The sequence below is a fragment of the Liolophura sinensis genome, chromosome 11 (assembly GCF_032854445.1).
Source record: "Liolophura sinensis isolate JHLJ2023 chromosome 11, CUHK_Ljap_v2, whole genome shotgun sequence".
In the NCBI taxonomy this organism is placed as follows: domain Eukaryota; kingdom Metazoa; phylum Mollusca; class Polyplacophora; order Chitonida; family Chitonidae; genus Liolophura; species Liolophura sinensis.
This window is the reverse complement of record NC_088305.1, coordinates 9,900,936-10,019,076: the sequence shown is the minus strand read 5'-3', so window position 1 is coordinate 10,019,076 and position 118,141 is coordinate 9,900,936. Positions and strand designations below refer to the sequence as shown.

The following is a 118,141-nucleotide window of genomic DNA, read 5'->3' as shown; positions in this document are numbered from 1 at the left end:
AAGCACGGCCGCGGTAGCTTCTGATTCGTCTACTGCTCCTTTGGCAACTTTGATTAAAACATATTCTCTGTCGGATACTTTTAGGTTCCTTCATCCTGATGCCCATGAATACACATGGACCTCGCCAACTGGTGCGCACTCTTCGCGTCTGGATAGAGTGTATTGTAGCAAGGATCTCCTTGGACATCTGGTTCATGCAGGTCATGAACCCACTGCCATGTCTGATCATACTATGGTCACAGCCAAATTTGATTCAGGGGATTGGGTAGAGAAAGGTCCGGGGTTCTGGAAGCTCAACGTCAGCCTGTTGAATGACGAAGAGTTTCACAAGAACATGCGAGATTATTTTGCCGCTTGGATGTCAGAGAGGGATTCTTTTAGGTCTGCTGCTGAATTCTGGGAGGAGGGCAAATCTGGGCTTAAGAGGGTGGCACTGTCGTACAGTAGGGCTAGGGCACGTCGCCGTAAACGGGCTCAACGTAAACTCCTAAAGGATTACAACAAGGTCTCTAAAAGAGTTAGTGATGGGGAGACCCATCTAGTTGACCTGTTGGAAGGTCTGAAACGTAAAGTGCGGGCTGGTGAGCAACAGGCTTATAAAGCAGCCGCCGTTCGTGCCAGAGTCAAGTGGCAGGTGGAAGGCGAGAACCCCACTCGCTATTTCTGTTCTTTGGAGAAGTCGCGTGGTACTGAAAAACTTATCCGCGAAGTAGCAACTCCTGATGGTCGTTCAGTCCGGTTCACCAAGGATTTATTGCAAGCCACATGCGATTTCTACCAGAGCCTCTTCACCTCAGAGGGAGTTGAGAGAAATTGCATGGAGGAGTTGATCTCCCAGATCTCCCAGGTCTTGCCTCCTCAGGAGGCCGCGATCTGTGAACAGCCGTTCACTTTGGAAGAGCTGCACTCTGCAGCAAAGTCCATGACGCTGAACAAGTCCCCAGGTATCGATGGTCTTCCTGTCGAACTGTATTTGGCTTTCTGGGATGTCCTAGGCCCTATCCTGCTGGACGTTGCCAACGAGGCTTTTGAGCAGGGTGAGTTAACCGATTCAATGCAGCAGGCTCTTGTCAGGCTCGTTCACAAGCGGGGGCCAAAAGAGGACCTGCGGAATTGGAGGCCGATTTCACTCTTGTGTGCCGATTATAAGATCATCACGAAGGCGCTAACCCGCAGACTTGGATCCGTGATGGGCCTTGTTGTTCACAGTGATCAGACCTGTTCTGTGCCAGGGAGGTCAATCCTCACCAATAGCTTCCTTGTTCGGGACCTTATAGAGCTGGTCGAAGACGAGGATATCGAGGCGGCAATCATAAGCCTTGATAACGAGAAGGCTTTTGATCGTTTGGAATGGGCTTTTATGCACAAAGTGTTGGAGCGGATGGGGTTCGGGCCTGTTTTTTGTAAATGGATCCGGCTTCTTTACAAGTCTCCTGTAAGTCGTGTAATGGTGAATGGTTTTATTGGTGACCCTGTTCTCCTCGAGCGTGGAGTTCGCCAGGGCTGTCCTCTGTCTCCCCTGCTTTACGTTCTGGCCGCAGAGGTTCTTGGGGTGGTTGTGAGGTCTTCTGACATGAAGGGAGTGAGAGTCCCTGATGTCGAAGAACCGATCAAAATCTCCCAGTATGCCGACGACGCATCTCTCTTCGTTGGAGATGATGAAGACTTCCACATTGCTGAGACGGTCTTGAACAAGTACCAGAAAGCGTCTGGCTGCAAAGTCAACAGATCCAAGTCAAAAGGGTTATTCTTGGGTGCTTGGAGGGGTCGTGCTGATACTCCTTTGGGTATTGAATGGTCACAAGATCACGTCAAACTCTTGGGGGTAAAACAAGGTGCAAAAAACGCGGCTTCTGTTAACTGGAATGACCGCATCCAGAAGGTCGGCAGCACCCTCAAGGGGTGGAGCAAGAGAGGACTAAGCATTGTTGGGCGAGTCCTTGTGTTAAACTTGCTGGCAATGTCGAAATTGTGGTATGTTGCCTCAGTTTTTGACTTGCCGGCGGATAAGGAGAACACATTAGTTGGGATGTGTCGGGATTTTTTGTGGAAGAGTAAAAAGCCTCTGGTCTCTTCCAAAGTTTGTACCCTCCCCAAGGCAAGTGGAGGTCTAGGCCTCGTAGATATCCCCAAGAAGGTTCAGTCCTTAAAGCTGGCCTTTTTGGAGCGGCTTATGTTGAGTTCGTCTCGGTGGGCTCAGGTAGGCCGGAGGCTTGTGGCGTCGAAAAGTGAACCCCACGCTGTGGTTGATTTTTTCCGGCTGCTTAAAGCTCCAACGCGTTTCAGTTCTCTTCCTCGGTGGTACTTCGACCATCTGAAAACCTTCTTTAAGCTGAAACGGACTGAGGCTGATCCAGTTTCGTGGCAGGAAGCTCTGGATCAGCCTTTGTATGGAAATCCCCTAATTTTAGGAGAGGGTGGAAGACCCTTGATTCCTGGTAAGACGGCCACGCCCAGTTTCCGGCGATTGTCGGATATTGTGGATGGAGGCACCAGAGTGTGGCTGGTCTTGGAGTCGGTCAATTGGCCTCACCTAGCAGCTGTGCGAAGGGCAATACCGAAGGCATGGTTCAGTCTACCGGATACTGTAACGAATCCCAGCCGGACGAGGTATCAGGTTAACCAACAGGACCTTTCTCAGCTTTCCTCCAGGAGATGGTATCAGATCCTTCTGGTGGACAACGACGTAACCCCTGCCGGAGTCCAGAAGTGGCAACAGTTGGGTTGTGTGCCATCGTCCTGGAGGAACTTGTTTTTATCGCTCTGGAAGTCTGGGGTAGACAACCGAGCTAAGGAGGCTGTTTGGCTGCTGTGGCACAGACAGTGGTGGGTCGGGCATAAGTTAGTCCGAGCAGGACTGTCTGTATCTGCCGACTGTCCTTTGTGCTCGTCTCAAGACGAGACCGTAGAACACCTTGTGTGGCATTGCCCGGTTGCGTCCAGCATGTGGCAGATGTTGGAACGGACGATTGGGCGCCTCATTGGACGAGGGTTCTCGTTCAGCCTGGAAGATGTGTTGTGGGGCGACTTGAGACAAGTGCCGCCTTCATTGAAACCGGTCGTCAGAGATCAGGTGTTTCTTTGTATCTGGTCAATTTGGAGGCATCGGTGCTACGTGGTAGCACACAATCACGTGATCGACCATCTTAAGGTGGTGCCCAGCCTTTTCCACAGGGACCTCCAGTACCACTTGCTGACTGTTTTTGAACGACATCGCAGGCTGGGAAAGTTGGCGACATTCAAGATCACCTGGTGTCGCAATTCTATTCTTTGTGTTCTGCGGAACGGCAGGCCCGTTGTCCAATTTTAATCTGGCAATTGTTCGTGACCTGGTGTCATGACTTCACGTTTTCAGCAGTTCCGCCTATTCTGAGGCGGAAGTTTTACTGTAAATTTTAATGGATATTTGTTTCTTGTGTCTGTCCTGGCTCTATCTGTCTGCCGGTTGTGACGTTTTAGTCATATAATGATGGGCTGGTCCTGTTAGTAAGGATGTAGGTATGTTTTACATACCGCGGACAGACTTGGTTCTGTTTTCCCACAGCCTAGATTGCTGTGGCGTACAAAAAAAAAAAAAAAAAAAAAGATAGATAGATAGAGCTTTGGAGGTCGGACGTGTTGTCAGATCGCTCCATCTGTCAGACTTCATTTCTCTGGATTTCCAGTGATTTCTTGTATGTTTCTGATACTCACAGATTTCTCTTGTCACGAGCTATCGATTGAGATAGTTTGTAGTCAGAAATTCTATATTTTTGACTAATTTTTTGACGTTTTGGTGTTTGGCCAGCGTGGCCGGTGGGCCAGCCCGCGCGGCTTGGCTCAGGCACCAGTTGTCGTGGCCTGTGTTGGAGGCCTATACAGGTTACAGCATAGGACAGTGAACAAGGTCAGCTTGGCCGGTCGAGCGCCATTCATCCCGGGCTAGCAGGGCACACAAAGGCTTTTGTAACTAACTTGCAGCAAATTGGTGCACTCTTGCACGAAGTTTATTGGCCACTGTCACTAGACAGTTGATCGGTGAAGGGGTTGAGCACGTAGTGCAGTACCTGACTGACCGTCCACACAGTTGGACGTGTCAGTCGGGTAGCGCCTTTGGGCGAGGGGTTTTTTTTTTTTTTTTTTTTTTTTTTTTTTTTTCCTTCACCACCAGAATGGCTTTCCGCATTAAAAGGCCTCTTAGCCTTAAATTGCGGATTAAAGGCAATATAAAAGCCATTGAAGTTTACCATGGGTTGCAGGAACGTATCGGCAGCGGACCCAAAGTGTTGAGGGGTTTGGTCCACGTTACTGGGGATCTGTGGAATGTCACTGTTGCCAATGAGGAGGTCAAGCAAAAACTGCTTAATGAAGATCTGGTGCTTAATGGGGTAAACTGTCCGGTTTATGAAGTTGAGCAATCCAGAACTTTGGTTAAGGTGAAGAGCCCCTATGAGATTCCGGATGAACGGATAGGGGCTGCTCTCAAACAGTTTGGAACGGTGCACTCTGTCGAACGAGAATGCTACCTGTTCGACAGAACCTTGCAAAATGGGGTTAGGAGAATATGGATGAGCAACATTTCGTCCACCATTCCTGAAGCCATATGGGTGGGAGCATCTTTTCGGTTACCAGTCTGGTACAGAGGGCAGGTGCGAGCTTGTCACCTGTGCCAGGCGACAGACCACATCAAAAATGACTGCCCGCTGAGAAACAAATGTTTGATTTGCAAGCAAGAAGGTCATTTTCAAAAGAATTGTCCTCAAGATCTGGACACTGAGAGTAGTGACAATGGGACAAGTAGTGGAGATGAAGATGACATCGCAGTTGCGATGGATAATAGTGGTAATAAGGACGACGAGGATATGAATAATGATGATCATGACAATGAGCAGGGTGATAATGACAGAAAGGTTGACAGTGATGATGACATGGATGATAGTAATGAGGCTGAGGATGATTGTGAAATGGTGAATGGGGATACGAATGGTGGACAGGAGAGTAGCAATGATGTAGTGGGTAATGATGATAAAAATGAGGTGAATGAGGCAGAGGACGGGAATGATAAAGATGCTATGGATAATGGTAAGGACGGGCTGGAGGGTGGTAGCAATGAAGAGGGTAAAGAGGAGGAAAATGATGTGGACAAAAATGCAGATGATGGTATTTCATCAGTTTCTAGCCAGGTCAAACAGGAGGAAGTATCGTTGCGTTTCACTGAACCGTTGGTTCCGTACAGCTCGACCGGTCAGTCTCCCGAGCAAGACTCTTCACAAGACTTGTGGAGTCAGTCATTTACCTTTTCCCAGCCAGTTGCAAAACAAGATATAAATGAGTCCTTATGGAGCACCGCTTCAGAGGCCATTTTTGTAGACACCTCAAAAGACCAAGTTAGCGGCATTGAAGCCTCTGGATCGGTTATCCCCATGGACGACACGACGTCGGAAATGGAGGATTCCGTTCCGGGAGAAGACCTAGACGAGTCAATGCCGGCATACGCTAACGATCAAGGCGAGGTTTTAGTCCCTGTCTCCACTTCTTTAGGAGTCCATTATCGGACCATGCGCCGCGACTCAAAAATTGAGAAAGTCAGGAAACAGAGGAAAGTCATTTACCTGTCCCAGGAGGACTTTGCTGCACGCAAGGCTGCCCTGTACAAGAAGTCGAGAAAAACAAAACTTAAATAGATCCATAATGGCTCTAAATGTTGTCACACTAAATTGTCAGGGTTTGCTTTCGGACTGGAAGCAATTTTCCCTTGGCCATACCTTCAGGTCATTAAAAGCAGATGTTGCTTTTCTACAAGAGACGCATTTTACTGACGTCAATGACGTAACCCGGTTTGAAACAGCTGTGAAAGGGAAAGTCTTTTCCTCTTCCGGCTCGAATCATAGAGCGGGCACGGCTATTGTGTTTCTTGCTTCTTTCTTCGCCTCGGGGACCATAGTGTCATCTGTCACTGATCCCGGTGGTCGTTGGGTCAAGGTTGAGGCGGAGTATTCAGGCTTTGATTTTACGTTTGTCGCCGTACATGCACCAACATATGTTCCTGACCGTCGTCGGTTTTTCCAAGGTCTAGAAAGAGTTTTGGATGATTCAAACACCAACGTCTTCCTGGCCGGAGATTTCAATTGCGTCTTAAATCCTCTAATAGATAGGCGAAGCACGGCCGCGGTAGCTTCTGATTCGTCTACTGCTCCTTTGGCAACTTTGATTAAAACATATTCTCTGTCGGATACTTTTAGGTTCCTTCATCCTGATGCCCATGAATACACTTGGACCTCGCCAACTGGTGCGCACTCTTCGCGTCTGGATAGAGTGTATTGTAGCAAGGATCTCCTTGGACATCTGGTTCATGCAGGTCATGAACCCACTGCCATGTCTGATCATACTATGGTCACAGCCAAATTTGATTCAGGGGATTGGGTAGAGAAAGGTCCAGGTTTCTGGAAGCTCAACGTCAGCCTTTTGAATGACGAAGAGTTTCACAAGAACATGCGAGATTATTTTGCCGCTTGGATGTCAGAGAGGGATTCTTTTAGGTCTGCTGCTGAATTCTGGGAGGAGGGCAAATCTGGGCTTCAGCTGGTGGCACTGTCGTACAGTAAGGCTAGGGCACGTCGCCGTAAACGGGCTCAACGTAAACTCCTAAAGGATTACAACAAGGTCTCTAAAAGAGTTAGTGATGGGGAGACCCATCTATTTGACCTGTTGGAAGGTCTGAAACGTAAAGTGCGGGCTGGTGAGCAACAGGCTTATAAAGCAGCCGCCGTTCGTGCCAGAGTCAAGTGGCAGGTGGAAGGCGAGAACCCCACTCGCTATTTCTGTTCTTTGGAGAAGTCGCGAGCTACTGAAAAACTTATCCGCGAAGTAGCAACTCCTGATGGCCGTTCAGTCCGGTCCACCAAGGATTTATTGCAGGCCACATGCGATTTCTACCAGAGCCTCTTCACCTCAGAGGGAGTTGAGAGAAATTGCATGGAGGAGTTGATCTCCCAGATCTCCCAGATCTTGCCTCCTCAGGAGGCCGCGATCTGTGAACAGCCGTTCACTTTGGATGAGCTGCATTCTGCAGCAAAATCCATGACGCTGAACAAGTCCCCCGGTATCGATGGTCTTCCTGTCGAACTGTATTTGGCTTTCTGGGATGTGCTAGGTCCTATCCTGCTGGACGTTGCCAACGAGGCTTTTGAGCAGGGTGAGTTAACCAATTCAATGCAGCAGGCTCTTGTCAGGCTCGTTCACAAGCGGGGGCCAAAAGAGGACCTGCGGAATTGGAGGCCGATTTCACTCTTGTGTGCCGATTATAAGATCATCACGAAGGCGCTAACCCGCAGACTTGGATCCGTGATGGGCCTTGTTGTTCACAGTGATCAGACCTGTTCTGTGCCAGGGAGGTCAATCCTCACCAATAGCTTCCTTGTTCGGGACCTTATAGAGCTGGTCGAAGACGAGGATATCGAGGCGGCAATCATAAGCCTTGATAACGAGAAGGCTTTCAATCGTTTGGAATGGGCTTTTATGCACAAAGTGTTGGAGCGGATGGGGTTCGGGCCTGTTTTTTGTAAATGGATTCGGCTTCTTTACAAGTCTCCTGTAAGTCGTGTAATGGTGAATGGTTTTATTGGTGACCCTGTTCTCCTCGAGCGTGGAGTTCGCCAGGGCTGTCCTCTGTCTCCCCTGCTTTACGTTCTGGCCGCAGAGGTTCTTGGGGTGGTTGTGAGGTCTTCTGACATGAAGGGAGTGAGAGTCCCTGATGTCGAAGAACCGATCAAAATCTCCCAGTATGCCGACGACGCATCTCTCTTCGTGGGAGAGGATGAAGATTTCCACATTGCCGAGACGATCTTGAACAAGTACCAGAAAGCGTCTGGCTGCAAAGTCAACAGATCCAAGTCAAAAGGGTTATTCTTGGGTGCTTGGAGGGGTCGTGCTGATACTCCTTTGGGTATTGAATGGTCACAGGATCACGTCAAACTCTTGGGGGTAAAACAAGGTGCAAAAAACGCGGCTTCTGTTAACTGGAATGACCGCATCCAGAAGGTCGGCAGCACCCTCAAGGGATGGAGCAAGAGAGGCCTAAGCATTGTTGGGCGAGTCCTTGTGTTAAACTTGCTGGCAATGTCGAAATTGTGGTATGTTGCCTCAGTTTTTGACTTGCCGGCGGATAAGGAGCACACATTAGTTGGGATGTGTCGGGATTTTTTGTGGAAGAGCAAAAAGCCTCTGGTCTCTTCCAAAGTTTGTACACTCCCCAAGGCAAGTGGAGGTCTAGGCCTCGTAGATATCCCCAAGAAGGTTCAGTCCTTAAAGCTGGCCTTTTTGGAGCGGCTTATGTTGAGTTCGTCTCGGTGGGCTCAGGTAGGCCGGAGGCTTGTGGCGTCGAAAAGTGAACCCCACGCTGTGGTTGATTTTTTCCGGCTGCTTAAAGCTCCAACGCGTTTCAGTTCTCTTCCTCGGTGGTACTTGGACCATCTGAAAACCTTCTTTAAGCTGAAACGGACTGAGGCTGATCCGGTTTCGTGGCAGGAAGCTCTGGATCAGCCTTTGTATGGAAATCCCCTAATTTTAGGAGAGGGTGGAAGACCCTTGATGCCTGGTAAGACGGCCACGCCCAGTTTCCGGCGATTGTCGGATATTGTGGATGGAGGCACCAGAGTGTGGCTGGTCTTGGAGTCCATCAAATGGCGTCACCTAGCAGCTGTGCGAAGGGCAATACCGAAGGCATGGTTCAATCTGCCGGATACTGTCACGAATTCCAGCCGGACGAGGTATCAAGTTAATCAACAGGGCCTTTCTCAGCTTTCCTCCAGGAGATGGTATCAGATCCTTCTGGTGGACATCGACGTAACCCCTGCCGGAGTCCAGAAGTGGCAACAGTTGGGTTGGGTGCCATCGTCCTGGAAGAACTTGTTTTTATCGCTCTGGAAGTCTGGGGTAGACAACCGAGCTAAGGAGGCTGTTAGGCTGCTGTGACACAGACAGTGGTGGGTCGGGCATAAGTTAGTCCGAGCAGGACTGTCTGCATCTGCCGACTGTCCTTTGTGCTCGTCTCAAGACGAGACCGTAGAACACCTTGTGTGGCATTGCCCGGTTGCGTCCAGCATGTGGCAGATGTTGGAACGGACAATTGGGCGCCTCCTCGGACGAGGGTTCTCGTTAAGCCTGGAAGATGTGTTGTGGGGGGACTTGAGACAAGTGCCGCCTTCATTGAAACCGGTCGTCAGAGATCAGGTGTTTCTTTGTATCTGGTCGATTTGGAGGCATCGGTGCTACGTGGTAGCACACAATCACGTGATCGACCATCTTAAGGTGGTGCCCAGCCTTTTCCACAGGGACCTGCAGTACCACTTGCTGACTGTTTTTGAACGACATCGCAGGCTGGGAATGTTGGCGACATTCAAGACCACCTGGTGTCGCAATTCTATTCTTTGCGTTCTGCGGAACGGTGGGCCCGTTGTCCAATTTTAATCTGGCAATTGTTCGTGACCTGGTGTCATGACTTCACGTTTTCAGCAGTTCCGCCTATTTTGACTCGGAAGTTTTACTGTAAATTTTAATGGATATTTGTTTCTTGTGTCTGTCCTGACTCTATCTGTCTGCCGGTTGTGACGTTTTAGTCATATAATGATGGGCTGGTCCTGTTAGTAAGGATGTAGGTATGTTTTACATACCGCGGACAGACTTGGTTCTGTTTTCCCACAGCCTAGATTGCTGTGGCGTAGAAAAAAATAAGATAGATAGATAGAGCTTTATTTCAGACTGAATTGTCCATATAAAAAAAGATAAACACACACACACCACACACACACCACACACACACACACACCACACACACAACATTGGCGACATATACCGACTTCACATCAGTATAGTAAAACTGACCACCTCTCCTGAAGCCGAGATGTTATACTGGCGTCACTATTCAGGAGTTTAATTACGATGGAATTGTCAGTAAACATAAGTCTCCGTCTGAAACAATACACTGACCTGCGCAGTAATTCACCAAAGGACGGTACACCATTAATGCAGAACATAAAACTGGCACTACAATCGCGCCTGAAACACATTAACCATCTAAATGCATTATTGTAAGTGACCCGTAATGAGCTTATAACCTTCTTCAGAAAAGTACACCAAAGCTGACAACAGTATATATTGCAACAAAAACTACGAAAAAGTTGTACTTTAACAAGCTGAGTACAAGAACTAAACTTACGTATCAACATGTTGGCTCTAATACAGAGCTTTCTTTTCTGAGACAGAATGTCCGCATCATCAGACAAATTGTCAGTAATAATGTGCCCAAGGTAAGTATACGATTGGACATAAGATAACAATCTTTCATTAAGGTACAAAGGCGGGGGATTGAAATCTTTACACGTTTTAGGTTTAATAACCAAACACACAGTCTTATGGGTATTAAAAATTATGTCATGGGAAAGAGCATACTCTTCACACACTTTAAAGAGAGCTTGCATTGCTTTTGCAGACGGGCAGATTATACACATATCATCGGCGTAGATAAGGTGATTGATAAATATACCTCCAACATTACATCCAACACAACTATCGGACAGAGCAACGTCCAGTTCATGGAGGTATAGGTTAAACAGAGTAGGTGATAAAATCCCCCCTTGCCGAACTCCGTTTATGATACGGAAAGGGCTCGATATGGACGATCCCCATTTAATACTGAACTCTTGGGTATTAAACCATACTTCGAGAAACTTTATAATACATGGAGGTACATTACGATCAATCAGTTTTTGCAGTAAGCACCAGTGATTTACGCGATCGGAAGCCTTACTGGCATCAAGGAAACAAACAAAAACAGGGCTGCCATTAGAGCAATAGTAGTTGATAGCTTCTTTTAACACAAAAATGCATTGATCGGATCTATTAGCTTTCAAACCAAACTGAAAATCTGAGGTGTCGACGAAGTTAAGACATTTTTCTACAATAAGGCCTTCGATAAGTTTCGAGATAGTAGTAGCGACAGCAGTAGGTCGATAATTGTCGGAGGAAGTTATATTTCCAGACTTACTCTTAATTACTGGCGAAATGTAAACATCAGTAAGTTCCTTGGGGAGACAAGAATGCGCCATAAGTGCATTAATACAGAGTGTGAGATGATGTGCAACTTCAGGACCACCATACTTTAGGTGCTCAGAGCTCAAACTGTCAGGCCCACTACATTTACCCAGTTTTAAAGTCTTAATTTTATCAGACACCTCTTCCACAGTAGTAAATCTATGGAATGGAGCATCATTACATTCAGTCAAATACTCAAGTACTTTATCCTTAGCTCTGGTATTTCTGACTGAGTTAAGAATAGATTCATATTTATCTTTCCACAGAGATGCTATGTTGGCTTCACCATGAGTGTCATCAATACTGATAGGGAGAGACATATTCTAAGCGTTGGTGTTATTCACCTCTTTCCAGAATTCCTCCGAGTTGCATTGGAAGAGAGTTTGGGCCATTTTGTCGGCTCGAATTGATGACTCATTTTTCCTACAGGCCCTAACAGCATACTTAAATTTACGCCGAGTCATTTGCATGTAATTACAGATTTCACCACTTCGAGGGCTGCCATGCTCTTTCCAAAGAAGGAAATCTACACGTGCATGAGCATGAAGGTCACTAACTAGATCATTCCAACCAGGAATATTGTATCGAGTAGAAGACTTATTTTTTGCAACGGTTTCATAACCAGCTTGACGCAGAGCGGTGACAATACTGTGATAATACTGAGATAACTCTTCAGAATGTGTTTTACATTTAGGTGGCATGCAATTCAGAGCCTCAGATGGAATTGTTATAGATCTCATTTTGAGTTTAGTCACAGAAGTATACCTAGCAATATCATTTCCATTAAGATTACTCCAATCAATGAACAGGCGAGTTGGATTGGAGCTGGAAGTAGAGAGGCGGGGTAAATTTTGCCAAGAAATGTTAATAGACAGTGGTTTATGGTCAGAAGTAACAAAATCATACAACACATTAATATTGTTTACAGAATCACTAACATGCTGGGAACAGAGGCAGTGATCTAACCACGAGGTGGTCAGGTGGGCATCACTGACATAAGTAAACGTAGAGTGCGGGAGAAGATTTAAGTCATAATTATATAGTCCTGAGTCAGTACAGAAATCTTTCAGCTCTTTTCCAAATGAAGCATTTGGGTCTGCATTCCAGTCTCCCATGACAACAACGTTGGGAATGTCAGATTCTTCAATAATAGACTTTATCTTAGCTAGATAATCATTAAATATGTCAATATTATCTGTACAATCCGTAGGCATGTATATATTAATTATCAATAGTTTACTTGAGTCAGACTCTAAACGAAGGCCAAGCAGCCTATTGTCATGGAAGTCAACAATACTAGCCAAGCTTCCCAGTGACTTTTTCCAGAGGACAGCAATACCACCAAAGGGACGCCCAGGAGTTAGAAGGGTTTCGTCAATGGACGAGACACCATAGCCACAAAAGTCATTGTGTATGGCATTCAGTAAATCATGTTCCGAGTTTCTGAGCCAAGTTTCTTGAAGAACACATACATCACTAAGGTCACATAGTTGTTTAACTTCCTGTATAGAGGTCTTAAGTGACCTACAGTTGAAAGAGGTTACAGTTAATGACATGTTGAAAGTTGAATTGAGATAAGGCACAAGCAGAAATAAATAAATACCATAACTGGGACCCAAAAAAGTACATTCACTAATAGTCATTCTGTAACATCACATGGTCACGTGCATATCGCTGTGTAGAACCGTTGGTGGTGTAATGGTCACCTTCCCTAAATCTTCGCTTGGACCATGTTGCATCCGAGTCGCGGCGGTTATAGAATTTTCGAACCAGTACTTCATCGGGCCAAAAGCTAGAACGTAATAACATATTCGAAACTTTACCCGTTACTCGTATCCAAAACGATGCATATGTGTCATATTTAGTATCCAGCCTCTTACATTCAACGTTAACACCTGAGTTATCCTTAACAAATTGGATTACGTCATTAGAAGTGGTTGTTGGCTCCAATCTGGTAATAAAGATTTCCACAGGGGGATAGGTTCGCAAACCTCGCAATTCATGTTTTTTGTTTGGTCGGGGTTTGTTTCTAATCACTGTTGTGAAATCGTTTCCAGCATACTCCAGAGTTGTACGGCTAGGATGTGATCCTTCAGTTGATAGCACAGCAGCGTAAGATTTATCCATTGATTGGTCTACACAGGAAGCCTCATTTGGAGCAGTGTTGTTAGTTATATCTGACAAAGGGACTGTTTTGCTTTTATTAGCAAACGGACTGTCACCAACAACATTGCACTCGTTGATGCGAGTAGACTGAGAAAATTCAGTATCATCCTTAGAGGAGGCGCACTCACCGACACTGGTAATAGATTTCTCTAGGAATCGAGTTTTTCTATTTGTAGGTGGACTAGCACATTTGCTGTCCAAGCGGTCCAACTTCTTTTGAACATTGATCTGTGTTGAGTTTAGATCATCCATTTTGCTAACAATGTCATTCATCTGGAGCTTAACTCCTGCTAATTCACGTAAGAGAGAGGAAACATCAATATGATTTGTTGACACGGGAGGTAACTTGCTCAGTTGCCGAGCCACAAAGCATGGAATATCACTGGGTTCCAATTCGTGAAGCATTTTGCATATATCCTGAAGAGAGTTCACCTTTCTGTCCGGACCTGATCTCTTGCGAATTTTATTTGTCACAAGGTTTCCGCAGCACTTATACAAGATATCCTTTGCATTTTAAATTTCAGTATCACTATACACATCGTCACATAACTTCACCAGCGTGTCAATTGGTAAGACATCCAGCTTATCCGACAAGTAGCATAGTAGCTCGTTAATTATAGGCTGGGAACGATAATCGGCCTGAACATCCACAGAATTGGAGTCAGTATTGGAGTCATTGTCAATTTCAGCCGAACACGTAGCAGTATCAGCCATATGTAGTATATCCCGGTTATTGCAAGCTACGCGAGAAAGCCCGTAGAGAGCCTCACTGAAGATTGTATGCCATCTAAAGACTGTCACCAAGTATGGCGGCCACAAGTTTGTCCACTGAACTGAGATTGCTCGTCAAGATCCACAGAAATTGATCAAACTAGAGTCGTGTGATGGAATGGATGAGAGAGAGCTGATTTGCCATACCTTCATGTATGCTCACAACAAGTCTTGGCACAAAACACAACACTGATCCACAGAAAACCTTGGAATTTGTCGCCACGAAGTGAAGGTAAAACCAAACAGCTGTGAGGCTCTCGAGGGAATGATTGTACCCGTAGCTAAAGACGGGCTTCAACACACAAACGTAGACGGGTCGTTGTGCTCGTCACCATATTTCGGGAAAGGCTCCATCGTTATTTTCAAGCTAGTTAGGCCCCCGTGGGGTTTCCGGGGTGATAAGAATAGGACCTCAGCCCTCTAGGCAAGCTTGTCGTAAAAGTCGACTAACCTAGAGCTCTCCTGTGTGAGCCCGGTGAATATAATAGGCTCACATCTTCTCGGTTGTGTGAGAGGCAACCGGGGAGCGACCTGTTTGCCGTGGGTTGCGACCCGTAATCTACGAGGACGGGATCCTGGTGGCTGAGGGTGTGTTGGTCTTGCGAGATCCTCACGCCCAACACGCCACTTTGGCCCTTACTTGGAGAGAGACGGGAGGTCGGATGGGCCCGGTTCGATCAATCGGCTTGGTCATGTCTTGCCTCTGCGTGGTCCCAATTGCTTCAATAACAGCACATCATTTAGCGAACAAATGTTATTTCTGAAATATCGTTTGCGGGACTACGTTTTGAGGCGGTGGCTCATGGGTCAATCGAGTAGATTGAATTTAACCTTTGGTATAAATCAATCTGTTCGAGTATACCTCATATGGAATCCTTGGTGTCTTTCCTGCCGGGTATTCCCAGGTTCAGGCATCGCCCTTGTTGGCACTCCGTGGTGGGTGGGGAACATATGGGGTGAATTTATATCTATATGTCATGTCTACATTAAAACCCACTTTAAATATTTCGAATATAGCTAATAAATCTTCCTCTCAGCCGACTTTGTCTTTAAGTGCTGATAAAAAGAGGAAGTTGTCTGACTCACTTGATAACGAACAGAGCAGTTGGCCGGCTTTCATTGTTCTCTCAACTAAGAGTGAACAAAAGCCGGCTTCAAAAATTCACCCGTTTCTTTTGCAGAGGGCTCTCCAGGGCACAGCTGGAACTTTAAAAAACGTTAAAAAACTTAGATCCGGAGACATTCTCATTGAATGTTTCCGGCAACAACAGTCAAAAAATTTACTTAAATTAAATAAAATATCTGACATATCTGTTTTCACATCCCCTCACCATTCCCTGAACAGCTGTCAGGGAATCATTCGTGACAGGGATGGTGATATAGCTGACCTGACTGAGGAAGAAATCTACCAAGAACTAATTTCACAGGGTGTTACCAGAGTGAAACGCTTCGTTACGAAGAAATCTGGTAACCTCTTTAAACTTAATACATACCTGCTTACCTTTAACACTACCTCCCTTCCATCTCATATCTACGTTGGCCCGTATAGGGTTAATGTGGATTTATATATCCCCAATCCTACACGTTGTTTTACGTGCCAACGATTTGGTCATGGCAAGGGACAATGCAAGAACAAACTCATTTGCTTCAGATGCGGCAGTGACGGTCATGATGGTTTCGACTGCAGCAACACAGTTAAGTGTTGCAACTGCAGTGGAGATCACATGGCCTCCTCAAGGGACTGTCCGCTTTTCGTTAAGGAAAAGCAAATTATCAACTTGAAAATTAAAAACAATATCTCCTATCAGGACGCCCGGAAATTAGCCTCACTTTCTAATACTTCTCTACCGACTTCGTTTGCCAATGTGGTCAAGCGAGTAGCAACTGTTGCTACTCAAACCTCTTGGACTTGGCCCATTGGAAACGACAAACCTAGTTATGTTTCTGTGCAACTTCCATCTCAACCTTCATTTAGTTCTTCCTCAACTCAAACTCCTTCAAAAGAACAAATAAAAACAGTAAATAGTATAGAACACCCTGGTAAACCAGCTGAGCCCAATTGCCCTAAAAATGACAAAAATAAGTCCAAAAATCAATCACAAAATAATAATAAAATAACTAATAAACCTGGTGGCCCCACAGAGCGTCCCTCTAAGGCCACTAGGGATCCTATACAAACTTTTATTAAGTTTGGTTCGTTGGAGGACGTTGGTCCTACAACATCGGATGCGGATGTGATGGATACATCACCCGCATCAGGGAGATCTTCCAGCCGATCTCCACGAAAGGGTCGTCCTCGGTCAAAACATAAAGCAAAATCTCCTATACGTCTCCCTCCATAATGGCGATATATGACAAAATTATACAGTGGAATTGTCGAGGCCTTAAGGTAAATTTTATTGAAATAACACAGCTTGTTCAATCATTAAATCCTATTGCCCTGTGTCTTCAGGAAACTCACCTGAAGACATCTGACAAAGACAAAATAATTCTTAAAAATTACTCATTATACAGTACGTACTCGAATGAAGAAGATCGAGCTGCAGGCGGCTCCTCTATCTTCGTCAATAACAATGTTATTCACAGCCCTGTTGCTCTGGATACAGAGCTTCAGGCTGTGGCCGTTCGTGTTTCACTATGTGAAACAATCACATTATGTTCAGTGTATATTCCCCCGAACATTTCTTTGTCAGCTTTGCAGTTATATAATTTAAAACAACAGTTGCCAACACCTTTTATACTTATGGGAGATTTTAATTCCCATAACCCCCTATGGGGCAGTAACAACATAAATGATAAGGGCAAGATAGTAGAAAACTTCTTATCTAACGAAGAACTGTGTTATTTCAATGATGGTTCTAATACCTATTTACATCCAGGTAATGGCGCTTATTCTGCTATCGATCTCACTATCACGGATCCATCACTTTTCCTTGATTTTTCTTGGAGGGTGCATGACGATCTTTGTGGTAGTGACCATTTTCCTATAATCCTAGAACATATCACTTCTAATTCTTTAGAACGTGTAGCTAGGTGGAAATTCGATAAAGCAGACTGGATCGCATTTGAGATGTTCTGTGAGGCTGATATCTCTCCAGAGATCCTCAAAGCAGCAGATGATCCTGTGTTAAAATTTAACGAGCTTGTATTACGAGCTGCCGATAGAACTATACCTAAGACCTCGACAAATCCAAAATCCAAAAGTAAACCCTGGTACGACAATGACTGTCGTAAAGCCATAAAGGACCGTAAAAAGGCTGAACGCAGATTTAATCATTGTCCTACTGATAATAATTTAAACCAGGTTCGTAAATTTAGAGCTAAAGCTCGTCGATTACTCAAGTCCAAGAGACGATCTTGTTGGCGGAACTTTGTTTCGGGCATTACGTCAAAAACACCCATGCGTAAGGTCTGGAACATGGTTCAGAAACTTAAGGGCAAAAATAATAAAGCAAAAGTTCAGCATTTAAAAGATGGCGATAATACATTAACATCTCCATCTGATATAGCCAATAAATTAGCTGAAACAATTTCAACGAAATCTTCTTCTGACAACCTTACTAAAGAATTCCAACATATTAAAAACCAGAAGGAGAAAACCAAATTGCCCTTTTCTTCTAAAAATTTAGAAGATTATAATTATCCTTTTAATATCGAGGAACTTAAAACTGCATTAAAAAAGGCCCACGATACTGCTTGTGGCCCCGATAATGTATATTATAAGTTTCTGAACCATTTACCACCTGATCCACTGAAGACTCTCTTGGACTTGATTAATGATATTTGGATAACTGGTAATTTTCCACCGTCATGGAGGGAGGCGTGTATTATCCCGGTTCCCAAACCGGGTAAGGATCATACTGATCCAAATAATTACCGTCCCATAGCTCTTACCAGCTGTGTCTGTAAGACTATGGAACGGATGATTAATGATAGACTTGTTTGGTTTCTTGAAACCAAGAAGCTTTTATCTAACATTCAATGTGGTTTTCGTCAAGGTCGATCTACTTTAGATCACCTTGTTCGATTTGAAACTTTTATTCGTAATGGTTTTGTTAATAATGAACATGTGGTGTCCATATTTTTTGACCTTGAAAAGGCCTACGACACCACATGGAAATATGGTATTTTAAAAGACCTCACGGATATGGGTCTTAAAGGTCGATTACCTATATTTATATCCCAATTTTTATCCGATCGTCAGTTTAAGGTACGGGTGGGGTCCACTCTTTCTGAATCTTATGAGCAGGAAATGGGTGTACCCCAGGGCAGCATTTTATCACCAACTCTGTTCAGCATAAAAATAAATAGCCTAGCAAAAACATTAACATCTGGCACAGAGGGTTCTTTATACGTGGATGATTTCCTTATATGCTACCGAGCTAAGAATATGAATAATATCGAACGTCAGTTGCAGCTTTGTCTCAATAAGATCGAGAAATGGGCAACTGAAAACGGTTTTAGATTTTCAACGTCTAAAACTGTCGGTATGCATTTTTGTAATAAAAGGAAACTTCATCTTGACCCTGAGCTTAATTTTTGTGGTGAACAGGTTAAAATTGTTGGAGAAACAAAATTTTTAGGTATAATATTTGATAGTAAACTATCTTTTATACCTCATATTAAAATGCTTAAAGCTAAATGTACAAAGGCTCTCGATGTAATTAAGGTCGTGTCTAGCACCGATTGGGGTGCTGACCGATCAGTTTTACTTAATTTATATCGTTCTCTAGTGAGGTCTAAATTGGACTATGGATCCATCATTTACGGTTCCGCTAGGAAGTCGTACATTAAAATGTTGGATCCAGTTCATCACCAAGGTTTGAGGCTCAGCCTTGGTGCTTTTAGAACCTCACCAGTAGAAAGTTTATACGTGGAGGCTAATGAACCTTCTTTATATAACCGACGTATTAAACTTAGTCTTCAATATGCCACAAAGCTTAAAGCACATCCAACAAACCCTGCCTACGACTGTGTTTTCAATCCATTGTATGTAGACAAATATACTAAATGTCCTAACAAGATCCCTTCGTTCGGTCTTCGTATACGGGACCATATTGTGGGAGCTAACATCAAGCTGGAGGATATAGCTCCGGTGTCTTTTCCGGAGTCTCCTCCATGGCTTCTCCCACAACCTAAACTAATATTTGATCTACGTAAATATAATAAATCGAATATAAATCCTCTTATAATTCAGCAAGGTTTTGCTGAAATTAAAGCTAATTATATGGATTATAAATGTATATATACTGACGGGTCGAAGGATGGGGACAGGGTTGCGACTGCGGCTGTCATGGAGCAGCGAGTCTCTTCCTTTCGTCTTCCATCCTCTTCTTCAATATTCTCTGCCGAGGCCAGAGCTATACTCCTGGCCTTATCATATGTTTCTTCTGGGTGTGCCCAGAGGGCAATGATATGCACGGACTCGTTGTCTTGCTTATTGGCAATACAGAATAATAAATTTAAAAATCCCTTGATCTTTCAAATTTTAGCTATACATAGGAAATTAATTAGAAGAGGTAAAGATATTGTATTCTGCTGGATACCAAGTCATATTGGTATCCATGGAAACACAGTCGCAGACAGGGAGGCGAAAGCTGCCCTAAATAAACCCATATCTAAGATAAAAATCCCTTATACTGACATGAAGTCCAATATTCTTAAATATATTCGTGGCCTTTGGCAGGGTGAATGGAACTTGCAGGTCCATAATAAACTGCATGCCATTCATCCGGTCATTGGCTATAATTCATATACATTTGATATGTCTCGTAGAGACCAAGTCGTTTTAACCAGATGCCGTATTGGACATTCTCATCTGACACACAATTTCATCTTGGATGGGAGCAGTGCTCCCGAGTGTGTTGGATGTGATGCTCAATATGGCATCAAACATATTCTGGTTGACTGTGTAGACTTTGCCCATGTTCGGCAGAGATTCTACACGGTCAACTCTATATATGATTTATTTGACAGCATCGCTGGCGATGTTGTCATCAATTATTTGAAGGCCATTGGTCTATATCATAAAATATAAATTTTAATTGTCAAATATTTAAAGATAAACAGTTGTATAAATATATATACTATAACCCTGGTTTTCGAGTTTTAAATCTTAATTTCTTTTATACGATTTTAATCACGTCTGTACTTTTTGTTTTACTTTTGGTGTTCATATCATATCGAAAACCTTAACCGTCTCGCATTTTTCACCTTGTTCTCGCCACGATATGGCTGAAATATTGCCGATGTGGCGTTAAGCCATAATCATTCATTCATTCAAGCTAGTTAGGTTATAGGAAAATTTCGTCAGTTTTCTTTAAAAGACCTGATAACATTTCCTCGAAAAAAATTCCCCATGCCCCAGGAGGTGTACTATATGTAAGTTTTTACAATGCTCTGACTATACATTTACTAACAACATCTGTACGAAATTTGGTAACTTATTTGCATTTGCTGCGTATGTGCTTGTCTTGCGGAAGGTGTTTTTTTGAATGGCCCAAATGACATGCTTCCCACAAATAGATGACATTCAGCTTGCACTGAGGACAAGATGTTTGTGTTTCTATTTTTAAGTTAAAGAAATGTTGCTACAGTAAGAACATCTAAAAATAGCGACCGGCGATGGTATTTCAGACCGCCAGCGCGGGGTATTGGGAATAGTTTTCAACTAGCAATATTTTTTTTTTTTATCTTGAGTAAAACTTTATTCCCATGAATTTAAATGAAGTATAGATAAAATGTATATGGATTAAAAGTATCTCTATGGATACATCAATATACAGATATAGTTCTTTATCGTACACTTTTGTACAGATTTGTACAAAGTATTAATTTTTCATTTCAGGTTACCAAACAGGTTAAAGGAAAAGAAAGGCCACCAAGAGACTGACACAGTCAGTAGGGTTTGTTACCAGGTAAACAATATGAATATCAAGGAATATCTGTTAAGAGTAAGTATAAAACTACTACATGATATACTAGGACGACCTTCTGCCCAATAAGGTAAGTACATATAAGAGAAGCAGCGCAAGAGCCAAGAATTAGTAATTTATCACTAGTGTTTGTCCATCCATTCTGCACAGAACATTCCCGATGCACCATTGAGAAACAAAAACTTTACGAGACAACCTACGAAAATCTAGACGAATTCTGTATCTAATGGATGCAAAAAACATATTTATAATCGATCGGGAAGAACAAAGCTGTCGTTGGTATTTACAGGAGTTTCTTGTTTTCCATATCGTCCACTTGAGTTCAGCAAGTAAATAAATAAGTAGTCGGTTGACATATCTGTTAGGATGTTGAACGAAAAGAAAAAAGGATACCATTTTGCAAGTAATAAACACCCTTTGGGATGTAATATCAAAGAACAAAGCTTCTAGACCACGCCACAAAGGCCGAACCGAAGGACAAAAGAAAAACAAGTGATTTAAATCTTCTCGGCCTACAGAACAAAAGGGACACTTAATAGGACGTGGCCAGCTACATATGCGTTGTAAAAAAACATTGGTGTACAGAATCTGATTTACGCATTTGTATAAAAAATCTCGAACATTGTTAGCTAAAATGTCACAGCTAATGGTTTTCCAAACAATGGAAAAGTCTATGTAGACGAACATGCGATATATCTTGTTAGGTACAGCTATGGCCTTAACTATTGTATTATACACATAGCAGTTAAGTATGTTCACATCTGGATGTTGGGAAGAAAAATCTTTAAAAGCTAACAACATCTGTCGGTAAAATAATGGGGAAAAGGAGGAATCAGATTGGACGCCATGGACGGACAAAGCCGCCGGACATCCAACCCTATCCAGTACACAGCAAAGTATATCCACCTAGGGCAATCAGCTGATTCATACAAAGTAACTAGTCGTTTGATATGCATTAAGTATAAGGCTTTAATTTTTGCCCTAATACAAACAAGTTTATAACCTCCCAACGAGACTGGCCGATATAGTACCTCCCGCTTAACAAGTTCATGTCCTTCCGAAAAAAACGAAAACTCTAACTGCTCAAACTGTTTTATATACGCATTACTTATGGGAACTAAGTTAGCCACATACCACAGCTTACTAAGTGCCAAACTGTGAAGTAAAACGGCTTTACCTCTAAATGACAAATCTCTCATTTTCCATAAATTAAGTATCTTGGATAGTTTCTTAAAAGTACCGCCCCAGTTTTCCTCATAAACACCTTCTACACCATCCGACCCAAGATAAACCCCCCAAAATTTATGCACATTATTTATCCACCTTATGCCGAAAGGTGTATCGGTACAATTTGTCCATAACCCAACCCATAATGCTTTAGTTTTTAACATGTTGACTTTTGACCCAGAAGCACTTTCAAATAATTTACAAAGATTTAAAATTTTAACAACTGATAATCGTGAGGTAACGGTACACGACACATCATCAGCGAAGGCAGATAACTTTACATAATGCTTGCAACCTGGTAATTTAACACCATGAATATCATCCGAAGAATGTATCTTGTTTAACAGAGGTTCTAAAGATAGCACATACAATAGCGGGCTTAAAGGACACCCCTGATGAACTCCTCTTGACAAAGGAAAGTCGGGAGATATAAAGCCGTTAACTAATACAGATGCTGTAGCGCCATTATACAAAAGCTTAATCCATGAAATGAACTGAGGACCAAAATTAAATGCCTCGAGTACCTTAAACAAATAATCATGATTAACCCTATCAAATGCTTTTTCGTTATCTATAGAAAGAAAAATACCACCCATATGTTTTTGGTTGAGATAATCTATAATAGAACGCAATAAATGAACATTATCTGTGATTGCTCTGCCGGGAACAGAACAGGTTTGATCCAAATGAATAATTAACGATAGAACATTAAGTAACCTATTACACAACACTTTGGAAATAATCTTATAATCAACATTTAATAGAGAAATAGGACGCCAAAACTTAAGGTTATCTGCGCGATCCTTATCTTTACAAATTAAAGTAATGTAAGATAACAAATGAGATGAACTAAGGGATTTGTTTTGAAAGCAGTTATTGACAAAGTTTACAAAGTCAAGACCAAACAAGTCTAAAAAGGAGGCATAAAACTCCTTAGGAAGTCCGTCCGAACCAGGTGAACTATAATTGTTCATGGCGTTTACTGCCGAACGTACCTCATCTATAGGACCTCTAAGGACTTTCTCTCAACACTGTTTAACTTGGGCAAATCGGATAGGAAAAAATTAACATTGGTATCAGACACAGGTTCAGAAGAAAATAACTCGGAATAATAATTCTTTGTTTCCTTAATAATTTCCTCAGTGTCCACAACAGAATTGTTGTTTACTGTCAGGGAAGTAATATGCTTTTTACCAGCTCGCGATTTAACTTTGTTAAAAAAAATAACTGGAAGCTTTGTCATCGTGATTAAAATCTTTTACCTTTGCCCGGATTTTGGTGCCTTGACGATAGGCCTCTAAAATGGCACTTACTTGATTTTTGAGATCGGGAAGTAAGGGAGAATTAACATCGGAAAGATAGAGGGATCAAATTTTTTCACGTAATATCTTTACTTCGGCAGATCTCTCACGGGCGAGCCGCACATTATGAAAAATGATCAGCTTCTTGAACTCGCTTTTACACTCTTCCCACCAAGAAGGTGAGAAATCTGCAGTAGCTTGGAGTACGCTATACAAATCTTGCATGTCCGAAATCAAAGCAGGGTCATTTAGTACAGAAACATTACAGTGCCAATATCCGGGTCCCAGATTGACAGAAGGTAAGTTGCTCAATTGTAAATTCACAAAACAGTGATCGGGAAAAGAAACCGGAGAAATGGATACAGAAGACACATTGTTTACCAGAGAAGAAGAAAGGAAAATACGATCTAACAAACATGATACACCAGCGCTGGACCAGGTCGTGGCCGGAACATTAGGGTAAACACGACGGTAAGTATCAAGTAAACTAAAGTTATTACACAAGTTTTTAAGTATTTCCGATCCCACTAACCCCCGATGTACACTTCCACCTTTCTAATCTAGGTCTAGATTGAAGACGCAATTACAATCCCCAGCCAAAACAATACTACGACCCGTCCCCAAAACATCTGACAATAACTCTAAAAATTTCTTCCTACAACTGTCCTTGTTTGGCGCATACACACTAAAGAGTCTAAATTGATGGTTGCTAATTAAACAGTCACAATATATGTATCTACCCTCAGTATCTCTAAATACCTTTTCTATACTAAGAGCTAACCCCGGCCGAAATAAAATAGCCACCCCACAAGAATTTGGTGGCCCTTGACTAAAACACCTTCCCCTCCCCAGTTAACTAAGAACTTGTCAAAGTCGTTATCCGAAGAAAAATGTGTTTCTTGTAAAAAAATTACATCAAGATTTAGAAGCTTGCATGACATTAAAAAATCAGACTGTTTGCTTACAGACTGCAAACCATTGCAGTTAAGTGTATGGAATGATAAATCCATAATTGCAAAATAAATTTAACTATTACAAATTACAATATCTATTTTCAGAAAAAACACCCCAAAGGGCTATGGACATACCTGGCATCAGTGAAAAGCTCAGTTCGAGAGAATGGTCCATAAGGCAAAATAAAGTATGTTGTCCACAGGTCATTTGGCTGAAATCACTTTCGTAAACGTAATCCACTGGGCATAGCAATTGTTCACATTCGGAGCCACTCACCAACATCACGATGATTGAAACATGTCCACGGCGTCCGAAAGTTCCATATGGTCATCAATGTCCTTCTCAAGTCCGGCATTCTTTGCTCCCTGACCCTCCAACCCGTCGGGATGACGATCCCGTTTGGGACTCGGCCCATACACCGACGAAGTGGACCAGGCAGGGCTGGCTGCGCTGATCTCAGACCCATCGTCCCTTATTTCTGCCACTATCCGTTTTACTGTTGCCGGCGATTTGCCTTCGAAACTGATGGTTTCCGGAACCGTAGACTGCTCCGGGTCATTCAGGCCAGCAGACCGTTCAGGAAGGGCATCCGCTACAGCGGACTTTTCAGGGACTGCATCAACCACTGACTCCTCCAGACACTCTCCCTCGCCTACCCGTAAATCCATGTCCAGATCGTCATCCGCAACGACGGAAGGCACCGGGGAAACACGCTTAGCGGGTAGTTCTGCCACATGACGCGCGGTAGCTTTCAACCTATCCGACCAAGTGGGCTGTGGACACTCAGCTGAAGGCAGGTGAAACCGATGGCATTTGCCACAGTGAGAGATACGGCACTGTTTCCGGATATGCCCAATCCCCCCACATTTCAAGCACTTCGGTGCCCGCCCACGCACAGTTACAAGAATGGGACACCCCTCGAGGGTCATGGTGTAGGGGATTTTGTCAAAGTTGGTGTGAGGCATTTGCAAGTTTACATGACGAATGTCACTGACCACATCCAGATCAGCTCTTATGGCTGACTTTACTTGAGTGACTTTGCCGAACTTCTTAAATTCGGCAGCAATGGAGTCGTCACTAACAAAGTAGGGAACCCAGTGCAGACGAACCTCTACCCGCCTTTTGTCAAAAGGCTCCACCACAAAGCTGTAGTCACCACAATCCAGTTCACTCTGTTGTACAACACGATCTGTTTACGCTACGGATTGGAAAGCTGCAAAGTACTGACGAGCTCCTCGAAGAACACCAAAGGCAACAACCACTCCTCGAGGAAAAAACTGACAAAACTTCTTCGCAACATCAAGCTGTTCCGCATAGTCTCCTTTTATTGCAACCCGAACGGTGCGGCGCAGCCGCTCTCCGTGCAACATTTTCTGCAAGCAAGAAGTCTGTTTTTCCCCCACAGGCTGTCCAACCCGGAGGTTGACACCCGCGGGAATAAAACGCAGGTGTAAAGGTTTCTCCTCTCAAAGTAATCAATCACAAAAAACACTTTTACGCAGGAGTATGAGAAACCCGGTTTTCAACTAGCAATAACCACGCCTCGGATTTTCCTCATTGGCTATGGTACCGCCACTGCGCAAAGCTGATTACTCAGCTGTAAAAATTCAGAGCTCATTATACTGTACCCGTAGCTAAAGACGGGCTTCAACACACACAAACGCAATAGGGTCGTCGTGCTTGTCACCATATTTCGGAAAATGCTCCATCGTTATTTTCAAGTTAGTTAGCCCCCGTGGGGTTTCCGGGGTGATAAGAATAGGACCTCAGCCCTCTAGGCAAGCTTGTCGTAAAAGTCGACTAACCTAGAGCTCTCCTGTGTGAGCCCGGTGAATATAATAGTCTCACATCTTCCCGGTTGTGTGAGAGGCAACCGGGGAGCGACCTGTTTGCCGTGGGTTGCGACCCGTAATCTACGAGGACGGGATCCTGGTGGCTGAGGGTGGGTTGGTCTTGCGAGATCCTCACGCCCAACACGCCACTTTGGCCCTTACTTGGAGAGAGACGGGAGGTCGGATGGGCCCGGTCCGATCAATCGGCTTGGTCATGTCTTGCCTCTGCGTTGTCCCAATTGCTTCAATAACAGCACATCATTTAGCGAACAAATTTTATTTCTGAAATATCGTTTGCGGGACTACGTTTTGAGGCGGTGGCTCATGGGTCAATCGAGTAGATTGAATTTAACCTTTGGTATAAATCAATCTGTTCGAGTATACCTCATATGGAATCCTTGGTGTCTTTCCTGCTGGGTATTCCCAGGTTCAGGCATCGCCCTTGTTGGCACTCCGTGGTGGGTGGGGAACATATGGGGTGAAATTTACAAATATATGCCATGTCTTCTTCAAAACTTTCTTTAAATGCTTCAAATGTATGTAACCGGTCTTCCTCTCAGCCGACTTTGTCTTTAAGTGCTGATAAAAAGAGGAAGTTATCAGACTCGCTTGATAATGAACAGAACAGTTGGCCGGCTTTCATTGTTCTCTCAACTAAGAGTGAACAAAAGCCGGCTTCAAAAATTCATCCGTTTCTGTTGCAAAGGGCTCTCCAGGGTGCAGCTGGAACTCTTAAAAATGTTAAAAAACTGAGATCCGGAGACATTCTCATTGAATGTTTCCGGCAACAACAATCAAAAAATTTACTTAACTTAAATAAAATATCTGATATATCTGTTTTCACCTCCCCTCACCATTCCCTGAACAGCTGTCAGGGAATCACTAGTGACAGGGATGGTGATATAGCTGACCTAACTGAGGAAGAAATCTGCGAAGAACTAAATTCACAGGGTGTTATCAGAGTAAAACGCTTCGTTACGAAGAAATCTGGTAACATCCTTAAACTTAATACTTATCTGCTAACATTTAACACTACCTCCCTTCCGTCGCATATTTACGTTGGCCCCTATAGGGTTAATGTGGATTTATATATCCCAAATCCTATACGTTGTTTTATTTGCCAACGATTTGGTCATGGCAAGGGACAATGTAAGAACAAACTCATTTGCTTCAGATGCGGCAGTGAAGGGCATGATGGTTTCGGCTGCAGCAACACAGTTAAGTGTTGCAACTGCAGTGGTGATCACATGGCTTCATCAAGGGATTGTCCGCTTTTCGTGAAGGAAAAACAAATTATCAACCTGAAAATTAAAAACAACATATCATATCAGGAAGCCCGGAAATTAGCCTCACTTAGTAATACTTCTCCACAGACTTCGTTTGCCAATGTGGTCAAGCGAGTAGCAACTGTTGCTACTCAAACCTCTTGGACTTGGCCCATTGGAAACGACAAACCTAGTTATGTTTCTTTGCAAATTTCGTCTCAACCCTCGTTAAATTCTTCCTCAACTCAGACTACTTCAACACACCAAATAAAAACAGTAAACAATACAGAGCATCCTGGTAAACCAGCTGAGCCCAATTCCTCTAAAAATAATGACAAAAACAAATCCAAAAACAAATCTCAAAATAATAATAACCAAACAACTGATAAACCTAGTGGCCCGACAGAGCGTCCCTCTAAGGCCACTAGGGATCCTGTACAAACTTTTAATAAGTTTGGATCGTTGGAGGACGTTGGTCCTTCGGCATCAGATGCGGAGGTGATGGATATATCACCCGCGCCGGGGAGATCTGACAGCCGGTCTCCACGAAGGGGTCGCCCGCGGTCCAAGCACAGAGAGAGATCTCCGGTGCGTCTCCCTCCATGGTGGCGATATGCGATGAAGTTGTACAGTGGAATTGTCGAGGTCTTAAAGTAAATTTTATTGAAATAACACAGCTAGTTCAATTACTAAATCCTATTGCCCTTTGTCTTCAGGAGACTCACCTGAAGACATCTGACAAAGATAAAATAAATCTTAAAAATTATTCTTTATATACTACTTATTCAAATGAAGAAGAGCGAGCTGCAGGCGGCTCCTCAATATTCATAAATAACAATATTATCCACAGCCCTGTTTCTCTGGATACAGAGCTTCAGGCTGTGGCCGTCCGTGTTTCGTTGTCTAAAACAATCACATTATGTTCCGTTTATATACCTCCAAACACTTCTCTGTCAGCTTCTCAGTTACATAATCTTACAGAACAATTACCTAAACCGTTTATTATTATGGGAGATTTTAATTCCCATAACCCTCTATGGGGCAGTAATAACATAAATAATAAGGGCAAGATAGTCGAAGACTTCTTATCTAACGATGAACTGTGTTATTTCAATGATGGTTCTAATACCTATTTACATCCGGGTAATGGCACTTATTCTGCTATCGATCTCACTATCACAGATCCATCACTTCTCCCAGATTTTTCTTGGAGGGTGCATGACGATCTTTGTGGTAGTGACCATTTTCCTATAATCCTAGAACATATCACTTCTAATTCTTTAGAACGTGTAGCTAGGTGGAAATTCGATAAAGCAGATTGGATCGCATTTGAGATGTTCTGTGAGGCTGACATCACTCCAGAGAATCTCAATGCTGCAGAAGATCCTCTTTTAAAATTTAATGAACTTATATTAACAGCAGCTGATAGAACCATACCTAAGACCTCGACAAATCCCAAATCCAAAAGTAAACCCTGGTACGACGATGACTGTCGCAAAGCCATAAAGGATCGCAAAAAGGCCGAGCGCAGATTTAATCATTGTCCTGATAATAATAATTTAAACCAGGTCCGTATATTCGGAGCTAAGGCTCGCCGATTAATTAAATCTAAGAGACGTACTTGTTGGCGGAACTTTGTTTCAGGTATTACGTCAAAAACACCCATGCGTAAGGTCTGGAACATGGTTCAGAAGCTTAAGGGCAAAAACAACAAAGCCAAAATTCAGCATTTAAAAGATGGCGATACCCTATTAACATCGCCGTCTGAAATAGCGAATAAACTAGCTGAAACAATATCTCAGAAATCTTCTTCTGAGAATTACACTTCTGAGTTTCGACGTATTAAAATACATAAGGAGAAAATTAAATTGCCTTTTTCTTCTAAGAGTTTAGAAGATTATAATCGACGTTTTTCAATTGAGGAACTTAAAACTTCTCTTAAAAAGGCCCACGATACTGCGTGTGGCCCTGATAATATATATTATAAGCTTCTGAATCATTTACCATCTGAGCCACTTGAGACTCTCTTAGATTTACTTAATGACATTTGGCAAACTGGTAATTTTCCGCCGACTTGGAGGGAGGCGTGTATTATCCCGGTCCCTAAACCGGGTAAGGATCATACTGATCCAAATAATTACCGTCCCATAGCTCTTACCAGCTGCGTCTGTAAGACTATGGAACGGATGGTAAATGATAGGCTTGTTTGGTTTCTTGAAACCAACAAGCTACTATCTAATATACAATGTGGTTTTCGTCAAGGTCGATCTACTTTAGATCACCTTGTCCGTTTCGAAACTTTTATTCGTGACGGTTTTATTAATAATGAACATGTCGTGTCGATATTTTTTGACCTTGAAAAGGCCTACGACACCACATGGAAATATGGTATTTTAAAGGACCTTTCTGATATGGGTCTTAAAGGCCGCTTACCATCATTTATATCTGAATTTCTATCTGATCGTCAGTTTAAGGTACGGGTGGGGCCCACTCTTTCTGATTCGCATGAGCAGGAGATGGGTGTTCCCCAGGGCAGTATTCTTTCGCCAACACTGTTCAGCATAAAAATTAATAGTTTAGCTAAAACGTTGACATCTGGCACTGAGGGTTCTTTATACGTAGATGATTTCCTGATATGCTACCGTGCTAAAAATATGAATAACATCGAGCGGCAACTGCAGCTTTGTCTCAACAAGATTGAGAAATGGGCAGTTGCCAACGGTTTTAGATTTTCTACATCTAAAACCGTCGGTATGCATTTCTGTAATAAACGGAAACTTCATCTTGACCCTGAGCTTAAATTTTGTGGAGAACCAGTGAAGATTGTTGGGGAAAATAAATTTTTAGGGGTTATATTTGATAAAAAATTATCCTTTATACCTCATATAAAAATGCTTAAAGCTAAATGTACAAAGGCTCTCGATATAATTAAGGTCGTGTCTAGCACCGATTGGGGTGCTGACCGATCAGTTTTACTTAATTTATATCGTTCTCTGGTGAGGTCTAAATTGGACTATGGATCCATCATTTACGGTTCCGCTAGGAAGTCGTATATTAAAATGTTGGATCCTGTTCATCACCAAGGTTTGAGGCTCAGCCTTGGTGCATTTAGAACCTCACCAGTAGAAAGTTTATACGTCGAAGCTAATGAGCCTTCTTTACATCTCAGACGTATAAAACTATGCCTTCAATATACTACAAAGCTTAAAGCACACCCAACAAACCCTGCCTACGACTGTGTTTTCAATCCGTTGCATGTAGACAAATATAACAAATGTCCTAAAAAGATCCCTTCGTTCGGTCTTCGTGTTCGGGACCACGTTGTGGGAGCTGGCATCGAGCTTGAGAATATAGCTCCGGTTTCTTTTCCGGAGTCCCCTCCTTGGCTTCTCCCACAACCTAAATTGATATTTGATCTACGTAAACATAACAAAAGAAATACGAATCCTCTAATAATTCAGCAAAGTTTTTCTGAGATAAAGGCTAATTATCCAGATTATAAATTTATATATACTGACGGGTCGAAGGATGGGGAGAAGGTTGCGGCTGCGGCTGTCTTAGAACAGCGGGTCACTTCTCTTCGTCTTCCATCCTCATCTTCAATCTTTTCTGCAGAGGCCAGAGCTATACTTCTGGCTTTGTCATATGTTTCTGCTGGGCATGCCCAGAGGGCTGTGATCTGCACGGACTCGCTCTCTTGCCTTTTGGCAATTCAGAATAATAAATTTAAAAATCCTTCCATTCTTGACATATTAGCCGTACATAAAAATCTAATTAAAAGAGGTAAAAATATTGTATTCTGTTGGATACCAAGTCACATTGGTATCCATGGAAACACAGTCGTGGACAGGGAGGCGAAAGCTGCCCTTAATAAACCCATATCGAAGATGAAAATTTGTTACACTGATTTTAGATATCATATTCTTAAATATATTCGTCGCCTTTGGCAGGATGAATGGGATTTGCAGATCCACAACAAACTGCATGCTATTCATCCTGTCATTGGCAATAATTCTTATACTCTTAATAGGTCTCGTAGGGACCAAGTAGTTCTAACAAGGTGCCGTATTGGGCATTCTCGTCTAACACACAATTTTATCCTAGATGGGAGCAGTGCTCCTGAGTGTGTTGGTTGTAATGCCCAGTACGGCATGAAACATTTTCTCGTTGACTGTGTGGACTTTGCTCATATTAGGCAAAGATTCTACACAGTCAGCTCTATATTTGATTTATTTGACAGTGTCGCTGGCGATACTGTCATTAATTACTTAAAACATATTGGATTATATCATAAGATATAATTTCATTTTATTTCATAGATATTTCTAGTTCATATATACATATTTGTGGTTTTCAAGTTTTTAAAGAGCTTTGATTGTTTTACCTAGTTTTAAACATGTCTGTTATTTTTCATTTGTTTTGTATGTTCATACTTCAGTCTTGAAAACCATATACTGATTCCTGGTTTTAAACATGTTCTCGCCACGATATGGCTGAAATATTGCCGATGTGGCGTAAAGCCATAATCATTCATTCATTCAAGTTAGTTAGATTACAGGTAAATTTCGTCGGTTTTTCTTTAAAAGACCTGATAAAATTCCGGCGAGGAAAATTCCCCATGCCCCGGGAGGTGTACTATATGTAAGTTTTTATAATGCTCTGACTATACATTTAGCAACAACATCATTACTAAATTTGGGAAGTTATTTGCATTTGCTGCGTATGTGCCTGTCTGGCGGAAGGCGTTTTTTTGAATGGCCCAAATGACATGCTTCCAACAAATAGATGACATTCAGTTTGCACTGAGGACAAGATGTTTGTGTTTCTATGTTTGAGTTAAGAATTGTTGATCCCGTAAGAGCATCCAAAAATAGCGACCGGCGATCGTATTTCAGACCGCCAGCGCGGGGTATTGGGAATAGTTTTCAACTAGCAATAACCACGCCTCGGATTTTCCTCATTGGCTATGGTACCGCCACTGCGCAAAGCTGATTACTCAGCCGTAAAAATTCAGAGCTCATTATACTGTACCCGTAGCTAAAGACGGGCTTCAACACACACAAACGCAGACGGGTCGTTGTGCTCGTCACCCTATTTTGCAAATGGCTGCATTGTTATTTTCAAGCTAGTTTAATTTTTTGAAATTTTCGTTGTTTTTCTTTAAAAGACCTGAAAACATTACGCCGAGGAATACTCCCCAGGCCCCGGGAGGTGTATGTAAGTTTTTACAATGCTCTGACTTTACATTTAGCAACAACATCTGTACGAAATTTGGGAACTTATTTGCATTTGCTGCATATGTGCCTGTCTTGCGGAAGGCGTTTTTTTGAATGGCCCAAATGACATGCTTCCAACAAATAGAGCCCCGTGGGGTTTCCGGGGTGATAAGAATAGGACCTCAACCCTATAGGCAAGCTTGTCGTAAAAGTCGACTAACCTAGAGCTCTCCTGTGTGAGCCCGGTGAATATAATAGGCTCACATCTTCCAGGTTGTGTGAGAGGCAACCGGGGAGCGACCTGTTTGCCGTGGGTTGCAACCCGTAATCTCCGAGGACGGGATCCTGGTGGCTGAGGGTGTGTTGGTCTTGCGAGATCCTCACGCCCAACACGTCACTTTGGCCTTTACTTGGAGAGAGACGGGAGGTCGGATGGGTCCGGTCCGATCAATCGGCTGGTCATGTCTAGCCCTACACTTGATCCCGTTTGTTATTCTTTGTCTTACCGAGATGTCAAGTTGGCTCTTCTTCAGAAGCACTTCCTTTGGGGTCAATGCAGAAGGCGGTGGCTAATGGGTCAATCGAGTAGATTGAATTTAACCTTGTTGGTATGAATCAATCTGTTCGAGTATACCTTGCGTGGATTCCCTGTTTTTATTCTCTGCTGGTCATCCGCAGAGGTAGATTCGCCCTTGTTGGCACTCCGTGCCGGGTGGGGGACACGCAAGGTGAAATTAAAAAAAATATAACATGGCTTCTTCTGAAATTACAACAGTCGTTGCTAAGAAAAGAAAAAATGAAGTTCCATTAGATATTGAAGGAGAAAATGCTTGTTTTCCTACATTCTTAGTAATATCTAATAAAAATGAAGGCAAAATGAAAATAAATCCATTTGTATTAAAAAAAACAATAGAAAGTTATGCTGGAACGTTAAAACAAGTTAAAAAAATGAAATCTGGGAACATTTTGTTGGAAGTTTCCAGAAAACAGCAATATATAAATTTACTAAAAATTCAAAATATAGGAGAGCAGCCTGTTTCTGTTTCTCCACATAATACATTAAACTGCTGTCATGGCATAATTCGGGACAGAGACCAGGACCTTACTGAAATGACAGAGCAAGAAATATCTGAAGAACTTAAACATCAAGGAGTGATAAAGGTCAAACGCTTCATAATAAAACGCCCCCGTGGGGTTTCCGGGGTGATAAGAATAGGACCTCAGCCCTCTAGGCAAGCTTGTCGTAAAAGTCGACTGACCTAGAGCTCTCCTGTGTGAGCCCGGTGAATATAATAGGCTCACATCTTCCCGGTTGTGTGAGAGGCAACCGGGAAGCGACCTGTTTGCCGTGGGTTGCAACCCGTAATCTACGAGAACGGGATCCTGGTGGCTGAGGGCGGGTTGGTCTTGCGAGATCCTCACGCCCAGCACGCCACTTTGGCCCTTACTTGGAGAGAGACGGGAGGTCGGATGGGCCCGGTCCGATCAATCGGCTTGGTCATGTCTTGCCTCTACCTGGTCCCAGAGTATCCATAACACCAATCCTTAGAGAATATCTGTTATTTCTGAAATTTTGTTTGCGGGACTAGGTTTTGAGGCGGTGGCTCATGGGTCAATCGAGTAGTATGTGTCTGATGTGTGACCTTATTAGCCTAATGGGGTTTGCTCATTGAGGCCATCTATTCGAGTATACCTCACGTGGAGTCCTTGATGTCTTTCCTGCCGGGTATTCCCAGGTTCAGGCATCGCCCTTGTTGGCACTCCGCGGTGGGTGGGGAACACGTGGGGTGAATTCGTATTATATATTTATTATGTCTACCTTAAACCTTCCATTAAATGTATCTAATGAATCGATCAGGTCTTCCTCTCAGCCGGCTTCGTCGAATGCTGACAAAAAGAGGAAGTTAGAGGTTTTATCAGACTGCCTTGATAATGCGCAGGATACATGGCCGTCTTTTATCGTTCTCTCAACAAAGAGTGAACAGAAGCCGGCATCTAAAATCCACCCATTTATGTTAAAACGAGCCTTGCAGGGCGCAGCGGGCACACTAAAAAACGTGAAAAAGCTGAGATCCGGAGACATTCTTATAGAATGTTTCCGGAAACAACAATCCACAAATCTCCTGACTTTAAACAAAATATGCGAAATTCCGGTGTTTACATCCCCTCATAGTGCCCTAAATAGCTGTCAGGGGATTATACGTGATAGGGATGGAGATATTAGAGACCTAACTGAGGAAGAAATTTGCGCAGAGTTACATTCACAGGGTGTTACCAGAGTGAAACGTTTCACAACAAAAAAAGCTGGTAACATCCTAAAATTAAATACATATCTTCTAACTTTCAATACTAAATCCCTTCCGTCGTACATCTACATTGGCCCGTATAGGGTTAGTGTAGACTTGTATATTCCTAACCCAACGCGGTGTTTCAACTGTCAAAAATTTGGTCACGGAAAGGGCCAGTGTAAAAATAAACTGGTTTGCTTCCGATGTAGTAGTGAAGGTCATGATGGTTTCGACTGTAGCAGCACAATTAAGTGTTGCAATTGCGGTGGAGATCATATGGCCTCCTCTAAAGACTGTCCATTGTTCCTTAAAGAAAAACAAATAATAAATTTAAATCTTAAAAACAATATATCGTATCAGGAAGCCCGCAAACTAGTCTCGCCTCCTAATACTTCACCGCAGACTTCGTTTGCCAATGTGGTCAAGCGAGTAGTATCTGTTGCTACTCAAACTTCCTTGACTTGGCCCATTGGAAACGACAAACCTAGTTCTACTTCTGTCCAACTTTCGGCTCAACCTGCGCTTAATTCCTGCTCAACTCAGACTACGACAATACAACAAATAACGCCGGTAAGTAGCACTCTACAAACTGATAAACCTGAACCCAATGCCCCTAAAAATAATGACAAAACTAAGTTCAAAAATAAAACTCAAAATAATAATAATAAACCTAGTGGCCCCACAGAGCGTCCCTCTAAGGCCACTAGGGATGCTATCCAAACTTTTAATAGGTTTGGATCGTTGGAGGACGTTGGTCCTTCAACATCGGATGCGATGGATACATCACCCGCACCAGGGAGATCTTCCAGCCGATCTCCACGGAAGGGTCGGCCTCGATCCAAACATAAAGATAAATAACCCATACGCCTTCCTCCATAATGTCTTCTTTAGATAAAATTATACAGTGGAATTGTCGAGGTCTTAAGGCAAATTTTATTGAAATAACACAGCTAGTTCAATCTTTTAATCCAGTTGCCCTGTGTCTTCAGGAAACTCACCTGAAGACACCTGACAAAGATAAAATCACTCTTAAAAACTATTCCCTTTATAGCACATATTGTATTAAAGAAGAGCGAGCTGCAGGCGGCTCCTCGATCTTCATAAATAACAATATTATCCACAGCCCTGTTGCTCTGGATACAGAGCTTCAAGCTGTGGCCGTTCGTGTTTCATTATATGAAACAGTCACATTATGTTCGGTGTATATACCTCCGAAGACTTCTTTGTCAGCTTTTCAGTTACACAATTTAAAAGAACAGTTACCTAAACCGTTTATAATACTTGGAGATTTTAATTCCCATAACCCCCTATGGGGCAGTAACAACATAAATAATAAGGGCAAGATAGTAGAAGACTTCTTATCGAATGGTGAACTGTGTTATTTCAATGATGGTTCTAATACCTATTTACATCCGGGTAACGGCACTTATTCTGCTATCGATCTCACTATCACGGATCCATCACTTTTCCTTGATTTTTCTTGGAAGGTGCATGACGATCTTTGTGGTAGTGACCATTTTCCTATTATCCTAGAGCATATCACTTCTAATTCTTTAGAACGTGTAGCTAGGTGGAAATTCGATAAAGCAGACTGGATCGCATTCGAGATGTTCTGTGAGGCTGATATCACTCCAGAGACTCTCAATGCAGCAATTGATCCAATATTAAAATTTAACGAGCTTGTTTTACGAGCTGCCGATAGAACTATCCCTAAAACCTCGACAAATCCCAAATCCAAAAGTAAACCCTGGTATGATCAGGACTGTCGCAAAGCCATTAAGGACCGCAAAAAGGCCGAGCGAAATTTTAATATTTGTCCTACTGATAATAACTTAAACCAGGTTCGTATTTTTCGAGCTAAGGCTCGTCGATTACTCAAGTCCAAGAGACGATCTTGTTGGCGGAACTTTGTTTCAGGCATTACGTCAAAAACACCCATGCGTAAGGTCTGGAACATGGTTCAGAAACTTAAGGGCAAAAATAATAAAGCAAAAGTTCAGCATTTAAAAGATGGAGATAATATATTAACATCTCCATCTGATATAGCCAATAAATTAGCTGAAACAATTTCCAACAAATCTTCTTCTAAGAACTATACTAAAAAATTCCAACATATTAAAAACCAGAAGGAGAAAACTAAATTGCCCTTTTCTTCTAAAAATTTAGAAGATTATAATCATCCGTTTAATATCGAGGAACTTAGAACTGCATTAAAAAAGGCCCTGCTTGTGGTCCTGATAATGTATATTATAAGTTTCTGAACCATTTACCACCTGAGCCACTGGAGACTCTCTTGGATTTGATTAATGATATTTGGATAACTGGTAATTTTCCACCATCATGGAGGGAGGCGTGTATTATCCCGGTTCCCAAACCGGGTAAGGATCATACTGATCCAAATAATTACCGTCCCATAGCTCTTACCAGCTGTGTCTGTAAGACTATGGAACGGATGATTAATGATAGACTTGTATGGTTTCTTGAAACCAACAAGCTTTTATCTAATATTCAGTGCGGTTTTCGGCAAGGTAGATCTACCATGGATCACCTTGTTCGATTCGAAACTTTTATTCGCGATGGCTTCATCAATAATGAACATGTGGTGTCCATATTTTCTGACCTTGAAAAGGCCTACGACACCACATGGAAATATGGTATTTTAAAAGATCTCGCGAATATGGGTCTAAAAGGTCGCTTACCTATATTTATATCCAAATTTTTATCCGATCGTCAGTTTAAGGTACGGGTGGGGTCCACTCTTTCTGACTCTTATGAGCAAGAAATGGGTGTACCCCAGGGCAGCATTCTATCACCAACTCTGTTCAGCATAAAAATAAATAGCCTAGCAAAAACATTAACATCTGGCACAGAGGGTTCTTTATACGTGGATGATTTCCTTATATGCTACCGAGCTAAGAATATCAATAATATCGAACGTCAGTTGCAGCTTTGTCTCAATAAGATCGAGAAATGGGCAACTGAAAACGGTTTTAGATTTTCAACGTCTAAAACCGTCGGTATGCATTTTTGTAATAAACGGAAACTTCATCTTGACCCTGAGCTAAATTTTTGTGGTGAACAGGTTAAAATTGTTGGAGAAACAAAATTTTTAGGTATAATATTTGATAGTAAACTATCTTTTATACCTCATATTAAAATGCTTAAAGCTAAATGTACAAAGGCTCTCGATATAATTAAGGTCGTGTCTAGCACCGATTGGGGTGCTGACCGATCAGTTTTACTTAATTTATATCGTTCTCTGGTGAGGTCTAAATTGGACTATGGATCCATCATTTACGGTTCCGCTAGGAAGTCGTACATTAAAATGTTGGATCCTGTTCATCACCAAGGTTTGAGGCTCAGCCTTGGTGCTTTTAGAACCTCACCAGTAGAAAGTTTATACGTGGAGGCAAATGAGCCTTCCTTATACAACCGACGTATTAAACTTAGTCTTCAATATACTACAAAGCTTAAAGCACATCCAACAAACCCTGCCTACGACTGTGTTTTCAATCCATTATATGTAGACAAATATATTAAATGTCCTAACAAGATCCCTTCGTTCGGTCTGCGCATACGGGACCATATTGTGGGAGCTAACATCAAGCTGGAGGATATAGCTCCGGTGTCTTTTCCGGAGTCTCCTCCATGGCTTCTCCCACAAACTAAACTAATATTTGATCTACGTAAATATAATAAATCCAATACAAATCCTCTTATAATTCAGCAAGGTTTTGCTGAAATTAAAGCTAATTATATGGATTATAAATTTATATATACTGACGGGTCGAAGGATGGGGACAGGGTTGCGACTGCGACTGTCATGGAGCAGCGAGTCTCTGCCTTTCGTCTTCCATCCTCTTCTTCAATATTCTCTGCCGAGGCCAGAGCTATACTCCTGGCCTTATCATATGTTTCTTCTGGGTGTGCCCAGAGGGCAATGATATGTACTGACTCGTTGTCTTGCCTATTGGCAATACAGAATAATAAATTTAAAAATCCCTTGATCCTTCAAATTTTAGCTATACATAGGAAATTAATTAGAAGAGGTAAAGATATTATATTTTGCTGGATACCAAGTCATATTGGTATCCATGGAAACACAGTCGCAGACAGGGAGGCGAAAGCTGCCCTAAATAAACCCATATCTAAGATAAAAATCCCTTATACTGACATGAAGTCCAATATTCTTAAATATATTCGTGGCCTTTGGCAGGGTGAATGGAACTTGCAGGTCCATAATAAACTGCATGCCATTCATCCGGTCATTGGCTATAATTCATATACATTTGATATGTCTCGTAGAGACCAAGTCGTTTTAACCAGATGCCGTATTGGACATTCTCATCTGACACACAATTTCATCTTGGATGGGAGCAGTGCTCCCGAGTGTGTTGGATGTGATGCTCAATATGGCATCAAACATATTCTGGTTGACTGTGTAGACTTTGCCCACGTTCGGCAGAGATTCTACACAGTCAACTCTATATATGATTTATTTGACAGCATCGCTGGCGATGTTGTCATAAATTTTTTGAAGGCCATTGGTCTATATCATAAAATTTTTAAATGTCAACTATCTATAGATAAACAGTTATATATATTTATACATGTACTCTAACCCTGGTTTTCGAGTTTTAAATCTTATTTTTCTTTTATTCGATTTTAATCACGTCTGTACTTTTTGTTTTACTTTTGGTGTTCATATTGTCATATCGAAAACCTTAACCGTCTCTTGCTTTCACCTTGTTCTCGCCACGGTATGGCTGAAATATTGCCGATGTGGCGTTACGCCATAATCATTCATTCATTCATTCCAACAAATAGATGACATTTAGATTGCACTGAGGACAAGATGTTTGTGTTTCTATGTTTAAGTTAAGAATTGTTGCTCCCGTAAGATCATTCAAAAATAGCGATCTGCGATCGTATTTCAGACCGCCAGCGCGGGGTATTGGGAATAGTTTTCAACTAGCAATAACCACGCCCCGGATTTTCCTCATTGGCTATGGTACCGCCACTGCGCAAAGCTGATTATACTGTACCCGTAGCTAAAGACGGGCTTTTACACACACACGCGCGATCGGGTTGTCGTGCTCATCACCATATTTCACAAATGGCTGCATTGTTTTTTTCAAGCTAGTTTATTTTATTGAAATTCTCGCTGTTTTTCTTTAAAAGACCTAATAACATTACGCCGAGGAATACTCCCCAGGCCCCGGGAGGTTTTTGTAAGTGTTTACAATGCTCTGACTATACATTTAGCAACAACATCAGTTCTAAATTTGGGAACTTATTTGCATTTGCTGCATATGTGCCTGTCTTGCGGAAGGCGTTTTTTTGAATGGCCCAAATGACATGCTTCCAACAAATAGATGACATTTACCTTGCACTGAGGACAAGATGTTTGTGTTTCTATGTTTGAGTTAAGAATTGTTGCTCCCGTAAGAGCATCCAAAAATAGCGACCGGCGATCGTATTTCAGACCGCCAGCGCGGGGTATTGGGAATAGTTTTCAACTAGCAATAACCACGCCTCGGATTTTCCTCATTGGCTATGGTACCGCCACTGCGCAAAGCTGATTACTTAGCCGTAAAAGTTCAGAGCTCATTATACTGTACCCGTAGCTAAAGACGGGCTTCAACACACACAAACGCAGACGGGTGGTCGTGCTTGTCACCATAATTCGTAAAAGGCTCTGTCGTTATTTTCAAGGTAGTTAGGTTATAGGAAAATTTCGTCGGTTTTCTTTAAAAGACCTGAAAACATTCCGGCGAGGAAAATTCCCCATGCCCCGGGAGGTGTACTATATGTAAGTTTTTACAATGCTCTGACTATACATTTAGCAACAACATCAGTACTAAATTTGGGAAGTTATTTGCATTTGCTGCATATGTGCCTGTCTTGCGGAAGGCGTTTTTTTGAATGGCCCAAATGATATGCTTCCAACAAATAGATGACATTTAGCTTGCACTGAGGACAAGATGTTTGTGTTTCTATGTTTGAGTTAAGAAGTGTTGCTCCGTAAGAGCATCTAAAAATAGCGACCGGCGATCGTATTTCAGACCGCCAGCGCGGGGTATTGGGAATAGTTTTCAACTAGCAATAACCACGCCTCGGATTTTCCTCATCGGCTATGGTACCGCCACTGCGCAAAGCTGATTACTCAGCCGTAAAAATTGAGAGCTCATTATACTGTACCCGTAGCTAAAGACGGGCTTCAACACACACACAAACGCAGACGGGTCGTCGTGCTTGTCACCATAATTCGTAAAAGGCTTCACCGTTATTTTCAAGGTAGTCAGATTATAGTAAAATTTCGTCGGTTTTCTTTAAAAGACCTGATAAAATTCCGGCGAGGAAAATTCCCCATGCCCCGGGAGGTGTACTATATGTAAGTTTTTACAATGCTCTGACTATACATTTAGCAACAACATCAGTACTAAATTTGGGAACTTATTTGCTTTTGCTGCGTATGTGCCTGTCTTGAGGAAGGCGTTTTTTTGAATGGCCCAAATGACATGTTTCCAAAAAATAGATGACATTTAGCTTGCACTGAGGACAAGATGTTTGTGTTTGTATGTTTGAGTTAAGAATTGTTGCTCCCGTAAGAGCATCCAAAAATAGCGACCGGCGATCGTATTTCAGACCGCCAGCGCGGGGTATTGGGAATAGTTTTCAACTAGCAATAACCACGCCTCGGATTTTCCTCATTGGCTATGGTACTGCCACTGCGCAAAGCTGATTACTCAGCCGTAAAAATTGAGAGCTCATTATACTGTACCCGTAGCTAATGACGGGCTTCAACACACACAAACGCAGACGGGTCGTCGTGCTTGTCACCATAATTCGTAAAAGGCTCTGTCGTTATTTTTAAGGTAGTTAGGTTATAGTAAAATTTCGTCGGTTTTCTTTAAAAGACCTGATAAAATTCCGGCGAGGAAAATTCCCCATGCCCCGGGAGGTGTACTATATGTAAGTTTTTACAATGCTCTGACTATACATTTAGCAACAACATGAGTACTAAATTTAGGAACTTATTTGCATTTGCTGCATATGTGCCTGTCTTGCGGAAGGCGTTTTTTTGAATGGCCCAAATGACATGTTTCCAACAAATAGATGACATTTAGCTTGCACTGAGGACAAGGTGTTTGTGTTTCTATGTTTGAGTTAAAACTTGTTGCTCCCGTAAGAGCATCCAAAAATAGCGACCGGCGATCGTATTTCAGACCGCCAGCGCGGGGTATTGGGAATAGTTTTCAACTAGCAATAACCACGCCTCGGATTTTCCTCATTGGCTATGGTACCGCCACTGCGCAAAGCTGATTACTCAGCCGTAAAAATTGAGAGCTCATTATACTGTACCCGTAGCTAATGACGGGCTTTTACACACACACACGCGATCGGGTTGTCGTGCTTATTAGCATATTTAACAAATGGCTGCATTGTTATTTTCAAGCTAGTTTAATTTTTTGAAATTTTCGCTGTTTTTCGTTAAAAGACCTGATAACATTACGCCAAGGAATACTTCCCATGCTCCGGGAGGTGTACTATATGTAAGTTTTTACAATGCTCTGACTTTATATTTAGCAACAACATCAGTACGAAATTTGGGAACTTATTTGCATTTGCTGCATATGTGCCTGTTTTGCGGAAGGCGTTTTTTGAATGGCCCAAATGACATGCTTCCAACAAATAGATGACATTCAGCTTGCACTGAGGACAAGATGTTTGTGTTTCTATGTTTGAGTTAAGAATTGTTGCTCCCGTAAGAGCATCCAAAAATAGCGACCGGCGATCGTATTTCAGACCGCCAGCGCGGGGTATTGGGAATAGTTTTCAACTAGCAATAACCACGCCTCGGATTTTCCTCATTGGCTATGGTACCGCCACTGCGCAAAGCTGATTACTCAGCCGTAAAAATTGAGAGCTCATTATACTGTACCCGTAGCTAATGACGGGCTTTTACACACACACACGCGATCGGGTTGTCGTGCTTATTAGCATATTTAACAAATGGCTGCATTGTTATTTTCAAGCTAGTTTAATTTTTTGAAATTTTCGCTGTTTTTCTTTAAAAGACCTGATAACATTACGCCAAGGAATACTTCCCATGCTCCGGGAGGTGTACTATATGTAAGTTTTTACAATGCTCTGACTTTACATTTAGCAACAACATCAGTACGAATTTTGGGAACTGATTTGCATTTGCTGCATATGTGCCTGTTTTGCGGAAGGCGTTTTTTGAATGGCCCAAATGACATGCTTCCAACAAATAGATGACATTTAGCTTGCACTGAGGACAAGATGTTTGTGTTTCTATGTTTGAGTTAAGAATTGTTGCTCCCGTAAGAGCATCCAAAAATAGCGACCGGCGATCGTATTTCAGACCGCCAGCGCGGGGTATTGGGAATAGTTTTCAACTAGCAATAACCACGCCTCGGATTTTCCTCATTGGCTATGGTACCGCCACTGCGCAAAGCTGATTACTCAGCCGTAAAAATTGAGAGCTCATTATACTGTACCCGTAGCTAAAGACGGGCTTTTACACACACACATGCGATCGGGTTGTCGTGCTTATTAGCATATTTAACAAATGGCTGCATTGTTATTTTCAAGCTAGTTTAATTTTTTGAAATTTTCGCTGTTTTTCTTTAAAGGACCTGATAACATTACGCCAAGGAATACTTCCCATGCTCCGGGAGGTGTACTATATGTAAGTTTTTACAATGCTCTGACTTTACATTTAGCAACAACATCTGTACAAAATTTGGAAACTTATTTGCATTTGCTGCGTATGTGCCTGTCTTGCGGAAGGCCGTTTTTTTGAATGGCTCAAATTACATGCTTCCAACAAATAGATGACATTTAGCTTGCACTGAGGACAAGATGTTTGTGTTTGTATGTTTGAGTTAAGAATTGTTGCTCCCGTAAGAGCATCCAAAAATAGCGACCGGCGATCGTATTTCAGACCGCCAGCGCGGGGTATTGGGAATAGTTTTCAACTAGCAATAACCACGCCTCGGATTTTCCTCATTGGCTATGGTACCGCCACTGCGCAAAGCTGATTACTCAGCCGTAAAAATTGAGAGCTCATTATACTGTACCCGTAGCTAAAGACGGGCTTTTACACACACAGACGCAATCGGGTTGTCGTCGTCATCAGCATATTTTGCAAATGGCCGCATTGTTATTTTCAAGCTAGTTTAATTTTTTGAAATTTTTGTTGTTTTTCTTTAAAAGACCTGATACCATTACGCCGAGGAATACTCCCCAGGCCCCGGGAGGTGTACTATAGGTAAGTTTTTACAATGCTCTGACTATACATTTAGCAACAACATCAGTACTAAATTTGGGAACTTATTTGCATTTGCTGCGTATGTGCCTGTCTTGCGGAAGGCGTTTTTTTGAATGGCCCAAATGACATGTTTCCAAAAAATAGATGACATTCAGCTTGCACTGAGCCGAGATGTTTGTGTTTCTATGTTTGAGTTAAGAATTGTTGCTCCCGTAAGAGCATCCAAAAATAGCGACCGGCGATCGTATTTCAGACCGCCAGCGCGGGGTATTGGGAATAGTTTTCAACTAGCAATAACCACGCCTCGGATTTTCCTCATTGGCTATGGTACCGCCACTGCGCAAAGCTGATTACTCAGCCGTAAAAATTGAGAGCTCATTATACTGTACCCGTAGCTAAAGACGGGCTTCAACACACACAAACGCAGACGGGTCGTCGTGCTTGTCACCATAATTCGTAAAAGGCTCTGTCGTTATTTTCAAGGTAGTTAGGTTATAGGAAAACTTCGTCGGTTTTCTTTAAAACACCTGATAAAATTACGGCGAGGAATACTTCCCATGCTCCGGGATGTGTACTATATGTAAGTTTTTACAATGCTCTGACTTTACATTTAGCAACAACATCAGTACTAAATTTGGGAACTTATTTGCATTTGCTGCGTATGTGCCTGTCTTGCGGAAGGCGCTTTTTTGAATGGCCCAAATGACATGTTTCCAAAAAATGGATGACATTTAGCTTGCACTGAGCCGAGATGTTTGTGTTTCTATGTTTGAGTTAAGAATTGTTGCTCCCGTAAGAGCATCCAAAAATAGCCACCGGCGATCGTATTTCAGACCGCCAGCGCGGGGTATTGGGAATAACTTTCAACTAGGAATAACCACGCCTCGGATTTTCCTCATTGGCTATGGTACCGCCACTGCGCAAAGCTGATTACTCAGTTTTCGTTTATTTACTGGTTTTAGGGCCACTTTCCTGGCGGATATCGTGGCCCATCAAATCAGTGTTTTATTTATTTTTTTTTTTAACACATGAATATTTTGATTACATAACAGCAGTGCGTTTGTATACTATTTACATATGTACATGAGTCAATTAGTGGGATTAACCTCTTTGTGGTAGCATGTTACAGCTTATTCTATAGGTTCAAATGCTGCCATGGTCATTTAACAGAAAGGGGATAAATAGTAAGCTATTTACAGGGATTAACGTTATCTTTACATTAGAAATACATAGATCTGCATTAAAAGATTACAATGAGTTGCCTATACAGAAATTTACACAGAGAGAAAACAACAGTAGTGCCTTTATTTATTGGTTAACAGTTTTGTTCTCTTGCTTCCTCCTCTGTGGCGTGGAGTTAAGGAGCTCCCGCCACTTATACCGGACGCCGTCCAGGAAAAACCAGCGTACTGGAAACCTGTGCCTGTAACAGGTGCGACAAGTATAAATGAGGAGCAAGGATGTCAGGCCTCATCCACTTAGTTGAAGCAAGAGATAGTCCTATTGTCATGATGTCTTTCATGTTTCTGGTCTTCGTTTCCTGGTTGTTAAGTTTCTTTGGTCCCATGGGTCTTCTTATTGTTTTCCCTGTCTTCTTCTTTAATTGATTTCCTTCTCTATTTCCAATTTTTATTTTCTGCCTCCCATGGCGGCGCAGACAGCACGTTTCATAGACCGGTAGAACAGTTCCTGGCCTAGAGTGTTTAGGTGCACTCCGTCGTTGGTTAGAATTTGTTTTTGTGGTCGGATCAGTCCCCGGTGTCTCCAGAAGGTGGCCAATTGGTTGTTTGTCAGCTTCTTGTTAATTTCATGGATTTTTGTATTATAAATGTGGACCGAAATTCGCCGAGTTACCTGACGGTAAAGAAGCTGGCTGATGTAGATCCTTGGAATTTGGAATTTCGTTTTAAGTGCACCAACATAGTCTAAAATATCAGCGCAAATTGCTGCTGCTGATTTGTGAGAGTCCGCATCGTTTCCCCCAATGTGAAGGATAACTAGGTCAGGTTTTGTCTCCTGAAGGAGACTTTCCAATATTCCAGAGCATCTAAGTGTCCCAACTCTAGCTCCCCCAATGCCAAAAAACCGAATGTCTTGGCCTGTTCCAAAGTCGATTCTAGAGTTTGGGATCGAATTTCGAAGGATACTATTCTCCAGTCTATGAACGTAACTGCTGCCGATAATAAAGATTTTCATCCTTTTTTTCCCTGTGAAAACAAATAGAGAAAACAAATATACAAGATAGTTGTATTTTTGATTTGCGAAGGTGTTTTGTTTATGAGATAATGTATATCTTAAGCAAGAAGATATTTGATAAAACAGATATTTAGGAGCAAATTAGTGGTATACCTACCAATCAGAAATTGATAGAGGGTCTGCCCTCGTATGATATATACACATTTGTAAATAAATAGATAATAAATATCAACTAATAAGAATAGATAAATAACAACAAATAAGAGGGCAGATTAGTTAATGGAGAAATATTATTAATTACTACAGTTATCAACTTTTGTGGTTACATTGTTTTCGTGTGCTATGTGATTACTCAGCCGTAAAAATTGAGAGCTCATTATACTGTACCCGTAGCTAAAGACGGGCTTCAACACACACAAACGCAGACGGGTCGTTGTGCTCGTCACCATATTTTGCAAATGCCTGCATTGTTATTTTCAAGCTAGTTTAATTTTTTTAAAAAAACCTCGTCGGTTTTCTTTAAAACACCTGATAAAATTACGGCGAGGAATACTTCCCATGCTCCGGGATGTGTACTATATGTAAGTTTTTACAATGCTCTGACTTTACATTTAGCAACAACATCAGTACTAAATTTGGGAACTTATTTGCATTTGCTGCGTATGTGCCTGTCTTGCGGAAGGCATTTTTTTGAATGGCCCAAATGACATGCTTCCAACAAATAGATGACATTTAGCTTGCACCGAGGACAAGATGTTTGTGTTTCTATGTTTGAGTTAAGAATTGTTGCTCCCGTAAGAGCATCCAAAAATAGCGACCGGCGATCGTATTTCAGACCGCCAGCGCGGGGTATTGGGAATAGTTTTCAACTAGCAATAACCACGCCTCGGATTTTCCTCATTGGCTATGGTACCGCCACTGCGCAAAGCTGATTACTCAGCCGTAAAAATTGAGAGCTCATTATACTGTACCCGTAGCAAAAGACGGGCTTTTACACACACATATGCGATCGGGTTGTCGTGCTTATTAGCATATTTAACAAATGGCTGCATTGTTATTTTCAAGCTAGTTTAATTTTTTGAAATTTTCGCTGTTTTTCTTTGAAGGACCTGATAACATTACGCCAAGGATTACTTCCCATGCTCAGGGAGCTGTACTATATGTAAGATTTTACAATGCTCTGACTTTACATTTAGCAACAACATCTGTACGAAATTTGGAAACTTATTTGCATTTGCTGCGTATTTGCCTGTCTTGCGGAAGGCCGTTTTTTTGAATGGCCCAAATTACATGCTTCCAACAAATAGATGACATTTAGCTTGCACTGAGGACAAGATGTTTGTGTTTCTATGTTTGAGTTAAGAATTGTTGCTCCCGTAAGAGCATCCAAAAATAGCGACCGGCGATCGTATTTCAGACCGCCAGCGCGGGGTATTGGGAATAGTTTTCAACTAGCAATAACCACGCCTCGGATTTTCCTCATTGGCTATGGTACCGCCACTGCGCAAAGCTGATTTAATCAGCCGTAAAAATTGAGAGCTCATTATACTGTACCCGTAGCTAAAGACGGGCTTCAACACACACAAACGCAGACGGGTCGTCGTGCTTGTCACCATATTTCAGAAAAGGATCCACCGTTGTTTTTAAGGTAGTCAGGTTACAGGAAAATTTCGTCGGTTTTCTTTAAAAGACCTGATAAAATTCCGGCGAGGAATACTCCCCAGGCCCCGGGAGGTGTATGTAAGTTTTTACAATGCTCTGACTTTACATTTAGCAACAACATCTGTAAGAAATTTGGGAATTTATTTGCATTTGCTGCATATGTGCCTGTCTTGCGGAAGGCAATTTTTTGAATGGCCCAAATGACATGCTTCCATGAAATAGATGACATTAAGCTTGCACTGAGGACAAGATGTTTGTGTTTCTATGTTAGAGTTAAGAATTGTTGCTCCCGTAAGAGCATCCAAAAATAGCGACCGGCGATCGTATTTCAGACCGCCAGCGCGGGGTATTGGGAATAGTTTTCAACTAGCAATAACCACGCCTCGGATTTTCCTCATTGGCTATGGTACCGCCACTGCGCAAAGCTGATTACTCAGCCGTAAAAATTGAGAGCTCATTATACTGTACCCGTAGCTAAAGACGGGCTTCAACACACACAAACGCAGACGGGTCGTCGTGCTTTTCACCATAATTTGTAAAAGGCTCTGTCGTTATTTTCAAGGCAGTTAGGTAATGGGAAAATTTCGTCGGTTTTTCTTTAAAAGACCTGATAAAATTCCGGTGAGGAAAATTCCCCATGCCACGGGAGGTGTACTATATGTAAGTTTTTACAATGCTCTGATTTTACATTTAGCAACAACATCAGTACGAAATTTGGGAACTTATTTGCATTTGCTGCATATGTGCCTGTCCTGCGGAAAGCGTTTTTTTAATGGCCCAAATGACATGTTTCCAACAAATAGATGACATTTAGCTTGCACTGAGGACAAGATGTTTGTGTTTCTATGTTTGAGTTAAGAATTGTTGCTCCCGTAAGAGCATCCAAAAAAAGCGACCGGCGATCGTATTTCAGACCGCCAGCGCGGGGTATTGGGAATAGTTTTCAACTAGCAATAACCACTCCTCGGATTTTCCTCATTGGCTATGGTACCGCCACTGCGCAAAGCTGATTACTCAGCCGTAAAAATTCAGAGCTCGTTCAACTGTACCCGTAGCTAAAGACGGACTTCAACACACACAAACGCAGACGGGTCGTTGTGCTCGTCACTATATTTTGGAAAAGGCTGCATTGTTATTTTCAGGCTAGTTTAATTTTTTGAAATTTTCGTTGTTTTTCTTTAAAAGACCTGAAAACATTACGCCGAGGAATACTCCCCAGGCCCCGGGAGGTGTATGTAAGTTTTTACAATGCTCTGACTTTACATTTAGCAACAACATCTGTACGAAATTTGGGAATTTATTTGCATTTGCTGCATATGTGCCTGTCTTGCGGAAGGCGTTTTTTTGAATGGCCCAAATGACATGCTTCCAACAAATAGATGACATTTAGCTTGCACTGAGGACAAGATGTTTGTGTTTCTATGATTGAGTTAAGAATTGTTGCTCCCGTAAGAGCATCCAAAAATAGCGACCGGCGATCGTATTTCAGACCGCCAGCGCGGGGTATTGGGAATAGATTTCAACTAGCAATAACCACGCCTCGGATTTTCCTCATTGGCTATGGTACCGCCACTGCGCAAAGCTGAATACTCAGCCGTAAAAATTGAGAGCTCATTATACTGTACCCGTAGCTAAAGACGGGCTTTTACACACACAGACGCAATCGGGTTGTCGTGCTCATCAGCATATTTTGCAAATGGCCGCATTGTTATTTTCAAGCTAGTTTAATTTTTTGAAATTTTCGCTTTTTTCTTAAAAAGACCTGATAACATTACGCCAAGGAATACTGCCCAGGCCCGGGGAGGTGTATGTAAGTTTTTACAATGCTCTGACTATACATTTAGCAACAACATATGTACGAAATTTGGGAACTTATTTGCATTTGCTGCATATGTGCCTCTCTTGCGGAAGGCGTTTTTTGAATGGCCCAAATGACATGTTTCAAACAAATAGATGACATTCAGCTTGCACTGAGGACAAGATGTTTGTGTTTCTATGTTTGAGTTAAGAATTGTTGCTCCCGTAAGAGCATCCAAAAATAGCGACCGGCGATCGTATTTCAGACCGCCAGCGCGGGGTATTGGGAATAGTTTTCAACTAGCAATAACCACGCCTCGGATTTTCCTCATTGGCTATGGTACCGCCACTGCGCAAAGCTGATTACTCAGCCGTAAAAATTCAGAGCTCATTATACTGTACCCGTAGCTAAAGACGGGCTTCAACACACACAAACGCAGACGGGTCGTCGTGCTTGTCACCATAATTCGTAAAAGGCTCTGTCGTTATTTTCAAGGTAGTTAGGTTATAAGAAAATTTCGTGGGTTTTCTTTAAAAGACCTGATAAAATTCCGGCGAGGAAAATTCCCCATGCCCCGGGAGGTGTATTATATGTAAGTTTTTACAATGCTCTGATTTTACATTTAGCAACAACATCAGTACGAAATTTGGGAACTTATTTGCATTTGCTGCATATGTGCCTGTCCTGCGGAAAGCGTTTTTTTAATGGCCCAAATGACATGTTTCCAACAAATAGATGACATTTAGCTTGCACTGAGGACAAGATGTTTGTGTTTCTATGTTTGAGTTAAGAATTGTTGCTCCCGTAAGAGCATCCAAAAAAAGCGACCGGCGATCGTATTTCAGACCGCCAGCGCGGGGTATTGGGGAATAGTTTTCAACTAGCAATAACCACTCCTTGGATTTTCCTCATTGGCTATGGTACCGCCACTGCGCAAAGCTGATTACTCAGCCGTAAAAATTCAGAGCTCGTTCAACTGTACCCGTAGCTAAAGACGGACTTCAACACACACAAACGCAGACGGGTCGTTGTGCTCGTCACTATATTTTGGAAAAGGCTGCATTGTTATTTTCAGGCTAGTTTAATTTTTTGAAATTTTCGTTGTTTTTCTTTAAAAGACCTGAAAACATTACGCCGAGGAATACTCCCCAGGCCCCGGGAGGTGTATGTAAGTTTTTACAATGCTCTGACTTTACATTTAGCAACAACATCTGTACGAAATTTGGGAATTTATTTGCATTTGCTGCATATGTGCCTGTCTTGCGGAAGGCGTTTTTTTGAATGGCCCAAATGACATGCTTCCAACAAATAGATGACATTTAGCTTGCACTGAGGACAAGATGTTTGTGTTTCTATGATTGAGTTAAGAATTGTTGCTCCCGTAAGAGCATCCAAAAATAGCGACCGGCGATCGTATTTCAGACCGCCAGCGCGGGGTATTGGGAATAGTTTTCAACTAGCAATAACCACGCCTCGGATTTTCCTCATTGGCTATGGTACCGCCACTGCGCAAAGCTGAATACTCAGCCGTAAAAATTGAGAGCTCATTATACTGTACCCGTAGCTAAAGACGGGCTTTTACACACACAGACGCAATCGGGTTGTCGTGCTCATCAGCATATTTTGCAAATGGCTGCATTGTTATTTTCAAGCTAGTTTAATTTTTTGAAATTTTCGCTTTTTTCTTAAAAAGACCTGATAACATTACGCCAAGGAATACTGCCCAGGCCCGGGGAGGTGTATGTAAGTTTTTACAATGCTCTGACTATACATTTAGCAACAACATATGTACGAAATTTGGGAACTTATTTGCATTTGCTGCATATGTGCCTCTCTTGCGGAAGGCGTTTTTTGAATGGCCCAAATGACATGTTTCAAACAAATAGATGACATTCAGCTTGCACTGAGGACAAGATGTTTGTGTTTCTATGTTTGAGTTAAGAATTGTTGCTCCCGTAAGAGCATCCAAAAATAGCGACCGGCGATCGTATTTCAGACCGCCAGCGCGGGGTATTGGGAATAGTTTTCAACTAGCAATAACCACGCCTCGGATTTTCCTCATTGGCTATGGTACCGCCACTGCGCAAAGCTGATTACTCAGCCGTAAAAATTCAGAGCTCATTATACTGTACCCGTAGCTAAAGACGGGCTTCAACACACACAAACGCAGACGGGTCGTCGTGCTTGTCACCATAATTCGTAAAAGGCTCTGTCGTTATTTTCAAGGTAGTTAGGTTATAAGAAAATTTCGTGGGTTTTCTTTAAAAGACCTGATAAAATTCCGGCGAGGAAAATTCCCCATGCCCCGGGAGGTGTATTATATGTAAGTTTTTACAATGCTCTGACTATACATTTAGCAACAACATCAGTACGAAATTTAGGAACTTATTTGCATTTGCTGCGTATGTGCCTGTCTTGCGGAAGGCGTTTTTTTGAATGGCCCAAATGACATGTTTCCAACAAACAGATGACATTCAGCTTGCACTGAGCACAAGATGTTTGTGTTTCTATGTTTGAGTTAAGAATTGTTGCTCCCGTAAGAGCATCCAAAAATAGCGACCGGCGATGGTATTTCAGACCGCCAGCGCGGGGTATTGGGAATAGTTTTCAACTAGCAATAACCACGCCTCGGATTTTCCTCATTGGCTATGGTACCGCCACTGCGCAAAGCTGAATACTCAGCCGTAAAAATTCAGAGCTCATTATACTGTACCCGTAGCTAAAGACGGGCTTTTACACACACAGACGCAATCGGGTTGTCGTGCTCATCAGCATATTTTGCAAATGGCTGCATTGTTATTTTCAAGCTAGTTTAATTTTTTGAAATTTTCGCTTTTTTCTTAAAAAGACCTGATAACATTACGCCAAGGAATACTGCCCAGGCCCGGGGAGGTGTATGTAAGTTTTTACAATGCTCTGACTATACATTTAGCAACAACATATGTACGAAATTTGGGAACTTATTTGCATTTGCTGCATATGTGCCTCTCTTGCGGAAGGCGTTTTTTGAATGGCCCAAATGACATGTTTCAAACAAATAGATGACATTCAGCTTGCACTGAGGACAAGATGTTTGTGTTTCTATGTTTGAGTTAAGAATTGTTGCTCCCGTAAGAGCATCCAAAAATAGCGACCGGCGATCGTATTTCAGACCGCCAGCGCGGGGTATTGGGAATAGTTTTCAACTAGCAATAACCACGCCTCGGATTTTCCTCATTGGCTATGGTACCGCCACTGCGCAAAGCTGATTACTCAGCCGTAAAAATTCAGAGCTCATTATACTGTACCCGTAGCTAAAGACGGGCTTCAACACACACAAACGCAGACGGGTCGTCGTGCTTGTCACCATAATTCGTAAAAGGCTCTGTCGTTATTTTCAAGGTAGTTAGGTTATAAGAAAATTTCGTGGGTTTTCTTTAAAAGACCTGATAAAATTCCGGCGAGGAAAATTCCCCATGCCCCGGGAGGTGTATTATATGTAAGTTTTTACAATGCTCTGACTATACATTTAGCAACAACATCAGTACGAAATTTAGGAACTTATTTGCATTTGCTGCGTATGTGCCTGTCTTGCGGAAGGCGTTTTTTTGAATGGCCCAAATGACATGTTTCCAACAAACAGATGACATTCAGCTTGCACTGAGCACAAGATGTTTGTGTTTCTATGTTTGAGTTAAGAATTGTTGCTCCCGTAAGAGCATCCAAAAAGGGCGACCGGCGATGGTATTTCAGACCGCCAGCGCGGGGTATTGGGAATAGTTTTCAACTAGCAATAACCACGCCTCGGATTTTCCTCATTGGCTATGGTACCGCCACTGCGCAAAGCTGATTACTCAGCCGTAAAAATTCAGAGCTCATTATACTGTACCCGTAGCTAAAGACGGGCTTTTACACACACAGACGCAATCGGGTTGTCGTGCTCATCAGCATATTTCGCAAATGGCTGCATTGTTATTTTCAAGCTAGTTTAATTTTTTGAAATTTTCGCTTTTTTCTTAAAAAGACCTGATAACATTACGCCAAGGAATACTGCCCAGGCCCGGGGAGGTGTATGTAAGTTTTTACAATGCTCTGACTATACATTTAGCAACAACATATGTACGAAATTTGGGAACTTATTTGCATTTGCTGCATATGTGCCTCTCTTGCGGAAGGCGTTTTTTGAATGGCCCAAATGACATGTTTCAAACAAATAGATGACATTCAGCTTGCACTGAGGACAAGATGTTTGTGTTTCTATGTTTGAGTTAAGAATTGTTGCTCCCGTAAGAGCATCCAAAAATAGCGACCGGCGATCGTATTTCAGACCGCCAGCGCGGGGTATTGGGAATAGTTTTCAACTAGCAATAACCACGCCTCGGATTTTCCTCATTGGCTATGGTACCGCCACTGCGCAAAGCTGATTACTCAGCCGTAAAAATTGAGAGCTCATTATACTGTACCCGTAGCTAAAGACGGGCTTCAACACACACAAACGCAGAAGGGTCGTCGTGCTTGTCACCATAATTCGTAAAAGGCTCTGTCGTTATTTTCAAGGTAGTTAGGTTATAGAAAAATTTCGTCGGTTTTCTTTAAAAGACCTGATAAAATTCCGGCGAGGAAAATTCCCCATGCCCCGGGAGGTGTATTATATGTAAGTTTTTACAATGCTCTGACTATACATTTAGCAACAACATCAGTACGAAATTTAGGAACTTATTTGCATTTGCTGCGTATGTGCCTGTCTTGCGGAAGGCGTTTTTTTGAATGGCCCAAATGACATGTTTCCAACAAATAGATGACATTCAGCTTGCACTGAGCACAAGATGTTTGTGTTTCTATGTTTGAGTTAAGAATTGTTGCTCCCGCAAGAGCATCCAAAAATGGCGACCGGCGATCGTATTTCAGACCGCCAGCGCGGGGTATTGGGAATAGTTTTCAACTAGCAATAACCACGCCTCGGATTTTCCTCATTGGCTATGGTACCGCCACTGCGCAAAGCTGATTACTCAGCCGTAAAAATTCAGAGCTCGTTCAACTGTACCCGTAGCTAAAGACGGGCTTCAACACACACAAACGCAGACGGGTCGTTGTGCTTGTCACTATATTTTGGAAAAGGCTGCATTGTTATTTTCAAGCTAGTTTAATTTTTTGAAATTTTCGTTGTTTTTCTTTAAAAGACCTGAAAACATTACGCCGAGGAATACTCCCCAGGCCCCGGGAGGCTCTGACTATACATTTAGCAACAACATCAGTACTAAATTTGGGAACTTATTTGCATTTGCTGCATATGTGCCTGTCTTGCGGAAGGCGTATTTTTGAATGGCCCAAATGACATGCTTCCAACAAATAGATGACATTTAGCTTGCACTGAGGACAAGATGTTTGTGTTTCTATGTTTGAGTTAAGAATTGTTGCTCCCGTAAGAGCATCCAAAAATAGCGACCGGCGATCGTATTTCAGATCGCCAGTGCGGGGTATTGGGAATAGTTTTCAACTAGCAATAACCACGCCTCGGATTTTCCTCATTGGCTATGGTACCGCCACTGCGCAAAGCTGATTACTCAGCCGTAAAAATTCAGAGCTCATTATACTGTACCCGTAGCTAAAGACGGGTTTCAACACACACAAACGCAGACGGGTCGTCGTGCTTGTCACCATAATTCGGAAAAGGCTCTGTCGTTATTTTCAAGGTAGTCAGGTTATAGGAAAATTTCGTCGGATTTCTTTAAAAGACCTGATAAAACTCCGGCGAGGAAAATTCCCCATGCCACGGGAGGTGTACTATATGTAAGTTTTTACAATGCTCTGACTATACATTTAGCAACAACATCAGTACGAAATTTGGGAACTTATTTGCATTTGCTGCGTATGTGCCTGTCTTGCAGAAGGCGTTTTTTTGAATGGCCCAAATGACATGCTTCCAACAAATAGATGACATTTAGCTTGCACTGAGGACAAGATGTTTGTGTTTCTATGTTTGAGTTAAGAATTGTTGCTCCCGTAAGAGCATCCAAAAATAGCGACCGGCGATCGTATTTTAGACCGCCAGCGCGGGGTATTGGGAATAGTTTTCAACTAGCAATAACCACGCCTCGGATTTTCCTCATTGGCTATGGTACCGCCACTGCGCAAAGCTGATTTAATCAGCCGTAAAAATTGAGAGCTCATTATACTGTACCCGTAGCTAAAGACGGGCTTCAACACACACAAACACAGACGGGTCGTCGTACTTGTCACCATATTTCAGAAAAGGATCCATCGTTGTTTTTAAGGTAGTCAGGTTACAGGAAAATTTCGTCGGTTTTTCTTTAAAAGACCTGATAAAATTCCGGCGAGGAAAATTCCCCATGCCCCGGGAGGTGTACTATATGTAAGTTTTTACAATGCTCTGACTATACATTTAGCAACAACATCAGTACTAAATTTGGGAACTTATTTGTATTTGCTGCATATGTGCCTGTCTGGCAGAAGGCGTTTTTTTATATGGCCCAGATGACATGCTTGCAACAAATAGATGACATTCAGCTTGCACTGAGGACAAGATGTTTGTGTTTCTATGTTTGAGTTAAGAATTGTTGCTCCCGTAAGAGCATCCAATAATGGCGACCGGCGATCGTATTTCAGACCGCCAGCGCGGGGTATTGGGAATAGTTTTCAACTAGCAATAACCACGCCTCGGATTTTCCTCATTGGCTATGGTACCGCCACTGCGCAAAGCTGAATACTCAGCCGTAAAAATTGAGAGCTCATTATACTGTACCCGTAGCTAAAGACGGGCTTTTACACACACAGACGCAATCGGGTTGTCGTGCTCATCAGCATATTTCGTAAATGGCTGCATTGTTATTTTCAAGCTAGTTTAATTTTTTGAAATTTTCGCTTTTTTCTTAAAAAGACCTGATAACATTACGCCAAGGAATACTGCTCAGGCCCCGGAGGTGTATGTAAGTTTTTACAATGCTCTGACTATACATTTAGCAACAACATATGTACGAAATTTGGGAACGTATTTGCATTTGCTGCATATGTGCCTCTCTTGCGGAAGGCGTTTTTTGAATGGCCCAAATGACATGTTTCCAACAAATAGATGACATTCAGCTTGCACTGAGGACAAGATGTTTGTGTTTGTATGTTTGAGTTAAGAATTGTTGCTCCCGTAAGACCATCCAAAAATAGCGACCGGCGATCGTATTTCAGACCGCCAGCGCGGGGTATTGGGAATAGTTTTCAACTAGCAATAACCACGCCTCGGATTTTCCTCATTGGCTATGGTACCGCCACTGCGCAAAGCTGATTACTCAGCCGTAAAAATTGAGAGCTCAATATACTGTACCCGTAGCTAAAGACGGGTTTCAACACACACAAACGCAGATGGGTCGTTGTGCTTGTCACCATAATTCGTAAAAGGCTCTGTCGTTATTTTCAAGGTAGTTAGGTTATTGGAAAATTTCGTCGGTTTTCTTTAAAAGACCTGATAAAATTCCGGCGAGGAAAATTCCCCATGCCCCGGGAGGTGTACTATATGTAAGTTTTTACAATGCTCTGACTATACATTTAGCAACAACATCAGTACGAAATTTGGGAACTTATTTGCATTTGCTGCGTATGTGCCTGTCTTGCGGAAGGCGTTTTTTTGAATGGCCCAAATGACATGTTTCCAACAAACAGATGACATTCAGCTTGCACTGAGCACAAGATGTTTGTGTTTCTATGTTTGAGTTAAGAATTGTTGCTCCCGTAAGAGCATCCAAAAATAGCGACCGGCGATCGTATTTCAGACCGCCAGCGCGGGGTATTGGGAATAGTTTTCAACTAGCAATAACCACGCCTCGGATTTTCCTCATTGGCTATGGTACCGCCACTGCGCAAAGCTGATTACTCAGCCGTAAAAATTCAGAGCTCGTTCAACTGTACCCGTAGCTAAAGACGGGCTTCAACACACACAAACGCAGACGGGTCGTTGTGCTTGTCACTATATTTTGGAAAAGGCTGCATTGTTATTTTCAAGCTAGTTTAATTTTTTGAAATTTTTGTTGTTTTTCTTTAAAAGACCTGAAAACATTACGCCGAGGAATACTCCCCATGCGCCGGGAGGCTCTGACTATACATTTAGCAACAACATCAGTACTAAATTTGGGAACTTATTTGCATTTGCTGCATATGTGCCTGTCTTGCGGAAGGCGTTTTTTTGAATGGCCCAAATGACATGCTTCCAACAAATAGATGACATTTAGCTTGCACTGAGGACAAGATGTTTGTGTTTCTATGTTTGAGTTAAGAATTGTTGCTCCCGTAAGAGCATCAAAATATAGCGACCGGCGATGGTATTTCAGACCGCCAGCGCGGGGTATTGGGAATAGTTTTCAACTAGCAATAACCACGCCTCGGATTTTCCTCATTGGCTATGGTACCGCCACTGCGCAAAGCTGATTACTCAGCCGTTAAAAGTGAGAGCTCATTATACTGTACCCGAAGCTAAAGACGGGCTTCAACACACACAAACGCAGACGGGTCGTCGTGCTTGTCACCATATTTCAGAAAAGGCTTCATCGTTATTTTCAAGGTAGTCAGGTTATAGTAAAATTTCGTCGGTTTTCTTTAAAAGACCTGATAAAACTCCGGCGAGGAAAATTCCCCATGCTCCGAGAGGGGTACTATATGTAAGGTTTTACAATGCTCTGACTATACATTTAGCAACAACATATGTACGAAATTTGGGAACTTATTTGCATTTGCTGCATATGTGCCTCTCTTGCGGAAGGCGTTTTTTTGAATGGCGCAAATGACATGTTTACAACAAATAGATGACATTCAGCTTGCACTGAGGACAAGATGTTTGTGTTTCTATGTTTGAGTTAAGAATTGTTGCTCCCGTAAGAGCATCCAAAAATAGCGACCGGCGATCGTATTTCAGACCGCCATCGCGGGGTATTGGGAATAGTTTTCAACTAGCAATAACCACGCCTCGGATTTTCCTCATTGGCTATGGTACCGCCATTGCGCAAAGCTGAATACTCAGCCGTAAAAATTCAGAGCTCATTATACTGTACCCGTAGCTAAAGACGGGCTTTTACACACACAGACGCAATCGGGTTGTCGTGCTCATCAGCATATTTCGTAAATGGCTGCATTGTTATTTTCAAGCTAGTTTAATTTTTTGAAATTTTCGCTTTTTTCTTAAAAAGACCTGATAACATTACGTCAAGGAATACTGCCCAGGCCCCGGGAGGTGTATGTAAGTTTTTACAATGCTCTGACTATACATTTAGCAACAACATATGTACGAAATTTGGGAACGTATTTGCATTTGCTGCATATGTGCCTCTCTTGCGGAAGGCGTTTTTTGAATGGCCCAAATGACATGTTTCCAACAAATAGATGACATTCAGCTTGCACTGAGGACAAGATGTTTGTGTTTGTATGTTTGAGTTAAGAATTGTTGCTCCCGTAAGAGCATCCAAAAATAGCGACCGGCGATCGTATTTCAGACCGCCAGCGCGGGGTATTGGGAATAGTTTTCAACTAGCAATAACCACGCCTCGGATTTTCCTCATTGGCTATGGTACCGCCACTGCGCAAAGCTGACTACTCAGCCGTAAAAATTCAGAGCTCATTATACTGTACCCGTAGCTAAAGACGTGTTTCAACACACACAAACGCAGATGGGTCGTCGTGCTTGTCACCATAATTCGTAAAAGGCTCTGTCGTTATTTTCAAGGTAGTTAGGTTATAGGAAAATTTCGTCGGTTTTCTTTAAAAGACCTGATAAAATTCCGGCGAGGAAAATTCCCCATGCCCCGGGAGGTGTACTATATGTAAGTTTTTACAATGCTCTGACTATACATTTAGCAACAACATCAGTACGAAATTTGGGAACTTATTTGCATTTGCTGCATATGTGCCTGTCTTGCGGAAGGCGTTTTTTTGAATGCCCCAAATGACATGCTTCCAACAAATAGATGACATTTAGCTTGCACTGAGGACAAGATGTTTGTGTTTCTATGTTTGAGTTAAGAATTGTTGCTCCCGTAAGAGCATCCAAAAATAGCGACCGGCGATGGTATTTCAGACCGCCAGCGCGGGGTATTGGGAATAGTTTTCAACTAGCAATAACCACGCCTCGGATTTTCCTCATTGGCTATGGTACCGCCATTGCGCAAAGCTGAATACTCAGCCGTAAAAATTGAGAGCTCATTATACTGTACCCGTAGCTAAAGACGGGCTTTTACACACACAGAAGCAATCGGGTTGTCGTGCTCATCAGCATATTTCGTAAATGGCTGCATTGTTATTTTCAAGCTAGTTTAATTTTTTGAAATTTTCGCTTTTTTCTTAAAAAGACCTGATAACATTACGCCAAGGAATACTGCCCAGGCCCCGGGAGGTGTATGTAAGTTTTTACAATGCTCTGACTTTACATTTAGCAACAACATCTGTACGAAATTTGGAAACTTATTTGCATTTGCTGCGTATGTGCCTGTCTTGCGGAAGGCCGTTTTTTTGAATGGCCCAAATGACATGTTTCCAACAAATAGATGACATTCAGCTTGCACTGATGACAAGATGTTTGTGTTTCTATGTTTGAGTTAAGAATTGTTGCTCCCGTAAGAGCATCCAAAAATAGCGACCGGCGATCGTATTTCAGACCGCCATCGCGGGGTATTGGGAATAGTTTTCAACTAGCAATAACCACGCCTCGGATTTTCCTCATTGGCTATGGTACCGCCACTGCGCAAAGCTGATTACTCAGCCGTAAAAATTGAGAGCTCATTATACTGTACCCGTAGCTAAAGACGGGCTTCAACACACACAAACGCAGACGGGTCGTCGTGCTTGTCACCATATTTCAGAAAAGGCTTCATCGTTATTTTCAAGGTAGTCAGGTTATAGTAAAATTTCGTCGGTTTTCTTTAAAAGACCTGATAAAACTCCGGCGAGGAAAATTCCCCATGCTCCGAGAGGGGTACTATATGTAAGTTTTTACAATGCTCTGACTATACATTTAGCAACAACATCAGTACTAAATTTTGGAACTGATTTGCATTTGCTGCATATGTGCCTGTCTTGCGGAAGGCGTTTTTTTGAATGGCCCAAATGACATGTTTCCAACAAATAGATGACATTCAGCTTGCACTGAGGACAAGATGTTTGTGTTTGTATGTTTGAGTTAAGAATTGTTGCTCCCGTAAGAGCATCCAAAAATGGCGACCGGCGATCGTATTTCAGACCGCCAGCGCGGGGTATTGGGAATAGTTTTCAACTAGCAATAACCACGCCTCGGATTTTCCTCATTGGCTATGGTACCGCCACTGCGCAAAGCTGATTACTCAGCCGTAAAAATTCAGAGCTCATTATACTGTACCCGTAGCTAAAGACGGGCTTCAACACACACAAACGCAGATGGGTCGTTGTGCTCGTCACCATATTTTGGAAAAGGCTGCATTGTTATTTTCAAGCTAGTTTAATTTTTTGAAATTTTCGTTGTTTTTCTTTAAAAGACCTGAAAACATTACGCCGAGGAATACTCCCCAGGCCCCGGGAGGTGTATGTAAGTTTTTACAATGCTCTGACTTTACATTTAGCAACAACATCTGTACGAAATTTGGGAACTTATTTGCATTTGCTGCATATGTGCCTGTCTTGCGGAAGGCGTTTTTTGAATGGCCCAAATGACATGCTTCCAACAAATAGATGACATTTAGATTGCACTGAGGACAAGATGTTTGTGTTTCTATGTTTGAGTTAAGAATTGTTGCTCCCGTAAGAGCATCCAAAAATAGCGACCGGCGATCGTATTTCAGACCGCCAGCGCGGGGTATGGGGAATAGTTTTCAACTAGCAAAATTTTTTTTTTCTTTAGTAAAACTTTATTCTAATGAATTTAAATGAAGTATAGATAAAATGTATATGGATTAAAAGTATCTCTATGGATACATCAATATACAGATATTGTTCTTTATCGTACACTTTTGTACAGATTTGTACAAAGTATTAATTTTTCATTTCAGGTTACCAAACAGGTTAAAGGAAAAGAAAGGCCACCAAGAGACTGACACAGTCAGTAGGGTTTGTTACCAGGTAAACAATATGAATATCAAGGAATATCTGTTAAGAGTAAGTATAAAACTACTACATGATATACTAGGACGACCTTCTGCCCAATAAGGTAAGTACATATAAGAGAAGCAGCGCAAGAGCCAAGAATTAGTAATTTATCACTAGTGTTTGTCCATCCATTCTGCACAGAACATTCCCGATGCACCATTGAGAAACAAAAACTTTACGAGGCAACCTACGAAAATCTAGACGAGTTCTGTATCTAATGGATGCAAAAAACATATTTATAATCGATCGGGAAGAACAAAGCTGTCGTTGGTATTTACAGGAGTTTCTTGTTTTCCATATCGTCCACTTGAGTTCAGCAAGTAAATAAATAAGTAGTCGGTTGACATATCTGTTAGGATGTTGAACGAAAAGAAAAAAGGATACCATTTTGCAAGTAATAAACACCCTTTGGGATGTAATATCAAAGAACAAAGCTTCTAGACCACGCCACAAAGGCCGAACCGAAGGACAAAAGAAAAACAAGTGATTTAAATCTTCTCGGCCTACAGAACAAAAGGAACACTTAATAGGACGTGGCCAGCTACATATGCGTTGTAAAAAAAACATTGGTGTACAGAATCTGATTTACGCATTTGTATAAAAAATCTCGAACATTGTTAGCTAAAATGTCACAGCTAATGGTTTTCCAAACAATGGAAAAGTCTATGTAGACGAACATGCGATATATCTTGTTAGGTACAGCTATGGCCTTAACTATTGTATTGTACACATAGCAGTTAAGTATGTTCACATCTGGATGTTGGGAAGAAAAATCTTTAAAAGCTAACAACATCTGTCGGTAAAATAATGGTGAAAAGGAGGAATGTGGCATAAGGTTGGACGCCATAGACGGACAAAGCCGCCGGACATCCAACCCTATCCAGTACACAGCAAAGTATATCCACCTAGGTCAATCAGCTGATTCATACAAAGTAACTAGTCGTTTAATATGCATTAAGTATAAGGCTTTAATTTTTGCCCTAATACAAACAAGTTTATAACCTCCCAACGAGACTGGCCGATATAGTACCTCTCGCTTAACAAGTCCATGTCCTCCCCAAAAAAGCGAAAACTCTAACTGCTCAAACTGTTTTATATACGCATTACTTATGGGAACTAAGTTAGCCACATACCACAGCTTACTAAGTGCCAAACTGTGAAGTAAAACGGCTTTACCTCTAAATGACAATTCTCTCATTTTCCATAAATTAAGTATCTTGGATAGTTTCTTAAAAGTACCGCCCCAGTTTTCCTCATAAACACCTTCTACACCATCCGACCCCAGATAAACCCCCAAAAATTTATGCACATTATTTATCCAGCTTATGCCGAAAGGTGTATCGGTACAATTTGTCCATAACCCAACCCATAATGCTTTAGTTTTTAACATGTTGACTTTTGACCCAGAAGCACTTTCAAATAATTTACAAAGATTTAAAATTTTAACAACTGATAATCGTGAGGTAACGGTACACGACACATCATCAGCGAAAGCAGATAACCTTACATAATGCTTGTAACCTGGTAATTTAACACCATGAATATCATCCGAAGAACGTATCTTGTTTAACAGAGGTTCTAAAGATAGCACATACAATAGCGGGCTTAAAGGACACCCCTGATGAACTCCTCTTGACAAAGGAAAGTCGGGAGATATAAAGCCGTTAACCAACACAGGTGCTGTAGCGCCATTATACAAAAGCTTAATCCATGAAATGAACTGAGGACCAAAATTAAATGCCTCGAGTACCTTAAACAAATAATCATGATTAACCCTATCAAATGCTTTTTCGTTATCTATAGAAAAAAAAATACCACCCATATGTTTTTGGTTGAGATAATCTATAATAGAACTCAATAAATGAACATTATCTGTGATTGCTCTACCGGGAACAGAACAGGTTTGATCCAAATGAATAATTAACGATAGAACATTACGTAACCTATTACACAACACTTTGGAAATAATTTTATAATCAACATTTAATAGAGAAATAGGACGCCAAAACTTAAGGTTATCTGCGCGATCCTTATCTTTACAAATTAAAGTAATGTAAGATAGCAACTGAGATGAACTAAGGGATTTGTTTTGAAAGCAGTTATTGACAAAGTTTACAAAGTCAAGACCAAACAAGTCTAAAAAGGAGGCATAAAACTCCTTAGGAAGTCCGTCCGAGCCAGGTGAACTATAATTGTTCATGGCTTTAACTGCCGAACGTACCTCATCTATATTGATGGGGCCCTCTAAGGAATCTCTCTCAACACTGTTTAACTTGGGCAAATCGGATAGGAAAAAATTAACATTGGTATCAGACACAGGTTCAGAAGAAAATAACTCGGAATAATAATTCTTTGTTTCCTTAATAATTTCCTCAGTGTACACAACAGAATTGTTGTTTACTGTCAGGGAAGTAATATGCTTTTTACCAGCTCGCGATTTAACTTTGTTAAAAAAATAACTGGAAGCTTTGTCATCGTGATTAAAATCTTTTACTTTTGCCCGGATTTTGGTGCCTTGACGATAGGCCTCTAAAACGGCGCTTACTTGATTTTTGAGATCGGGAAGTAAGGGAGAATTAACATCGGAAAGATAGAGGGATCGAATTTTTTCACGTAATATCTTTACTTCGGCAGATCTCTCACGGGCGAGCCGCACACTATGAAAAATGATCAGCTTCTTGAACTCGCTTTTACAATCTTCCCACCAAGAAGATGAGAAATCTGCAGTAGCTTGGAGTACGCTATACAAATCTTGCATGTCCGAAATCAAAGCAGGGTCATTTAGTACAGAAACATTACAGTGCCAATATCCGGGTCCCAGTTTGACAGAAGGTAAGTTGCTCAATTGTAAATTCACAAAACAGTGATCGGAGAAAGAAACCGGAGAAATGGATACAGAAGATACATTGTTTACCAGAGAAGAAGAAAGGAAAATACGATCTAACAAACATGATACACCAGCGCTGGACCAGGTCGTGGCCGGAACATTAGGGTAAACAGGACGGTAAGTATCAACTAAACTAAAGTTATTACACAAGTTTTTGACTATTTCCGATCCCACTAACCCCCGATGTACACTTCCGCCTTTCTTATCTAGGTCTAGATTGAAGACACAATTAAAATCCCCAGCCAAAACAATACTACGACCCGTCCCCAAAACATCTGACAATGACTCTAAAAATTTCTTCCTACAACTGTCCTTGTTTGTCGCATACACACTAAAGAGTCTAAATTGATGGTTGCTAATTAAACAGTCACAATATATGTATCTACCCTCAGTATCTCTAAATACCTTTTCTATACTAAGAGCTAACCCCGGCCGAAATAAAATCGCCACCCCACAAGAATTTGGTGGCCTCTGACTACAAACACCTTCCCCTCCCCAGTTAACTAAGAACTTGTCAAAGTCGTTATCCGAAGAAAAATGTGTTTCTTGTAAAAAAATTACATCAAGTTTTAGAAGCTTGCATGACATTAAAAAATCAGACTGTTTGCCTACAGGCTGCAAACCATTGCAGTTAAGTGTATGGAATGATAATTGCAAAATTAATTGAACTATTACAAATTACAATATCTATTTTCAGAAAAAACACCCCAAAGGGCTATGAACATACCTGGCGTCAGTGAAAAGCTCAGTTCGAGAGAATGGTCCATAAGGCAAAATAAAGTATGTTGTCCACAGGTCATTTGGCTGAAATCACTTTCGTAAACGTAATCCACTGGGCATAGCAATTGTCCACATTCGGAGCCACTCACCAACATCACGATGACTGAAAAACTTCTTCGCAACATCAAGTTGTTCCGGATAGTCTCCTTTTATCGTAACACGAACGGTGCGGCGCAGCCGCTCTCCGTGCACCATTTTCTGCAAGTAAGAAGTCTGTTTTTCCCCCACAGGCTGTCCAACCCGAAGGTTGATTTATTTATTTGATTGGTGTTTTACACCGAACTCAAGAATATTTCACTTATACGACGACGGACAGCATTATGGTGGGTGGAAACCGGGCACAGCCCGGGGGAAACCCACGACCATCCGCAGGTTGCTGTCAGAACTTCCCACTTACGGCCGGAGAGGAAGCCAGCATGAGATGGACTTGAACTCACAGCGACCGCATTGGTGAGAGGCTCCTGGGTCATTACGCTGCGCTAGCGCGCTAACCGACTGAGCCACGGAGGCCCCTACCCGAAGGTTGACACCCGCGGGAGTACAACGCACGTGTAAAGATTTCTCCTCTAAAAGTAATCAATTACTAAAAGCACTTTTACGCAGGAGTATGAGAAACCCGGTTTTCAACTAGCAATAACCACGCCTCGGATTTTCCTCATTGGCTATGGTACCGCCACTGCGCAAAGCTGATTACTTAGCCGTAAAAATTGAGAGCTTATTATACTGTACCCGTAGATAAAGACGGGCTTCAACACACACAAACGCAGACGGGTCGTCATGCTCGTCACCATATTTCGGAAAAGGCTCCATCGTTATTTTCAAGGTAGTCAGGTTATAGGAAAATTTCGTCGGTTTTCTTTAAAAGATCGGATAACATTCCTGCGAGGAAAATTCCCCATGCCCCGGGAGGTGTATGTAAGTTTTTACAATGCTCTGACTATACATTTAGCAACAACATCATTACTAAATTTGGGAACTTATTTGCATTTGCTGCGTATGTGTCTGTCTTGCGGAAGGGGTTTTTTTGAATGGCCCAAATGACATGCTTCCAACAAATAGATGACATTCAGCTTGCACTGAGGACAAGATGTTTGCGTTTCTATGTTTGAGTTAAGAATTGTTGCTCCCGTAAGAGCATCCAAAAATAGCGACCGGCGATCGTATTTCAGACCGCCAGCGCGGGGTATTGGGAATAGTTTTCAACTAGCAATAACCACGCCTCGGATTTTCCTCATTGGCTATGGTACCGCCACTGCGCAAAGCTGATTACTCAAGCGTCATAATTGAGAGCTCATTCAAGTGTACCCGTAGCTAAAAACGGGCTTCAACACACACAAACGCAGACGGTTCGTTGTGCTCGTCACCATAATTCGAAAAAAGGCCCCATCAATATTTTCAAGCTAGTTAGGTTATAGGAAAATTTCTTCGGTTTTCTTTCAAATGCCTGATAACATTCCGGGAAGGAAAATTCCCCAAGGCCGAGAAGTTTTACCATATGTAAGTTTTTACAATGCTCTAACTATACATTTAGCAACAACCTCGTTACTAAATTTGAGAACTTATTTGCATTTGCTGTGTATGTGCCTGTCTTGCGGAAGGCGTTTTTTTGAATGGCCCAAATGACATGCTTCCAACAAATAGATGACATTCAGCTTGCACTGAGGACAAGATGTTTGTGTTTCTATGTTTGAGTTAAGAATTGTTGCTCCCGTAAGAGCATCCAAAAATAGCGACCGGCCATCGTATTTCAGACCGCCAGCGCGGGGTATTGGGAATAGTTTTCAACTAGCAATAACCACGCCTCGGATTTTCCTCATTGGCTATGGTACCGCCACTGCGCAAAGCTGATTACTCAAGCGGCATAATTGAGAGCTCATTATACTGTACCCGTAGCTAAAGACGGGGCTTCAACACACACAAACGCAGACGGGTCGTCGTGCTCGTCACCATATTTCGGAAAAGGCTCCATCGTTATTTTCAAGCTAGTTAGGTTATAGGAAAATTTCGTCGGTTTTCTTTAAAAGACATGATAACATTCCCGTGAGGAAAGTTCCCAATGCCCAGGTAGGTGTACTATATGTAAGTTTTTACAATGCTCTTACTATACATTTAGCAACAACATCATTACTAAATTTGGGAACTTATTTGCATTTGCTGCGTATGTGCCTGTCTTGCGGAAGGCGTTTTTTTCAATGGCCCAAATGACATGCTTCCAACAAATAGGTGACATTCAGCTTCCACTGAGGACAAAATGTTTGTGTTTCTATGTTTGAGTTAAGAATTGTTGCTCCCGTAAGCGCATCCAAAAATAGCGACCGGCGATCGTATTTCAGACCGCCAGCGCGGGGTATTGGGAATAGTTTTCAACTAGCAATAACCACGCCTCGGATTTTCCTCATTGGCTATGGTACCGCCACTGCGCAAAGCTGATTACTCAAGCGTCATAATTGAGAGCTCATTCAACTCTACCCGTAGCTAAAGACGGGGCTTCAACACACACAAACACAGAAGGGTCGTCGTGCTCGTCACCATATTTCGGAAATGGCTCCATCGTTATTTTTAAGCTAGTTAGGTTATAGGAAAATTTCTTCGGTTTTCTTTAAAAGACATAACATTCCGGCGAGGAAAATTCCCCATGCCCTGGAAGTTTTTACCATATGTAAGTTTTTACAATGCTCTAACTATACATTTAGCAACAACCTCGTTACTAAATTTGAGAACTTATTTGCATTTGCTGCGTATGTGCCTGTCTTGCGGAAGGCGTTTTTTTTCAATGCCCCAAATGACATGCTTCCAACAAATAGATGACATTCAGCTTGCACTGAGGACAAGACGTTTGTGTTTCTATGTTTGAGTTAAGAATTGTTGCTCCCGTAAGAGCATCCAAAAATTGCGACCGGCGATCGTATTTCAGACCGCCAGCGCGGGGTATTGGGAATAGTTTTCAACTAGCAATAACCACGCCTCGGATTTTCCTCATTGGCTATGGTACCGCCACTGCGCAAAGCTGATTACTCAAGCGTCATAATTGAGAGCTCATTCAACTGTACCCGTAGCTAAAGACGGGGCTTCAACACACACAAAAGCAGACGGGTCGTTGTTATCGTCACCATATTTCGGAAAAGGCTCCATCGTTATTTTCAAGCTAGTTAGGTTACAGGACAATTTCGTCGGTTTTCTTTAAAAGACCTGAAAACATTTCGGTGAGGAAAATTCCCCATGCCCCGGGAGGTGTATGTAAGTTTTTACAATGCTCTGACTATACATTTAGCAACAACATCATTACTAAATTTGGGAACTTTCTTGCATTTGCTGTGTATGTGCCTGTCTTGCGGAAGGCGTTTTTTTGAATGGCCCAAATGACATGCTTCCAACAAATAGATGACATTCAGCTTGCACTGAGGACAAGATGTTTGTGTTTCTATGTTTGAGTTAAGAATTGTTGCTCCCGTAAGAGCATCCAAAAATAGCCACCGGCGATCGTATTTCAGACCGCCAGCGCGGGGTATTGGGAATAGTTTTCAACTAGCAATAACCACGCCTCGGATTTTCCTCATTGGCTATGGTACCGCCACTGCGCAAAGCTGATTACTCAAGCGTCATAACTGAGAGCTCATTATACTGTACCCGTAGCTAAAGACGGGGCTTCAACACACACAAACGCAGACGGGTCGTCGTGCTCGTCACCATATATCGGAATAGGCTCCATCGTTATTTTCAAGCTAGTTAGGTTATAGGAAAATTTCGTCGGTTTTCTTTAAACGACATAACATTCCGGCGAGGAAAGTTCCCCATGCCCTGGAAGTTTTACCATATGTAAGTTTTTACAACGCTCTAACTATACATTTAGCAACAACATCGTTACTAAATTTGAGAACTTATTTGCATTTGCTGCGTATGTGCCTGTCTTGCGGAAGGCGTTTTTTTTCAATGGCCCAAATGACATGCTTCCAACAAATAGATGGCATTTAGCTTGCACTGAGGTCAAAATGTTTGTGTTTCTATGTTTGAGTTAAGAATTGTTGCTCCCGTAAGAGCATCCAAAAATAGCGACCGGCGATCGTATTTCAGACCGCCAGCGCGGGGTATTGGGAATAGTTTTCAACTAGCAATAACCACGCCTCGGATTTTCCTCATTGGCTATGGTACCGCCACTGCGCAAAGCTGATACTCAAGCGGCATAATTGAGAGCTCATTCAACTGTACCCGTAGCTAAAGACGGGGCTTCAACACACACAAACGCAGACGGGTCGTTGTGCTCGTCACCATATTTCGGAAATGGCTGCATCGTTATATTTAAGCTAGTTAGGTTATAGGAAAATTTCTTCGGTTTTCTTTAAAAGACCTGAAAACATTCCGGCGAGGAAAATTTCCCATGCCCCGGGAGGTGTATGTAAGTTTTTACAATGCTCTGACTATACATTTAGCAACAACATCATTACTAAATTTGGGAACTTACTTGCATTTGCTGTGTATGTGCCTGTCTTGCGGAAGGCGTTTTTTTCAATGGCCCAAATGACATGCTTCCAACAAATAGATGACATTCAGCTTGCACTGAGGACAAGATGTTTGTGTTTCTATGTTTGAGTTAAGAATTGTTGCTCCCGTAAGAGCATCCAAAAATAGCGACCGGCCATCGTATTTCAGACCGCCAGCGCGGGGTATTGGGAATAGTTTTCAACTAGCAATAACCACGCCTCGGATTTTCCTCATTGGCTATGGTACCGCCACTGCGCAAAGCTGATTACTCAAGCGTCATAACTGAGAGCTCATTATACTGTACCCGTAGCTAAAGACGGGGCTTCAACACACACAAACGCAGACGGGTCGTCGTGCTCGTCACCATATTTCGGAAAAGGCTCCATCGTTATTTCAAGCTAGTTAGGTTATAGGAAAATTTCGTCGGTTTTCTTTAAAAGACATGTTAACATTCCCGTGAGGAAAGTTCCCCATGCCCAGGTAGGTGTACTATATGTAAGTTTTTACAATGCTCTGACTATACATTTAGCAACAACATCATTACTAAATTTGGGAACTTATTTGCATTTGCTGCGTATGTGCCTGTCTTGCGGAAGGCGTTTTTTTTCAATGGCCCAAATGACATGCTTCCAACAAATAGATGACATTCAGCTTGCACTGAGGACAAAATGTTTGTGTTTCTATGTTTGAGTTAAGAATTGTTGCTCCCGTAAGAGCATCCAAAAAAAGCCACCGGCGATCGTATTTCAGACCGCTAGCGCGGGGTATTGGGAATACTTTTCAACTAGCAATAACCACGCCTCGGATTTTCCTCATTGGCTATGGTACCGCCACTGCGCAAAGCTGATTACTCAAGCGTCATAATTGAGAGCTCATTCAACTGTACCCGTAGCTAAAGACGGGGCTTCAACACACACAAATACAGAAGTGTCGTCGTGCTTGTCACCATATTTCGGAAATGGCTCCATCGTTATTTTTAAGCTAGTTAGGTTATAGGAAAATTTCGTCGGTTTTTTTTAAAAGACATAACATTCCGGCGAGGAAAGTTCCCCATGCCCTGGAAGTTTTACCATATGTAAGTTTTTACAATGCTCTGACTATACATTTAGCAACAACATCGTTACTAAATTTGAGAACTTATTTGCATTTGCTGCGTATGTGCCTGTCTTGCGGAAGGCGTTTTTTTTCAATGGCCCAAATGACATGCTTCCAACAAATAGATGACATTCAGCTTGCACTGAGGACAAAATGTTTGTGTTTCTATGTTTGAGTTAAGAATTGTTGCTCCCGTAAGAGCATCCAAAAATAGCGACCGGCGATCGTATTTCAGGCCGCCAGCGCGGGGTATTGGGAATAGTTTTCAACTAGCAATAACCACGCCTCGGATTTTCCTCATTGGCTATGGTACCGCCACTGCGCAAAGCTGATTACTCAAGCGTCATAATTGAGAGCTCATTCAACTCTACCCGTAGCTAAAGACGGGGCTTCAACACACACAAACACAGAAGGGTCGTCGTGCTCGTCACCATATTTCGGAAATGGCTCCATCGTTATTTTTAAGCTAGTTAGGTTATAGGAAAATTTCGTCGGTTTTCTTTAAAAGACATAACATTCCGGCGAGGAAAATTCCCCATGCCCTGGAAGTTTTACCATATGTAAGTTTTTACAATGCTCTAACTATACATTTAGCAACAACCTCGTTACTAAATTTGAGAACTTATTTGCATTTACTGCGTATGTGCCTGTCTTGCGGAAGGCGTTTTTTTTCAATGGCCCAAATGACATGCTTCCAACAAATAGATGACATTCAGCTTGCACTGAGGACAAGATGTTTGTGTTTCTATGTTTGAGTTAAGAATTGTTGCTCCCGTAAGAGCATCCGAAAATTGCGACCGGCGATCGTATTTCAGACCGCCAGCGCGGGGTATTGGGAATAGTTTTCAACTAGCAATAACCACGCCTCGGATTTTCCTCATTGGCTATGGTACCGCCACTGCGCAAAGCTGATTACTCAAGCGTCATAATTGAGAGCTCATTCAACTCTACCCGTAGCTAAAGACGGGGCTTCAACACACACAAAAGCAGACGGGTCGTTGTTATCGCCACCATATTTCGGAAAAGGCTCCATCGTTATTTTCAAGCTAGTTAGGTTACAGGACAATTTCGTCGGTTTTCTTTAAAAGACCTGAAAACATTCCGGCGAGGAAAATTCCCCATGCCCCGGGAGGTGTATGTAAGTTTTTACAATGCTCTGACTATACATTTAGCAACAACATCATTACTAAATTTGGGAACTTATTTGCATTTGCTGCGTATGTGCCTGTCTTGCGGAAGGCGTTTTTTTCAATGGCCCAAATGACATGCTTCCAACAAATAGATGACATTCAGCTTGCACTGAGGACAAAATGTTTGTGTTTCTATGTTTGAGTTAAGAATTGTTGCTCCCGTAAGAGCATCCAAAAATAGCGACCGGCGATCGTATTTCAGACCGCCAGCGCGGGGTATTGGGAATAGTTTTCAACTAGCAATAACCACGCCTCGGATTTTCCAAATCGACTATGGTACCGCCACTGCGCAAAGCTGATTACTCAAGCGTCATAATTGAGAGCTCATTCAACTCTACCCGTAGCTAAAGACGGGGCTTCAACACACACAAACACAGAAGGGTCGTCGTGCTCGTCACCATATTTCGGAAATGGCTCCATCGTTATTTTTAAGCTAGTTAGGTTATAGGAAAATTTCGTCGGTTTTCTTTAAAAGACATAACATTCCGGCGAGGAAAATTCCCCATGCCCTGGAAGTTTTACCATATGTAAGTTTTCACAATGCTCTAACTATACATTTAGCAACAACAACGTTACTAAATTTGAAAACTTATTTGCATTTGCTGCGTATGTGCCTGTCTTGCGGAAGGCGTTTTTTTTTCAATGGCCCAAATGACATGCTTCCAACAAATAGATGACATTTAGCTTGCACTGAGGACAAGATGTTTGTGTTTCTATGTTTGAGTTAAGAATTGTTGCTCCCGTAAGAGCATCCGAAAATTGCGACCGGCGATCGTATTTCAGACCGCCAGCGCGGGGTATTGGGAATAGTTTTCAACTAGCAAAAACCACGCCTCGGATTTTCCTCATTGGCTATGGTACCGCCACTGCGCAAAGCTGATTACTCAAGCGTCATAATTGAGAGCTCATTCAACTGTACCCGTAGCAAAAAACGGGCTTCAACACACACAAACGCAGACGAGTCGTTGTGCTCGTCACCATAATTGGGAAAAGGCTCCATCAATATTTTCAAGCTAGTTATGTTATAGGAAAATTTCGTCGGTTTTCTTTAAAAGGCCTGATAACATTCCGGCGAGGAAAATTCCCCATGCCCCAGAAGGTTTACCATATGTAAGTTTTTACAATGCTCTGACTATACATTTAGCAACAACATCATTACTAAATTTGGGAACTTATTTGCATTTGCTGCGTATGTGCCTGTCTTGCGGAAGGCGTTATTTTCAATGGCCCAAATGACATGCTTCCAATAAATAGATGACATTCAGCTTGCACTGAGGACAAGATGTTTGCGTTTCTATGTTTGAGTTAAGAATTGTTGCTCCCGTGAGAGCATCCAAAAATTGCGACCGGCGATCGTATTTCAGACCGCCAGCGCGGGGTATTGGGAATAGTTTTCAACTAGCAATAACCACGCCTCGGATTTTCCTCATTGGCTATGGTACCGCCACTGCGCAAAGCTGATTACTCAAGAGGGATAATTGAGAGCTCATTCAACTGTACCCGTAGCTAAAGACGGGGCTTCAACACACACAAACGCAGACGGGTGGTTGTGCTCGTCACCATAATTCGGAAAAGGCTCCATCATTATTTTTAAGCTAGTTAGGTTATAGGAAAATTTCTTCGCTTTTCTTTAGAATACCTGATAACATTCCGGCGAGGAAAATTCCCCATGCCCCGGGAGGTGTACTATATGTAAATTTTTACAATTCTCTGACTATACATTTAGCAACATCATTACTAAATTTGGGAACTTATTTGCATTTGCTGCGTATGTGCCTGTCTTGCGGAAGGCGTTTTTTTCAATGGCCCAAATGACATGCTTCCAACAAATAGATGACATTCAGCTTGCACTGAGGACAAAATGTTTGTGTTTCTATGTTTGAGTTAAGAATTGTTGCTCCCGTAAGAGCATCCAAAAATAGCGACCGGCGATCGTATTTCAGACCGCCAGCGCGGGGTATTGGGAATAGTTTTCAACTAGCAATAACCACGCCTCGGATTTTCCTCATTGGCTATGGTACCGCCACTGCGCAAAGCTGATTACTAAAGCGTCATAATTGAGAGCTCATTCAACTCTACCCGTAGCTAAAGACGGGGCTTCAACACACACAAACACATAAGGGTCGTCGTGCTTGTCACCATATTTCGGAAATGGCTCCATCGTTATTTTTAAGCTAGTTAGGTTATAGGAAAATTTCTTCGGTTTTCTTTAGAATACCTGATAACATTCCGGCGAGGAAAATTCCCCATGCCCCGGGAGGTGTACTATATGTAAGTTTTTACAATTCTCTGACTATACATTTAGCAACAACATCATTACTAAATTTGGGAACTTATTTGCATTTGCTGCGTATGTGCCTGTCTTGCGGAAGGCGTTATTTTCAATGGCCCAAATGACATGCTTCCAACAAATAGATAACATTCACCTTGCACTAAGGACAAGATGTTTGTGTTTCTGTGTTTGAGTTAAGAAATGTTGCTCCCGTAAGAGCATCCAAATATAGTGACCGGCGATCGTATTTCAGACCGCCAGCGCGGGGTATTGGGAATAGTTTTCAACTAGCAATAACCACGCCTCGGATTTTCCTCATTGGCTATGGTACCGCCACTGCGCAAAGCTGATTACTCAAGCGTCATAATTGAGAGCTCATTCAACTCTACCCGTAGCTAAAGATGGGGCTTCAACACACACAAAAGCAGACGGGTCGTTGTTATCGTCACCATATTTCGGAAAAGGCTTCATCGTTATTTTCAAGCTAGTTAGGTTACAGGACAATTTCGTCGGTTTTCTTTAAAAGACCTGAAAACATTCCGGCGAGGAAAATTTCCCATGCCCCGGGAGGTGTATGTAAGTTTTTACAATGCTCTGACTATACATTTAGCAACAACATCATTACTAAATTTGGGAACTTATTTGCATATGCTGCGTATGTGCCTGTCTTGCGGAAGGCGTTTTTTTCAATGGCCCAAATGACATGCTTCCAACAAATAGATGACATTCAGCTTGCACTGAGGACAAAATGTTTGTGTTTCTATGTTTGAGTTAAGAATTGTTGCTCCAGTAAGCGCATCCAAAAATAGCGACCGGCGATCGTATTTCAGACCGCCAGCGCGGGGTATTGGGAATAGTTTTCAACTAGCAATAACCACGCCTCGGATTTTCCTCATTGGCTATGGTACCGCCACTGCGCAAAGCTGATTACTCAAGCGTCATAATTGAGAGCTCATTCAACTCTACCCGTAGCTAAAGACGGGGCTTCAACACACACAAACACAGAAGGGTCGTCGTGCTCGTCACCATATTTCGGAAATGGCTCCATCGTTATTTTTAAGCTAGTTAGGTTATAGGAAAATTTCGTCGGTTTTCTTTAAAAGACATAACATTCCGGCGAGGAAAATTCCCCATGCCCTGGAAGTTTTACCATATGTAAGTTTTTACAATGCTCTAACTATACATTTAGCAACAACCTCGTTACTAAATTTGAGAACTTATTTGCATTTACTGCGTATGTGCCTGTCTTGCGGAAGGCGTTTTTTTTCAATGGCCCAAATGACATGCTTCCAACAAATAGATGACATTCAGCTTGCACTGAGGACAAGATGTTTGTGTTTCTATGTTTGAGTTAAGAATTGTTGCTCCCGTAAGAGCATCCGAAAATTGCGACCGGCGATCGTATTTCAGACCGCCAGCGCGGGGTATTGGGAATAGTTTTCAACTAGCAATAACCACGCCTCGGATTTTCCTCATTGGCTATGGTACCGCCACTGCGAAAAGCTGATTACTCAAGCGTCATAATTGAGAGCTCATTCAACTCTACCCGTAGCTAAAGACGGGGCTTCAACACACACAAAAGCAGACGGGTCGTTGTTATCGCCACCATATTTCGGAAAAGGCTCCATCGTTATTTTCAAGCTAGTTAGGTTACAGGACAATTTCGTCGGTTTTCTTTAAAAGACCTGAAAACATTCCGGCGAGGAAAATTCCCCATGCCCCGGGAGGTGTATGTAAGTTTTTACAATGCTCTGACTATACATTTAGCAACAACATCATTACTAAATTTGGGAACTTATTTGCATTTGCTGCGTATGTGCCTGTCTTGCGGAAGGCGTTTTTTTCAATGGCCCAAATGACATGCTTCCAACAAATAGATGACATTCAGCTTGCACTGAGGACAAAATGTTTGTGTTTCTATGTTTGAGTTAAGAATTGTTGCTCCCGTAAGAGCATCCAAAAATAGCGACCGGCGATCGTATTTCAGACCGCCAGCGCGGGGTATTGGGAATAGTTTTCAACTAGCAATAACCACGCCTCGGATTTTCCAAATCGACTATGGTACCGCCACTGCGCAAAGCTGATTACTCAAGCGTCATAATTGAGAGCTCATTCAACTCTACCCGTAGCTAAAGACGGGGCTTCAACACACACAAACACAGAAGGGTCGTCGTGCTCGTCACCATATTTCGGAAATGGCTCCATCGTTATTTTTAAGCTAGTTAGGTTATAGGAAAATTTCGTCGGTTTTCTTTAAAAGACATAACATTCCGGCGAGGAAAATTCCCCATGCCCTGGAAGTTTTACCATATGTAAGTTTTCACAATGCTCTAACTATACATTTAGCAACAACAACGTTACTAAATTTGAAAACTTATTTGCATTTGCTGCGTATGTGCCTGTCTTGCGGAAGGCGTTTTTTTTTCAATGGCCCAAATGACATGCTTCCAACAAATAGATGACATTTAGCTTGCACTGAGGACAAGATGTTTGTGTTTCTATGTTTGAGTTAAGAATTGTTGCTCCCGTAAGAGCATCCGAAAATTGCGACCGGCGATCGTATTTCAGACCGCCAGCGCGGGGTATTGGGAATAGTTTTCAACTAGCAAAAACCACGCCTCGGATTTTCCTCATTGGCTATGGTACCGCCACTGCGCAAAGCTGATTACTCAAGCGTCATAATTGAGAGCTCATTCAACTGTACCCGTAGCAAAAAACGGGCTTCAACACACACAAACGCAGACGAGTCGTTGTGCTCGTCACCATAATTGGGAAAAGGCTCCATCAATATTTTCAAGCTAGTTATGTTATAGGAAAATTTCGTCGGTTTTCTTTAAAAGGCCTGATAACATTCCGGCGAGGAAAATTCCCCATGCCCCAGAAGGTTTACCATATGTAAGTTTTTACAATGCTCTGACTATACATTTAGCAACAACATCATTACTAAATTTGGGAACTTATTTGCATTTGCTGCGTATGTGCCTGTCTTGCGGAAGGCGTTATTTTCAATGGCCCAAATGACATGCTTCCAATAAATAGATGACATTCAGCTTGCACTGAGGACAAGATGTTTGCGTTTCTATGTTTGAGTTAAGAATTGTTGCTCCCGTGAGAGCATCCAAAAATTGCGACCGGCGATCGTATTTCAGACCGCCAGCGCGGGGTATTGGGAATAGTTTTCAACTAGCAATAACCACGCCTCGGATTTTCCTCATTGGCTATGGTACCGCCACTGCGCAAAGCTGATTACTCAAGAGGGATAATTGAGAGCTCATTCAACTGTACCCGTAGCTAAAGACGGGGCTTCAACACACACAAACGCAGACGGGTGGTTGTGCTCGTCACCATAATTCGGAAAAGGCTCCATCATTATTTTTAAGCTAGTTAGGTTATAGGAAAATTTCTTCGCTTTTCTTTAGAATACCTGATAACATTCCGGCGAGGAAAATTCCCCATGCCCCGGGAGGTGTACTATATGTAAATTTTTACAATTCTCTGACTATACATTTAGCAACATCATTACTAAATTTGGGAACTTATTTGCATTTGCTGCGTATGTGCCTGTCTTGCGGAAGGCGTTTTTTTCAATGGCCCAAATGACATGCTTCCAACAAATAGATGACATTCAGCTTGCATTGAGGACAAAATGTTTGTGTTTCTATGTTTGAGTTAAGAATTGTTGCTCCCGTAAGAGCATCCAAAAATAGCGACCGGCGATCGTATTTCAGACCGCCAGCGCGGGGTATTGGGAATAGTTTTCAACTAGCAATACCCACGCCTCGGATTTTCCAAATCGACTATGGTACCGCCACTGCGCAAAGCTGATTACTCAAGCGTCATAATTGAGAGCTCATTCAACTCTACCCGTAGCTAAAGACGGGGCTTCAACACACACAAACACAGAAGGGTCGTCGTGCTCGTCACCATATTTCGGAAATGGCTCCATCGTTATTTTTAAGCTAGTTAGGTTATAGGAAAATTTCGTCGGTTTTCTTTAAAAGACATAACATTCCGGCGAGGAAAATTCCCCATGCCCTGGAAGTTTTACCATATGTAAGTTTTCACAATGCTCTAACTATACATTTAGCAACAACAACGTTACTAAATTTGAAAACTTATTTGCATTTGCTGCGTATGTGCCTGTCTTGCGGAAGGCGTTTTTTTTTCAATGGCCCAAATGACATGCTTCCAACAAATAGATGACATTTAGCTTGCACTGAGGACAAGATGTTTGTGTTTCTATGTTTGAGTTAAGAATTGTTGCTCCCGTAAGAGCATCCGAAAATTGCGACCGGCGATCGTATTTCAGACCGCCAGCGCGGGGTATTGGGAATAGTTTTCAACTAGCAAAAACCACGCCTCGGATTTTCCTCATTGGCTATGGTACCGCCACTGCGCAAAGCTGATTACTCAAGCGTCATAATTGAGAGCTCATTCAACTGTACCCGTAGCAAAAAACGGGCTTCAACACACACAAACGCAGACGAGTCGTTGTGCTCGTCACCATAATTGGGAAAAGGCTCCATCAATATTTTCAAGCTAGTTATGTTATAGGAAAATTTCGTCGGTTTTCTTTAAAAGGCCTGATAACATTCCGGCGAGGAAAATTCCCCATGCCCCAGAAGGTTTACCATATGTAAGTTTTTACAATGCTCTGACTATACATTTAGCAACAACATCATTACTAAATTTGGGAACTTATTTGCATTTGCTGCGTATGTGCCTGTCTTGCGGAAGGCGTTATTTTCAATGGCCCAAATGACATGCTTCCAATAAATAGATGACATTCAGCTTGCACTGAGGACAAGATGTTTGCGTTTCTATGTTTGAGTTAAGAATTGTTGCTCCCGTGAGAGCATCCAAAAATTGCGACCGGCGATCGTATTTCAGACCGCCAGCGCGGGGTATTGGGAATAGTTTTCAACTAGCAATAACCACGCCTCGGATTTTCCTCATTGGCTATGGTACCGCCACTGCGCAAAGCTGATTACTCAAGAGGGATAATTGAGAGCTCATTCAACTGTACCCGTAGCTAAAGACGGGGCTTCAACACACACAAACGCAGACGGGTGGTTGTGCTCGTCACCATAATTCGGAAAAGGCTCCATCATTATTTTTAAGCTAGTTAGGTTATAGGAAAATTTCTTCGCTTTTCTTTAGAATACCTGATAACATTCCGGCGAGGAAAATTCCCCATGCCCCGGGAGGTGTACTATATGTAAATTTTTACAATTCTCTGACTATACATTTAGCAACATCATTACTAAATTTGGGAACTTATTTGCATTTGCTGCGTATGTGCCTGTCTTGCGGAAGGCGTTTTTTTCAATGGCCCAAATGACATGCTTCCAACAAATAGATGACATTCAGCTTGCACTGAGGACAAAATGTTTGTGTTTCTATGTTTGAGTTAAGAATTGTTGCTCCCGTAAGAGCATCCAAAAATAGCGACCGGCGATCGTATTTCAGACCGCCAGCGCGGGGTATTGGGAATAGTTTTCAACTAGCAATAACCACGCCTCGGATTTTCCTCATTGGCTATGGTACCGCCACTGCGCAAAGCTGATTACTAAAGCGTCATAATTGAGAGCTCATTCAACTCTACCCGTAGCTAAAGACGGGGCTTCAACACACACAAACACATAAGGGTCGTCGTGCTTGTCACCATATTTCGGAAATGGCTCCATCGTTATTTTTAAGCTAGTTAGGTTATAGGAAAATTTCTTCGGTTTTCTTTAGAATACCTGATAACATTCCGGCGAGGAAAATTCCCCATGCCCCGGGAGGTGTACTATATGTAAGTTTTTACAATTCTCTGACTATACATTTAGCAACAACATCATTACTAAATTTGGGAACTTATTTGCATTTGCTGCGTATGTGCCTGTCTTGCGGAAGGCGTTATTTTCAATGGCCCAAATGACATGCTTCCAACAAATAGATAACATTCACCTTGCACTAAGGACAAGATGTTTGTGTTTCTGTGTTTGAGTTAAGAAATGTTGCTCCCGTAAGAGCATCCAAATATAGTGACCGGCGATCGTATTTCAGACCGCCAGCGCGGGGTATTGGGAATAGTTTTCAACTAGCAATAACCACGCCTCGGATTTTCCTCATTGGCTATGGTACCGCCACTGCGCAAAGCTGATTACTCAAGCGTCATAATTGAGAGCTCATTCAACTGTACCCGTAGCTAAAGATGGGGCTTCAACACACACAAAAGCAGACGGGTCGTTGTTATCGTCACCATATTTCGGAAAAGGCTTCATCGTTATTTTCAAGCTAGTTAGGTTACAGGACAATTTCGTCGGTTTTCTTTAAAAGACCTGAAAACATTCCGGCGAGGAAAATTTCCCATGCCCCGGGAGGTGTATGTAAGTTTTTACAATGCTCTGACTATACATTTAGCAACAACATCATTACTAAATTTGGGAACTTACTTGCATTTGCTGTGTATGTGCCTGTCTTGCGGAAGGCGTTTTTTTCAATGGCCCAAATGACATGCTTCCAACAAATAGATGACATTCAGCTTGCACTGAGGACAAGATGTTTGTGTTTCTATGTTTGAGTTAAGAATTGTTGCTCCCGTAAGAGCATCCAAAAATAGCGACCTGCGATCGTATTTCAGACCGCCAGCGCGGGGTATTGGGAATAGTTTTCAACTAGCAATAACCACGCCTCGGATTTTCCTCATTGGCTATGGTACCGCCACTGCGCAAAGCTGATTACTCAAGCGTCATAACTGAGAGCTCATTATACTGTACCCGTAGCTAAAGACGGGGCTTCAACACACACAAACGCAGACGGGTCGTCGTGCTCGTCACCATATTTCGGAAAAGGCTCCATCGTTATTTCAAGCTAGTTAGGTTATAGGAAAATTTCGTCGGTTTTCTTTAAAAGACATGTTAACATTCCCGTGAGGAAAGTTCCCCATGCCCAGGTAGGTGTACTATATGTAAGTTTTTACAATGCTCTGACTATACATTTAGCAACAACATCATTACTAAATTTGGGAACTTATTTGCATTTGCTGCGTATGTGCCTGTCTTGCGGAAGGCGTTTTTTTCAATGGCCCAAATGACATGCTTCCAACAAATAGATGACATTCAGCTTGCACTGAGGACAAAATGTTTGTGTTTCTATGTTTGAGTTAAGAATTGTTGCTCCCGTAAGAGCATCCAAAAATAGCCACCGGCGATCGTATTTCAGACCGCCAGCGCGGGGTATTGGGAATAGTTTTCAACTAGCAATAACCACGCCTCGGATTTTCCTCATTGGCTATGGTACCGCCACTGCGCAAAGCTGATTACTCAAGCGTCATAATTGAGAGCTCATTCAACTGTACCCGTAGCTAAAGACGGGGCTTCAACACACACAAATACAGAAGTGTCGTCGTGCTTGTCACCATATTTCGGAAATGGCTCCATCGTTAATTTTAAGCTAGTTAGGTTATAGGAAAATTTCGTCGGTTTTCTTTAAAAGACATAACATTCCGGCGAGGAAAGTTCCCCATGCCCTGGAAGTTTTACCATATGTAAGTTTTTACAATGCTCTGACTATACATTTAGCAACAACATCGTTACTAAATTTGAGAACTTATTTGCATTTGCTGCGTATGTGCCTGTCTTGCGGAAGGCGTTTTTTTCAATGGCCCAAATGACATGCTTCCAACAAATAGATGACATTCAGCTTGCACTGAGGACAAAATGTTTGTGTTTCTATGTTTGAGTTAAGAATTGTTGCTCCCGTAAGAGCATCCAAAAATAGCGACCGGCGATCGTATTTCAGGCCGCCAGCGCGGGGTATTGGGAATAGTTTTCAACTAGCAATAACCACGCCTCGGATTTTCCTCATTGGCTATGGTACCGCCACTGCGCAAAGCTGATTACTCAAGCGTCATAATTGAGAGCTCATTCAACTGTACCCGTAGCTAAAGACGGGGCTTCAACACACACAAACGCGGACGGGTCGTTGTGCTCGTCACCACAATTAGGAAAAGGCTCCATCAATATTTTCAAGCTAGTTAGGTTATAGGAAAATTTCGTCGGTTTTCTTTAAAAGACATGATAACATTCCGGCGAGGAAAGTTCCCCATGCCCAGGTAGGTGTACTATATGTAAGTTTTTACAATGCTCTGACTATACATTTAGCAACAACATCATTACTAAATTTGGGAACTTGATTGCATATGCTGCGTATGTGCCTGTCTTGCGGAAGGCGTTTTTTTCAATGGCCCAAATGACATGCTTCCAACAAATAGATGACATTCAGCTTGCACTGAGGACAAAATGTTTGTGTTTCTATGTTTGAGTTAAGAATTGTTGCTCCCGTAAGCGCATCCAAAAATAGCGACCGGCGATCGTATTTCAGACCGCCAGCGCGGGGTATTGGGAATAGTTTTCAACTAGCAATAACCACGCCTCGGATTTTCCTCATTGGCTATGGTACCGCCACTGCGCAAAGCTGATTACTCAAGCGTCATAATTGAGAGCTCATTCAACTCTACCCGTAGCTAAAGACGGGGCTTCAACACACACAAACACTGAAGGGTCGTCGTGCTCGTCACCATATTTCGGAAATGGCTCCATCGTTATTTTTAAGCTAGTTAGGTTATAGGAAAATTTCGTCGGTTTTCTTTAAAAGACATAACATTCCGGCGAGGAAAATTCCCCATGCCCTGGAAGTTTTACCATATGTAAGTTTTTACAATGCTCTAACTATACATTTAGCAACAACCTCGTTACTAAATTTGAGAACTTATTTGCATTTACTGCGTATGTGCCTGTCTTGCGGAAGGCGTTTTTTTTCAATGGCCCAAATGACATGCTTCCAACAAATAGATGACATTCAGCTTGCACTGAGGACAAGATGTTTGTGTTTCTATGTTTGAGTTAAGAATTGTTGCTCCCGTAAGAGCATCCGAAAATTGCGACCGGCGATCGTATTTCAGACCGCCAGCGCGGGGTATTGGGAATAGTTTTCAACTAGCAATAACCACGCCTCGGATTTTCCTCATTGGCTATGGTACCGCCACTGCGCAAAGCTGATTACTCAAGCGTCATAATTGAGAGCTCATTCAACTCTACCCGTAGCTAAAGACGGGGCTTCAACACACACAAAAGCAGACGGGTCGTTGTTATCGCCACCATATTTCGGAAAAGGCTCCATCGTTATTTTCAAGCTAGTTAGGTTACAGGACAATTTCGTCGGTTTTCTTTAAAAGACCTGAAAACATTCCGGCGAGGAAAATTCCCCATGCCCCGGGAGGTGTATGTAAGTTTTTACAATGCTCTGACTATACATTTAGCAACAACATCATTACTAAATTTGGGAACTTATTTGCATTTGCTGCGTATGTGCCTGTCTTGCGGAAGGCGTTTTTTTCAATGGCCCAAATGACATGCTTCCAACAAATAGATGACATTCAGCTTGCACTGAGGACAAGATGTTTGTGTTTCTATGTTTGAGTTAAGAATTGTTGCTCCCGTAAGAGCATCCAAAAATAGCGACCGGCGATCGTATTTCAGACCGCCAGCGCGGGGTATTGGGAATAGTTTTCAACTAGCAATAACCACGCCTCGGATTTTCCTCATTGACTATGGTACCGCCACTGCGCAAAGCTGATTACTCAGGCGTCATAATTGAGAGCTCATTCAACTCTACCCGTAGCTAAAGACGGGGCTTCAACACACACAAACACAGAAGGGTCGTCGTGCTCGTCACCATATTTCGGAAATGGCTCCATCGTTATTTTTAAGCTAGTTAGGTTATAGGAAAATTTCGTCGGTTTTCTTTAAAAGACATAACATTCCGGCGAGGAAAATTCCCCATGCCCTGGAAGTTTTACCATATGTAAGTTTTCACAATGCTCTAACTATACATTTAGCAACAACAACGTTACTAAATTTGAAAACTTATTTGCATTTGCTGCGTATGTGCCTGTCTTGCGGAAGGCGTTTTTTTTTCAATGGCCCAAATGACATGCTTCCAACAAATAGATGACATTTAGCTTGCACTGAGGACAAGATGTTTGTGTTTCTATGTTTGAGTTAAGAATTGTTGCTCCCGTAAGAACATCCGAAAATTGCGACCGGCGATCGTATTTCAGACCGCCAGCGCGGGGTATTGGGAATAGTTTTCAACTAGCAAAAACCACGCCTCGGATTTTCCTCATTGGCTATGGTACCGCCACTGCGCAAAGCTGATTACTCAAGCGTCATAATTGAGAGCTCATTCAACTGTACCCGTAGCAAAAAACGGGCTTCAACACACACAAACGCAGACGAGTCGTTGTGCTCGTCACCATAATTGGGAAAAGGCTCCATCAATATTTTCAAGCTAGTTATGTTATAGGAAAATTTCGTCGGTTTTCTTTAAAAGGCCTGATAACATTCCGGCGAGGAAAATTCCCCATGCCCAGAAGGTTTACCATATGTAAGTTTTTACAATGCTCTGACTATACATTTAGCAACAACATCATTACTAAATTTGGGAACTTATTTGCATTTGCTGCGTATGTGCCTGTCTTGCGGAAGGCGTTATTTTCAATGGCCCAAATGACATGCTTCCAATAAATAGATGACATTCAGCTTGCACTGAGGACAAGATGTTTGCGTTTCTATGTTTGAGTTAAGAATTGTTGCTCCCGTGAGAGCATCCAAAAATTGCGACCGGCGATCGTATTTCAGACCGCCAGCGCGGGGTATTGGGAATAGTTTTCAACTAGCAATAACCACGCCTCGGATTTTCCTCATTGGCTATGGTACCGCCACTGCGCAAAGCTGATTACTCAAGAGGGATAATTGAGAGCTCATTCAACTGTACCCGTAGCTAAAGACGGGGCTTCAACACACACAAACGCAGACGGGTGGTTGTGCTCGTCACCATAATTCGGAAAAGGCTCCATCATTATTTTTAAGCTAGTTAGGTTATAGGAAAATTTCTTCGCTTTTCTTTAGAATACCTGATAACATTCCGGCGAGGAAAATTCCCCATGCCCCGGGAGGTGTACTATATGTAAATTTTTACAATTCTCTGACTATACATTTAGCAACATCATTACTAAATTTGGGAACTTATTTGCATTTGCTGCGTATGTGCCTGTCTTGCGGAAGGCGTTTTTTTCAATGGCCCAAATGACATGCTTCCAACAAATAGATGACATTCAGCTTGCACTGAGGACAAAATGTTTGTGTTTCTATGTTTGAGTTAAGAATTGTTGCTCCCGTAAGAGCATCCAAAAATAGCGACCGGCGATCGTATTTCAGACCGCCAGCGCGGGGTATTGGGAATAGTTTTCAACTAGCAATAACCACGCCTCGGATTTTCCTCATTGGCTATGGTACCGCCACTGCGCAAAGCTGATTACTCAAGCGTCATAATTGAGAGCTCATTCAACTCTACCCGTAGCTAAAGACGGGGCTTCAACACACACAAACACAGAAGGGTCGTCGTGCTCGTCACCATATTTCGGAAATGGCTCCATCGTTATTTTTAAGCTAGTTAGGTTATAGGAAAATTTCTTCGGTTTTCTTTAAAAGACATAACATTCCGGCGAGGAAAATTCCCCATGCCCTGGAAGTTTTACCATATGTAAGTTTTCACAATGCTCTAACTATACATTTAGCAACAACATCGTTACTAAATTTGAAAACTTATTTGCATTTGCTGCGTATGTGCCTGTCTTGCGGAAGGCGTTTTTTTTTCAATGGCCCAAATGACATGCTTCCAACAAATTGATGACATTTAGCTTGCACTGAGGACAAGATGTTTGTTTTTCTATGTTTGAGTTAAGAATTGTTGCTCCCGTAAGAGTATCCGAAAATTGCGACCGGCGATCGTATTTCAGACCGCCAGCGCGGGGTATTGGGAATAGTTTTCAACTAGCAATAACCACGCCTCGGATTTTCCTCATTGGCTATGGTACCGCCACTGCGCAAAGCTGATTACTCAAGCGTCATAATTGAGAGCTCATTCAACTGTACCCGTAGCAAAAAACGGGCTTCAACACACACAAACGCAGACGAGTCGTTGTGCTCATCACCATAATTGGGAAAAGGCTCCATCAATATTTTCAAGCTAGTTATGTTATAAGAAAATTTCGTCGGTTTTCTTTAAAAGGCCTGATAACATTCCGGCGAGGAAAATTCCCCATGCCCCAGAAGGTTTACCATATGTAAGTTTTTACAATGCTCTGACTATACATTTAGCAACAACATCATTACTAAATTTGGGAACTTATTTGCATTTGCTGCGTATGTGCCTGTCTTGCGGAAGGCGTTATTTTCAATGGCCCAAATGACATGCTTCCAATAAATAGATGGCATTCAGCTTGCACTGAGGACAAGATGTTTGCGTTTCTATGTTTGAGTTAAGAATTGTTGCTCCCGTGAGAGCATCCAAAAATTGCGACCGGCGATCGTATTTCAGACCGCCAGCGCGGGGTATTGGGAATAGTTTTCAACTAGCAATAACCACGCCTCGGATTTTCCTCATTGGCTATGGTACCGCCACTGCGCAAAGCTGATTACTCAAGAGGGATAATTGAAAGCTCATTCAACTCTACCCGTAGCTAAAGACGGGGCTTAAACACACACAAACGCAGACGGGTGGTTGTGCTCGTCACCATAATTCGGAAAAGGCTCCATCATTATTTTTAAGCTAGTTAGGTTATAGGAAAATTTCTTCGCTTTTCTTTAGAATACCTGATAACATTCCGGCGAGGAAAATTCCCCATGCCCCGGGAGGTGTACTATATGTAAATTTTTACAATTCTCTGACTATACATTTAGCAACATCATTACTAAATTTGGGAACTTATTTGCATTTGCTGCGTATGTGCCTGTCTTGCGGAAGGCGTTATTTTCAATGGCCCAAATGACATGCTTCCAACAAATAGATGACATTCAGCTTGCACTGAGGACAAAATGTTTGTGTTTCTATGTTTGAGTTAAGAATTGTTGCTCCCGTAAGAGCATCCAAAAATAGCGACCGGCGATCGTATTTCAGACCGCCAGCGCGGGGTATTGGGAATAGTTTTCAACTAGCAATAACCACGCCTCGGATTTTCCTCATTGGCTATGGTACCGCCACTGCGCAAAGCTGATTACTCAAGCGTCATAATTGAGAGCTCATTCAACTCTACCCGTAGCTAAAGACGGAGCTTCAACACACACAAACACAGAAGGGTCGTCGTGCTCGTCACCATATTTCGGAAATGGCTCCATCGTTATTTTTAAGCTAGTTAGGTTATAGGAAAATTTCTTCGGTTTTCTTTAAAAGACATAACATTCCGGCGAGGAAAATTCCCCATGCCCTGGAAGTTTTACCATATGTAAGTTTTTACAATGCTCTAACTATACATTTAGCAACAACCTCGTTACTAAATTTGGGAAGTTATTTGCATTTGCTGCGTGTGTGCCTGTCTTGCGGAAGGCGATTTTTTTGAATGGCCCAATTGACATACTTCCGACAAATAGATGACATTCAGCTTCTACTGAAGACAACGTTTGTTTTTCTATGTTTGAGTTAAAGAAATCTGGCTCCCGAAAGAGCATCCAAAAATAGCGACCGGCGATCGTATTTCAGACCGCCAGCGCGGGGTATTGGGAATAGTTTTCAACTAGCAATAACCACGCCTCGGATTTTCCTCATTGGCTATGGCACCGCCACTGGACAAAGCTGATTACTCAAGCGTCATAATTGAGAGCTCATTCTTTTTTTTCTTTGAAAAGACGTTTATTATACAAGGATATACATGCATTTAATTCATTCTGCGACTTCTCTATTTACAGGAATGGAGCATGCATTATGTACAACGATGAAGGATAAAAACAGGATGAGAAAATGCCAGCGACCCGCGCCAGCAACAGGTAAGTAAAAGAGATAAAGGTGAGTATATACAAATATTTATACTGATATTGACATGGTTTACACTAAGTAACACAGACAGACATAGACAATTATTTATAAACAGCATTTAGTAATCAATATACTGAGAAGTCGCAGTTAACAAGCAGGTAAGTAGTTTATAATACAAAAGTAATCCACATGCATTTAAAGCAAAAATTCTAACTCATTATTTACATTTATAAAACAGAAACGAAGGTCGCAGGACCACTGATCAAGAAACTGAGGGATAGGAAAACGACAGAAATCAACACGGATGCGAGAACGAACTGAAGACTCAAAGAGAGAAATTATGCGGGATCGAGTGAAAGTGCGACGATGAAGCCTGCGTTCATTTCTACACTTCCACACAATCCACTTCAACTGAGAAATAAGGAACAGAAACAAATCATTACAAAATTTGTTTTCACAAGGCGTGAAAACAGAAAACACAACAGTCTGAAGAGAAAAACGAACAGAAATTAAAGTCAAACGTTCAATCAAATCTGAAAGATAATCCCATAAGGGTCGAACAAAACTGCAAGAAAAGAACAGGTGCTCAATGGTTTCCCAATGAGTACCACAAAACAAACATAAATGGCAACGTGGCTCTCTACAGATCTTATTTAAAAAACTACCAGTATATAAAATTCTATTAACAAGTCTATACAAAAAGTTTTTAACATTATTTTCTAGAATATTTACATTTATGTTCTTATACACAGATACGAGGTCAATGGACGGGAATAACTTTAAAACAGGGGGTTGGACACAGACAGGGGAAACTAAAACAACATAGGCTTTCTTGGACGAGAAGGACAGTAGATCGGTGTCGGGGGATAATGAAACAAATTCAGAGAATGCTTTTAGGGCATTCTCATAAAACAAAGGAACTGAAACAGAATGAGGGATAAAATTACTTGCAAATGAAGGACAAAGAGTACGCAACTGAATACCCACCCAATAGACGGCGAAGTAACACCACATTGGGCACTCCTCCGTCTGAAATAAAGAAACAAAACGTTTTAAATGCATAAGGTAAAAAGCTTTCAACTTAGAGGGAATATGAACTAAACCAAAACCCCCAGAATGGACTGGATTGAATAAAACCTCCCTCTTTAGACACTCGTGAGTGCCTCCCCAAAAGAACTGAAAGACTGAATGATTAATCAACTTAAGGAACTCAGCAGACAGAGGCAAAACAGAACCGACATACCACAATTTAGACAAGGCAAGCACATTTATTAAAACAGAACGACCTTCAAATGAAAGAAATCTATTTTTCCATAAATTAAGAACATTTATCAGTTTGTTAACAAGTGGACGCCAATTTCTTTCATAGATGTCCTCTACAGCAGTTGAACCTATATGAATTCCTAAAATTTTTTTACAGCTAGAGTACATAGTGATTAAGTGCAGAGTTGGCTCGATCGATTTTGACCATCGACCGAGCCATAAACCATACGTCTTAAGTAAATTAATTTTTGAACCTGAACAAGAACCAAAGAGTTTACATAAATTAACTACAAGAATTACAGAAAGCCTTTGAGTAAGAGTGCAGGTAATGTCGTCTGCAAAAGCTGAAGCCTTAACTGAAATCTTGCAACCAAGAGGTTGAACCCCCACAATTTCAGGCTGTGAACGTATTTTATTAAGGAGAGGCTCTAAAGACAGCACATAGAGCAATGGGCTGAGGGCACAGCCCTGATGAACCCCGCGGCCCAGAGGGAACTCATCCGAAATAAAACCGTTGACAAGAACCGACGCTTTGGACTCTAAATACAAGAGATTAATCCACTTCCGGAAAGAAGGGTCAAATCCAAATGTCTCCAAAAGCCGGAAGAGGTATTCGTGAGAAACGCGGTCAAAGGCTTTCTCATTGTCAATACACAGGAACAAAGCAGGTAAGTCTTTCTGATCAACATAATCAATAATATTACGTAATAAATGACAATTATCTAAAATGGAACGACCCGGGACAGAACATGTCTGATCCGGGTGAACTAATGTGGACATAACTGAATTTAACCTATTACAAAGAACCTTAGAAATAATTTTATAATCTAAGTTTAATAAAGAAATCGGCCGCCAGAACTTTAAATTGTCGGCTTGTGAGGGATCTTTACAAATTAACTTAATATAACATAACCTCTGAGAATTAGATAACATAAAATCGTCGTAACATTTATTTATATAGACAACGAAATCAGGACCTATAACATCTAAGAAACTAACATAAAACTCTTTTGGTAAACCATCCGAGCCAGGGGATGCGTAATCCTTCATTGTCGCTAACGCAGCCCGAACCTCCTCGAGTGTAATAGGGCCCTCAAGCGATTCGGACTCAGCCAGGGACAATGAAGGTAAGTCAGAAAGAAAGTAATTAAGATAAGTATCTATAATAGTATCACACGAAAACAAATTAACATAAAAATCTCTAACAGAACTAATTAGCTGAGTGGTTTCCGAAATTATACAATTATTAACATTTATAGAATCAATTTGCTTACAACTGGCCGCTTGTTTTTCTTTATCAAAGAAAAATCTAGAGGGCTTATCGTCTAGATTAAAGTTGTCTGCTTTGGATCGTATTTTAATATCAAAACTAAAAGATACAATTAAATCATTCAACTCAACCTTTAAATCTGAAATAAGCGGGGAAAGGGGATCTAAAGCCGAAAGTTCCGAAATTCGTCGACGGAGAGAATTAAGCCTGGATTTACGAGCTTTTGAAATACGCTTACTATGTGAAATAATAAAGGATTTAACTTCCAACTTAAATTCCTCCCACCAGGCGTGAGAGTGGTCGGCTGTAGCAGAAAAGACAGACCATAAATCAAGAAAATCAACACGAAAATCTGGATCAGACAGGGCACTGACATTACAGTGCCAGTAGCCCGGGCCGACCCAAACTGAAGGTAAATTTGATAACTGAACGTTAATAAAGCAATGAAATATTGGATGCAATCAAAAAGGGAACCAAATCAGATGAAATAAAGATACGGTCAATTAAGCATGAAACTGAGGTACTTGTCCAGGAAACAGCAACTGAATTTGGGCTTAGACAACGAAAGCAGTCAACTAAACTATAATCTCTACACAATGACTTAAGTATCTCCGAGCCGACTAAGCCACGGCTCGGATTACCCCCTATCTTATCTAAAAAAGAATGAAAAATACAATTAAAATCGCCGGCCATAATAATAGGCCGGCTTGAAACGCAAAAGGGAACCAAAGAGTGAAAAAAAACTTGCCTTTCCCGCTCCCCAGAGGGAGCGTAGACAGACATTAACCGAAATTTAAAATTATTAACTGAACAATCAACGCAAATAAAACGACCGGACAAATCACGAAGGATTTTGTCAAACTCAACGGATAAAGAGGGCCGAAAAAGAATTCCGACCCCAGAAGAATAATTAAAACCAAAGGAAAATAAACACTTACCTCCCCAGATCGACTCCCAGGACTTCTGGATCACCAGAGAGTCAAGATGAGTCTCCTGGAGAAAAATAATATCATAACTTAAGGATCTGCAAATGGAAGAAAGAATTGTAAACTTATTAGAAGAAAGCAAACCATTACAGTTAATTGAATGAAATGATAAATTAGCCATTACAGAATTATATTGAGTCACAGGCGTGCAGCCTTAGCAAAGGAAAAACAAAACAGAAGCATATAAATTATTTTTTCTTTGGTTTCTTCCCTCCCATAGAACTATCAGAGGGGGAGGGAGAGCGGTTTCTGCGAGGCAGGGGCGATGTAATGTCCATCTCAGAATCAGAAGTTGCGTCCGAAAGTCCACTGACCGGACCATACCGGTTTGGAGTCGCAAAGTTGATCGCGGATGCGTCTTTCACAGAACGCCCACCTTTCACTACCATTCGGTACGTTGGGGACATTTCCCCTGAAAGATCAAGGCGGCGATCCCCCTCATGAGCCTCTTCACCATCTGCAACGTAATCATCGACATGCAATCCCTCCTCCCGAGCCTCACCTATCTGTTCCCTGGGAGCTTCATGTTCGACGACACCAACCTCTGTATTCTCAGGCTGGCTAACATGCTTTTCCCCGGTGTGACTGTGGCTGGGTGAAATGTAATGGGCTCGATGTACCTCCAACACAGCTAGCATAAGAAACTTTTGCCTCCACGTGCTCTTCTGTGTTATGCTTGTGCGAGCCACACTTAGCACAGATAACTTGGTCGCAGTTTTTCCGGACATGCCCCAGAGCACCACATCTAAGGCACTTGGGGTCCCGGCCTGGCACAACAACAAGACCCGGATACCCCTCCACAGAACCCGTGTAGGGAATGAGCTTTTTCCTGTCTTCTCCCACCTCCACCGTCACAATCCGCACACCATTGCAGATTTTGGTGCCCTGATGGTATTGAGCTTCAACTTTTATTACTTTACCGTACGGGGAGCAAAAGTTAGACTGTACATGGGTGTCTACTAACACAAAAGTGCGGTCTGCTGCCGTAACTTACGTAATAGCAGATAATATGTACACTACTCCAACACAAACTGCTGCTCAATGTCTCTCTCTATCAACAATATCGTACTCACAACGAATTGGTCTTGGACAAGAGTGAGTTATCTACCCTGGCCGTGTAAATGTACATGTATATATACATATATCCATATATCTGCATAAGTAAGCCCGAAAAATTAAAAAAATTATCTGATAGTTAAGAATATATAAATGTATATTTGCATTTGGCCATGACACATTAAATATTCCAGTTCAATTACCGGATAAATTCCAAATTAAACTACAAATATTAGGGAACAATAAATATATGAAGTAGACAGGGAAAATGACGTCATTATGTTTGTGTACCAAGCTACAGGGTACCAAAAGTGAAAAGTCACGGTTAACTAAATGTACAATCTATTTCTATTGTCTTTGACCATTTTTCAGTATCCTTCCAGTGAGCCCAAATCGTTGTTTATACGATAAGTAGATAAATAATTACCATTCAAAACTATACGGAAGATCGGCCCTCATTTCTGATTAATACTTGTCTCCTTTAGGCAAATCCCAATTCTCAATATATGAGTTGAAAATACTCACCTTAGTGATAATATTTGTAAACAAACTCTCATTGTTAATAACTTGTTTTTCCTCATGATACTTTATTGTGCCAGTAACCCACCTCTCCCTATACGCTTCTGTCTGGGACTGGTGCTTCTGAGGACGTACTATGTACGCACCTTTACACTTCATATTTTTTGTGATTTATTTTGAAATTCTTACTTGTATGTACTGGACTATGTTACACGTGATCTTACCAAAAACTACATGCGTAATAAACAAAAATTCGAGCTGTTATAAAGTGAGTACGATGGTAACCAGGCTAGAACATGTGCTTCTTTCGTTCTTAAATGTTGTTACGTCATGGATTACCTGAGTCAATATCGTGTGGCAATCGGGACTTGGTATAATTTTGTATGCTGTAAAAGTAGGGTACACCTAATCAAACTTATAAACTTACTGAATGAATTAACAGTGATTTGTAATGCTACTGACTCTTTACTATTTTGTGTTATTATAGGTATTCTTTGTATGTTAAACAATTTGAATTACGCTTTAATTGTCAATATCGCATTACTGCTGCGATGCGAAGATATACATAAAAATCCGGGACCACCAAGCTCGCATAACTTAAGATGTTGTCATTTTAATGCTAGGAGCCTTCTGGCTCAGTCTGATGATCAAATGTCATTATATTCTAAGTTAGACGAAGTCTCGACCGTACTTGTAAAAGAACATGATTACGATATTATTTGTGTAACAGAAACTTGGCTTAGTTCTGCCATACCAGATGAAAGAGTTAATATAGAAGGGTACTACATTATAAGGAAAGACAGAGATAGGCATGGTGGGGGTGTTGCCATTTATTGTAAGTCATCATTGAATATCACACGCAGATTAGATCTTGAAAATGAAATGCTATGGATTACAATTGAATTGTTCAATAGAAGTGTATTAGTTGCTGTATGTTACCGCCCTTCTAACCAATCAACGGAATCACGGGATCTTATTATTGATTACTTTGATTCTACTCTCACTTCTGTTATATCAGAAAACCCACATGCTTTACTAATATTTGTTGATTTTAACGATCGCTGCACTGACTGGAATAAATACCATGAAAAGAGTGAATTAAAAATGAAACTTTTCGACCTTTTGGCTGGGAAAAATTTATTTCAAATACAGAATGAGCCGACAAGATATACGGAAGACAGTGCTTATTTATTAGATCTAATAATCACTGACAACATGAGATATGTAATAGATTACGGAGTGGCTTGTCCCATGGCTAATCTTGACCACTGCACGATCTACTGTAAACTGGATGTTCTGTGCAATGATAAACCTAAATCTTTTAAAAGACATGTATGGGACCTTAAATGTGGTGATATAGACCGTCTACGTAACTTACTGTCTGTCTCACCCTGGGATATATGTGACGTTTTCACTGATATAAATGACAAAGTGTATGCATGGTCAAATCTTTTTCTGTCATGCTGTAAGGAAGCTATCCCAAATAAAGAAATTACCGTGAGACCTCGCTACAAGCCCTGGGTGACCAATGATGTGCGATATAAGTTACGAATTCGAAATAGATGCTTTAAAAAGTATAAACGATCTAAAAATGAAAAAGATAAATTTCGCTTCTATATAGCCAGAAGGGAGGCCAACACAGCCAAAAGAGATGCAATTCGTCGCTACGCTACACGTCTAAACTATCTGACCCAAATCTAGATACCAAGACTTACTGGTCAATCACTGTTGGGTTCTAAAGCAAAACCTCCAATACCACCAATACTTGTAAATGGTATAAATGTGTCCAGGGATATTGATAAGGCCAATGCTTTCTGTGCATTCTTTGCATCACATTCTGACCTTCCATCTCCTGTCCCCGACTTGCCGAACTTCTCCTTCGTTACTACAACTCGTTTAAACAGTATACAAATAACTGAAAAAGAAGTTGGTCAGTGTCTCAGTTCGTTAAATACAAGGAAGGCATCAGGTCCGGATGGGATCAGTAATTTTATGTTGCAGAGTGCAGCAGGAAGTATAGTACTCTCGCTTACTAAACTATTTAACTCTTCATTACAAAACGGCGTCTTTCCGTCCGCGTGGAAAAGGTGCCGTGTTTGCCCAGTATTTAAAAAAGGTGATCGACATTGTATTTCTAACTACAGACCAGTATGTCTTCAACCATCGATATCCAAAGTATTTGAAAAAGTCGTATATAAACATTTATATCAATATCTTACGATAAACAATATTCTTATTCCTCACAATGCAGGATTCAAAAGTGGTGATTCAACTATCTGTCAATTAACTAAAATCGTCCATAATATTTATAAAGGTTTAGACAACGGTAATGATATGTGTTTGGTATTCTTGGATGTGAGCAAATCCTTTGACAAGGTTTGGCACACAGGTTTACTATTTAAGTTGAGGCAGATGGGTATTGGAGGAATGTTACTGGCGTGGATAAATGATTACTTATCTGATCGATCAATCTCTGTTTGCCTCAACGGTAAAGAATCTAGCTCGAATCCTTCGTACTCAGGAGTTCCCGAGGGCTCTGTACTTGGTCCTTTGTTGTTTCTTATCTTCATAAATGATATAAATACTAATATTCAATGTGACATAAATATATTTGCTGACGACACATCCTTGTTAGAAGAAATTAAAGAACTATCAGTCTCAGAAAATAGACTGAACCGTGACCTTAACAAGTTAGCATCGTGGGCAAATCAATGGTGTGTCTCATTCAATGCTCTTAAGACAGTTTATTTACTTGTATCATTAAAGGGAAATCCTTCCTATCCCAAACTGTACCTTAAAGGCACGGAGGTGAAGAGCGTTCAGTCCCACAAACCCCTTGGGATCTTTTTACAACACAATGGGAAATGGGACGAATACATTAGAAACTTAGTTAATAAATGTAACAAAAAACTGAGTATTCTCAACCGATGTAAGAAATGCCTTACCCGAAAATGTTTGAAAACTCTATACTTCAGTCAAATAAGATCTACCATCGAATATGGTGACATCCTGTTTGACAATTGCGGTATAGTGTTGTCTCAAAAACTTGAAACAATTCAGCGAAGAGCTGCTCTTCTCTGTTCTGGGGGCCTACGTCGGACATCGTATAGTAAATTATTAAACGAACTAAGATGGGAACCGCTTTATGTGAGACGTAGATCCCACATAATTCTTCTCTTCCATAAAATTATAAATGGGCTATCGCCTCCTTATTTGAAAAAATTACTACCATGCGGAAATGAAGCTGTCGCCAGTACATACAATCTACGAAATAAGCACAACATCCGTCTTCCCAAAGGTCGTATCCAGTTGTACATGTCGTCATTTATTCCCCAAACAATTAAAGATTGGAATTCAATACCTCTCCACTTTCGTCCCGACTCTCTAGAAAAGCTTAAATCCTATCTCAAACCTAGTTTTGTTGACAGCATTACTATTTCCGTACTGTACGATTCTTTTGTAACATTTTCCTCGATACTGCATTGTAGGATGCGGATGGGACTGAGCGCTCTTCACGCAGACTTATTTACCAATGGCCTTTCAGATGACCAGTCTTGTCATAAATGTAATTACAAATGTGAAAATTCTCATCATTTTCTTATTGAATGTCCCGCATATGCCGCTCAAAGGAAGCACATGTTCGACAGGTTTACTAAAACGATTTCTCCAAATGCTCACTTATCTATTTTCCTTCCGCATTGCTCAAAACATATCTCAAATATTTTACTTTTTGGATCTAATGACCTATCTCTTGAAGACAATAAAACCATACTCTGTTCTGTGCACAAATTCATTCAAGATACTCGAAGATTTATCCATCGTACTCACCAAGTAGTTCAAACAAGCTCCTTTTAAGGTACAAAGTGCTAAGATTGAAACCCATTCTTAAATCTGTTATATAATCGGTACCTAATGAAGTATATGAGTGTGTGCAGTATTGGACGCCTATGTGTATTGTAAATATATTATGTGTATTGTAAATATGTTATTCTTCACTATCAAGTTTTTGATTATATAAATGTATGATGTATATAAGTTTGAGGAGACCCCCTAGTGACCCATGGGTTGTGGGATGTCCTCAGTAAACAAATAAAGAATTAAATTAAATTAAATTAAATTAAATTAAAGTTAGCAAAGGCTGAGTCTCGCACAAAGAAAGGAACCCAGTGAAATTTAACAGCGATGTGCGACCTGTAAAACGCAGTCACTGAACAATCGCAGTCAAAACGTCCTACCTTGAAAGGGGCTAGTCCAAGGGCGGATTCAAAACTCTCCGTGTCCTGAAAGCAGGCAAACCAGGTCCGGGATCCCTTGAGCTGTCCAACTGCGGAAATTCTGCTGTCCTCTATACCTGCTCCCCGGAAAGCGTCCTGAAGGCCTTTAAAGGCTTCCACAGAAGACGGGATGTGCCCAACCAAGGAAAGACGAACTGTATGCTTCATCCGGCCCAGATCAATCCCAGCCATGCTGAAAAAAGAACACTCAAAAAGAGGTAAGTAATAGCAGCTTCAAGAACACAAATTGGTCTTAGCCAAAAGGCCGAGAAGAATTCTACTGTACCCGTAGCTAAAAACGGGCTTCAACACACGCAAACGGGTCGTCGAACTCATCACCATTTTTCGCAAATGGCTCCATTGTTTTGTTCAAGCCAGTTTTTTTTGATGAAAATTTCGTTGTTTTTCTTTACAAGACCTGATAACATTTCGCCGAGGAATAGTCTCTATGCCCCGGGAAATTTATTATATGTAAGTTTTTACAATGCTCTGACTATACATTTAGCAACAACATCTGTACGAAATTTGGGAACTTATTTGCATTTGCTCCGTATGTGCCTGTCTTGCGGAAAGCGTTTTTTTCAATGGCCCAAATGACATGCTTCCGACAAATAGATGACATTTAGCTTGTACTGAGGACAAGCTGTTTGTGTTTCTATGTTTGAGTTTAAGAAATGTTGCTGACTGTAAACAACAATTCTGTTGTGGAAACTGAAGAAATTATTAAGGAAACAAAGAATTTTTATTCCGAGTTATTTTCTTGTGACCCTGTGTCTGATACCTATGTTAATTTTTTTCTTATCCGATTTGCCCAAGTTAAACAGTGTTGAGAGAGAGTCTTTAGAGGGCCCCATCACTATAGATGATTTACGTTCGGCAGTTAAAGCCATGAACAATTATAGTTCACCTGGCTTGGACGGACTTCCTAAGGAGTTTTATGCCTCCTTTTTGGATATGTTTGTTCTTGATTTTGTAAACTTTGTTAGTAAGTGCTTTGAAAAAAACCCCTTAGTTCATCTCAGTTGCTATCGTACATTACTTACACTAATTTGTAAGGACAAGGATCGCGCAGATAACCTTAAGTTTTGGCGCCCTATTTCTCTATTAAATGTTGATTTTAAGATTATTTTCAAAGTCTTGTGTAATAGGTTACGTAATGTTCTATCGTCAATTCTTCAGCTGGATCAAACCTGTTCTGTTCCCGGTAGAGCAATCACAGATAATGTTCATTTATTGCGTTCTATTATAGATTATCTCAACCAAAAACATATGGGTGGTATTTTTCTTTCTATAGATAACGAAAAAGCATTTGACAAGGTTAATCATGATTATTTGTTTAAGGTACTCGAGGCATTTAATTTTGGTCCTCAGTTCATTTCATGGATTAAGCTTTTGTATACTATCCAAAAAAAGAAACGCATAACCCGGTTTTTTGCGGAGGTGATGCAGCCTTTTCAATTATGCATAACTAAATAAGAATTGCTATTCTGCAAATATTTTTTACACATATTAAGGAAGGGTCCATATCTAGACAACAAGGCCATTAACTTGAGGTAAGACACTCACAATGAGTCTCCAACTTGAGTGGAATGTCAGTATCTGTTGTGACCACCACGGGCACGAATACCAGTTGTGACACGCCTTGTCATGGACTGGATGAGACGCTGGATAGAGGCCTGGGGAATGTTCTGCCACTCCTCCTGCAAACATGCAACTTGCTCTTGAAGCGTTTGGGGTTGAGGTTGACGTTGGCGTAGACGTCGATCAAGTTCATCCCACAGATGCTCAATTGGGTTAAGATCCGGGGAACGGGACGGCCAGGGTACCACATTTACACTGTTTTCGGCGAGGAAGTCCCTTGTGACACGTGCCGTGTGCTGTCTGGCGTTGTCCTGCTGGAACAACTCCCGCTGAACGTCAATGACAGGTAAGAGGTGTGGCTGCAGGATGGTGTCTCGGTAGCGTACGGCCGTAAGATTTCCCTGAACGTGGACAAGATTTGTACGTCCAGTATATGATATTGCTGCCCACATCATCACACTCCCTCCAATAAATCTGTTCACTTGGCGTACGCAGTTGGGGGCATAACGTTCGTGAGCACGTCTGTAAACCCGGTTTCTACCATCACGTCTCTGCAATAGGAATCTGGACTCATCACTGAACCAAATGCGTCGCCAGTTGCGTAGATTCCATTGCAGTCACGTTGTTACACCATCGGAGGCGATTGGCGCGATGGTGAGGACGCAGCACGTTCCCAACATAGGGCCTCCTGGCTCTCAGTCCATGTTCCCTCAGCCTGTTCCGCACTGTCTGACCTGATATCCTCCTCAGTCCCGGTATGCTGGCTGCTGTGCTTTCAGCTGTAGCCCAACGGTCACGCAAATGGAGGACCCTTATGTAGCGATCTTGGGCTGCTGTAGTGACACGTGGTCGACCTGAACGCCGACGGTCATCTGTTGTCCCAGTATTGTTGTAGCGGGCAGCAAGCCGTGAAATCGTGCTCTGGCTGACGTGTAGACGCCTAGACATGGACGATTGGGGCTCTCCAGCTTGAAGTCTTCCAATGGCAATATTTCTTGTGACAGTGTCAAGATGTGGCATGTTGAATCAGCTTGAAAACACCACTTGAAAGACGCCGATTATAGTCACACACTGCATGCTTTCCATGCGTAAGTTCGGCGTGTAAGACTGCACGTGATGCAGTGTGCTGCTGTATTTTTTACTTCTTCCAAAAACGGCCTCCAAACTCAACATTTTCAACCAAGAAATGTTTTGAGGAATAAAATGTGTGCTAACTGTGACTATTAACAATATTAAAACACATTTTGCTCATGAAATGAAAACAAAATGTATTTATTTCATTTTAAAATAAAACAAAACACCTATGCGTTTCTTTTTTTGGATAGTATATAATGGCGCTACAGCATCTGTATTAGTTAACGGATTTATATGTCCCGACTTTCCTTTGTCAAGAGGAGTTCATCAGGGGTGTCCTTTAAGCCCGCTATTGTATGTGCTATCTTTAGAACCTCTGTTAAACAAGATACGTTCTTCGGATGATATTCATGGTGTTAAATTACCAGGTTACAAGCATTATGTAAAGTTATCTGCCTTCGATGATGATGTGTCGTGTACCGTTACCTCACGATTATCAGTTGTTAAAATTTTAAATCTTTGTAAATTACTTAAAAGTGCTTCTGGGTCAAAAGTCAACATGTTAAAAACTAGAGCATTATGGGTTGGGTTGTGGGCAAATTGTACCCAATCACCTTTCGGCATAAGCTGGATAAATAATGTGCATAAATTTTTGGGGGTTTATCTTGGTCGGATGGTGTAGAAGGTGTTTATGAGGAAAATTGGGGCGGTACTTTTAAGACACTGTCCAAGATACTTAATTTATGGAAAATGAGAGATTTGTCATTTAGAGGTAAAGCCGTTTTACTTCACAGTTTGGCAGTTAGTAAGCTGTGGTATGTGGCTAACTTAGTTCCCATAAGTAATGCGTATATAAAACAGTTTGAGCAGTTAGAGTTTTCGTTTTTTTGGGGAGGACATGAACTTGTTAAGCGAGAGGTACTATATCGGCCAGTCTCGTTGGGAGGTTATAAACTTGTTTGTATTACTATTAGTTCCAAAATTAAAGCTTTATACTTAATGCATATTAAACGACTAGTTACCTTGAATGAATCAGCTGATTGCCCTAGGTGGATATACTTTGCTGTGTACTGGACAGGGTTCAATCTGATTCCACATTCCTCCTTTTCACCATTATTTTACCGACAGATGTTGTTAGCTTTTAAAGATTTTTCTTCCCAACATCCAGATGTGAACATACTTAACTGCTCTTGTAAACAAGTGTATAATACAATAGTTAAGGCCATAGCTGTACCTAACAAGATATATCGCATGTTCGTCTACATAGACTTTTCCATTGTTTGGAAAACCATTAGCTGTGACATTTTAGCTAACAATGTTCGAAATTTTTTATACAAATGCGTAAATCAGATCTTGTACACCAATGTTTTTTTACAACGCATATGTAGCTGGCCACGTCCTATTAAGTGTTACGTTTGTTCTGTAGGCCGAGAAGATTTAAATCACTTGTTTTTCTTTTGTCCTTCGGTTCGGCCTTTGTGGCGTGGTCTAGATATAAGCGTCAAGTTCGACATTCCTATACCATTCGTAGTCCGTAAAGGGCGTTCCAAGTCGATAATCGCAATATCCATTTCCACAACAACGTTTAACACTAACTCCCAAAGACAAAGGTATGTAAGAAATTGTACACATAAGAAATAAAGCCGGTAACACACAAGAGAGAAGCGCTCATCAGTTTTCAATGATGCCGAGGAGACAATGAATATTCCAGGCATGAATTCCATATCAAAGTTCAAATTCGTAGTCCGTGAATGAGTTCCATGTCAAATAACAGCTAAACAAGTATCTCAGTCGCGCTTTAATTGCATCTGTTCATAAAGGCATCATGCTGATGTAATTAGCATGACTACCTTTACGGCCCCTAGCCCCAGGTTAAGCGGTATTAGATACAGTTTGAAAATGACGAGCGTTACAGACCCCAACCGATCAGATTATGATTTGAAATTAACGGACGATTACGTCTTTCCCGTTAATATGTAAAGATCTCATGCTACAAGAGGCGCCATCTATGATGTTACACATGACATACAAGATAGACGGTTACACTGGGCAACCAGCGCCATCTATGTTGTTGAATACCATGTATGTGATAGATATGTACATAGGGATAACAGCGCCGTCTATGTGGTTGATCACAATGCAGATCGCCAGAGATTCTGAACGCTCTGTCCATACCTGCCAACGAGAGTGTTATACTCATTGTAAAATTTGAGAAACTTAGAATGAAGGCGTTTGATGGAATATCCTTGACAAACTAGTTTTTGAACTAGCAACTTGTGACGCAGATTAAAATCATCACAATTGACGCAAGATCTGACAAATGCTACAAGGCGAGATATGTATACGCCATATGCAGGACCCTTTGGTGTATTGCTATCTAAATAAGGATAATTTACAATATCAAAATTGAAATTATCCCTTTTGTCGTAAAGGCGGCGTGAAAGAGACCTTGTCCGTCTTTGTACAGATATAGATCCAAATAAGATGTACCATCAGGGCTATCTGTTGTCTCCTTTAAATCCTATGAAGGCGGATAGATTTCCTTCACCGCTTCAGCAATATGGGGATTATTTAACGCCAGTAGATCATCAATATACCGTTTGGTAAATGAAAAGGATCGAGCTTTAAAGATATTACTTTTAAGTAATTTCTGCATATAGTTGTATTCATATGAAAACAGGTATAGGTCTGCCAAAAGAGGCGCACAATTGGTACCGGTACCCATTGGAATACCTATGCACTGTTGGTAAATGGTATCTCCAAATTTCACATAGATGTTATTAATGAGAAATTCAAGTAATTCAATAAATAATGTAACCTTTACAAAGAGTAGAACTAAAGAAAGCCTTATTGCTTCTGATGTTAATGTAACGGTGACCTGTATTAGTAAATACCGAGACAAGTAACGACGATATTCTTTCAATAAGATCTTTGTGAGGAATCGTAGTGTAGAGAGTAGAGAAATCCCATGTGGATGCGTCTTTGTACGGTATGTGCAAATGAGCATCGAGTTCTTCTGTAAGACGTTTGGAGTTGTTAAGAATCCACAGGCAGTTGACACCTGGATTTTTTGTTATGGCACAACAATACTTATTCCAAAATGACTTTACTTCTTGTAACGCTCTCGTAAGTAGGGTTGACAAGAGTTTTGTAGTACAGCTTCTTGAACCTGCAATAAATCGAGCCTTGTATGGGGATTTATGCATTTTAGGAATCCAGTAAAGTTGTGGTATTTCTGTGTGACGGGTAGATATATTTATGCGTCTTTCTTTAGGAAAGGTTTTGTGTTTGTTAAATAGTTCCTCCAGAGTACATGTAAAAGCAGAATACGTGGATGTCGTTGTAGAAGCACATAGCCCTTGAACAAGAATTGTATAATAATAATTCTTGCAAATAAAGATGATATTATTAGGAGCCTTGTCTGCTACAGTGATGACAAATTTACTATGAAGGTCAGCCAGTGTTTCTTGCACAGTGGGATCCTTCAGAACCTGTTTAACTTTAGGTAGAGCATCAATGTCTAGACGGTGTATAGTTAAACTAACTTTCTTTTCGACAATCTCAAGCCAATCGTTAAGTACCGAAGAATCCACTTTCTCCTGTTTTGACCATTTTTTAACATACTCCTCAAGTGCCGAGATGATATTTATTTTGTTTGATCGAATGTTGACATTACTCTTTTCTCTATACTTAGGACCCCTCACAAAGAGATTCCTTAGATCATGATACTTAATAATATTAAGGTCACCAGTCAGGACATGTTTACATTTGTCGTAGGTAAAAACTGAGGATTCACAATCACAGTTATAGCCGCCAGAAGCTTTGTTCTTTGATATTACATCCCAAAGGGTGCCTTGCAAAATGGTATCGTTTTTCATTTTTGTCCAACATCCTTACAGATACGTACATCGATTGTTCTTATATTTACTTGCCGAACTTATGTGGGCAATATGGAAAATCAGAAGCTGCTGAAAGTACCAACGACAGGTATTTTCCTCTCGCTCAGTGATTTTTTACCTTTTTTGCAACCATTAGGTATAGAATACGTTTAGATTTTTGGCGGTTACTTCGTAAAGTTTTTGTTTCCCAATGGTGCATCGGGAATGTCCTGTGTAGAATGGATAGCCAATTCCTGGTGATTATCTACTGATTTTTGGTTTCTTCTGAGGTTTCTTGCGCACGTACTTACTTCATTTGTCAGCTGGCAATCCTTGTATATTATACAGAGATTGTATACTCACCGAAAAGAGATTATCCTTAATACTCATCTGTAGTTACCGGGTTACACATGGTAGTCCGTTGTGTTAGTCCCTTGGTATGTTTACCTTTCCTTGAGCCTGTCAGCTGACCTGAAATACCGTCAGGTTCCACAAGGCAAGCACATCAAACAACAGACGAAATGTTGATGTACAGGGTGGAATAAAAGTCTGGACCCATAGGCAATTTACTATGTAAGAATTTACAGTTTACTATAAGTGTTCGAACTGACTTCTTCCTTCCTACAAACTCTTTCTTACTCGGGAGACACATGATCTTTGCACATTTCAAAGCAAAGAGTTATTCCCTCTTATGGTTTAAATTTCTTGTGCGATGATATCTTTTAGTGTTTGTAATGTTCTTGGTGGCTTTCAGCATGAAGGGGGTAGTGCAACGACTGGTTGACCCATATGGCTCGGTAGGGGCGGCTTACTTGCCTTCGGTAAGGCGTCTCAGTAAAACAGCACTAGATAAAAGAGCGGTGGAAATCCGTCTTCCAACAAGGAGGCACATTACATCCACTCTAAGGATTCCTTCGTCGTCATATGCCTGAAATATTTAGTACGACGTTAAACCCAAAGCACTCACTCACTGAAGTGTTCTTGGTTTGTTAGCATAAACCACTAATTTAAGAAGTCCCCATAAGAAAAAACCAAATGGCTCAAACCCGGAGATCTTGGTGGCCATTCAACCGGCCATCGACGTCCAAATGTGGTGTCATGTAAAATTATATTAATGATACTTAAATGATCAACATTATATTAAAAATAAGTGAAAACACATACTATAGTAAACTGCCTATGGGTCCAGACTTCGGCTAGGTAAACTACTATCACCTCTCTCTCTCTCTCTCTCTCTCTCTCTCTCTCTCTCTCTCTCTATATATATATATATATATATATATATAAAAAAGACGAAATTTTTATACATATTAACTAGCTTCAAAATAACGGTGGAGACATTTGCGGCTGATTAAGATCCTCTTATATCTGGGTGGCAATATTACCCAATCCGTGCACCAGCAATCTTCACTTCGGAGACAAATTTTGGACCCAGTTTGACAAATTTTGGACCCAGTTGCGCGCGTCTGCATGTAACCTTAGGCGTGCCTGAGAGTGGTATATGATAAGCTGACACTGTAAGGAGTGTGTGAATGCTTCTTAGGTTGTACATGTGGTTCCGATGTAAAGGTCACTGTTGTAAATGATTGAATATTTTGCAACCCTAGGGAGGATAGTGTGATTCCCCCGGGATCTACCTGATTTCCTTCAAGCATACTACTTGTGCCTACCGCTGTCGTAGGCACAGAAGTGAAATATCCTTGAGCAGGGCGCAAAACACCAACGAAATAAATAAATCAACCACGGTGATTTGCGAGAACAAGATGTGGCTCAGTGAATAACGCGTTTCAATTCTAACAGAGAAAACTATATGTTTGTGTTCTATCCTGGCTTATGTCAGCTTTTTTATTTTTATTTTTTTTAACTTTGCGCGTGCGTCTTAAACTACACCACCTAGTCGATGAGGTTACCTTGCGGATATAATGCTATATATATATTTATATGGTTGCATGGCTGAAATGAAAAGAAATCTAGATTATACTCAGAACATCGTGGGTGAGGTGTGATGCTGACGTCTATTTTTCCCCTAACCACTCATGCTGCCACACTAGAGGCAACAATGATTGTTTTAGCGCCATCATGATCTTGCCACGTTTCGTGTGGTATGCGTTGCAATGTCAGTACATATTGGCGAGTTACCTGTCGTTAAGTTTCCATATTGTTGCTCCCGTGGGTGCACCCAAAAATAGTGACCGGCGATCAAATCGCCAGCGCGGGGTATTGGGAATACTTTTCAACCAGCAATAACCACACCTCAGAATTTCCTCATTGCCTATGGTACCGCCACTGCGCAACGCTAAATAATCAGCCGTCATCGTTAAGAGCTTATTCAACTGTCCCCGTAGCTAAAGACGGACTTCTACACGCGCAAACGTAGCGGGTCCTGGTGCTCATCGCCATTTTCGCAAATGCCTCCATCGTTATTTTCAATCTAGTTAAATTATATAAAAATTTCGTCGACATTTTTTAAATAGGCCTGATAACATTTCGCCCAGTAATACTCCCCTTCCCCCGGGAGGTTTACTATATGTAAGTATTAACAATGCTGCGACTTCACTTTTAGCAATAATGCCTGTACGAAATATGGGGACTTATTTGCATTTGCTGCGTATGTGCCTGTCTTGCGGAAGGCGTTTTTTTGAATGGCCCAAATGACATGCTTCCAACAAATAGAATACATTTAGCTTGCACTGAGGACAAGATGTTTGTGTTTCTATGTTTGAGTTACAGAAATGTTGCTCCCGTAAGAGCATCCAAAAATAGCGACCGGCGACCGTATTTCAGATCACCAGCGCGGGGTATTGGGAATAGTTTTCAACTAGCAATAACCACGCCTCGGATTTTCCTCATTGGCTATGGTACCGCCACTGCGCAAAGCTGCTGCGCATTCGCCTGAAGGTTGGGTACATCACAGTTCCCGCTGTCCAGGTTGTGGCGCCTAAGCTAAATGCGCAGTAACAGCTAAGTGTACCAGTACATTGCATGGTTAAATATAGCAACTAATTCAATGAAAACTTTAATTTCTACGTGCTGAGTCTGGTGTGGTTCTCTGACAGTAACCAGAGTGCTCGTACTTTTTGAAAACATGTTCTTTCATCGCTGGCAGTGTTGTTGTTGTTACTGAGACGTTGCTTCGTTACTTCAACAGCAGAAGCGACAAGTTCACAGCCCACAGGTGTCGGGGATGCTGAAGTTTATTGGACTTGTGCGGTTGCGTTCCATTGCTTTCCTTGCGTTTGATTTCTTGTGATGATGTAATCCAAATCTACAATGGGCAGCAGACATTTCCCAAATCCCTACCCAGACTATGACGGGCAGTGTTCGTCTCCGAAGCAAGGACGGGTTTGTAGGTCTATATACCACGTGTGTTTAATTACGGTCCAAATTTCGACACCAATGCGTAAAATGTTGATGGCGATGTTCCGTTGTGTTCTTCAGGGAAATTTTATGGTCGAGGTTGCTGTCTCGTGGTAGAGTGACGTCAATTCATTTAAGAACCAGTATTTTACATTCAACATCTGAGAATGGGCTTATTGACTAACAAAAGGGCAAACGTAATTTTTTTACAAAGGGGGATATTATGGCCCTAGTCTGTGTAGATGGACCCAGTGCACTGTCATTACCACCTACCTAAGCTATCTTGGCATAAACTGATGGATCTTCGGCCGTAAGTGGGAAGGTCAGCGAGCAACTTCCGGATGGTCATGGGTCACCTCTGGGCTCTGCCCCGTTTTCTCAAATTGGTCGCCGTCAGATAAGTGAAAGTGAAATAATCTTATGTATGGCTTAAAACACCAATCAGATAAATAAATAAACTGATGGGCTACATTTGAACAAAAAGTTATTGGATAAGTGCATTATATCTACATATATATGCTTATTTGTATCGTTTGTTTAAGCTGCAGACAGGCACTGGATGCTTGACATATTTAGTTGATAGGGTGTTTTATGTTGTAAGAATATTTCATTTATACAACGGCTGCTAGCATTATGGCGAGAGAAACACTACACAGAGCTGGTGGAAAATCCACGACCATCCTTTGGTTGCTGCAGACCTTCCCACACACTATATGGCTGGACATGTAGGAAAGGAAGAACACATGTGCTGGTTATGAACTCAGAGTGACATCCTTGGTGAGAAGCTCTTGACACACTGACCATCTTCCCACAGTTTCCCCATGGATACATGTAAGTTAATACTTGTGCTACATGTATATGTAGGCCTGTATGTATTATGTACTTGGTATTGTGCCTGAGGGGGTTAGCACGCCAGTAGAGAGCCACCCACCTATGCAGTGGCTGTGAGTTCAGGCCCAACTCATTCTGGGTTCCTCTCCCACTATACGTGGGAACGTCTGCCAGCATTGTGCAGATGGTTGTGTATTTCCCTCGATCTCTCTCTGGTTTCCTCCCACCATAATGCTGGCCGCTGCCGTATTTGTGAAATATTCTTGAGTACCGAAACGGCGTAAAACACCAATCAAGTAAATAAATAATTACACTTGTTTTTAGATTCCGGAAGCGTTGGAGCAGATAATCCGTGGAAGTATTCACAAGCTGCTGACTGTCCTGAACCAGGGCTTGGCTGACTTACCCTCAGATGGGGACTACACAGTCTACACTGGGTTTGCAGGTACATTTGTGCAGCTGATAAATCGCACAGCTGCTTCTTCCAAATAGAGCTATCCCCGGTAGGTCATGGTACTAAATGTGTATTCTCTAGAAAAAGAAGGAAAAGGCCGGAAACAAACTTTTACAGTTTTTAGAAGTAAATCATTTCTCCACTAGTTTCACACTCATGTGTTTCTTTGAGGTGGGGGTGTGGGTGGGGGTGGGTGGGGGGGATTGGGGGGATTGGGGCTAGGTAAATGTTATGGACTTTGAGCAGAAAAGTGTGCTTGATCTGAGTTAACCAAGCCTTATCTCTATTATTAACAGTGAAAGTGTCAAGCTGCAGAGATGCATTGGGTTGAAACCTAGCTGGTTGTAGGCAGTTTTAATTTAGAATGTTTGTCGGGTGTATGTGCATGGTGAAGCGTTATGGTTTCCTCAGGGCACTTCCTCAGGGTTTCCGCTGAAAAATCCTTAAGCATGACATTATAATAAAAACCAATCAAAATAAATAAGATGTAATTAAGATTAAATTTTTCTGCTTTTTTTTGCATAATCTGTGATAAAAACAAGTTTTTCTCACATATACCTAAAACATCTCTTCCATATGTGCTCTTTATTCAAGAACGGAATACTTTTAAAGGTCGATTAATATACCTTTTTTGTTATCCCTTAATAGGCCAAGCCTTGCTTTTTCACCATCTGTCCAGTGCTCTTGGTAACCAGAGGAAAGAAGAGTTTCTACAAAGGGGGATAAGTCTGCTGAAACCTGGCTTACGTCATCTGAAGGGGAAGAAGTACAGTTTCCTGGGTGGAGATGCTGGAACTTTGGCTGTAGCTGCTGTCATCTACAGTAAACTAGGCTTGAAATCAGAAAGCAAAGATTGTCTGAAGAGGTTTGCTTTGCTTCATGGAGAATCCTTTTTTTTTTTCACCTTTCAGAACGAATGACTAGTTGCTGTAGGAGAAACTTTAAATAACTCAAAACTGGGTGAAATAAATTCTCTTGTTAAAAACCAATTCAGCGCAATTTTCATTGTTAGCTCAGCTGTGCAAAGAATGATGGGACTGTTTATAATGAGGCTATGCAGGATATTGTTAAAAAAACTCTATCAATGCAGATCCACGTGAATAACCCAAATAATTACCTTTCACAAAATCTTAGCAGGAATTAGTTTGAACTATTCTGGGTGATAAAATATAGAAAATTTGAGTTGATTAGCAAATGCAGAGTTTTTGTTCTGGTATAGCCCATTTAATATAGAGTAATGTTTAGTTAAGGGTGATCTGAAAAACTAGACCCAACTGCATGTATAGGGTTCGCGTTTTGGCTACATATAATACACAGTAACATGAGTGGGATCTTCCAACCTTGATGCTCTGATGCACTCTTAACAAAAAACGAAAATGGTTGCTATTCCCATAACATTTTTCAAATCAAGCCTATGTACTGGTTTCTACCCAAGGGAGAGAATCATTTATGGTATCAAGGGAGATAATTTGCAAAGTGTTTATACGATGCTTTTAAATGATGAGAAATAACAGATTTGTTTTTTTTGACCCTCTAATCTTGACAGTTATATTATTTAGCTTCTCTTCTTTGTTGGAGTGATATGAATACATGTATTAATTCTTAATTCAGATTGGAATCCATATCCCAGCATGTTAGCAGAGAGGACAGCTCTGTGTGTGATGAACTGTTGTTTGGCAGAGTTGGTTACATCTTCAGTCTGCTCTTTGTACAGAAGCACCTGGGGCAGGACTGTGTAGATGGTAAAATCTTGCTCAAGGTATATAAACGTAGATTTGTCAAGTTCACTAATTCCCCAGCTCCCATAGTAGGTGAAACCTTGACAATAAAGTGGCTGTTCGATTGCGCAGAATTACATTTGCTGAAGACCACTTGTCACCCACCAGTATGGTATACATATCTGTACATCACAGGTGGGAAAGTTCGTCAGTAGCTTGCTAGAGACCAGTGGTTTATCCTGGGCACTCCTGTTTTCTCCAGCAATAGAACCGACCAAGTAAAAAATGTTCACTATTTTGTGGGGCCTAGTAGTTAGCCTGCTTGGGCAGCAACTCAGGTGCATAGTAGTCAAGGTGTACAGCTTTTCCTCAGGTATCCAACCCTTAAACCTGATTGCATATATAGACAGAAGTATGCCATGCTGTGTTTATGCCATATGATTTCCCATCTAAGCACTCCAGTGCACGATGATTGCTACATACTATCACCGAAATATGTCTCTAGTTACAGACAAACACATATTGCAATGCATTCTCGTTAGTCACTGATTGTGTCCCAATGAAACCTGGAAATTGTGTTCTGCTTATTAAGAGAATATTACATATACTTTCTTTGCATCACATGACACGAAAATATTATAGGAATAAGCATGTTAAAAGGAGAAACTGAAATGTAAATACTGGAGGAAAAGAATAAGATGAAAAAAGGAGATACATAAATGGAAAACAGGAATTAAGAGCTATACATGAGTGTTTTATTTCAGGTGTGTGATCGTGTGATAAAAAACGGGCAGAAGTTAGCTGCTGATGAGAAATGGGCGTGCCCCCTGATGTTCACCTGGCATGATAAGCACTATCTGGGTGCTGCTCATGGGATGGCCGGCATTCTCTACATGCTGATGCAGGTGAGTGTTTACACTCGTACTAACCTGATCACATAGGGTCCCACAGCTGGTGTCTGTTCGTGCAGAACATGACAACCCCAACACACACATTTCAGTATTAAACGGCATACCTCAAACTGGCGATTTTATGCAGGTCATAGGGGCTTTCATTCAAAACCAGGTGCTTCGAGCATAACTCAATGGACTGACCCTCAAGTAAATTTATTTATCTGATTGGTGTTTTACGCAGTACTCAAGAATATTTCAGTTTTACTACAGCGACCAGCATTACAGTGGGAAGAAACCAGCCGCAGCCAGTGGGAAACCCCAACCATCCGCAGGTTGCTGTGAGACCCTCATATGTATATCCTACTCAAAACGTTTCAGCACCAAATGTAATATTTCGCGACCTGCTTTTGCTTCCAAACTTTTTTCATTATGGGTAGTCACATGTATTTTTTGGAAAGGAGACATACATGTAACTTCAACATTGATTTTATTCAATAAATCATTTTGTGGTTGCATAGTTTATTCAACTCATCACATGGAACTCATGACTATAAATTATTTACCTTTAATTGCTTGTACAAATTCCTAACGTGTTTGGTGTATTGTCAATTTAAATTACCTCTCAGTTTGACCCAAGGCACATCCAGAGCATCCTGAAACTTTGATCTGGAATATTGAATTGTACCAGTTGTTCAATGAAACTACATATACTGGTCCTGTACTATATTTTTTTTTCGATATGTACTATATATATTGGTCCTGTACAAAGGGAAAAAAACTCTTGACCTCTCAGGTGAGGAAAAACCTGATGACTGTTTGCTCAAGTCTTTGACAAGATGACCTGGTGTTGCATTAAGCATATTTTGAAAGTCATTTCTCTGCTTAGACCAAACAAATATTATGCTTTCCATAACGTTGGCTTTAAATATGTGAAAAGGTTGAAGAAATAGTGTTCATGTAGCCTGAGGTAGAAAATTCAGCGAGTGACCTAATTTATGACCTTTTATTTGCTGTATTGCAAACTAAAAATACACATTTAATTGGTCGTTCTCTAGAAAACATGGATAGAGTAAAAACTGTTACAATTTAATAGGTCATTTTAATACTAAAAAGCATGCAAACAGAGTAAAGACTTGTACACATGTTAGAGCAAGTTCCCCATCTACATCTGTGTTTGGAGCATTGTGATCTACATCAGAAGGCACATTTCCCCATTCCTCCCCGTCATACATGGAAAGGTCTGTCAGCAACCTGTGGATGGTTTTGGGTTTTCCCCTGACTCTGCCCTGTTTCCTTCCGCCATAATGCTTATCTGCCATGGTATAAGTAAAATATGAACACCAGTCAGATAGACAAATAAATTCTTTATTCGTCCTCCCAGGTACCTGACCCAGGAGTGCGATCTAGGGTAGAGGAATTAGTGCGACCGACGATAGACTTCCTCATGACCCTCCAGTTTCCATCCGGCAATTTCCCGTCTTCTATCGGGAGCGCGTCAGGAGATAAACTTGTTCACTGGTGTCATGGTGCTCCTGGATGGGTCTACATGTTCACTCTGGCTTACACGGTAGGATACACAAATACAATTTTAGGTTGAAAATTGACGGCGTAAACAAGGTATAGCTGAAAATTTGCTGCAAAAAAACAATCAGCATACTTGCAATCAAATTGTTGCTGTGATGTAAGGATAGCCCAAATAGTTACCTTTCACAAAATGTCAGCCTCACCAGTGCACATGTTTCCAGTCCAAATGGGTAATGAAGTTCCAAAATTTTATTATATAAGTTGCATTATAATTTTTTCAAAGTTTTGACTTTTTTATGGGTACAGGTATGATATTTATTAAAAGACAATAATTTGAGCAGTTCATGGTAAGTAAATTGGATTTATATTTTGCTTGTTTTTTTGGCGAAAAATCTCTGTTATGACCTCTTTAAATATAAATTAATTACATGTGATTTTATCATGTGGAACTGTGGAAAATGAGAACTTGTCTTAAGACAATGTAAGGCTGCTGCTGGGATAGACAGCCCCTCCACTTTTGATTTCTTGAAATTTCATCCATGAAATAGTTGATCTTATGAATGTGTTTAAGAGTTTGTTGGGAAGGTAGCGTGATTTGTGAATTTCAGCTCCAAAGGGATTTTAATATTCACCTCTAAAAATAGATTTTGAGGGCAAGTTTGAGGGCATACACTGTATACAGTATGTGTGCAACATTCTGTGCACAATTCCAGAATATCACCCTTACCTGTTGATTATACCTGCAGCTATTTGAGGATGAGAAGTACCTGTCTGCAGCCCGGTCCTGCGGACAGGTGGTGTGGGAGAGAGGCCTTCTTAAGAAGGGGGATGGGATCTGTCATGGGTCTGCGGGTAATGCCTATGTCTTCCTGAGTCTCTATCGCCTGACACGAGAGGAGAAGTACCTGTATAGGGCCTGTAAGGTAAGTCTTGCAGATTTGTTAGTAATATAGTAATATATCAGTAGTTTGTCCAATACACTGACTGGGTTGCATTCTGGCCGAGTGAGTGACTTGGTTATGGCTGAGCTTAGTGTGATTGGCTCTAGTGAGCATAGTGACTGGTTCTGGTGAGCAAAGTGACTGGTTCTGGTGAGCAGAGCGATAAGCTCTGGTGTGAGGTTTGTCGGGTTCACCTTTCAAAGGGCAGTGATTTTATATGACAAGAACTGCATTTTCTCTTCTCATGTAAAAATTATTGACCAAAAGAAAGTATACCTTCACTACATGTGAAGTCATCGTATGATGCCTTTTGTTATGCTAAACTCACTCTGTTCGACCCCAGTTTTATCTTGTATTTTCTGTGCAAGCTCACACTGAAATAATCCCAAAATGAAATACATGTAAAAATATATCTGAAAATTCACCTTTTTACTTTTATGCAGTATTTTTTTTATGATTATCCTTTGTTTCAAAACTTTCTGATCGTGTAAATATGTGTTCAATAGGAAAAATTGGTGGGACAATTTATATTTGCAAAAAAAGTTACTTGTCTGCATAGTGATGATGTCTTGTGAGCATAGTGATTGTTTCTGGTGAGCATAGTGATTGGTTCTGGTGAGCATAGTGATTGGTTCTGGTGAACATACTGATCAGTTCTGTTTAGCATGGTGATGGGGTCTGGTGAGCATAGTGATTGGTTCTGGTGAGCATAGTGATTGGTTCTGGTGAGCATAGTGATTGGTTCTGGTGAGCATAGGGATTGGTTCTGGTGAGCATAGTGATTGGTTCTGGTGAGCATAGTGATTGGTTCTGGTGAGTATAGTGATTGGTTCTGGTGAGCATAGTGATTGGTTCTGGTGAGCATATTGATGGGTTCATCATCTGACTTAAAAATTCATTATGACGAAAAACACTCAGAAATACATGATACATACATACATACATACATACATACATACATACATACATACATACATACATACATACATACATACATACATACATACATACACACATACATACATACATACACACATACATACATACATACACACATACATACAAAATCTCGTTGTGGTAATAAAGTCTGAACAAGGCAGTGACCCAGGGGCCTGTCACCAGTGTACTGAGTTCAAGTCCAGCTCTCCAGTTGTACTTGGGAATGTAGGCCGATTTTCTTCCATCTAGATGTCGTTGTCGTATAAGTGAAATATTCACGAGTGTAGCTAAAAACACCAATCAAATAAACATTGCATGTCAAACTCATTTTTTTTCCTTCCAGTTTGCGGAGTGGTGTACCAACTTTGAGAATCATGCAACGCTTCAAGCTGATCGACCATTCTCTTTGTTTGAAGGTAGGAGGGTTGAAAAACCCTACTTGAGTAGCCCAATGAGTAATACTTGAATTGTAGTTTGTTTTCTGCTGCTAATTTCGACAAAACCTACATACTTCTCACAGTGCAGGCTTCAACATCTATAATTTTCGTACAATAACTACTTCATTTGATGAAATTTTGTGTGCAGATTCATTTTGTGAAACTTCAGCTTGAGTTATAGAACGTGCAGTTTAACATATTTCGGCAATATCATTTATTTTCATTGACTGTTGCTCCCATGCAGTAATTACTTCAAATATTTCTGATATGTATAAAACTTTGTGTTCAGACACATGTAAATGCCTATGCAAAGGTCAGGTTTGAAAATCATCTTACTCCAGGCATTTTGTATGTTTTGCATGTTTAGCATGGGATAAAAATTCATGAGTTTTTTTTTTTTCAGGAATTGCAGGCACTATCTACTTCCTGGCTGACTTGTTAAAGCCTGATCAGGCCAAATTCCCTGCATTTGAACTCTGAACCCATTTTGAACCTCATCTTGAATGCTGACTCCATTTTGAGCCTCAGTTTGAACGCTGGCCCCATTTTGAACCTCATCTTGACTCAGTTGTTTTAGACTGTATTATGATATACATGTATATACGTGGTGATGTATATGTAATACGTGGTTTAACTTTTAAGCCTGGTTTTGAAGTTTGGGCTTTTAATGCCCTTACAATTGTCGACCAATTAGTGCGCTGAATATCGTTATTTTTGCTTCTGTGATTTTATTGTTGATTTTCATTTTTAATTTATTTAATTGAAAAATAAGACAATGTGTAATTGCAGTAAATTTGGTCAAAACTAGACTGCTCCATACATTTATTGGTAGAACAAACTTCTTGTGACTCTTTGTGAAGAAAGAGTGATAAAAGTGCTCAAACACCATGAATGCGCAAATAGCATTTCAGTGGTTATGTGCTGTATAAAGATATGTCTTCATTCCGCTTCGTCTTATTCTAGTTTTAGTGTTGTTTTGATAATAGGTCAATGCTGTATATATGTTTTGTTTATAACATTAAACTATAATAATCGTACCTGTCAGCATACATTTATGAATTCTTTTCCGATGTTTCAGTTCGTACTGTTGATATTTCTCTTACCGTCTCTTTCTTTGTCCACATGTCATCTACAAGCAAATGGTCAGTTTAGCATATTTCTTGTTATTGTGTACACAGCTTATCTTACCGTGGATAAATGATTCTACACGATCTGCACAATATTAGGGTTATGTAATTTTTAACAGATATCAAATTTTCTGATAAGCTCTCCGTAAATGTCGCTCAGAGTTACTCCCCTTGTTATATTAAGCTTTCTTACGGCGTGTTTCGTATTCTTCACTTTCGTCGTCTTTGTTTTATGAAAATAAATGGTGACAGAGAACTGTTATGTTGGATTTACTTTTAGAGTTTCAACTGACACGTGTTATATATGTCTCCGTGTTGTTTCTGGCCTGATCTGAATCCAACAGAATTTTCGCTACTACTGTATTTTAGAATAGCCCCAAAATAATTGTCATTCACTGAATATCTGCCTCATCTGTGCACTTGGCACTTTTCAAAACCGGTTATGAAGTTCCAAGTAATTAAAATAGTGGTTATAATTATAACTTTTCAAACTCTAGAGTCATGTGAACGCTAGGTTGGCTGCTTTATGTCAGGAGTGAGTCAGTGCTTGGGGTTTAACGTCGTACTTAACAATTCCAGTGAATGTCCTTCCTGTGCATGCAATATGCTGCTTTGTTGCAGGACGGATTTCCAGCGCTCTTTTATCTAGTGTTGCTTCACTGAGACGACTTACTGAAGGCAAGTAAACCGCCCCACCCGAGCCATTATATTGATACGGTCAACCAGTCATTGCACTTCCCCTCAGTGCTGAATGCTAAGCGAGGAAGCTACAGCTTTCTCTTTTTAAGGTCTTAGGTGTGACTTGACCCAGGCTTGACGCTGGATGTACCATTCCTGAAGCGGACGCTCAAGGCCCCTACCAAATGAGCCATGGGGCGGGTGCTTTAGGTTAGGAGATTGTCAGGTATGGTACCTGGTGAAGGGCGGTGGTTTCCTTTACTAACAACGAGTGGGAATAAAACGAAGTAAAAACTGAAGAAGCCAAAAACGACAATTCCACTCCGTGTGTGTGTGTGTGGCGCTGTATGTGGTGGGGGTATAGATGGAAGGCTGATTGGTGATACTATGGTCTGCTATGCTGTTAGGACTATTCTTATTTATCTGATTGATGTCTTACGCCCTACTGCAGAATATTTCACTATCAGGATGGTGGCCAGCATTAGGGTGAGAATAAACCGGACAAACACCTGAGGGTTGTGCTGCAAGAGTAGACTGCAAACTAGCCTAAGGTGTATTGTTTACAATAAGTCACTGAGTACATATACAATCAATACATGCCGCAAACTTCAGATTGGTGTCTTACGACGTTCTGCAGAATATTTCACTATCAGGATGGTGGCCAGCATTAGGGTGAGAATAAACCGGACAAACACCTGGCGGTTGTGCTGCA

The 118,141-nt window shown here is 41.5% G+C and overlaps 1 protein-coding gene, 77 non-coding genes and 2 pseudogenes across 79 annotated transcripts; 1 reads left to right on the top strand and 79 right to left on the bottom strand.

The window, feature by feature from the left end:
- Positions 1-25,876: 25,876 nt before the first annotated feature.
- Positions 25,877-26,011, bottom strand: LOC135478412 (U4 spliceosomal RNA). Its single transcript, XR_010445330.1, has one exon. It is a non-coding gene; the product is annotated as a U4 spliceosomal RNA (small nuclear RNA).
- A 6,359-nt stretch (positions 26,012-32,370) lies between these two features.
- On the bottom strand, positions 32,371-32,511 carry LOC135478384 (U4 spliceosomal RNA). The gene has a single exon (XR_010445304.1). It is a non-coding gene; the product is annotated as a U4 spliceosomal RNA (small nuclear RNA).
- Positions 32,512-39,916: 7,405 nt separating this feature from the next.
- Positions 39,917-40,057, bottom strand: LOC135478403 (U4 spliceosomal RNA). The gene has a single exon (XR_010445322.1). It is a non-coding gene; the product is annotated as a U4 spliceosomal RNA (small nuclear RNA).
- Positions 40,058-40,464: 407 nt separating this feature from the next.
- LOC135478676 (U4 spliceosomal RNA) lies at positions 40,465-40,605 on the bottom strand. The gene has a single exon (XR_010445579.1). It is a non-coding gene; the product is annotated as a U4 spliceosomal RNA (small nuclear RNA).
- Positions 40,606-41,045: 440 nt separating this feature from the next.
- Positions 41,046-41,185, bottom strand: LOC135478400 (U4 spliceosomal RNA). The gene has a single exon (XR_010445319.1). It is a non-coding gene; the product is annotated as a U4 spliceosomal RNA (small nuclear RNA).
- Positions 41,186-41,627: 442 nt separating this feature from the next.
- LOC135478397 (U4 spliceosomal RNA) lies at positions 41,628-41,768 on the bottom strand. Its single transcript, XR_010445316.1, has one exon. It is a non-coding gene; the product is annotated as a U4 spliceosomal RNA (small nuclear RNA).
- A 440-nt stretch (positions 41,769-42,208) lies between these two features.
- Positions 42,209-42,349, bottom strand: LOC135478664 (U4 spliceosomal RNA). Its single transcript, XR_010445568.1, has one exon. It is a non-coding gene; the product is annotated as a U4 spliceosomal RNA (small nuclear RNA).
- Positions 42,350-42,788: 439 nt separating this feature from the next.
- Positions 42,789-42,929, bottom strand: LOC135478653 (U4 spliceosomal RNA). Its single transcript, XR_010445557.1, has one exon. It is a non-coding gene; the product is annotated as a U4 spliceosomal RNA (small nuclear RNA).
- Positions 42,930-43,368: 439 nt separating this feature from the next.
- LOC135478642 (U4 spliceosomal RNA) lies at positions 43,369-43,509 on the bottom strand. The gene has a single exon (XR_010445546.1). It is a non-coding gene; the product is annotated as a U4 spliceosomal RNA (small nuclear RNA).
- Positions 43,510-43,950: 441 nt separating this feature from the next.
- On the bottom strand, positions 43,951-44,091 carry LOC135478631 (U4 spliceosomal RNA). Its single transcript, XR_010445535.1, has one exon. It is a non-coding gene; the product is annotated as a U4 spliceosomal RNA (small nuclear RNA).
- A 439-nt stretch (positions 44,092-44,530) lies between these two features.
- LOC135478619 (U4 spliceosomal RNA) lies at positions 44,531-44,671 on the bottom strand. The gene has a single exon (XR_010445524.1). It is a non-coding gene; the product is annotated as a U4 spliceosomal RNA (small nuclear RNA).
- A 439-nt stretch (positions 44,672-45,110) lies between these two features.
- Positions 45,111-45,251, bottom strand: LOC135478402 (U4 spliceosomal RNA). Its single transcript, XR_010445321.1, has one exon. It is a non-coding gene; the product is annotated as a U4 spliceosomal RNA (small nuclear RNA).
- Positions 45,252-47,308: 2,057 nt separating this feature from the next.
- On the bottom strand, positions 47,309-47,449 carry LOC135478606 (U4 spliceosomal RNA). The gene has a single exon (XR_010445512.1). It is a non-coding gene; the product is annotated as a U4 spliceosomal RNA (small nuclear RNA).
- A 441-nt stretch (positions 47,450-47,890) lies between these two features.
- On the bottom strand, positions 47,891-48,031 carry LOC135478594 (U4 spliceosomal RNA). Its single transcript, XR_010445501.1, has one exon. It is a non-coding gene; the product is annotated as a U4 spliceosomal RNA (small nuclear RNA).
- Positions 48,032-48,467: 436 nt separating this feature from the next.
- On the bottom strand, positions 48,468-48,608 carry LOC135478583 (U4 spliceosomal RNA). The gene has a single exon (XR_010445490.1). It is a non-coding gene; the product is annotated as a U4 spliceosomal RNA (small nuclear RNA).
- Positions 48,609-49,048: 440 nt separating this feature from the next.
- LOC135478399 (U4 spliceosomal RNA) lies at positions 49,049-49,189 on the bottom strand. Its single transcript, XR_010445318.1, has one exon. It is a non-coding gene; the product is annotated as a U4 spliceosomal RNA (small nuclear RNA).
- Positions 49,190-49,624: 435 nt separating this feature from the next.
- LOC135478794 (U4 spliceosomal RNA) lies at positions 49,625-49,765 on the bottom strand. The gene has a single exon (XR_010445690.1). It is a non-coding gene; the product is annotated as a U4 spliceosomal RNA (small nuclear RNA).
- Positions 49,766-50,198: 433 nt separating this feature from the next.
- Positions 50,199-50,339, bottom strand: LOC135478571 (U4 spliceosomal RNA). Its single transcript, XR_010445479.1, has one exon. It is a non-coding gene; the product is annotated as a U4 spliceosomal RNA (small nuclear RNA).
- A 439-nt stretch (positions 50,340-50,778) lies between these two features.
- Positions 50,779-50,920, bottom strand: LOC135478407 (U4 spliceosomal RNA). Its single transcript, XR_010445326.1, has one exon. It is a non-coding gene; the product is annotated as a U4 spliceosomal RNA (small nuclear RNA).
- A 435-nt stretch (positions 50,921-51,355) lies between these two features.
- Positions 51,356-51,496, bottom strand: LOC135478559 (U4 spliceosomal RNA). Its single transcript, XR_010445468.1, has one exon. It is a non-coding gene; the product is annotated as a U4 spliceosomal RNA (small nuclear RNA).
- A 433-nt stretch (positions 51,497-51,929) lies between these two features.
- Positions 51,930-52,070, bottom strand: LOC135478548 (U4 spliceosomal RNA). The gene has a single exon (XR_010445457.1). It is a non-coding gene; the product is annotated as a U4 spliceosomal RNA (small nuclear RNA).
- A 440-nt stretch (positions 52,071-52,510) lies between these two features.
- Positions 52,511-52,651, bottom strand: LOC135478840 (U4 spliceosomal RNA). Its single transcript, XR_010445734.1, has one exon. It is a non-coding gene; the product is annotated as a U4 spliceosomal RNA (small nuclear RNA).
- Positions 52,652-53,084: 433 nt separating this feature from the next.
- On the bottom strand, positions 53,085-53,225 carry LOC135478537 (U4 spliceosomal RNA). The gene has a single exon (XR_010445446.1). It is a non-coding gene; the product is annotated as a U4 spliceosomal RNA (small nuclear RNA).
- Positions 53,226-53,665: 440 nt separating this feature from the next.
- Positions 53,666-53,806, bottom strand: LOC135478395 (U4 spliceosomal RNA). The gene has a single exon (XR_010445314.1). It is a non-coding gene; the product is annotated as a U4 spliceosomal RNA (small nuclear RNA).
- Positions 53,807-54,239: 433 nt separating this feature from the next.
- On the bottom strand, positions 54,240-54,380 carry LOC135478524 (U4 spliceosomal RNA). Its single transcript, XR_010445435.1, has one exon. It is a non-coding gene; the product is annotated as a U4 spliceosomal RNA (small nuclear RNA).
- A 440-nt stretch (positions 54,381-54,820) lies between these two features.
- Positions 54,821-54,961, bottom strand: LOC135478760 (U4 spliceosomal RNA). Its single transcript, XR_010445657.1, has one exon. It is a non-coding gene; the product is annotated as a U4 spliceosomal RNA (small nuclear RNA).
- Positions 54,962-55,375: 414 nt separating this feature from the next.
- LOC135478783 (U4 spliceosomal RNA) lies at positions 55,376-55,516 on the bottom strand. Its single transcript, XR_010445679.1, has one exon. It is a non-coding gene; the product is annotated as a U4 spliceosomal RNA (small nuclear RNA).
- A 440-nt stretch (positions 55,517-55,956) lies between these two features.
- On the bottom strand, positions 55,957-56,097 carry LOC135478408 (U4 spliceosomal RNA). The gene has a single exon (XR_010445327.1). It is a non-coding gene; the product is annotated as a U4 spliceosomal RNA (small nuclear RNA).
- A 442-nt stretch (positions 56,098-56,539) lies between these two features.
- Positions 56,540-56,680, bottom strand: LOC135478889 (U4 spliceosomal RNA). The gene has a single exon (XR_010445779.1). It is a non-coding gene; the product is annotated as a U4 spliceosomal RNA (small nuclear RNA).
- Positions 56,681-57,112: 432 nt separating this feature from the next.
- LOC135478386 (U4 spliceosomal RNA) lies at positions 57,113-57,253 on the bottom strand. The gene has a single exon (XR_010445306.1). It is a non-coding gene; the product is annotated as a U4 spliceosomal RNA (small nuclear RNA).
- Positions 57,254-57,693: 440 nt separating this feature from the next.
- On the bottom strand, positions 57,694-57,834 carry LOC135478513 (U4 spliceosomal RNA). Its single transcript, XR_010445424.1, has one exon. It is a non-coding gene; the product is annotated as a U4 spliceosomal RNA (small nuclear RNA).
- A 414-nt stretch (positions 57,835-58,248) lies between these two features.
- LOC135478401 (U4 spliceosomal RNA) lies at positions 58,249-58,389 on the bottom strand. The gene has a single exon (XR_010445320.1). It is a non-coding gene; the product is annotated as a U4 spliceosomal RNA (small nuclear RNA).
- A 440-nt stretch (positions 58,390-58,829) lies between these two features.
- On the bottom strand, positions 58,830-58,970 carry LOC135478865 (U4 spliceosomal RNA). Its single transcript, XR_010445757.1, has one exon. It is a non-coding gene; the product is annotated as a U4 spliceosomal RNA (small nuclear RNA).
- Positions 58,971-59,403: 433 nt separating this feature from the next.
- On the bottom strand, positions 59,404-59,544 carry LOC135478501 (U4 spliceosomal RNA). The gene has a single exon (XR_010445413.1). It is a non-coding gene; the product is annotated as a U4 spliceosomal RNA (small nuclear RNA).
- A 440-nt stretch (positions 59,545-59,984) lies between these two features.
- LOC135478353 (U4 spliceosomal RNA) lies at positions 59,985-60,125 on the bottom strand. The gene has a single exon (XR_010445279.1). It is a non-coding gene; the product is annotated as a U4 spliceosomal RNA (small nuclear RNA).
- A 435-nt stretch (positions 60,126-60,560) lies between these two features.
- On the bottom strand, positions 60,561-60,701 carry LOC135478816 (U4 spliceosomal RNA). The gene has a single exon (XR_010445712.1). It is a non-coding gene; the product is annotated as a U4 spliceosomal RNA (small nuclear RNA).
- A 440-nt stretch (positions 60,702-61,141) lies between these two features.
- Positions 61,142-61,282, bottom strand: LOC135478712 (U4 spliceosomal RNA). The gene has a single exon (XR_010445612.1). It is a non-coding gene; the product is annotated as a U4 spliceosomal RNA (small nuclear RNA).
- A 434-nt stretch (positions 61,283-61,716) lies between these two features.
- On the bottom strand, positions 61,717-61,874 carry LOC135478414 (uncharacterized; annotated as a pseudogene).
- Positions 61,875-66,271: 4,397 nt separating this feature from the next.
- On the bottom strand, positions 66,272-66,421 carry LOC135478413 (uncharacterized; annotated as a pseudogene).
- A 435-nt stretch (positions 66,422-66,856) lies between these two features.
- LOC135478488 (U4 spliceosomal RNA) lies at positions 66,857-66,997 on the bottom strand. The gene has a single exon (XR_010445401.1). It is a non-coding gene; the product is annotated as a U4 spliceosomal RNA (small nuclear RNA).
- Positions 66,998-67,438: 441 nt separating this feature from the next.
- LOC135478391 (U4 spliceosomal RNA) lies at positions 67,439-67,579 on the bottom strand. Its single transcript, XR_010445311.1, has one exon. It is a non-coding gene; the product is annotated as a U4 spliceosomal RNA (small nuclear RNA).
- Positions 67,580-68,020: 441 nt separating this feature from the next.
- On the bottom strand, positions 68,021-68,161 carry LOC135478389 (U4 spliceosomal RNA). Its single transcript, XR_010445309.1, has one exon. It is a non-coding gene; the product is annotated as a U4 spliceosomal RNA (small nuclear RNA).
- A 440-nt stretch (positions 68,162-68,601) lies between these two features.
- LOC135478335 (U4 spliceosomal RNA) lies at positions 68,602-68,742 on the bottom strand. The gene has a single exon (XR_010445262.1). It is a non-coding gene; the product is annotated as a U4 spliceosomal RNA (small nuclear RNA).
- A 436-nt stretch (positions 68,743-69,178) lies between these two features.
- On the bottom strand, positions 69,179-69,319 carry LOC135478377 (U4 spliceosomal RNA). Its single transcript, XR_010445301.1, has one exon. It is a non-coding gene; the product is annotated as a U4 spliceosomal RNA (small nuclear RNA).
- Positions 69,320-69,758: 439 nt separating this feature from the next.
- LOC135478477 (U4 spliceosomal RNA) lies at positions 69,759-69,899 on the bottom strand. Its single transcript, XR_010445390.1, has one exon. It is a non-coding gene; the product is annotated as a U4 spliceosomal RNA (small nuclear RNA).
- A 435-nt stretch (positions 69,900-70,334) lies between these two features.
- Positions 70,335-70,475, bottom strand: LOC135478390 (U4 spliceosomal RNA). The gene has a single exon (XR_010445310.1). It is a non-coding gene; the product is annotated as a U4 spliceosomal RNA (small nuclear RNA).
- Positions 70,476-70,916: 441 nt separating this feature from the next.
- Positions 70,917-71,057, bottom strand: LOC135478404 (U4 spliceosomal RNA). The gene has a single exon (XR_010445323.1). It is a non-coding gene; the product is annotated as a U4 spliceosomal RNA (small nuclear RNA).
- A 439-nt stretch (positions 71,058-71,496) lies between these two features.
- LOC135478341 (U4 spliceosomal RNA) lies at positions 71,497-71,637 on the bottom strand. The gene has a single exon (XR_010445268.1). It is a non-coding gene; the product is annotated as a U4 spliceosomal RNA (small nuclear RNA).
- Positions 71,638-72,076: 439 nt separating this feature from the next.
- Positions 72,077-72,217, bottom strand: LOC135478700 (U4 spliceosomal RNA). The gene has a single exon (XR_010445601.1). It is a non-coding gene; the product is annotated as a U4 spliceosomal RNA (small nuclear RNA).
- A 436-nt stretch (positions 72,218-72,653) lies between these two features.
- LOC135478406 (U4 spliceosomal RNA) lies at positions 72,654-72,794 on the bottom strand. The gene has a single exon (XR_010445325.1). It is a non-coding gene; the product is annotated as a U4 spliceosomal RNA (small nuclear RNA).
- A 440-nt stretch (positions 72,795-73,234) lies between these two features.
- On the bottom strand, positions 73,235-73,375 carry LOC135478748 (U4 spliceosomal RNA). The gene has a single exon (XR_010445646.1). It is a non-coding gene; the product is annotated as a U4 spliceosomal RNA (small nuclear RNA).
- A 440-nt stretch (positions 73,376-73,815) lies between these two features.
- On the bottom strand, positions 73,816-73,956 carry LOC135478385 (U4 spliceosomal RNA). The gene has a single exon (XR_010445305.1). It is a non-coding gene; the product is annotated as a U4 spliceosomal RNA (small nuclear RNA).
- A 438-nt stretch (positions 73,957-74,394) lies between these two features.
- On the bottom strand, positions 74,395-74,535 carry LOC135478465 (U4 spliceosomal RNA). Its single transcript, XR_010445379.1, has one exon. It is a non-coding gene; the product is annotated as a U4 spliceosomal RNA (small nuclear RNA).
- Positions 74,536-74,976: 441 nt separating this feature from the next.
- On the bottom strand, positions 74,977-75,117 carry LOC135478398 (U4 spliceosomal RNA). Its single transcript, XR_010445317.1, has one exon. It is a non-coding gene; the product is annotated as a U4 spliceosomal RNA (small nuclear RNA).
- Positions 75,118-75,553: 436 nt separating this feature from the next.
- LOC135478387 (U4 spliceosomal RNA) lies at positions 75,554-75,694 on the bottom strand. Its single transcript, XR_010445307.1, has one exon. It is a non-coding gene; the product is annotated as a U4 spliceosomal RNA (small nuclear RNA).
- Positions 75,695-76,133: 439 nt separating this feature from the next.
- LOC135478854 (U4 spliceosomal RNA) lies at positions 76,134-76,274 on the bottom strand. Its single transcript, XR_010445746.1, has one exon. It is a non-coding gene; the product is annotated as a U4 spliceosomal RNA (small nuclear RNA).
- Positions 76,275-76,710: 436 nt separating this feature from the next.
- Positions 76,711-76,851, bottom strand: LOC135478405 (U4 spliceosomal RNA). The gene has a single exon (XR_010445324.1). It is a non-coding gene; the product is annotated as a U4 spliceosomal RNA (small nuclear RNA).
- A 440-nt stretch (positions 76,852-77,291) lies between these two features.
- LOC135478736 (U4 spliceosomal RNA) lies at positions 77,292-77,432 on the bottom strand. The gene has a single exon (XR_010445635.1). It is a non-coding gene; the product is annotated as a U4 spliceosomal RNA (small nuclear RNA).
- Positions 77,433-77,872: 440 nt separating this feature from the next.
- On the bottom strand, positions 77,873-78,013 carry LOC135478846 (U4 spliceosomal RNA). The gene has a single exon (XR_010445740.1). It is a non-coding gene; the product is annotated as a U4 spliceosomal RNA (small nuclear RNA).
- A 438-nt stretch (positions 78,014-78,451) lies between these two features.
- On the bottom strand, positions 78,452-78,592 carry LOC135478409 (U4 spliceosomal RNA). The gene has a single exon (XR_010445328.1). It is a non-coding gene; the product is annotated as a U4 spliceosomal RNA (small nuclear RNA).
- Positions 78,593-79,032: 440 nt separating this feature from the next.
- LOC135478723 (U4 spliceosomal RNA) lies at positions 79,033-79,173 on the bottom strand. Its single transcript, XR_010445623.1, has one exon. It is a non-coding gene; the product is annotated as a U4 spliceosomal RNA (small nuclear RNA).
- Positions 79,174-79,613: 440 nt separating this feature from the next.
- Positions 79,614-79,754, bottom strand: LOC135478730 (U4 spliceosomal RNA). The gene has a single exon (XR_010445629.1). It is a non-coding gene; the product is annotated as a U4 spliceosomal RNA (small nuclear RNA).
- A 438-nt stretch (positions 79,755-80,192) lies between these two features.
- LOC135478454 (U4 spliceosomal RNA) lies at positions 80,193-80,333 on the bottom strand. Its single transcript, XR_010445368.1, has one exon. It is a non-coding gene; the product is annotated as a U4 spliceosomal RNA (small nuclear RNA).
- A 441-nt stretch (positions 80,334-80,774) lies between these two features.
- Positions 80,775-80,915, bottom strand: LOC135478396 (U4 spliceosomal RNA). Its single transcript, XR_010445315.1, has one exon. It is a non-coding gene; the product is annotated as a U4 spliceosomal RNA (small nuclear RNA).
- Positions 80,916-81,351: 436 nt separating this feature from the next.
- On the bottom strand, positions 81,352-81,492 carry LOC135478877 (U4 spliceosomal RNA). The gene has a single exon (XR_010445768.1). It is a non-coding gene; the product is annotated as a U4 spliceosomal RNA (small nuclear RNA).
- A 440-nt stretch (positions 81,493-81,932) lies between these two features.
- LOC135478364 (U4 spliceosomal RNA) lies at positions 81,933-82,073 on the bottom strand. Its single transcript, XR_010445290.1, has one exon. It is a non-coding gene; the product is annotated as a U4 spliceosomal RNA (small nuclear RNA).
- A 438-nt stretch (positions 82,074-82,511) lies between these two features.
- Positions 82,512-82,652, bottom strand: LOC135478901 (U4 spliceosomal RNA). The gene has a single exon (XR_010445790.1). It is a non-coding gene; the product is annotated as a U4 spliceosomal RNA (small nuclear RNA).
- Positions 82,653-83,093: 441 nt separating this feature from the next.
- Positions 83,094-83,234, bottom strand: LOC135478388 (U4 spliceosomal RNA). Its single transcript, XR_010445308.1, has one exon. It is a non-coding gene; the product is annotated as a U4 spliceosomal RNA (small nuclear RNA).
- A 439-nt stretch (positions 83,235-83,673) lies between these two features.
- LOC135478687 (U4 spliceosomal RNA) lies at positions 83,674-83,814 on the bottom strand. The gene has a single exon (XR_010445590.1). It is a non-coding gene; the product is annotated as a U4 spliceosomal RNA (small nuclear RNA).
- Positions 83,815-84,250: 436 nt separating this feature from the next.
- Positions 84,251-84,391, bottom strand: LOC135478828 (U4 spliceosomal RNA). Its single transcript, XR_010445723.1, has one exon. It is a non-coding gene; the product is annotated as a U4 spliceosomal RNA (small nuclear RNA).
- A 440-nt stretch (positions 84,392-84,831) lies between these two features.
- LOC135478805 (U4 spliceosomal RNA) lies at positions 84,832-84,972 on the bottom strand. The gene has a single exon (XR_010445701.1). It is a non-coding gene; the product is annotated as a U4 spliceosomal RNA (small nuclear RNA).
- Positions 84,973-85,411: 439 nt separating this feature from the next.
- LOC135478612 (U4 spliceosomal RNA) lies at positions 85,412-85,552 on the bottom strand. Its single transcript, XR_010445518.1, has one exon. It is a non-coding gene; the product is annotated as a U4 spliceosomal RNA (small nuclear RNA).
- Positions 85,553-85,990: 438 nt separating this feature from the next.
- LOC135478442 (U4 spliceosomal RNA) lies at positions 85,991-86,131 on the bottom strand. Its single transcript, XR_010445357.1, has one exon. It is a non-coding gene; the product is annotated as a U4 spliceosomal RNA (small nuclear RNA).
- A 440-nt stretch (positions 86,132-86,571) lies between these two features.
- On the bottom strand, positions 86,572-86,712 carry LOC135478419 (U4 spliceosomal RNA). Its single transcript, XR_010445335.1, has one exon. It is a non-coding gene; the product is annotated as a U4 spliceosomal RNA (small nuclear RNA).
- A 440-nt stretch (positions 86,713-87,152) lies between these two features.
- On the bottom strand, positions 87,153-87,293 carry LOC135478494 (U4 spliceosomal RNA). The gene has a single exon (XR_010445407.1). It is a non-coding gene; the product is annotated as a U4 spliceosomal RNA (small nuclear RNA).
- A 438-nt stretch (positions 87,294-87,731) lies between these two features.
- LOC135478431 (U4 spliceosomal RNA) lies at positions 87,732-87,872 on the bottom strand. Its single transcript, XR_010445346.1, has one exon. It is a non-coding gene; the product is annotated as a U4 spliceosomal RNA (small nuclear RNA).
- Positions 87,873-88,310: 438 nt separating this feature from the next.
- LOC135478394 (U4 spliceosomal RNA) lies at positions 88,311-88,451 on the bottom strand. Its single transcript, XR_010445313.1, has one exon. It is a non-coding gene; the product is annotated as a U4 spliceosomal RNA (small nuclear RNA).
- Positions 88,452-106,694: 18,243 nt separating this feature from the next.
- LOC135478410 (U4 spliceosomal RNA) lies at positions 106,695-106,828 on the bottom strand. Its single transcript, XR_010445329.1, has one exon. It is a non-coding gene; the product is annotated as a U4 spliceosomal RNA (small nuclear RNA).
- A 440-nt stretch (positions 106,829-107,268) lies between these two features.
- On the bottom strand, positions 107,269-107,409 carry LOC135478771 (U4 spliceosomal RNA). The gene has a single exon (XR_010445668.1). It is a non-coding gene; the product is annotated as a U4 spliceosomal RNA (small nuclear RNA).
- A 203-nt stretch (positions 107,410-107,612) lies between these two features.
- On the top strand, positions 107,613-117,013 carry LOC135477599 (glutathione S-transferase LANCL1-like). 2 transcript variants are annotated; one of them, XM_064757763.1, is made up of 9 exons: positions 107,641-107,872; positions 109,043-109,163; positions 109,821-110,037; positions 110,784-110,931; positions 111,655-111,795; positions 113,165-113,350; positions 114,054-114,230; positions 115,531-115,603; positions 116,028-117,013. In XM_064757763.1, the coding sequence occupies exons 1-9, from the start codon at positions 107,801-107,803 to the stop codon at positions 116,102-116,104; spliced, it is 1,212 nt and encodes a 403-aa protein (XP_064613833.1). In that variant the 5' UTR covers positions 107,641-107,800; the 3' UTR covers positions 116,105-117,013. The 2 variants fall into 2 exon arrangements, with proteins under 2 accessions (XP_064613834.1, XP_064613833.1); XM_064757764.1 differs by lacking the exon at positions 113,165-113,350 and having other exon boundaries at positions 107,613-107,872.
- The last annotated feature ends 1,128 nt before the right edge of the window (positions 117,014-118,141 follow it).

Excerpts from the sequence above, each read along its gene's own strand:
- LOC135477599 (XM_064757763.1), top strand. The coding sequence starts at position 107,801 with ATGGGCAGCAGACATTTCCCAAATCCCTACCCAGACTATGACGGGCAG. Across the intron at positions 110,038-110,783 it reads AGCAAAGATTGTCTGAAGAG|ATTGGAATCCATATCCCAGC; the intron begins GTTTGCTTTGCT and ends TTCTTAATTCAG. Across the intron at positions 110,932-111,654 it reads ATGGTAAAATCTTGCTCAAG|GTGTGTGATCGTGTGATAAA; the intron begins GTATATAAACGT and ends GTTTTATTTCAG.